The sequence below is a fragment of the Poecilia reticulata genome, chromosome 11, assembly GCF_904066995.2.
Source record: "Poecilia reticulata chromosome 11, P_reticulata-male-v2, whole genome shotgun sequence".
NCBI classification, from domain to species: domain Eukaryota; kingdom Metazoa; phylum Chordata; class Actinopteri; order Cyprinodontiformes; family Poeciliidae; genus Poecilia; species Poecilia reticulata.
Window position 1 is genome coordinate 6,812,958 of NC_088840.1, and position 144,179 is coordinate 6,957,136.

The following is a 144,179-nucleotide window of genomic DNA, read 5'->3' on the forward strand; positions in this document are numbered from 1 at the left end:
TTTAGTTCTCTCCCTCGATTAACGCACCTGGATCAAATGATGGCTCATTAGAAGGTCTAAGAAGAACAATTGCTGAAAAGGTTGTTGCTACCACCAGGGAGAGAGCTAAAATGTGCAGGATGTCGGCCCTCGAGGACCCACTTTGGGCACCGCTGCTCTAAACAGTTTAGACAAAGTTGTTTTTGGTTTCACCACTATTTACCTACTATTTTTCCTGCTATTCCAAGTATTCTTAAAAAATTGTCTGTTAGTCAGCAGCTCATGTGACCAAACCAGCCGAGGAGATGAAAAGCTAAAACTTGAGATGAGTTAAAACTTAAGCTAAATTTTTGTTAACTTATTGTTAAAATGTTAGCATTACTTAACTAGAGGTAATGTTAGCTAATGTTACCTCTAACTAACTAGAGGTTTTGCACAAGTTGCACTTGTTAGGTAACCCCAACATCACTTTGTCTTCTTAAAAGATAGAGGGACGTTTCTTAAAAATTGTCCAGGAATGATCCAAGGTATTTAAAACTTCCCATAGTTCCAACAGGTTGGCCATCAAGTGAAACTGGAACCACTTTCAGGTCTTGTTTACGCCATGTAATTAGCTCTACTTCCTTAATAAAATTAAAAGGTATGGTGTTTTGTGAGGGACTTTATCTTTTGCGTTTCCAGTAATGCCAGAATTAATAATAAATAATAAAGACTTTGGTATTCTTAGTAATTTATTTATATTAGTTGTGCTACCACCCCCGCGCCACTAGAGGCAGTAGCAGGCCCGAAAAAATGCTTTAAAGGAGCAGATTTAAAAGTACACCGAAAGCAACGGAAATATTTAAAAACTGTGAGCTGTGCTTAAGTAAATAAAAGAGAGAAGTTCAAATACATGCTGAGAGAGAAACTCCTTCCTAAAGATAAAGCTAAATCCAGATTTAAAAAGAAAATTAAAACGGGAAACCGCGGATAATATAGGAAATAGCGCCCCCTTCACTTCCGGAGTGCAATGATCCAATTTCCAAATAAGGTAAAAGGCTGACAGTGGTCCGTCCCCGCCCTTTTCTGTTTGCTGCAGCGAGGGCCTTCTCAATCATTCTGCTGCTGTACTGTTGTAGTACAGCCTTTGACCAGCAGAGAGAGCTGTGTGCACGTGAAGACCTGAGAAAAGGTAGCCCTTTGCAAAGTATTGTACCTGGAAGGCTGCGAGGCTTCATGTTACTTGAGCTCCCCATCATCAGTGACTTTATTATTCTAACAGGAGATGATTAATTATTTCTGATCGATAGGAATGTTTTATCTGATCGTACAATGTAACACGTGTTACAACGTAATGTGATACAATGTCATATGTTACAACAATATAACGTGTTACATGGGTAACGTGTTTCACACTTAACTTCCATTATGTTGTAACACATAATGTAACACATCGTAACACTAACATGTTACGATGTGTTCAATTGTAAAACGTGTTACAATGTAACACGTTACTGTATTACTTTAAAATGTTACATTGTAACTTTACAGTGTAACACATGTAACATGTTACAAAGTGTTCAATTGCAAGATGTTACAATGCAACATGTCCCACTGTGTTACAATGTTATATGTATTACATGGGTAACATGTTATACATTTAACACATTACATGGTAACAAAGTAACACATGTTACACTGTAACGTGTTGCATTGTGTTACAAATTGCTGCTGGTTAGTCTGAAGGAGCTCAATGTGGGAGTAGCATGGGAGGGTTTCTCTTTGAGCCAGAAGGACAGAAGCTTGGAAACAACATCTCTGAGAAGGTGGAGTATAATTCCAACCAGGCATTTCATACAGCTGGGTGGTTGCTACGGGAGATTGAGTGATTTCTCAAACATGCATCAAGGAATAATATAACATGATGTAATTCTCAAAAAACTCAATTTTTGAATAATACTGACCCCTTTAAAACCATGTATAATTTGATCCATCTATCAAATGAAATTCCAACAAAAAAAAATCTGAGTTTGTGGTTACAGCATCACAAACATGTACAAGAACTGAAAGAGTGTGAAGGCACACACTGTGCTCCAATCGGGCCTCCTTCTCAGCGGACGTCCAAGATGAGAGTAACACATAACAGGTTGAGCCATGTTTGGTTTATAGCAATTATGTCTTTTATTCTACTTTCCAATAAACAGAGAATATATCAGTCCCTTATTTGTACAAAAATACCTGAACAGGATACAATGTAGATCCAGGAGTTGCAGAGATAAATATGAAGCAAAGCCATGAGGGGTTTGAAGAATAACAAAAAAAAAATTTTTTTTTCCTTAATTCCCTGAAATGTTTTCTTTTGACTTCAGCTTATGTTGATTTCAACCCAACAATAACACACAGCCAACTCATGACTTTTTTTTTCCCATTTATTTGCATGAGTCACACAACGGGGATGTGTAGCTGATGCTGACCTGTTAGCTCCAGTAAGGTACACTTCACGGTACCTAACTGATGGTATGTGAACGCAACGTTTGGACGGCTGGCGGTTACAGGACTGTTACTGTGTAATAAGAGGCACCTGCTGAGAAATTTAGTCAAGAAGAAACAGAATCTAAGAAGTTAGTTACGCACCTTAAAATATGAGTATACGGATATAAAAAAAATCCTCTCGAGCTACAGCTCATCTTTGAACTACTTGTAGTGAAAAGTGTACAAAAGCTACAACTAAGATCACCATGGAATAAATGGTAATGTGTGTGCTCTCGATGAAACCCCGCCACGTACTGATAAGTGGAACATCATAAACATTTATGAGAGATGAGATAGAGTTGGGGGGATAAAACTTATTTTAAAAAAGGGGACTTTACAAGATGTGGCGTTAGAGTTGGATACTCTGAACAGCCTGTCAGCTTATATGCACTAATGTTCAGAAAATAAAATCCAGTTTGATCACAAAAAAAAATTAATACTGTATATACTGTGGTGCAGATGGCAAACATGTCAGCATACACACAATCAAGTAATCAAAGAAAAAGGACAACATACATCAATAAATCTGCCTAAAATTTACGGTATTATGAGTGAAAGCATAACACCCCTCCCCCCATACATAGTGATCTGTGACCTAGGTACAGTGTTAGATCTACTTCTCCATAGCTTCATATACTTTAGAAAACAGCCGACACTTTTAACTTTGTATGTTAAAACACTTGGACTTGTGTAAGGATTACATGGCAGCGCGGCAAAGGAGGAGAGCACGGCGTGGGGTTTGTGTTGCTCCTCTCAGAAGGACAATAAAGATTCACAGGTGAGCGCTAGGAATGCTGGGAAGCAGTGCTTTGTAAAAGTATTCACACCCCTTTAAACTTTTACTTCTTTTGCCATGGCACACCGAGAAAAAAGCGGAAGCAGGCAGTTTGGTCTGAAGAGACTAAAATTAGAATTTTTGGCCTGGATAAAAACGCTGTCTACGTTCAGCCGGTGAACGGCTCAACAGGTGCTCAAAGTAAGGCCCGAGGGCCATTTGCGGACCACAATTCCAGAATAAATTAGGATGAAACTACGACTTTTAAATCCAAATCTACTTAGAAAAATGTTTGATTTGATACAAAGTGATAATATTTTCCAAGTTTCCTGGTTTCCTTCTATCGTCTTGGTAACCAAAACCACATTTATTCATCAACTGATACTCCAAAATACACCAAATCTACTTTTATTTGCCGTATTAGAACTTGGTTAAATACAGTAAGTTTTTCCAAATGAAGACTGACCTCAATACCGTTTTTATTGCCGAGAACAGACGAATAGTTTTTGAGTTTTTTTTCTCAAATGAACCCAAAATAATAGGCAAACCGGATTCAAAAACCGTTTTGGATTGCTAAAAAACAAAAATACATTTTTTGTTAAAATAGTTCATACTGAGTTTATTGATGAGAAAGTAAAAAAAAAAAAAAAAAAAAAAAAAAACATTTTTGGTGCAAATTACATATTTTTTGGCTCGTTACTTTTGAGCTCACAATTTTGGCCCAGGAAACAGAGTTTCCTGGGCCAAAATTTGTTTAGATCAAAGGATATTCCTATGTTACAATGTCCCAGTTAAAGTTCCTATGTTACAATGTCCCAGTTAAAGTTCAGATATGTAATGCACTTGGTTTCAAAAAGTACCCAAATAAAAGAAAACATGGAATAGAACATTTCAAAGTGTGAATACTTTTGCCAGTACTGTGCTTCCATATAAATTCCTGTCTGCTCTGAATCTTTATCTTCCACTTGATCTCAGCCATCTGACAAGCAGTGCTCCTCCAACATATGTATAAAAAGAGGAAAGTAAATGGTTTGACGTTCAATTATGCCAAACAGAAACATTTTTCTACATGTTTATGAAATGATAGCTTACTGGCTGGACATGGATGGGTGGAGAAGGATGTGGGAAGGCCTGACCAGTGGAGCACAGAGCTACTCAACCGTAGTTCGGCCGATTGGTGGGTTGTGGACAAAACACAGCATCTATTCATTTTTGGCAAGGTGTCCTCTCACACACACAAAAACACACGCACACACCCTCTATCGTTTTCTTTTGGGAGGCGGAGCAGGAACGTGCGTTTTACCTCCTTGAATAAAAAAGAAAAGAAAAAAAAGTCGCAATTATGGAAGCTGTCTGATAAATTCTGACTGGAAACTTTTGTTCTGTGATATCTGAGATGAATTACACAAACAGCACAAGGTTTATTGATTCGCTTCACGTGTTGCCCTTAGCCACCCCTTTCTTAGCAACTTCCCATAGTGTCTTTTTCAGTGTCTTCCACAAATTGTGTAGATAGTATAAAGCAAAAAAAAGTAATTTAAAGTGAACTTCTATGAAACTACAGAAGCTTGCTACATTTTATTATGATAGTCTCGTCTTTCTCAGAGTAATTCACGCCGGTTTTATTTCAGTTTGGTTGTTTTTTTGTTTTTATTATGACCGCTAGTGTTATTGTTTTGACAGAAGTGTGGCTGTACGATCCTCCGACGCGTTCAGCCTGCGGACGGTTTGCTCAGAAAATAATGAAAATGTTTTGTAGAAAACCTGAACCAGGCAAGAACCTCATCCAAACTCCCCTTGTCGTATTTTTACATATAAATAAATGATGAAAACTGTCACATTCGGCATTTCTGCTAAACCAACAAAAAAACTTATGTATTTCTATATAAGGGGCAAATTAAACTTTTTGACAGTGATTTTCCAGAAATTCCAACATAAACGTACGAACAATTTCAACAACATAAAAGGCTTTAGTCTTTGAATTTGTATAACCTGAAACGATGTTTTGAAGAGAAAAAAAAATCCTCTTCGGATCTCTGCTAAATCTGGATAAAGTGACATTTTTGCAACCAAGGTTTACAAAGAGTTGGATTCTTTTAAACATGTTAAGGTTAAAGTTTACACGCACAGCAATCTTTCAAATCTTTACTTTATAATATGGACAATTCCAGTGTTCATGAGTAACACACACAGTTCTCTCCACATCCTAATAATTAATATTTTATAAAACCCTTTTACTGATAGATGGATTTCTTTTCATACAGCTGCTCTAGATCCTCCTCCTTTAGCTCATTAGGTTTTCTAGTACATGTATGTCTTGAGAATAAGATAACTGCAGGAAAAGGGTTTTTTTAAAATTCTGGTGAATCATTTGTTATTGAAAAGCTTCAGGTAATTCAGGGTTGATGATGATGAAAAGGAGCAGGCCCACAGCATCACAGATCCTCCATCATACCCAACAGCTGGCAGACTTTTTTTCACATTTTCATGCCAATCCTACTTAGTTTTTGTTCAGTTACCTCAGTGTTACCATTTAAAGTCCTCACGTTTAAAGATGGTAGAATATAATAACCTCTGTCAGGATCCCATTTGTTTCAACTTTTTGTTACTCTAACTGTACATATGAAAAAATAAAGGCAAGTGGTTTTATTGTAGACGTTTTCTCGCTTGTATGAAGTAAGGTGATGGGAAAGGCTGTTTATTAGGGAAGTCCAAAAGAGCCCAAATTTCATAAAAAATAAATCATTAAGATGGCTACTTAAATATGTTACTATCTTTAATACATGAAAAGCACAAAAAATAATTTATAAAATCTGTAATTTAACAAGTACATCAGAACTGTACTGTAATTAGAATATGTTTATTGCATTATTTTTCACCCTTATCAATTCATTTGAAGGACAGCAGCTCATTTTAATTCATTTTCAACGGGAGCCTTACCCATCAAAATAAGTGGGTAGGGCCAACATTGCTCTCAAGATGATTGGTTTGAAGTTTGTGCAAATAAACCAATCATAAAAAAACATTTAAAGGTTGTTTTTTTTAAGTGTCCCGCAACAAGTAAACCATGAGAAAACTTAATACTTAGATAACTATTTTAAAACGGATTTTAACTAATTTTACATAAATACCTTATATATTTAATAATTTGAATGCTATGGGATACATTCATAGAGTTTAGTTACATTATAGTTTTTTGTTTTTGGTTTAAGGAAAAATAACTTATTGAATTATTTATTTATTTATGACATTTTTGGCAATTTTGGAAAACAATACCCAACATGTCAGCCTTCAGTTAGGAACATTTCTAATCTGGTTTAATAGAAATATTGCAGTGCATGTAAACATCCCCATTGTCATGTGGATGCTGTTAGTTTGGCGCAATTTATTTTGAAATCTACTAATCTATAAATTTGTGGACTAAAGTTCAAGATTTAAGACAAGATTGTTGCCTGTATGGTAAATGTGATCTTTCCTAAATAAAAAAACAAACAAACAGGAGGGATGTGGGTAAAAATTCAGGACAAAAAAAAAAAAATAATAATAATTTTGACAATCAAGATAGCACAAGGACCCAGAAATGTAGCTCTGGAAAAAAAACCTCCTAATTTATATATATTAAAAAAAATGTGCTTTTTCATTAACGTGTAACTTAAATATCAGTTTATAATGTCAGAATAAAATTCAAGCTTTTGTTCAACTAAAATCTCAAATTATTTTTAATAAATTTACAAGCGCAAATAAAAAAGACTCCATATTTAGCATACAGCTCTAAAAGTGGCAAAAAACAAACAAAAAAAAAAGATAATTTTCAAAAATCTAACGCTATCCCTCAACATACTGGTTCACATAGTCACTCCAGATGTCCTTCCACCGCCTTCAAACCGCAAAAGTCTCACTGTATGTGCATTTTAAGATCGCTTCTTCAATTTCATACGCATGGCTCATCATTTTCACTTAAGGCAAGTGAAGCTCAGTCGACGGACGACCGGGTTCACATTTCAAGTCATTTGTTCAAATTCCATATTTAAAGTTAAAAAAAAAAAGTTACGAGAGTGCTTTTGTTGCTTTGTAGGAGGGAACAGTGGTCAGGATCCGAACGGGACAGCTCCAACCACAATCAGAATGATTCAAAATGTGCAAGCACTGAACTCGGATTAGACTCAGGAAAACATTCAGAAACAGATTCACCGACAAATATAACCCTTTTGATTAAAAAAAAAAGAAAAACAACAAAGAAACTGTAGAAGTTTGGGGGGCGGGACACTTTTCAGGAGTCTATAAAATTAGTATTCCTCCTTCTCTTCCTCAAAGTCTTGAGGAGCTGCAGCTGGTTCAGGAGCACATTCATTAAATTGCGGTGGTGTTGATGATGATGACGATGCTAGCCACACCAGAGGTTTTAAGACGCTCCTAAACCTCTCTGATGGGAGCTGCATAATCAGCTGGATCTCCGCCTTACATGCCGCCGCCACCCAATCGGAGCGGGCGGAGATTCACATGCGCGCGCCTTTTGCAGAAACAGAGCGGAGGAGAAAAAGGAGGCGGCTTCGCTTTAGCCAGAGAGCTGCTGCCTGTCCGCCCAGGAGTGCAAAACTAGTTCTGCGTTGAATTGACATGAATAAAAAACAGCATTAAATGACATCAAGTAATTAACTCTACAAGAGAGGCTTGTTACAGCCTTCCTGATTAAACATTCCTCTGTCCTTTTTTTTTCTTTTAAGCAAACCCTCGCCATCGCTGCTGCTCTGCTCGTCTTCAGCCGCTTCTTCCCTCCGTCCGTCCGTCCATCAGTCTGTCCCAACCGTTTGAGCTTCTGTGGAGACGACAGGATTGGGGGTTGCACCAAAGTGTGTGGAGTTGGAGGGGGGTTTGTGGATACGTCACTTTCAACCCGCTAATGTGATGAGGAGAGAGGGATGGGGGTGTCAGCTTATCCAGACTGGACTGCACAGGTTGAGAAACTCCTGGATCCGGTTTCAGTCAGAGCCAGCGAGGTTCCCGTCCATCCCTGATAATCAGTGAGGAAGTCGGAGGGTGGCGCTCCCTGCGGGCGACACAGCTTATCCGGCCTAGAGGGGAGGAGAAGGGGGTTTGGGAGGGAGATCCATTCGAAAGACCCTCAAACACTCCTGCTGTAAAACATGTCGCTTTAGTGGTCTTGCGTTTTCACAACTTTTTATGGTGTTTGACGAACCTACCGGACCCTCCAGGGAAAACAAAACAAAAGAAGGAACGTCGCTGGAGCCGAACAAAGCTATCTATCTATCGTTGCGACGCCACAGTCCAAACGGCGGTAAAGCGGAGAAAAACACCACAACCCAGGAGAAGGAGCTGAGACCGCTCCCAAAAACCCCATGGCCTTCTGCTTTCTCTCTCTCTCTCTCTCTCTCTCTTTCTCCTCAACCCCGCCTAGTCGGTGAGGGAGCAGGCAATGGGGGGAAATCTTCTGATGTGCAAAAAAAGTGGGGGGAGAGCTGTGTCAGGTGGGTGAAGTGTCACAAGGCTACAGCGGTGCAGGGGTGTTTGAGCTTGCAGGGCAGCACTCCTCTGTTGAGCTGGTAGAACTCCACCAGGTGGATCAGGTCCGTGAACTTGGTGGCGCCGTCGTCAAGGCTGAAAAAAACCTGGCCGTCCTCTTCCACCTGCGGGGCAGGAGCACAGCCACCGCATGTCAGATTAAAAGTTCTCCACCTGCTGGAGCTTTGATCTGTTTATTCATGCAAGCAACAAACTTAGAATTTGAACGTCTTTAAAATTTATTTTTGAAATGACAAAAAACAAAAATGCTTTTTAGCTCAAGGAAAAAGAGTTTGAATCTTTCTCATGAATGTTTTTTTGTTTTGTTATTTTAGGTCAAATCTTTACTCTAGACAAAAAAAAAGATTATATATTTCAAAACAACTATTACAACTATTTAGGTACTTTAGCTAATACAGCAGAAAAAAAATGGTCACGATTAGAAGTGGTGGAGACATTTTAAGACTTCATCAATCCTAATTCTTTACCAGTTGGTCAGATCTATTCTTTCGTGTGCCATCGGGTTGCTCATTTAAATGTTGAACCTAAAGCTGCGTTTCTGTTACAAATGTGCCTGAAACTCTGTCAATAGTCCACTAATGACAAAAAAACACAATTCCACAACTGCTGTTGTTCAATTGAAAAAGATACACAATTAAAATTACGTGTGAATAAGTTTGTTCACGCAATAAGTCGTTAAAAAATATCATCCTCCAACTACTTCCTGTCGTCGTCCTCTTCGTGGTTTGTGCCAGTGGTAACGTCCGGTTGTTCCAACCGGATGTGTTCCAATTTTGGTAACACTGAAAAACCGACTTATACTAATGCCAAAACCAGTGTGTCAAAATTGGACATCTACAGTCATGCCAAAAGTTTTGAGAATGATTCAAATGTTAATATTTACAAAGTCTACTGCTTCAGTTTTTATAATGGCAATTTGCATATACTCCAGAATGTTATAAAGAGTGATCAGCTTAACAGCAATTAATTGCAAAGTCAATATTTGCCTAGAAAATGAACTTTGTCCCCCAAAACACATTTCACCTTCATTGTAGCCCTGCCTTAAAAGGACCAGCTAACATCGTTTCAGTGATTGCTCCATTAACACAGGTGTGGGTGTTGATGAGGACAGGGCTGGAGATCAATCTGTCATGATTAAGTAAGACTGACACCACTGGACACTATAAAAAGAGGCTGGTTCTTGGCATCATTGTTTCTCTTCTGTGAACCATGGTTATCTCTAAAGAAACACGTGCAGTCGTCATTGCACTGCACTAAAATGGCCCAACAGGGAAGAGTATTGCAGCTAGAAAGATTGCACCTCAGTCAACAATCTATCGCATCATCAAGAACGTCAAGGAGAGAGGTTCCATTGTTGCCAAAAAGGCTCCAGGGCGCCCAAGAAAGACCAGCAAGCAAGGACAGTCTCTTAAAAGTGTTTCAGCTGCAGGATCGGGCTACCAGCAGTGCAGAGCTTGCTCAGGAATGGCAGCAGGCAGGTGTGAGTGCATCTGCACGCACTGTGAGGCGGAGACTCTTGGAGCAAGGCCTGGTCTCAAGGAGGGCAGCAAAGAAGCCACTTCTCTCCAGGAAAACATCAGGGACAGACTGATATTCTGCAAAAGGTACAGAGAGTGGACTGCTGAGGACTTGGGTAAAGTCATTTTCTCTGATGAATCCCCTTTCCGATTGTTTGGGACATCTGGAAAACGACTTGTTCGGAGAATACGAGATGAGCGCTACCACCAGTCTTGTCTCATGCCAACTGTAAAGCATCTTGAAACCATTCATGTGTGGGGTTGCTTCTCTGCCAAGGGAGTCGGCTCTCACTGTCTTGCCTAAAAACACAGCCATGAATAAAGAATGGTACCAGAATGTCCTCCGAGAGCAACTTCTCCCAACCGTCCAAGAGCAGTTTGGTGATGAACAATGCCTTTTCCAGCATGATGGAGCACCTTGTCATAAAGCAAAGGTGATAACTAACTGTCTCAGGGAACAAAACAGAGATTTTGGGTCGATGGCCTGGAAACTCCCCAGATCTTAATCCCACTGAAAACTTGTGGTCAATCATCAAGAGACGGGTGGACAAACAAAAACCTACGAATTCTGACAAAATGCAAGCATTGATTGTGCAAGACTGGACTGCTATCAGTCAGGATTTGGTCCAGAAGTTGATTGAGAGCATGCCAGGGAGAATTGCAGAGGTCCTGAAGAAGAGGGGTCAACACTGCAAATATTGACTTGCTGCATTAACTCATTCTAACTGTCAATAAAAGCTTTTGTTACTCATAATATGATTGCAATTGTATTTCTGTATGTGATGAAAACGTCTGACATACACACATGAAAACCAGAGGGCAGCAGATCATGTGAAAATATAATATTTGTGTCATTCTCAAAACTTTTGGCCATGATTGTATTATCAGCTTATGCAGTAAGGAGAGTTAAAACAGGGAAAAATGTTAAATAATAAATAAAAATTTTTTTTAAAATCCTGTTTATTTCCCCTACAACTTGAATTCTATGAAACATCAACATCACTAATGAAAAACAATATTTTTCATCTTCTGTAATTTAATTCATTTGCTTTTTTTGCAACAATGTAAAACACCTGGCGGACATTTACGAGCAGCTATGCTGCACTTTTTATCAAGAGTTTGTTGCTCTGCTTTACTGACCGGTAGGATCTGGAAGTGCTTGATCTTCTGGTGGTGGCACAGGGTGAGCACGAATGCCTTGGGATTACTCTGACTGTCCCGCAGCAGGAACAACCTGACAGGAAAGTGGACAAAAGAAAAAATAAAAGCTGGCAGACACTTAAGTTTTAAGTAAAATAGGATTTACACACTGACAAAAGCTTGATGAAAAAACTTTTTTGTTTTGTTTTCAAAAGTGATGCTGCCAAGTCAAAGAGCCTTCAATGCTTTCCATGACAGCAGTGGGAAAATATTAAAATATTTCTTTGCTTATTTTTTTGTCCCCTTTTTTGGTAAATTTCATAAAACGTCTGTGAACTCACCCATCTACTTGGCCTTGTTGTATAATCATTTTGTGGGCTTCCTCTCTCATGATACGACCGTGGAACCACACCTGTGTCCTGTGGATGACTGGGAGGAGAAACAGAAATGCGTGTGACTGTAAGGTGGTGGGGGAAGGCTGTCAGGCAGACTGGTGTTAGTGGTTTCAGTGGAAGTACCTGTGTTCATAGAGGATGGGTGCAGGGGGCTGGGGCTGCCCAGGACATTCATACGATGGGTTCTTTTCTTTAAGTAAGAAGAAAAATCAAATCACATTAAATACATAACTAAAGGAGGAATTAGTCTTTGGGTTTTACATATACATTATCTAATAAACTGGACACTCCGATACAGATATCTGAAGTTCAGTATCAGCCGGTACCGACCCAATACAAAAAACAGAGCCGAGTTAATGCAAAACTTTTCTTTTTATAAACCCAGACATACATGTACTTTATTACAAACTTATTAGATAACTCTCCACCAGTGAAGAACACTTAAATACAACAATAACTTCACAAACAACGTTTATCTGTTCAGTTCAGTACAACCAGGAGTTTAACAGTCAATGTGAAATAAATAGTAAAGAAACTGAAACTGACAAAAACAACCTGCAACAAACCTTCCAAATGGTTCAGAAAGAGCAATGAGGTGTTCTAACTATAGTGTAAAATAAATAAAGCATGATGTTGCCCAGAGAACAAAGCATAAAATTAGACTGAATAGATCTGCCCTCATGGATCGGGCCCATCATCAATTTTTTCCACTATCAGGACCGATAACAATGCATCTCTAGTTTTAAAGTTTATAACCAAACAGAGCAGTTTTAGATGATATATGAATGTTACAGCAAATTGAAATTTGAGAAGTGGTTGATTATATATGTTTATTTTCTTCCAACTACTCCTTTTCATTCAAATCTTTTGCTTATGTTCATTTTAACCAGCCAATGAACATTTTTAGAAACAAACATTTAAATCCAGAATTTCATAAGAAATGCATCAAGTGTTTTTTTTATTCGTCTCTGGTCACGCTACCAATACAGACATTTTTTTTTTCCCTCCAAGGCTGACCAGGCACTACCTGGTGTAGAGCGTCAAATAAAGTGTAGGAATTACTGAGGCAGAGCAATATTAATCACTGTCAGAACAAAAAGTCTCGTCTGTGTCAAAGAAATCCTCAGGAGAGCGAGGAGGAATACCAGACAAGACGTGACGAGTAAACCCGAAACACTGACCTCAAGGCAAAATTAGAAAATATCAGCTTTTTGTCGTTTTCTAGGTTATAAACCTGCTTACCCTCCAAGTTTGTCCCTCCTCCAGGGCGGCGCTCTGGGCCTCGACGGGATTGTCGATGACGCGGCCGGTTCTTCCTGAGAAGTCCATGGCAACCAGCGAGTTCTCGGATACGCTCCGCTGTCGGGAGGACAGGCGGAGAGAGGAGCAGGGCATGGGGGGAGGGACGCACGAGAAACGGGGTTGAGTTGTAGTGATTGGAGTGGGGGGGTAGAAAAAAGGGTCAGAGGTCAAACAAGCCAGACGCAGTCACTGAAGCATGACAAATCCTGTCTGCACACAGACCCACTTTAGTCAATCCACAAATGCTCCTCTGAGGAGAAGCAAAAGCCTGGATTTCTGACCGTACGGCTTAAATCGTCCACGTTCCCTTTGAACCTCAAAGAGAAAAGGCTTTTCTAACAATCAAATACCTTTAAAAAAAAAAAAAAACTTCTGAAACTAATGCTTTTTCCTGACAACATGAAATATGTTTCGATTATATTTTGTGCCTACAAAAAAAGCTCTAGAAACTGTTAATCAAACTAAATTGCAGAATTTATAACCCACTTTTTAAACTTTTTTTATATTTTATAGGGTCTTCATGTAAGAAACTGCTAGTATATCTGTCGTAATAAGCAATACATCAATTAATTGCACGATAAATTAAAACAAGCTCACTAATTTTCAGTTTGCTTAATTTATTGTTTTTCTCTTTCTACTAAAAGTCTTCAGTCTGGTGCTTTTTGATCTCAACTATCCATGTTTTTGAGGGATAATTTTGTTTACAGAGACTTAATCATTGATTTTATTCATTGTTCCCATTTTTGTTTATTTTGGATATTTCAAATGTCTTTCTGATACACCTTTTGCATTAAATCAATACTTTTTATAGGTTTTTGTCTCATTTCATCAGAAAATTTTTTTTGTACATTTTTATTTTTTTTTTACCAATTTACACTGTTGCTGCACTTCTGTTTCCTGCAGAATCCCTTTCTAATAACTGCACAGCAGTTTTTGTTATAATCTTGTACAGTATATTATTATTTTATTTATGAATTTTGACTTGACACATCAGGCTCAACAGGTACAAATGATGTCTAACAAAAAGATACAAAATGGTTCAATTCAAGTCATCAGTTTGAAACATCAGCTTATTTGTACAGCATAATATTATTATTGTTAATCATGATTTTTATACATTGTTTAAAAACCTTTTGTGAGTAATTTCATATCTGTTGCTCCACCTGAATTTCCTCTTTGCAGAACAATACATTTCTATTTTCATTTCCATTTCTAACTCTGCCAATAATTTTTGAATTCAGTGAACAAACTGTGTGACATTTTAATAAGTGTTTCCTTTATGCCTTCACTCCTCTGCCCCTCAAGCACAACGTGACAAAATGTTTGGCCAGAAATGTCTCAACTCGCTCCGGTGGCCCAGAGTTTTGTTTTTCCAAGATCACAGTGAACTGGTTCTTGCTAAGCAGGGAAACGTGACAGCTGGGTGGTGATGGGACGACGGCGGCAGCAGAGAGGAGATGCTCACCACGGGCCCAGAGAAAGACGAGTTGTTAACCTTCCTCTGCAGGGGCACATTGTAGTTCTGGTACAGGACAATCCCGTACTGTGGAGACGGCAGAGGAGACGGAGTCAGCTGTTAGAGCAGCGGACCCGAGTCCAAAACAAATAAAAGAGTCGTCATTACTTTGAGCAGTCGGAAGGCGGTCATCCAGCACGTCCTGCTCTGTTCGTCCTCGGCGCACAACATCTTGAGCTCCTTACAGTCACTCCTGGCTTTATTGGGCTGTCAACCAAGCAGAGGACACAGCGGGGTTTGAAATTAATGAGAAACACATTGGGAACACAAACATGGCCGAGCCCCGATTCCACGGGACACAAAAGTATCCAAACTGTTATGTTTCATAACACCGGGGTCACGCTTTAATGATCTCGATTTGAACAACGTGTTTTCAGATGGATCAGGGATTTTGACAGCAGCTGTTATGAAATATGTCAGTCTGGAGAAGACATAGATTAGACAATTGATAGTTTTATTACCGATATATAACGAGCCCTAAAAAATGACCAGTGAAATTGTGTAACTGCTCATTAAAGAGGGTATTTTATGTTTTGTGCATGTTAGAACTTGTTAATTTCAAATCTTGTTGGTTGTACCTTAGCTGGTTTCAATTATTTAAAAGGTAAAACAAGTCAACTGTCTTAAATCAACCAATAATGTGAAGGTTGCATGTTCCTCCAGCCTAAAACATGCATCGCTGCAGGTCGCATCGCTCTTTTAAATGCATGGCCACCATGTTGGATTAAGTGGTTGGTGTTGGTGAAAATTGTCCATCTTTACCACCTGAAAAATGGACTTCAGAGAGTTTTTGTGGATTTTTTCCCCCAACTGAGTCAAATAGTGAAAAAAGGGAAATATTTCCTCTTTTAATGCTACCTTTGCATCCCCCAGCCCCCATCAAGTGTAAAAAGAGAGCTGAAAGGTTTAGAGGGGGGCGACATGCTCTACCATCCAGAGCTTATCCCACTAGGCTTATCCCAGATCAGCAGGTGACCCACCACAGATAACGCATGGAGCAGAGACTGTGTTTAACCCCCTGGTGGGCGGCGTTAACCCTTGTGTCCTCTGACACAGATACACACATGATACCCTGCGAGCAAAGAGGGAGCAGAGTCTCTTATTATGAAGAGGTGGCATTAAAGACCACAAGTTGCCCTCTAAACTGGGACGTCTCAGTGATGAAGAAATGGCTAGGATCGCTAAACCCGACCACACAAATCTCTGTTCTCTCAGGGAGAAGTCGCTTAGGATGGCAGGAAACACGCAGGTTGTACCTTAATGCAGAACTGGAAGTCTGCAGGGGCGTTGTGAAGCTTCCTCCCAGTGATGATGGTGTAAATGTTACTGTCCTCCAGATCTGAGAGCAGCTGCAGATGTCTGGGTTCCTGTGGGCAGAAAGAAAACAGATTATAGATTATAAATGGAAAAAGAAAAAGTAGATACATCATCTTATTAGTTGAAGTTAAAAAAAAAAAAAAAACATGTTTCTCGCCTTGGATGTTCCTTTAGTTGAGTAGTAAAGGCCTGAGCGTCGCAGGAACATGTAGAGCTTCTTCCAGGACTTTCTTCCTGGCTCCTTCACATACAGGTAGCCCTGGATCTCAGGACAGCTGCTGGAGTTCAGAAAATTCTACAAATAAAACATTAAAAGCAAAATTACATCAAATAAGAACGGTATGGATGGATTACATACATGATTAAATGAAGAAGATGAATCATAAAGGCTCCTGTCCATTTTTGTCTCAATGCATTATACTTTTATTTTACTTTTCAACTTGTAGAACATAATGCTATGCCCATCAAAGCTTGATGCTCTTTTGGTGTTGCTGATCTACAGCAGAAGTAATTCTGCTATAATTGTGACGTTCATTTCCACGGGTTTTTAACTTGAAATGCCTTTTGTCTGGTTTGCTGTTAGGATTTAACTTCCTCATTTACAGAGTCTTTCAAAAATGTTTATTCCTCTTTTCATATTTTACATGACGGATTCCATCGACAGTCCGTCCATTCGCTGTGCACTCCTCAAATTTGGCTTTAATGGAGGAGTGGCAACAAGAAATATTTTGTTGAAACTAATCTGTTACAAGTTGTGTTTGCTTCCAGCCATGAAATTTAACTTTTCAATTTTATCTTGAAATAAGACAGAACTAACTTACAAGTGACTTTTCAGCAAGATGTAGATTGTTTAAGATCAATAATTCCTTAATATTGATGAAAAAGTACTTGGTCCACTGGCAGATTGTTTCACTTAGGAAAATTTTTTCCAAGTCTTGAGAAGATATTTGCACCAATACATTTGGAAACTACAAAAGACTTGAAATTGGGGGGCAAAGGTCAACAACCCCAAGTACAAATCCAGAGATCAAATCATATTCTTGCATATTTTTGCACTGCAAAAACCCAAAATCGCACTTGATATTTTTGGTCTGGTTTCTTGGAGAAGACATTTTTCTCACATTACAAGTTAGGTAAATTCCACTGGCAGATTATTTCACTTATATTTATAACTTTTTCAACAGTATTAAGGAATTATTGATCTAAAACAAGCTCTTACATCTTGCTGAATAGTTACTTGTAATTTAGTTTTGTCTTATTTCAAGTGTACTAAGATATTTGAACTAGAAACCCGACCAGAATTACTTTGTTAAATTTTGTGCTTTTGCAGTCTGATAAAATGGCCTAATCAAAGTCCAGGCCTAATTTCAATTCAGAATTTATGGAAAGACTTCAAATTAGATGCTCACAGATGCTTTTTATCAAATTTGACAGAGCTTGAGCCACTTTCAACACAAATACAAATGTGTGAAACACTTTTCAGATTCTTACAGCATTTAAAGACACGCATCACTTTTGTTCATAAATTGGCCACTTCAACCAAATATGCATTTCCTTGTGCTGGTCTGACACTTAAAACCACAGATAACATACATTTCTTTAGAGTTTGGGGTTGAAACATGGCAAAATGAGAATCGTTCAAGAGGCAGGAATACTTTCGCAAAGCCATCTGTGCATCCGATGAGATGCAAGTGATATTTACAGAGAATTTTTAGGACGTTAAATTAGTTTTTAACTTTTTAGCAGGTAGCTTTCTCACCTGTAAGAGCTGTGACTGAGGGATCGAACCGTCAGACTCATGACACAAAGCCACCATATGCTCTGGAAAAAAGTTCTGGATGGGAAAGGAGGAGACAAACCAACACGCTGACAATGGCTGTCAGAGAAAGGGACAAAGAAAGACACAGTCACCTGAAACCACTTAGAGCATGCAAGAGCTAAGAGAGGACAGCGTCTCTTTTTACAGAATAGATCTGTGTGTGTGTGTGTGTGTGTGTGTGTGTGTGTGTGTGTAATGGGCACGAGGGCTCAAACGCTAAGTGGTGGGAAGTGAAAGAGGGCACTCCAGCCTTGCAGTAGATGCAGTATGATCTCACCCGCTGATGTAATCCCCTTTAGCCAGCAGCACCACTCTTAGCGTGATTGACAGGCTGCAGCCAGCACTCTGCTGTTTTACTGGGCTCATTACCACAGGGCTGAGATCACCTGCTGGCTCTGAGACACACCTAAATCATCCCGGCAGTAATGTCATTCTATACAGCTGCAGAGAGCACCCAGCTGAGTTCACATCACCAGAAGATAGATGCCATGCAGAGTAGCTAACGGCCTGGCTGGCTGGCACCAGGTTACTGAGACATGAAGAACCGCATATCAAGCTGCTGCGATACTCGAGCTAACAAAAAAATAAAAACAAAGTTAGAAAATAATTTTGCAAAGGTGCAAACAGACATTGTCCAGCTTATTAAAGTTTCTCCTCATTTTTTAATGATTTCAGGCTGCATCGCTAGCTAACTAACACTGTGCAGCTTTGATTTACTGGATCTTATTCAATAACTCTGATTCTTTTGCTTCTTTACAGCAAATATCCACCCAGCTTACCTCCTAAATTAGCCAGCAGAGAGTTACTTTTAATATGTTGACTAGTTTTGTTCATCAGGAGAAAAACCCAGTGAGAACTTAACATGTTTCAGAGTCACTGTGTTGTTAATATTCCCAAGCTTCCAGCTAAACATGTTTACACATCTTCTCTTAGCAAATTGGCACTTTTATTGGACATTTTATTTTAATTTTACATATTGGATCCTACTTTGCAATAGCTGCTTATTTTTTTCTTATATTTGCAGATAATGGCCAAATATTTGCTTACTTTCATTTTTTTTTTCATTCCTATTAAATGTTTCAGATCAACGCGGTGTTAGGATGAGACAAAGATTGCATGAGCAAATGCAAAAAAAACCAACAAAAAAACAACCTGGTTTCATTTGAAACTGGTTTCAAATGATGGTAAATGGCCTTTACCTGTAATGAAAATATATTAATTGTTGAAAAAAATCCAGAAAACAGAACTGCTCCCAATCTTAGTTAGTTAACCTCATTAAAAAACTTTGTTCCATTTCCCAAACACAACCAGCCAGATCTGTATAATCAATAACTCACATTAATCTAACCCATCCTGGCTGTTCTAATACATTTAGAACAGCCAGGATGTTCTAAATGTACATCCTGGCTGTACATTTTCACACTAAAAACTAAATAGTTTTTAGAGTGAAACTATTTTTGATTTGTCAAATTAAACTGAGTTAGAACTGTCTCCAACTTTAATTACAGCCAATTAAGTCATAAAATGAAAGTTTTGTTTAAGAAATACCATCCCTTTTGTTTCCTTCCTGAATATTCAATCCCAAATATTTTAAGTGACAAGTTATTTTAAAGTATTCCATGAAATAAGCAGCCTTATGGGTTAACATAAGTATGCAACTTTAATTACTTTTGAAGCTATTTAAACTTTTCATTGTTTAATAAATTTTAAAAAGTTGAATAAAAACTTGAGAAGTGCTTCAAGTAAAATAACAAAAAAATTATTCCTCTTTAGATGAAAAAAAGTCGCATTATTAGCATTTCAAATTTAAAGCAGAACTTCCACAGTAAGTAAAAGAAGATTAAAAGTGTGGACTGGATCTTCACAGCAGTGAATAAACCACAGAAATGCTCCATCTGCGGGCAGCTTGAGGGAATCTTTGCCCCAGCTCAAAGTGTCTAAACGATGGCTAAATGTTTACTGCTAGTCAACTGTTTGCCTCCTGACATACTGACCTAAACATGGTGAAACATTACACCAAACATCAGCATGTGAGCATTGATTTATCGTCATCAATGTGCTTGTAACATGATAGCAGCAGCATGTGCTGAAACTCAGGATCACAGAGCAGATTCAGCCCCTCTAGACTGAGTCAAGGAGAAAACAAAATGTGAAAACGTGATCGTCTTGTTACATTTAAGGTGAAAACAAAATAATTATCCCTTAGCTGTGTATACCCAAAACTATCAAGGGTGGAAAAATAATAACTAGAGGGACTCTGCTGTGTGTGTGTGTGTGTGTGTGTGTGTGTGTGTGTGTGTGTGTGTGTGTGTGTGTGTGTGTGTGTGTGTGTGTGTGTGTGTGTGTGTGTGTGTGCGTGTGTGCGTGCGTGCGTGCGTGCGTGTGTGTTTGTGAGAAAGGAGCTGCGTGCTAAGAGCAAGCAGTCATGGAGAGGTCAAATCAGGGATGCGAGAAACTCACGAGGGGGTTCCTGAAGAATTCATATTTGGCATAGTTCTTCCTGAAGAGGAATTTGCTGTCGCTGCTCATGGAGGCCTGCACCTGAACCACCAGCTCGTGGTCCTCCACACACCTCTCTGTGAGAACAAGAGCAGATGTGCAAAGTTAGCATCGCGTCACGCATTGGTGAGAAAAACCTCGTCTTTGAAATCTATTTCACGTGCAGCAGCGACACTCATATGGTCTTATAACTTCAAATGTTGAATTATGTGGAACGTTTCAGTCAGATATGCAGATGGAAATAATGTCGCCCCGTTTGGCGCCATTATATCGAAATCAAATCAAATTTTATTCGCATAGCGCATTTCAGCAACAATTCAGTTCAACGTGCTTCACATCATAAAAACACAAAAATCAACTATTGAAATATAAAATGTTTCCAAGTGTCGTCATCACACATCAAAATGTTGGTTAGCGTTTCATTTATTGTGGTACAAAAGCACCTCTAAGCAGGTGGTTTTTTAATCCAAAAGGAACTCAGTGTTTCGACTGTTTCACAATTTTCCAAAAGTTTGTTCCAGATATGTATTTAGTTATAAGCAGTGCCAATTCTGTCATGTGGAGCAGGAGGTTTAATTTTGGCCTCATCTAGCCAGAACACCTTGCACATATTTGCCGTGTCCTCTTTTCGTCTATTGGCATCTCTCCTTCAGTAAATTTACCCCTACATTAATTTAAAATTTTCATTTAAAAACCATATATCAATTTCCCTCCCACTTCACAATCAGGCACATTTTGTTTGGCCTATCAAATAAAATCCCAGGAAAACACACAAATTCTAATGGTTATTGTGTTAATTTAGTCGCCAAAAGGGTTTTGGCAGTTTTTGCCAAGAAGAACTGAACAAAAAAGCCAGAATGACTAATGCTGAGATGAAACTGTTGACATTTTTTGTCAACTAATAAAACTGCAGCAAAAATGTTCCAGGGAGATTAAATATAATTACAAGTTTTAGTCAAGTGGGAAGGAGGGGATGGTTTGAAAGGTAGCCAATGAGAGAGGAAAGAAATGAAATGATTATATTGTATGATAGCAGAAGTGATACTTGCTGTAACAATATTAATATTCCAATTGTGCATTTTATGATAATTTCATTTTGAAATGATACATGTGAACTTGGAAGACTAAGATTGAGCTACTGGCACTGCTTCCACCATTGTTAATTTAATGAATCATGTGTGTACTGTGCTTAAATACACACCCCAGGATTTGGCCGTTTTAGAATTGGGAAAAAAGGGAAAAGTAATTAAAGTTGCATTATATAAGAAGCAATGAAAAATAGCAATTAATTTGTGCCTCTGGGTATTGTAAAATTAACTTTTATTTCTTCCACCCTAGAGTAAATACTTCAGCAAGGTTTCAAGAAATTATTTTCCATAAAGACCCAAGAGGTCGTAAAAAAGCGTGCCTCTTGGGTAAATTGACAATCAATTTAATCGAGTAGGTTCTCGACTAAGGCCCCTTTTACATGGAACCGGTCTTCAGTTAAGCCGAAACATATTTTTGTTGCCATCCAGTCGCTCGTTTCTGTCACAACATTAAAGCCGTTGACACATTTGACTAAACCTTTACTAAAATGTGCAACATTGTGTAGTTGTATTATAACAACATGGGAAAATAATCAAAGCCTACTAATACTTGTGCAAGGCAATTTAGTTTCACTCCTGATGTCACACTTAGTAATTTCATCAGAGATGTAGCGTTTTAACCCAAAAATTTATCAACTAAGGCAGATGTTGAATGTATTACAAAAATGTGTCAAATTTCGACAGAACATGCGTTGACATCCTCTCTACCCTTCAAGCAGACACACCCGTTCGCAACAACCCACCATAGAGTAAAAACCCAGTCAGAAATGTTAGCCTGACTTAGTCACATCAGTCCCAAAGCACCAGTGTTCAGATTAACTGTCCTTTTTTCCCTCCATTCACGCCACCAGCAGGGGTGCTTTGCCTCTATATTTATCATTACATCCCCAGTTCAACTCTTGCATACAATGACGCAGCAAGAAAAATCGCCTGTTACTATGAGACGAGTAAAAAAGGAGGAGGAGGGAGGAAGTGAGAGGGGGTTCTGAGATGTTGAATGAGGAGGGGCTGTGGAAAAAAGCAGAGGCACTGTGAGGCAGGCGGGGAGGAGGTGAAGGTGGAGAGGAGAAGTGGTGTGAGATGGAGGAGGAGGAGGAGGAGGAAGTGAGGATGAGGAGGGGGGCCTTGCAGAAAGGATGATGTCATGTATTTAGGCTGATTGCTGAGAGCAGCAAAGCCATAAGCAAAGTACAAGCCACAAATACACAAGCACACATTAAGAGCCTGACCTGCCCACTCACTGCTCTCCTTTCCTCCGTCTCTCTACAGCTATTCCTGAACAATGACGGTTAAAGGTTACACCATTATCCTACAGCTCACTTTTTTAAAATCATGTTGAAATCACTCAAGCTTTAATAAAACTAAGGTTTTATTTTACTTTTTGTTTTGTGAAAGTGTGGTCACCGTTTGTGCTAAAAACAGCTTTGTGGCTGAGCGTCGGGTGGAAATGTCTGGACTCCGGTTGTGTGCGCGCTCACAGGCGTGCTGGCTACAAGCAGGGGAATTTCCTGTGCAAGGTTAACGGGAGATTGATTGGCCGGGACAGCTAGGGGCTCGTCCGACGGTGAGCCGCCATTGGCCCATCGAGGTTCTGGTATGACGCTTTAAGTCCAGACCTCTCGCCCTGTCCAAATCCTCTCCCCCTCCCCACACCTCCTAAACACCTCCTCTTTCTTTCTGTCTCCTGCTTTTTCTTCATCTCTCTCTCTTTCGTTCTTCGCCCGCCCCCCCCCTCTTCCTCGCTCTCTGCAACTCACATTCCATCTCTTCAGTGTACTTTTTTTTTTCCAGAAACACAGCTCAAGCAGGAAAACGCACAAAGCGATTCTTTGACTCTATAAATACGATGCTGGTAAGAGGACAAAGAAAGATTCAGTTAAGAAAAAAAAAAAAAGAAATTAATAAAGCTTCAAAGGGAGACCCAGCAAAAAAAAGTGAGTGGGAAAAGCGGCTCTTTCTTCTCTCCTTTTCCCCTTTTCAGCCCCCCTTGAGTAAATTATTTTGGGAGGGTGCAGGGATGGTAAGTAGAACATGGAAAACGGATAATCCCGCAACTGCCACACCTCCCTCATCAGGAGATGCAGGCGTACGCGCGTTCAGCCCATGCTAGGGACGCGTTTGGGAGCACCGGCTTCAACGCCCTGCCCAAACAAGCTTATTATGCACATCCACACTGCAATCTGCAACTTCAAGGGTTTAAGGTTGAAATGCACAGACAAACCGCCATCACCTCTCTTACTCAGTTAGCCATTTTCAGTTTTAGCAAGACGTTTAGGAATGACGCCGGAGACGGAGCAAAGCTGCAAGAAGCTTTTAGAAAGGAAACCGTTCTCTAGAGACACTGCAAAAACAAATCTTGGCAAGTATTTTTGTCTGTTTCTAGTGGAAATATATTAGTACACTTGAAATAAGACAAAACTAACTTCTAACAACTAACAAGAAACTTTTCAGTGAGATATAGGAGATTTTTTTAAGTCAATAATTCCGTGATATTGATAAAAGTACTTATTTTGCTGGCAGATTATTTCACTTAGATGGGAAAAATGTCTTTTTATAAGTAAAATAGTACTTTTTCATCAACATTATTCACTTAAATCTGGCTCCAATATCTTGCTGAAAAGTTACTTGTAAGTTAGCTTTAGTTTATTTTAATGCATAAAGATATTTGAACTAGAAGCTGGATCAAAAACACTTGGTAAGACACTTAAAGTAAATAGGTCATTTTTCCAACTACCTTCTTTAGCATCTTTAAAATGTGACAAGCAATCTCCTTCAGCTTTGTGATCCTGATCACAAAGATGCAGATCGGGTGGAAGAAAAAAAAAGAAAACATCCATGATGTAAATTTTATCATCGGAGGGAAGCACCTGAAATCCTATCCTGCCGTCAAATACTGCACCCGAGCAGTCCTTTCAAAGTGTGATATTGTACACACTGACATTGCGATCACAACTGCAACTCAACATATTGTGTGGCTCTAGTTGCAATGCAGCACAGTCATTAAAATACACAAAAAAAACAAAACAAAAGGAGGAGCATGTAATGCTACGTCTAATGAGCTTGGAGGTTGAGGATTAGGTTACAGGTGGGACTAGTACATCGTCTTTTTATAAATAGTTACATATGAATTCATTTGGAGACATAACATACAGAGTTTCCAACACATCCATTCATTTAAAATCTCAGGGTTTCACTCCTTTGCGCCACACTGAAGCCCCTGCTAAACTCCGGCACACCCCAGATAGAGTCCATCTACCTCTGCAGAGGCACCAAAAGATCCACAAGCACAGAAAAGACCCGCTGTAGGCAAATAAACACGGCTATAGTGGAAAATTTTTCCCATTTAATCTGGTTTATATGCTTTAACTGTGTATATCGGTGCTTTTGTACACCATTAAGTCTGATAAAAGTAGCCGTCGTCAATTCCAGACAATTAAAATCGCTTTAAATCTGATCGCGATAATCTGAATCCATGCAAAATGTAAGATAGGATTAAAGTTTGACTTCTATAGAGGCAAAAATTAGCCATTTTCCCTGTAGGCGCCTCGGTGCGTCAGAGCCACGCCAGGACGAGTTCCCCTACCGAGGCCGAGGACGGGGTGGTGCTCTACCAGCGTCCAGGCGTTGTCGTCCACACAGTGGCTCTTGTAGACCAGCAGCTGACACACGTCTCTCGCCGTCATGTCGGCTGGAATCTCCACCACTTTGCCGGCGCCATCCTCGCTCCAAACCTTCACGATCTGAAGAGACACACAGCACAAATGAGCACGAGAACAGTGGAGGTCATGTTTTCCATGAGCAGGAGAAAGAGAGAGAAGAGAAAATAAATAAATAAAAAAAAAGTGTGGTGCACGGTGTGTCCCGAGTTGCTCCCAGGAATTAGATTATGCAGAGAAAATAATAATTAAACAGCAGTGTCTAAATTTACCTCCATGACCAGGTCCACCCTTAAAAAAGGCTGTGTTCACATGATTCTGTCACTCGAACATGAAGTGGGCTTTAAAAAAAAAAAAAAACCCCAGAAGGATGACGTCCAAGAAAGGCTGGCCTGCCCCTGCGCCTTCAGTTCAGCCCTTTTTGTTCACAACACAACCAAACTTCGTCCAACACCAACAAATACGCATCTGAACCTCTGAAAAAAAAAAATCCCACGCGCAAAAAACGGACGCCTTCGGATAAGTCTACACAAAAAAATTACAGAAAAAAGAAGATCCTTCTTTTAAAAAATCCCACACTCACACTTCGAGATTGAAATAAGTCGGTGAGTTTGTAACGTGTTGAATTTTGTCATTAAAAATGTCACCGCTTGGAGCTGCGAGCGGGTCGGGTTTAAAGCAGGAGAACCTCCCATTGTTGCGCCATTTTGAACCATTCCAGCCCAGTGCCCAAAGCGACATTTAAACCGGGTGTAATGTTGCCCTCATTCGAGTGAGCTGCTGCACAGATAACCCTCGCACAGGACTCTCTCTCACTGAGGGGGGAACTGACATCAGAAAGTGTCTGCAAACCACAGAAATGATGCTGCAACGCCCGGAGAACCTCATATAAGTGTGCATGCTTGTGTGTTTTTCGCCCCTCGTCGAAGCAGAAATATTTTTCTGCAACTGAAAAAACGCTGCTTTAGATGACATGAAACAAGACAGAAAAACCGGTGATGGCCAAGGGGGCTGGACGGGAGGAGGAGGAGAGAGGGAGGGAGCGAAAGAGAGAGGGAGGGGGCGGAAAATGAAGTCGGGACGAAAGCTCTGCAAAGTTTAAAAAGAAATAAAATAACTCAAAAGGATTTAAAACATAAACTGCCTGGGAAAAAAATAAAAACACAAAACATCACCAGGAGCAAGAGCAGCGACACAAAGGCTCACTCTGAAATCCGAAACAACGTCACTGCACTTTTTCTGCCCTCTGCAAAACCCCAAAGACTGCCTCCTCTCTTCCCACAAGCCCCCTGACAAGTAAAAAAAAAAAAAAAAAAAAAAGTTAATGTATGACGCATGAGTTTTTGTTTTGAGAAAACTTTTAAAAACACTAAACCAAGAAAAAAAAGAAAAAAAAAGAAAAAGCATGCTTCCAAACTGACACTCAGTCGCTTCTGGAAAACCCGACACAAGCTTCAAAACAGAAAACTGGAAAAGAAACACACACAACACACACACACACACAGGTCCCTTACCTCCACAGCCTGTAAGAGGCAACAGTCTGGAGAGCAGGATGGCATTTTCACACTGAGACGCTCTCCAGTGACACGGAGGGACACAGAGGGAGGGAGGAGGAAGTCAGGAAGGGAGAGAGAGAGGGAGACTGAGCAAGGGAGGAGAGAGAGAGAGAGGAAAGGAAGGACAGATTGGCGAGGCGAATGCAGGAGAGGTAACGGGGGCGGGGGGAAAAAGAGAGGGAGAGGAAGTGACAGAGGAAGGACGAAAGTAAAGGAGAGACGGAGGAGGCTGCCTGTTGTTCCCGTGCTTAGCTGCGAGGAGCGGTATGAGCAGTCGCTCCTTTCCTCCTTCTCCTCCTCCTCTTCCTCCTAGTGGATTAACCCAGAGTGGGATTTTTTTTTTTCTTTAACCAGGGAGCTGCTACCTGTCACGTACTCCCTTATCTCCAGGGTTGTGTTTCATCCACCTGATCCCCCCCTGTGTCCAAAAAACTATCTCCGTCAGCTCCTTTTACTGATGGCGCCACACCATCTCTGCCCCCTCTTTTTAAGACACGCCCACCACTCCTCAAGCACACATGCAGACGAGCTCAAACTACTGAGCCAATCGCAGGACGGAGAGACTCATCCCTTATTCTTCTGCATCTTCTGACATTTCCTTTGAGCGGGCTTGACGGTTTCAATTTCTAGCCCCTCCCTTTGCCTCCTGTCCTCTTCCTCCTCCTCCTCCTCAGCTGCATGTGAAATACTGGGCAGAAGTGTTAGGGCCATAGCAACATGTGTAATGCACACCGACAGCTTGAACATTCAAAAGAAAAAAGAAAAAAGAGGGAAAAAGAAAAATTTGAAGTGGGAACTAATGGGATGCGGAGGCGAACGGATAATGTGCCACGCGTTTGGGGCGAAACTGGAAGGGTCAAGGAAGAGCTAAACAATTGCAAAGAGGGGGGGAGAGAAAGAGGAGTGGAGAAAAAAAAGATCTATGGAGGAATGTCAGTAATGCAATACTGAGTCATAATCAGGCTCATGTGTAGAACCCAGGCCAAACCCAGCTGGCCTCTAATACAGTGTGCGTGAGAACTTTGAGGCACACACACACACACACACACACACACACACACACACACACACACACACACACACACACACACACACACACACACACACACACACACACACACACACACACACACACACACACACACACACACACACACACACACACATTCTTGAAAGAGGAAGACAAAATGTAAACTATGAAGACCATCTGCAGAACGTTTTTTTTGTGCGTGTCCCCCCCCCCCCCTACCCGCCTTTTTTTCCACATTAGTGTTGGACTTTTCCTCCTGACTCATGCTGCAGCTCCTGAGAGAGACGGGCTCCTACCGACTACATGGAGTCACGCGTGTGCAGGGACATTTATGATGAGACGAGCGGGTGCAGGAAGCGATAATGAACATACCGCGTGCGTCACAAGGAGCCAACGTCTTCCTCCTTCTCCATCTGCTTGATTTCTGGTCCGCTCATTTCCCCCCCTGCTCACATCTCCATTTGATTTGTTTAATTTTGTATTTATAAGGATTTTCTGTAATGGACCAACACAAAAGATGGATAAGATGTTTTTATAGCAGAGAACTTCTTCCCAGCAGCGCTGGGTCTGAAAGCCATGTCCAACGCTTTAAGAACCTTGTTCAATTTATCGTCTGAAAAGGGAAGAAGAATTCACCAAGACACGACGGGAAGGCAGGATGAGAAGAGCATCAATCAAGAAAGCAACAGTAGTGATTCTGCTATCATAACATGTCATAAATCTGGCCTTTATGGAAACCTGAAAAAAAAATGGAAGCCATTTTGGAAAAGAGTTTGGATAAAGTTGAGCAAAATTCTGAGTTTTAAAAGTTGGAAGCTTTCTATTGGAGTTATCAGGAATTTAAAGGGGGAAAAAAGAGAAAGATTTTAAGATAAAGACAGGATTGTTGCAGAATATGCCAGTTTTAGCATATTCTGACTAAAACACCTAAACTTTATGCATATATAATTAATGCTATTCCACAATCAACACTGCCTGCTGCAGGGGTATTGAGGCCAAACCCCACACACACACTGTGCTTTCCTTCAACAAGGACCATGAACAGCACCTCCATGCTGATTACACAAAATACAGCAAGAATATTGCAATATTTAACATATATCCCATGTATTACACTCCTGATCAAAATCTTAAGACCAACAAAACATCCCTAATTTTCATGGATGTTATTATATTCTGAATATTTCTGAATTTCCCTCATCTTATCTTCTGAAAATGAAACCGTTAGTGTGTAGATCTACAAAACTGTGAGACATAACCTAAAAGATGAACTAAACGGGGTTCTTCAAAACCATATTTTCTGTCAAATTTTAGAAACGTGTGCATTGTTTTGATTCCTCCTCACAATTATGCACTACTTTGTGTTGGTTTGACACATAAAATCCCAATTCAGGACACTAAGTCTAGTAAATGTAACAGGATTGAAAATGTCCTAGAGGTAAAACATATTTTTAGCTTTACTATTATACGTTTAAAACCAACTCACCTTGCCTCGTTTCTCCCTTCCCCCCCTTCCTTCTCTTTTTACCCTCCACTTTAATAGTAAAGGGTGAGAGGTGAAACGCTAACAGGGTTTATTGTCTCCTATGCCACTTATGGCAACACACACACACACACACGCACGCACGCACGCGCACACACACACACACACACACGCTACATATTGCAACATATTGGATTGAGGGGTTACAAGCAGACACCTGCGCACATATGACCAAACACACACACTATGGGTCAGAGGTCAAACACAGTAATCTGCACCTGGGTCAGAACCACTTGCCCAAGAGGTTTATGAGCCCCTAAACCTCTTTCTCTCCCTCTCACACACGCACACATTTTTACACAAGCACAGACGTATGCACAATTGATCTGGTTGTTTTAAGCCGGAGCCAGCCTCTTCCTCAGTAACTCGAGCTGCAGAGTGAAAACGACTTCTTTACTCAGTGGATGACTCTGCACACCGTCTGCTTTTCTGTGTATAAACACTGAACGCAGCCAGAAGATAACCTCTCCAACATCTTTGAATCAACAAAAGCTCGGCTGCCTGCAACTAACATCTACAAGATGTTGTGGAGTTTCAAACTACTTTTTTTTTCTCTCCTAAAGCAAAAAAAAAAAAAATGCAAAAGAAAAGTTAAAATAAGCGAACGAGATTTGCGAGATTGAAACAAAAATGTTAACATTTTTGATGACACTTTCCAGTTTGTATCTTTGTTGTAAGTTTCTTAAAAATGCCATCATGGCTGTCTGAACTGCCAAAAGGGGGCTTAAAGCTGTAATATGTAACTTTATGAAATTACTAATCTGCTTCACCTACTCCCGTCTGAAGAAATCTGAAGTTTACCAATCCTGCAGAAAATCAACCAATCAGAGCTAGGAGGAGGATCTTAACGCTGTCAATCCTCCCTGGGAATGTGCTGCTAAATGTGCAAATGGCGGAGAAACAAGTCGCCGTTACCAGAGAATTGTTTATCTGCTATGCTAACTAGCCTTAGCATTCATAACAAGCTCTTTTAATGGGGAAAAGTTGTATCATAGCAAAAATCAAGAGGAGTTTGGGGGTTTGGAACAGCGGTGTGCAAATGGGAACGATTGACAGCACTAAGACCCACCTCCTGGCTCTGATTGGTTGCTTCTTGTTAGCACTGGGAGAAGCCAGAGAAGCTTGATTTTTTTTTTTTTTTACAGATTATCTTTCTCGTACTATGATGTCACTAAATAGTGACAGTTTCAACAAATATGTAAAAAACATTTTTATAAAGTTACATACTGCAGCTTTAAGCACTGAACAGTCTGAAGTTAGTCAATTGAACTTGAAATGTATTTAGCTAATGATTCTCCACAAGTCCAAGTGGCGCCTGAAGTCTGAACACTAGAGAACCATTCTGAGCAGTAAGGACATTCAAATTCAGCCGTCACTGATTCTATATTTCTGTAAAAGTTTTCCGCCACCTTGTGCTTCCCTTGCCGAATCTCTATTGCCAGTATTTGACTTCCTGTTAGTGGTTGGACACTCTGGACTCTTTTGCAGCATCGTCAGTGTTTCAATGTCAGTGGGAGTTCGTCAGATTTCAGGCCAGTCAGAGCTGATTACTGCTGCAGAGCCACCAAACTTAATCTCACTTCACCAGAGCGGCGCCTCAATGAGGAGCTCAACTCCATACGACCCGGCAATCGACACCGTGAGATTCTCATCAACTCTGAAAATATACAATGCGAGCCAAGTTCCACCTTTAATCTCATTTCCCTGATGTAATCTTGTGCTAAAATTAAAACAATATTTAATACTTTAAATTTAACAACTTTCATTGAAATTGAAGAAAACTCATCTTCACAGGAAAGATACATACCCTTATCGTGACTACAAGAGATGCAGAACCCAAGAATACGTTAATATCCATTAACCTAACATGTAGCTAACAGACATTTGTAGTTTGAGTTTTTTAAAATGCTGAAGTTAGTTAAAGTACGTTTGACTAGTTGTTACCTTTCAACACTAAAACCATATCTTCATTTCACTTCAAATTTAGCTCTCAGTGACTTGACGTCTTTCAACTACCGATTGGGGATCCATTACCAAGACCTTTACAGGGGCAGTATTATGTATTTTGCAGGCACATAGTGATATTTTATAACACAATCAAGACACTGTAGTCACACTAAAATGTTGTATATATCAAATATGACTTAAAATAAATTAGATTTAGTCATTTAATGCAGTGAAGTTTGTCTTCTGTCTCTTAAAAACTCCTGCTCTTATTGAAACTCCACCTTCAGGAAGTCATCACAACACGGCTCCTCTATTAATCCTTTAACAACATTTTACCAATGTTTCATTGATGCGTAGCTCGTATAATGAGCTCCACAGATGTGCAGTTCCACCAGGTGTTTGCCAATTGCTGCTGGCTAGTCTGAAGGAGACAAGTGGGGGAGGTGCAAAAGCTTGGAAACTGCAGCTCAGACGAGGAGCTGCGTCTCAAAGGCGGGGCTAGGTCCACCAAGACGTTTTGCACACCTGAATGGTTGCTACAGGAGGTTAAAGGATTTCTCAAACACGCATTAAAGAATCAAGGAAACACCCCCGGTATGTTTTTAATGAGGGAATAATTTTATAAAACAATGTATATCTCAAAAAAGTAGATTCTACATAATACTGCCCCTTTAACAAACCTCACTTCAAAAAGTCCAGACTTGCCCTGTGTGTGATCACAAGTCAGACAAAATGTAGGGCTGAATCGCTTCGTCAGATTAGTCGTGATGAAAAAATTGTCAATTAATTTAGGGAGTTCAGGAAGCCTCCCTTAGAGGTTGTCCAGTGGAATGTCTGGACCTTGACCCATTTACCCCATGACCCAATCTCAGATAAGAGGAAACCAACAAATCAATTAATAGATCAACAGTGTAGAAAGATGTAATGTTTCTCCAAGGCTGTGGAAGTCTGAGTACAAACAAGATCTCCTAGGACTAGATCGTGCAACATTAAAATGCCAAAATGTTTCTTGTCAAAGAGTTATGGAGTTGCTTCTATTATGAGACTTTGGCTAAAAACATGCAAGCTATTATTATGAGCCCCAGATGTAATGGTGTTTGTGTGGAGCTTGACAAGCTGTTGTGTCTATATTGGAGACTTTTATTTGAACAGAAAGTCAGCCTTAAACAGAGACGGATTAAAACGAGGTACGAACAATTTTTGAAACGCAGGGGGATTACCATTACTGGCTAGTGATAACTGATAGCCTCCAACTGGAACAAGATGCACCGACTAGATTAGATTTTTAAAAACACAGTGGGTGATTTGCAAAACTTTTTACTTTGTGAAAACAACAAAAGAAATGGAGGATTTAAAGTTCTCCCCAAAATAATAAAAAAAAAACTAATATGATGTATAATCTCATGAGCTGGTTATATTGTTGCACAGCTACTATGTAGCTAAAAATGATTTCCCAGGCTCCTTTTGGACCAGCATTCGACTTTATCTTCTTGCAAAGTCATGGAATGTAAGGGGGGCGGGGGGGTCGAGTAAAAAAAAAAAAAACGTCTGGTGTGGTTAAGCAGCAATTACTCTAACAATCCTTAGAAAACACTTTCAAGTTGCATCATCACATTGCAACTCTGCAAAACATTTTGTGCTTGGCAAAAACTACAAAGTTCCAGCAAATCTTTATTAAGCCCACAAGCACCAGCAGAAATAATTACTCCGACCTGCATGTCAATCTGCACCAAATCCCCCCACAGTCAGATTACATCTCATTAACAGGTAATGATGGAAATTGTTTGTGGTAGATTACACAGTGAACTAATGGACATCCAGCTAACTGTACTGAGCGACTTTCTCTGAGCGCACAGAGACACGGACGCGAACATGCACCTTGACTGATTGCAGTGGGTCAGCAGACCATTGCGTGCAGAAATTCATCAGCTGACCTCAAATCAAAGGGGAGGCAGAAGTCCCTTAAGAGTGTGGGCCTTGGAGCTTTCTTCTTATTACACAAGATTAATCAGCGCTTAAGCATATTTCTTTGAAGATAACTAATAATAGGACACCAGAGAAACCATTACATGGAAATTTAGTATAGAGCAATAAGCACAGCCTCCACAGTCGCATCAAGATGTTTTTTTCCAAGTTGATTGCTGGAATACAGGATCTTACAAAGTTATTTACTCTACATCCCTCTGGTTGGTTTGTTGTTACCAACCTGCAGCATTAGCTGTGCCTTTTAAAAATAGCTCAGAAAATTCCAGACAATAAAGTTAAATTTAATAGTTTCTGAGCTCTGACCACTTAAAGTCCTGTGCATGTGTTTTGAGGCCGGACTCAATACATTTTCTTTTCTTTCTCCTTTGCTAAATATTTGATGGATTCGTCCAACGCAGTATCAGGACTAACCAACCACTCAGGAGTCAAAAAAAAATCTGAAAACATTGAGATTATGTGTTTGGCATCTAGAGATGGGCTCCAAGTGACTTAAAAAGGAAAATGTTTGCACCAGTCTCTTTTTTTGTTTTATTTAAGGGTTAGAGTAAAAAGAGATACATTTTATAATTACTTGAGAAAAATGACTGCTAATAACTACTAAACTTCACAACAACACTCTGCTTTGAGTTGGTCTATCACCTGAAATCCTAACAGAATCCATTAAAGTTATTAGTGATGATGTGACAACATGTGAAAAAGCTCAAGGGTTATAGACACCTTTCCTCTAACCTTTGTCTGACTTTACAAGCAGCAATTATCTAAAAATCAAACCGCAGAGCAAATAATGGACAGAAGACCCATCCAAGAGCATCCATCCCTAAGGAGGTCAGAGGTCAGGGTCAGCTGAGGAGCAGTAAACCAGAACCTGGATCAAGTTCAGTGTCTTGCTCAAAGCTACTTCAGAGGAGAGCAGGGAGGCCTGCTGATCCACATGGCATTCATCCAAATCATCTGCTTGCGACTGAGCGTATATTTAACTGCTGGGTCCAACCCGCTGACCCTGATGTTGATTATACTGTCTCTGGCCACAAATAAAGGCTCGAGTTGCGTTACAGCCACGGTGCCAAAACAAACGCATTTGCTCAACGATGACAGATGGGACCTGACCAAATCCCTGTGAAAGGCGGGGGAAAACATGGCTCAAATGAATGTTGCAAGGCTGGCACAGGCTGCATGGGAAACAGCCTTTAGAATTATTAACCATGAGAAACGGCTCCGAAGCCCCGACCAAAGTCAATTTAGGACTTCTGACGGAGACATAATGTCAGCCTGTTAGCGGATCTTCAGAACAATATTCACAGCGACAGCCTGAGGAGAAAAACACCAGAGAACCGTCAGCTGATCGTCCCACGGCACATATGTGTGACTCGTCTGCATTCATATGCTCCTCCTGCTCCAAGGCATGCATCATTTACAGACCTGCATATATTTATATTTATATGTTCTGATAACACCTACACAGGTTCTGTATGCCAGCTGTTCACTTACATTTAACGCAACCGAGCACCGCATCACTACAGCAACGGGACATGTCAGAGTCAACCCGTTATGCAGCATTTAAAGGGGCAGTATTACGTATTTTTCAGGCACATAGCGCCATTTTGTAGCACAATAAAGTAACAGTTACCTTCAGTTGATATAAAAATTTACATATCAAATATGACGTAAAAGAAATTTTAATTCCAAATATAAAGCCTTGAAATTGGGCCTCTGTCTCTAAACTCTTGCTTTTTCTGAAACGTCCGCCTTCAGGACACCGTCACAACATCGTTCCTTTATTAACCCTTTAGTAATGTTTTTACAAATGTAGCACTGAGAAGTAACTTGTATAATGAGTTCCTCCACGTGTTTGTTAATTGCAGCTGGCTAGTCTGAAGGAGCCGAGTGGGGGAGTCATGGTTGAGGGCTGCTCTGTGAGGCGGAAGCTCGGAAACTGCAACCCCAAGGAGGTGTGCCACAAGGTGTTCGCTCAGCTCCCCTTTCCATGGAGATTGGTTGCCATAGAGATTAAACAATTTCTCAAACATGCAGGATGGAATCAAGGCAACACTCTAGGCATGTTTTTGATGACGGAATAACATAAGAATTTTCAATTTTACATAATACTGATTTGATTAGTGACGGTTTTATCAGCTCAAGATGAGTCAATGCTCATTTTGCGCATTATCCTATAAAAAGTAAACACACCATGTCAAGACATGCAGTACGTTATGAAATAAACATCATCCTTAAAGTCTACACGGCACATGAAGATGTTTGTTCCTCAAATCCAGAGCAATCATCAGAATTATTAGTGTTAAGTAAGCCACCCTTAGCAAGCTTACACTCAGTTTTACAAGTATATATACAGAATTAAGTCCAACAAACCGTTTTTATTTTAACAAGAGAGCTTTAGCCTGGTTTGTCCCATAACCGTTCTGATCTGTACTGACCACCAGTGCAGCAGAAGGAGCTGCCAGATCGCGTGACAGGAACTCACAGAACGACCTGTGAAAATAAGTCCAGAGGCAGAGACATTAAAGAAGCAGTGTGTGTGTGTGTGTGTGAGCTACTTTTGCTTCTGAAAAGTTGAAAACCTATTTGCTCCTTAGTGTTTCATCATTTGAGACGTGTAGTTTACACAGATTGTAGCTTGTGGCCAAGTAGTTTCAGCATTAGCAGAAACTGACAAGTCGTGTGTTGGGTTAGCGTGAAGTCGACTGGTTGTTTTATTTCTGAAAGTGTGGTGTGCAGATGTCCCAGTAATTAATGTGTGCATCCCTGCAGGAGTCCTCAACACCGTCCCTTATGTTTAGACGAGTCCCTGCTCCAGCACAGCTGATTGAAATGATTGTATAACGAACCCCAAGCACGCCATCAACTGGGGTTCATTACATTTGTCAAAACTGAAACTTTTCTGCTTGACGTTTTCCTATTAGTAAACCTTTGATTCAACATTTTTTTGAATTCCAGATTTTTCCAGGAAACTTTCCGGTGTTTAGTCCTTTATGTTCTTAATTAGATATGAAGCAAACAGTGAATTTAGGTAAAAATGTTTTTACAACAGGAAAGCCCAAGTATGAGACCTGACAGAAAGCAACACAAACAAACTACAAAGAAGGAAGGCAAGGAGGAGGAAAGAGAGAGGACATAATGGAGGAAAACGATGAGGCAAAGAAAGACAAAAAAGAAGAAATGTAGGACAGCAAAAGAAAGGAAGGAACAACCAAGATTGACAAGGAAGAGAGAACAATATTGTAAAGAAGACTCCAGGAAAGAAGGAGTAAAGGATGAAAGAATAGAAGAAAAAGAGGAGGAATAAAAGAAAGGAAGGACAAGGTGAAGTACACCAGGAAGGGAATCAAGAGTTAAAAATAAAGATATTTTTTCATACTCTTCCAGACATGGAAAATACAGATAGTTATTTCCATGCTTGTTCTTAGGCTTGAGTCATAAATTAATATTCCATAAATAAATTGGGATAATCTTGTAATCCCTTAATTTTCTGCTCCTCTTGTGTCAAAGAACCTAAAATCAGATTTGTCTGATATCGTCAACGATCATCGTAGTAACATTTTGAATTTAAACAAAAAAAAATAAAGATACTGTTTGCATCAGTATCTGGAAAGATGATTGGTATGGGCTAAAACTGGAACTGATGTCACGCCTGGCTCAGTACGAGGTCCGTCTAGTTCTGACCGTCTGTCAGGTGCTCAAGCCCTGTGACGTGTCGCACCAGGCAGATCTACTCCATGCAAATGGAAACATTTACAAACTTATTGTTAGTCAGCCTGCAGACCAAATTGTGTCCCAACTGGACCGTTCCTTCTGGATGCTTCACTCAGGCTCCATTTATTTTATGAAGGAATCTGCGTCCCATAGCAATCCACATAACCATTTTAATCAATCACTGTTAACTAACGTGGTGGGAGAGACGTTTCCTTAAATAAGCAACATTCCAGGTCCAAATGTGATGCATTTATCAGTTGAACTCCCACTTTTTAGTAATGTTTTCAGTACTGTTCTGCTAAAGATAAAAAATGCCACTACTTTCCTACTTTTCTGTCATCACAATGCAAAAACACAAACTTTTACCAAGTGGTTGTTGCCCAGCTTCTAATGTAAATATTTTAGTACGCTTTAAATAAGACAAAACTAACATAACTTTTCAGCCAGCTATTTTGATGAAAACGTGCTAGCTCTATTAGCAGATTATTTCACTTATCACAAGTGGAAAATGTCTTATTATAAATTAAATAATCTGCCAAGCCAACTACTACTCTTTCATCAATATTACGGAATTGCTGACTTAAAACGAGCTCCCGTATCTTGCTGATGAGTTACTTATAAGTTAGTTTTGTCTCATTTCAAGTGTACCGAGATATTTTCCCTGGAAATTAAACAAAAACTACTTGGTAAGATTTTGTGTATTTGCAATGCAAGCAGAGTTCAGTACTATACAGTCTGTGCTAACTCAGTTGTGTTACATAAAAATGGATATAAAAGTATGCTGCAGTTAGCTAAATGGTTAAATACACATCTAATGGAAAATGCTTGTCTGTTTGGACACATGGGATAATAGTTAAATGGACAAAATGTGGACATAATGAAGATAATGTGGAAAAGACATGAGGCAACATTTAGTTCGCCATCAACCTCACATGCACACAAAGGATTCATTGTGCGAAATGCAGACTTGCTTTGTGACTCCAGACCTTGTGAGATGATGTCAACAAAATGCTAAAATAATGCTTTTTCTTATCACGTATCTGTTATAGCACATCTGGGTAGGTTTGTTAGGAATAAATGAGTGGCCACCTAAAATAAGTTGTTGTTCAGGGTGGGCATCCTGAAAACATCTTTGAGACGGATGGAACATTCCTGGAACAGCAGGCCGAACAGGAGGGCAGGAAGGGCAAGACTGTGACACACACACGCGCGCACACACACGCACACACACACACACACACACACACACACACACACACACACACACACACACACACACACACACACACACACACACACACACACACACACACACACACACACACACACACAGCCAGCGTAAAAGCCTGTGAACTGCGGAAATGAGTGTGTCCTGTCAAATCCGGCAGACGGATTCAGGAGGTTCAGGGAGATCCGACTCGAAGACGTTCCCATTCGGGTCATTGGCTAAGCAACGGAAGTCTGCACTCCGTCTGCGGCATCCTGGAGACACGGTTCACCTTCAACCCCAGCGAAACACGTCTGTGTTTGTGCGTGCATGATTGATAGTGATGACGCCACAGGAGTACACACACATGCACGCCCACACACACACACGCAGGGTCAGATAACCCAGGGTCAGATGTGGTGTCAGGGAAGAAAAGCGTAGTGCGAAGCCAAAGTCTTTGACCTGAGACTATTGGGCCACTCAGCTGATTTCTGAATGCTTCTAGATTTACGACCACACAAACTCTCTGCCCTGGCTCTGATCAATCAATATGATAAGAAGCCAATAGGGAGGGAAATAACTAAGACTTCTAATATGTTTTTCCTCTCCCTGGTTTGTGATTTGATGTTTTTAATGTAAGGAAAATAAAGGATGTGATTAAGGTGAAGGAGTACTTGCATGGCTGTCGGAGGTCTGAATTGGGCTGAGAATGGGGGATCCTCCTGGGCTGCACAGCTCTGGGAAAGGGTTGGGGATGGCGGGCAGGGAGGCGGGACGCAGGTGCTGCTCTTCCTTTAGGCACCTGCAGAGGGAGACAAATACATTTATGTCGTTGCCCCAGAATGAACACATAACTACAAAAAATAAAAGCCTGAACACTGAATGCTCAACTAGAATGTGAGAACAGAAATTATCGGCACATTAAAAGTACAAAACACAAACCTCCGTGTATTTTAATGTGATGGAGAAAAAACAAACTAGGAAAGTAGGAAAAGTACCCCCAGTTTCAAATACAAATCTGAAAAATGTGGTGTGTAATTTCTGCTCACCCTTTTGTACATCAACATGCCTAAATAAGTTTCAGTACAACTAAAACCCACCAGAAGTCTCAAAATTAGCACAGAATTGACTCCATTTGTGTAGTTTAATATTAGCATAAATAGAGATATTTGGTGACGGATGTTTGTCAAAAAACATACAGCATCATGAGAAAGCTGCAGACCCGGTTAAGTCCACAAATTAAGCCTTTACGCAAGAAAAGCAAGCTCCTACTGAAAGAAACTACAAGAAGTCCACCTTGCATTTAGCCACAGGCCATGTAATGTAGAGGATACAGCAAACAGATGAAAAAAAGACTAAACTTTAGCAAACAAGCATGAAGCCAACACCACCTCAGCTCGAACACACCATCGTCACGGTGAAACACGGTGGTGGAGGCATCATGGAATGGGATGGTTTGATTTAACAAGGTCAAGGACGCTTGTAAGAAGTGATTAGAAGAAAAATACAAGATAAAAAAACACGGCTAGAGCGTGAAAAAGACTTGATTGAAGCAGAGTTTCATCTTGTAGGAGGACAGTGACCCAAAACACACAGCCAAAGCTACAAAGGAATAATAACAATAATAAGTACTAAATTCCACTTAAAATATGTTGAAAAAATTACATGGAAACTGGATGTTCACAGACACTTTCCATTCCTCCTGAATGAACTTAAGCAAACAAAGTCGCTGGATAAGCAAAGCTGGTAGATACAAAATACTTGCTGCTGGATTTGCAGATGCAAGCTAATAAATTTTAAAAACCATTTATAATTTTCTTCCAGCTCACAATTATGCACAACTTTGTGCTGCTCCATCACGTAAAAAGGCAATGAAATGCACTGAAGTTTGTGGTTATAAAGTGACAAAATGTAATGGGTAAAAAACTTACTGCATGTTCAGATTTCATAGAATTTCTGGTTTACATGTTTATTTTTTTTTATTTGACGTCAGGAAAGGAACAAAACTGAACTCTGTACCTGATTAAGCATAAAATAAATTCTGTGTATTTTTTTTCTGCAGTAAATCCCCTTCATCTAAATTTACAGCTGGATTTGACCTTTAATGTACCAATGTAGCTACGGAGAGGAAAGGAGATCATTTCTGGAAGCTGCCAGCTCTCCTCTAATTGTATGTAAAGTGGTCAGTTCCACACAGAGCCAGAGGCTTGGTGAGTTTACCTGACAGCCTGGATGTGCATGGGCTGAGAGTGCTTCAGTCCTTCCCTGGAGGGGGGCGAGGGCCGCAGGGGCGGGGTGTGGCGGCGGTGGACCTGGCCGTGTCCCAGATGGGCAGCGTGGTGGTGGTGATGCTGGTGGTGAGACGTGTGCATGTGACCGTTGTTTAGGAGGAGCGTCGTCTCTGCCTGCGTGGACAGCACGCTCTCCACAGAGGAGTTCATGTCATTCACCAGCTGCTCCAGGTCCACGTCGTCATCTGTGGAGGCAGTTGGGTTGTGGGAAGAGAGAGAGAAGAGCGCAAGAAAGAAGTGAGAGGCAGTACTCAACACAGTTGTACCCCTCCACTCTATCATATTCCTCATTAAGAGATTAACCAAGGTAACTTATAACAGGCCAAAAGGGTTCCTTACCTACCCACGGTAAAGATATATTTTAACAAAAATCACCCCATGTTTATCACAAGCAAAAGTTTTTCCAAGGGAAAAGGCAGAAGTGCACTTGAACTAGTATGAAACTGCAATGTTGCACCTTGTTACCCTGAGCGATGGCTATTTTATAATTACTGGTCAGCTCAACTTATGGTGGCCAATAATAAACATGAACGATCCAAAAATAATACACCCTAGCCATGGTTTTTGCCATGTTTACCAATTGAACTTTCTGGTTCATGTAGTAGAAATATAGGTTATCTAACATTGTGTTGTCTAGCATTACATCTTCTTCTTCCACCATTTTTTTAAAGTGCATTTTTGTAATGCTGTGTGTTTTCCTCAGATTTTTGTGTCGTCTTCTTTTGTGGTTCTTATTGCAGCGCCGCCACAGGCGAGGAGGTGAACAGGTTTTTCAAAGGGTTTTGATCATGTAACGCGGTGTGAACCGCACAAACTAATAATGTAACAAATGTTGCAATTTTGGTCCCCAATCCAACCAAGTCTCAGGTGTAAAAACACCCAAAGTTGGATTTTACACCTACCTGGATTACCTAAAAGGTTTGTCGAGTTCACTTCATCGTTATGAAGTAAGACATTTAAAAAGACTGATATATCTAACAAAGTGTGGTGGTTCTAACCAGAAGCCACAGTGCAAACCAAGCCGGTATGAAATGTGAAGGATCATCACTGAACCGTTTTTAATTAGCTAAAGTCCTCCAGGGATTTGAGAGGCCAAGTGTCAATGAATCTCAGAGTTGAGCAACGTGCAGATTATCAGCTGCTCTAAAACAATCAGTGAATTCCTCATGTCAGGAGATTTCTCTAAGATTTAAAGAAAGGCTTAGAGAGAGAGAAAAAGTGTAAAAGCAGGATAGAAAACAGTTCCCCTCATTGAAAAGAAAAAAACTTCACATTAAACCCTCTTTAAAAGTCCACAACTTCCCTCTCAAGAGTGTTTCTGCATGTGTTTGTGTATATGTATGCGTCTAAAGCCCTTCAGTCTTAAGTGAGTCCCACCCCAACACCGCTCGGAGGATTCCAAACATTCCTGGAGGAAGAAATTACTGAGCTCTGGGAGCGTTAACTAGTCCGCTCATTGCACACGGTGGCTTAAATGGTCAGGATGAAGCAGAGCAGCAAAACACCACACACACATGGACACTTCAAAACAAGGATGGGACACCACGTGCAATGTGCGGCGCACACCAACACGTGCTTTGGATTATACAAGTTTCTTTTTTTTTTTAAAGAAAACACTGTGCTGTGCTTTAGACACATGGCGAACACAAAGAGCAGAAGGGAATCTGCTGTTCCAAAAAAAACAGGAGTTGCCGCTCATGTTTGGATCACAAAGAGGCATGGCCCAACAGTCCAGCACACAAAAAAAGCACAGTCTGGGACACAGGGTCAAGTGATGTTCAGGTTCATGAGTGGGGCAGGAGATGGGTGTGTGAGGGGCCAGAAGACAAGGGGGGCTAAAACCGGAGAGCAGAAAACGACCAACGCGCTTCTTATGTAAAGCTCACTCAAGCTTTACCATTTGAGTTTAGATTAGATCGATTTTTCCACATCAACTGTTGCCATTTTATTGCTTTTTATAATCAGAAGTTATGCAATGATTACAAAAAGCTATCCCTTTTAATCAAAAGTTTGAAACCAAAACGCAAATCTTTCTAGTCCCAAAAGTAATGTCAGCAGCATGGCTCTGGGAAAGCAAGTGTTGCGTTAAATAAATCTACAGCACCAATGACGTAAAGCCGCCATCACATGGTTTCTTATGATGTCACATATGTCAGGGCAGCCAACTGTGGTTTCTCTGTTTGGGTTTCCAGTTCCCAGTGAGAAAACAATAAAAACGTCTTTTGAAGTTAGAATTCTGACTGGGAAATTTGGAGTTGGCCGATCAGCTAGGGGTTTTTAAAACGATCAACATGGCTGCCATGCATACAAAAAGTAGTGAAAGTTACCAATACCAAGTACTTCAATCAATATTTAGATCTGCTTCAAACATGGAGCTATGAAATATTTATCTATGCATGAGTTCCTTTTGTTTTTGATCAAATTAAATGGGTAAAATGTACTGCTAGCTGCTTGTTCGATACAGATGGCAGCACCAAATCAAATACCAAATCCCAATATTTCCCAACTTGCAGCTAGCGTGTGCTCAACTTGGGTGTGATGCAACTCCTGGCTCTGACTGAAATGCAGCAAAAAACACAGTTTAAATACCACAGATGTAGTGAAAAATTTGGCTGGAGGTTTTTTTATCTTCAATTTACCATTTCTGAAATAAAGCGCATTGTGTCAATCAAGTGGAACTAAACGGATAGTTATTGTCTATGATGGGCTGCACAGTGGCGCAGTTGGTAGAGCTGTTGCCTTGCAGCAAGAAGGTTCTGGGTTCGATTCCCGGCCCCTGTCTTTCTGCATAGAGTTTGCATGTGCATGCGTGGGTTTCCTCCCACAGTCCAAAAACATGACTGTCAGGTTAATTGGCCTCTCCAAATTGCCCCTAGGTGTGAGTGTGTATGTGTGCACGTGGTTGTTTGTCCTGTGTGTCTCTGTGTTGCCCTGCGACAGACTGGCGACCTGTCCAGGGTGAACCCCGCCTCTCGCCCAGAACGTTAGCTGGAGATAGGCATCAGCACCTCCCGACCCCACTAAGGGACAAGGGCGTAAAGAAAATGGATGGATGAAATGCATAAAAGTGTGACAAGATATAAATAAAGGGATTTTAAATATCATGCTTTGTAGCCACTAATGGGATGAATATTCAGTCCATCCATCAAAAACTTTAATTGGCACCAACATATTCGATGGATTCAATATTATGGAGTAAGTTCCAAGAATAAAAACACTCAAGTCAGCTGCAGAGGAAAAACATCTGGATTGTAAATGCCTGTCTTAGCTATCAACCTGCAGCAATGAGCCACGATTAGGGTAATTTTAGTCCATGGAAAATACTGGAAGATTTTTATCAACCGGGGCCTTTTTGGAGCAGCAAGCGTTCACTCCTGTCCAGGATCGCTTTTGCTGGACTTAATTGAAAAATAAGCAGCTGCCGCTGGCGAGCTGAGATTTTCGTGGGCATGTTTTAAAAGTGTAATTCATCTGCGTCTTGGCAAAACATGGGAACAAACCCTTAAATCAATATTTTATGTCCGCTAATATGGAGATCCCACACCACGCACAAGCCTCCAGGTTTCAAGGGTTTTAAACTGTCTTTTCACTTTTGCAATGGCGCTTTATCATTTAGCCTACCAGAGTCTTAAATAATAATAATAAAAAAAGCAGACTTGTGTAGCTTTAGGAGGATAATGATGGTTTCATTGGCATTCCTCTCCCTCCTCCTGCGGCTGGCTTGGCCAACTCCACTGTTGGCTTTGCACAGGGGGCCCAGAGGACATATAGAAATATTCTCCTTCTTGTCCATTTACTTTGACCTGGAATGTGAAGGACTTGCTGCAGCTGTCTGGTTAGCATCTGACAACAAAACATGCCATGCAAAAGTGGATGGTCCATTCCTCTAGGATCTCAAAATACACTAACCCGAACCCACAAAAACCAGCAATTATTGATCCCCAACCACCGTCTAGAGGGCAGCAAGGAAAGCTGGAGCGTTTTCATTATGAAGCATAAGGATAGTAGTTAGAATTTCCGTGAATCTTATTTGTTTTGCTTACTTAAAATACTTAACTCATCTATTAACAAAACACATCTGTAGCGTTTGTGTTGCAGGTGGTGCATTTTGGCTTCGCTGCCAATAAAGCATGTTGTCAGGTTATCAGGAAGACAGATGGGGCTATTATAAACGAAGGGCACGCAACCTGAGCCGATCTAAATATAAACCAATCCATTAGTGAGGCTGATGTAAAGTGTCTGAGTTGTGCAAAGCCAAAACGTAACTTCATCCGAGTGACTTTGACTCGAGCCTTTTCACTCAAGCCCGTTCAGTAATGTGCAAAACTTTATTGAGGAGACTTCCACTTGTTTTCAATCATTCATGGCTGCTGTGCAGTGTTTAAGTCCACAAGATACAGTTTTTAAATAGAAAACAAAGTTTTTTTTTGTCCAAATAAAGATATCTTTTTTTTTTCTATTTTAGACAGGTTTTAACCCTTACAGATACGTAGTTAACATGCTTTTAGAGTGGATAAATCAGGGTTTGAACAGGAAGATGTACATCAATAAGTAACATTTGATGATCAATTTATGAAGCTACTCTAATTCTCATAGGTACCAGCAATGCAAGATCTTTCTGATCTATCTGTTCCTTAACTTTTTTAGTTTGATACTGTTGACCCTCTATGTGCACACACAGACTATATTTGAAGAAATATATGTTATCCAGAGACGTATTTAACACTACATGAAGAGTAGTGTTGAAAATGTTTAATTCATAAACATGTTTATGTGCGAAAGCGTTACCTGGCACCATGGGAGTTCGATTTTAACTGAGCTCTCCAGTCCCTGCTCAATTCCCAGCCATCTTTGGGATGTTTTGTTGAACTGGCGAAGGAACAAATTGACTTCAGGGCATAAGAGAAGTCAAATACACAACAGTAAAGTAGCTCAGTTTAATCTGAGATAGGATCGAGGTCGTTTAAGTATGAAACATCAAGTCCCTTTCCTATTGCACTTGTTCCAAATTCATGAAACCCTGTTTTAAATGGACTGCTTTCTCAAATCCAGTACAGTATCTGCTCTGATTCTAGTACTGTGTGAATAGTCAACGTCCTCTCAAAGCAGAAAGGCCCAAAAATTTTTATACTTTATGTAATTTTAATTATAAGTGACTAAAACCTGTAATAGCAGATCAGAGTTTTACAAAAAACAGAGACAAGAAATTGTCTGAGGAAGTCTGATGGGTGCTCTATACTGTAAACCTAAAACAAGGACAGATGCCATCAGCTGTAACTTACTGGGATTAAAAAGACATAATTTTACCTCAGGTCCAAGATGTAAAAAAAAATCAAAGATTAAAATATTGCTGCCTCAAAGAATAAAAATCATATTGCAGATATTTAAGCATTAAGATTAGAAATGTAATGCTCCGATATGCTTTGTTTTTTTCACAATATTTAAGTTTTCTTGAACAAGCAAGGAGCTAAATAAATATGAATCATCTCATGTGTCTGCCTGTTGGAGTAAGGATCTGCTTTACCTTCCTTAATCCTCTCCCCTGCCAAACAAGCCTAAACCTGCATTGCCATGACTTAATTTTATTAGACTGATTTATGTAGTTTGCATTATCACGATTCCTCATAATTATGATTTACGATGAGGTTGTGTGTGTAAGAGGAGGCGTTGTGAGAGAAAGGGGTGTAAACGTCTCCATATGGTGAGCAGAGCATGAACTGATGAAGGGAGACAGTTTCCTAGATGGTGTAAAAGTTGGGCAATTAGAGAGAGGGACTTCTAGGAAGTCAGAGAGCGTTAAGTAGGCCATCATCTGTTCGGCTCCATGAAGACAGCAATCAAAAGAGGAGATGATGTGTGAAAAATGGGCAGAACAAAAGCTGTAGGACAATGGAGCAACGTGACAGAGGAATATTTTGCCTTTCAAACTTCTTTACTGCATGGCTCAATAAAAATAAATAATACTAAAAGAAAGATTTATAATCATGTTTTCTGCAAAACAGTAACTATTTATTGGGTTGCCTTTGTGCATCTGCATCTGTGTGAGTGAGTCATCCTCTCTTCGGTTTTAAATTAGCTTCAGAACGCTAAACCATTGGAGAAATAGTTTCCACAACAGAAATTTTAATATGAGGATATTTTCCAGCCCTTATCAATGCAGTACACTTACCTCACACTAAACACATATGTGGGAAATTAGAACCATTTGTTTTGTATTGTGACCACAAAAGCTGGAACGTAACTTTTCCTAATAAATCTGCCTGTTGGCATACTTTATATGTAACTGTACAGTATTTTACCCAATCTAGTTAGATTTAAGTGTTTATTATTGAACTGGTAATCCATGTTGTGCTAAAATAGCACTAAAATGGGCAGGTTTATCAGAAAGTTAGCTCTCTTACACAAAGAAAAATGTATGCATTTCATTTCAAAGTAAGCAAAAAAACTGATTTGTATGCTATGTATGCACCATGTGGTCACACTGTTGCATATTTGTTTAGTGCCAACCTAATGACTTTGTGACCATTGTGCATGAAGAGGGGCATAAACCTTATTGTACTTTGAAAGTGACAGAAGTAACTTTCTTAAATATTCTCCTCTTGATGCATGAAATCAGCTCCTAAGTCAGCTACATTTGAAACAGATCATCTTATTTACTAAATCTAAGTAAATATTAAACATTCTCAACAGTGAAACATGAATGCAACCATTTTGACTGATGATTGGACTCAGATCTGTTTTTGTGTTACTCACTTAAATGTTCTATAATGCGTACATTTTCAAGTGTGTGTTGTAACTTAGACCAGTCTGGAGCTCAACTTTGCCAGAATAACTTTTTTAAATTATGATTATAAAAGCTTCCCAGTGATGCCTAATTAAGCTAATTAAAAGATAATGTCATTTGTCAAAATTTAGGTTAGTGGAATAGATTTTCTTGTATAGGGAAATTAATAAATTAATGTAAATGTACTCATTTTTAAGCTTGAAATTTGGAAGATGTGAATTAGAAATTTGTGCTATCTGAACTTTGAACTAGCTCGTGAATTAGCACAATACAGGATGTAAGTATGTCCTACATTCATAAGCATATTGAACCAAATCAGTACATTACGCCCAATTAGTTGTGTTTCAATCAGTTTTCACATCAAATGTCAAAAAATTTGTTAAATGGCCTGCTACAGAAACAGATGTGGAGGAGAGAGGGGCGTTACCATGGTGATGTGGCGAAGCTTGACTGGCTGTGCGCTGAAAACCGGAAACGATCAGCTCCTCAGGCCGGCGGGAGGAAGTGCGCTCCATCCTTTCCTGCCCCCAAAAAAAATTTAAATCTTTAATTTAAAAGTGAACATAGTCAAACCACACTCTTAGAATGCCGGAGGTTTTCCTGAAGGATGAAAAACCACGAGTTCAAATGGTTGAGGGGCTCTGCTCTCCAGTAATGTCAAGCCATATGTTCATGCTAACCCCATGACCCTGCTGACCTCCTGCTGTCACTGCCACCTCTGTCCAATACAAACATGAAGCACATCCTGCAGAGTTCAGGTTTCATCAACATAAGACAAAAACAAACAGAACATCCACAGCACTGTCACACATCTGGGGACACAACATCACGTTCCTTAGCACACCGGCTAATCCGAAACAGCCTCGAGGCGAGAAAACTGTCGGAGAGAAACAAAGGCCCAAAAGCCAAATTTGAAAATCTTCCCTTTTCCAGGAAAAGGAAGAACGCGGAAGCGTTGCTTCCAGGAACTGCTCGTGGCCAGGAGTCCTGTTGTGCGTGCACACACATACACACCGGCTCGCATCTCCCCTCTGTGCTTCGAAAACATCCATAAATGCCAGAAGCTAGATTTATAACTCTGAGAAGCAGCAGCCAAAAGCTTTCCAAGGAAGACAGCTTGGCTGCTGGGCCTGTGGTCTGACTGCGGACTTTAGCTAGGGCTGAGGTACAGCAGCTCCTCTGAACTCCCACTGAAAACCAGCTGCAGCAAGCAAATGTGCACAATTAATACTTTAAACGTATAGCAGTATCTTTAGTAATTATCACAAAATATGAAAATGTTTTTTTTTTTTTTTTTAAACATACCTCTACAGGTATATCTTGATAGTACTGCCCAGTCCTGCACCAGCCTGCCTCCTCCAGGGCACAAGGCAGTGACTGTGTGGACTGTGTTGGGTTTGAGGAAGAACAGCATTCTGGGTCCAGTAGGAGTTATCAGTAGCAGCACAGTTAACTGCTGCTAAAAAGACCCCTTAACTTGAAGCGCTCTTGCTGTAAAAGAGTCGATTATAATGGCCTCATTTCCCATTAACTTTCACAATGAACTCGGATGCCCTTTGACTGATGCTGCGGCTTTAAGGACCCAATGAAACAGCACTGAAAAGGTTTTATGTTCAGATACATAATCAGCAGTACATGACAATTACAAAATGATCTTTTAATAAGAGTATTTTATGTTCCTTTTAAGTTCATTTACTTTTATATATATATATATATATATATATATATTTTTTTTTTTTTTTTTTTTTTTTTTTTTTTTACTACAGCCACACTCATTGTAGTGGTGAAACTGAAGAAACAGAGAAATTATGAACATTGTGGAGAAGCCTCAATGTTGTAATTTGATCAACATTGAATTTCCCTTTGGGATTTCAAAAGTATTTTAAAATTAAATTAAATATAAAATGAAACTTGGTGCTTTAACAAATTCAACTTGTTTTTTCGACAGGATTTATTGCAACATACAGGGTCCATTTGTAGTCATTACCAATCAGTATATTTCTACTGGGAAACATTGAACATGATTAGCAAAGCTGATAGTAAAAGCAGTCGCTAGTACTTGTGTTTAAGAAGTTATTATTTTTCATCGATAAAATTTCATCCATGGTGCATAACTAATGAGAGCTTCTGAACTTTTTTCTTACAAAAACTACACACTTGGATGTTTGGAAATGTTTCCAGCTGTGTAAAAAAAAAAGCCACGCGCCACAAGTGGCATGTCTGATAAGTGACCAACTCAAGCAGCATGCCCCACTATTTCACCCGCTAATAACATGTTAGGCTTGTGTTCCTTTAAGAATGTTAAAAAAATTATATCAGACTCCACAAGAAACGAGTTTCTTAGAAAACTACCCCCAAAACTGAGCAGTGGTAAGAAACAAAGGAAGAAAAATGAGGGTAGACACACTGAACACAGACATCAGTAAAGACAGTACACGGAAAAAAGACAGAAAACAGAAAAAAGAAGATAATAAGGGAAGAGTGGAAAAAAAGAGTAGAAAAGACATGAGAAAGAATACAACATTTGAACAGATGGGATAAAGAATAAAGTCTGAAAAGAGAAACATTTTTCATACTTGTTCATACTTTGAAAATACTGAAATTAATCTTAAATTGCTCAGCCTTTCCTCTTTCTTTCCTGAACAAGTAAAGCCACGACTCAATGAAGCTGCAAGTCAAAATGTTTTGGTGTGTAACGTGAAAAAATACACATTTGCAAATGTAAACTTACCGACAAAAAGATGAATTTGCAAAGAGAGAGAAAAAAGAAAAAGATTTATAGCCGACTCAATCTGATGCATCTCTGGCACTGCTCCAAAGCTCTCACCGAGACACACACACACGCGCGCGCACACTCACACTCACAGGAGACGGGAGTGGAGCAGTGCCCAGATTCCCAAACATTCTCGGCGTTATGTATAGCATTATGTAAGTTCACACAGGAACGGCTCATTTGCTCCTTATCTATACAAACTACACCCAGAGAAAAACTCCACGGGGGGGCTGGAGGGAGAACATGCAGTCTCATCTCAATTGGCAAACTTCACAGAAGAACACACAGCGACGTTATAGCCAGCTTCTTTCTGTTTAACAACTTAAATCTGCTTTTTTTCCCCCTGCACTAGATGTAGAATGGAGGAATGTTTTCTGTGGAGACTCAATTCACTATTCACTGCGGTCTTACTGGAGCAAAGACTCTTTCCTGGAAGCTAAAGAGAACCAATCCAACTTAATGTCAGCTCAACAGGAGCTCTGCAGTCCCACGGTTTGGGCTAGCAGGAGGCTCCACGTTTGTACCTCCACCCGGAGGAACAAGGCGGCTGACGTTACGTCACCTCCTTCATTCCCCTCTGAGTCGCAGCGAGACGTCACAACGTCAATCCCAAAAGCCTGTCACAAAACAAAGTCCGCAGCTTGTTAATGGTGTTTGTTTAGCAGTTCTATTTATAGAGCACCCAAATCCTGTTCAACCAAATTCCTTAGGTTACTGGAGAGTTGGAGAGGAGAAACCCCAAGCGGAGAAACAAAGGGCTCATTCTGCAAGGAGTTGGACACTGGAAGTGGGTCTGTTGTGTTGCAGAGATGCCATATTTCAGCGAACCAGACTGAGAGACCCCAACCTCGAGGCAAGAGGTCTTGCTATTGCACACATGGAGACCCCAAGAGAGGTTTGCAGAACTATAATCAAGAGGCTGTCCTTTTATGCAATCCATAACTTAACTGTTACGGCTCCCACATACGTTATCCGTATCCAAACAGATGATGGCAGTTGCGGGAATTTGCACACACCTTTCGTACAATGGCACAGACCACCTAGGACACACCACTCCCGCTTCTGTGTACATCAGAAAAATCACAGTCTAGACATTGCAATTTCCATCCAGGAGTTAACCATTTGCCAATCATATTACAACAGTAGTTACTTAGTACATAGTACTTAGAATCATACAAATGTACGTAATTCCTCACTGTGTCAGGTCAACGTTCCTCAAAAGGAGACAAAGTATTTGTGTCTCCTGCAGACAAAAAAAACCGATAGTGGGCTAAATTTTCAAGCAGACTAGTTGAAGGTAGATATCAACATTGATGTGATTGGTCAAACTCCTGACCAATCACTCAGCTCTGTTGAACAGTTCGACCTCGGTCTAGTGTCAAGTTTGGCAGGCGGATATCTCTGCGAACAAAATGACAATTTTCTTTATGCGTCTATGTCAATAAGGGTCAATTTCTGAAGTTTGAATGCTGGGGCCTTTAAACCTATTCCAACAGTGTCACTGGTGTCAAGGTAAATTAAGGTTTTAAAAAGTGCCTGTGATATTAAAGAGAAATGGGAAAAAGAAGGGAACCACCAAATTCACATTGATGACTGGATAGACATTTTGAATAACTGTTGGAAATGTACATCATCACTAATATATAGGGAATGTGCTTGGAAGACTGTTACATGCTTCTTCAAAACACCAGCTCAGAGGTGCAGAGATTCAGATAAAACATGCTGGAGGTTATGTGGGTCGAAACAAGCTGGACATTTTCATATCTTTTGGAGCTGTCCCAAGCTATTTTCTTACTGGAAGATAATCAAACAAAGTATGGAGACTGTTATTGGGGCCAATTTTGCTCCAAACTTTGAGACTATGATCCTGGGCAAACGACCAAACTGTGTAAAGGGATTCTATAAAACATACATGTTCAACATAATGCTAAGTGCTGGTAAAAAAGCAATCACTTGGAAATGGATGACTGACAAAACGCCCACACTAGAAGACTGGGTAAACATTATCCAAGACATTTGCAAGATGGAAGAACTGACATTTGCATTAAAACTGGAACAAGACGGATTCAAAAGGTGTTGGACCCCGTGGTGGACTTTCATGAACACCAGATCTGATACTAATGAAAGTGAAGTGACACCCATTGTTCCTTAGCTACTCTGTTCGGTTTTGACTATTTGTTTTACGGTTCTGAAAAGTTATTCTGATGTGATACGAACTTGCTCAAACTCTTTATTCCCCACTCTCCTGTGTGGAATTGGGGTGGAGGAGGAATAAAGGAAAATGGAACATTTAAAACTGGAGCCGGGATAATCACCTAAGGGGGTATGCTATATCGATCAATATAACAAACTGAAAAGAAGATTGTATAAGACTGTACCACCTTTTGTGAACAAATGAGATGCATACTTTTAATGTTGTTCCTCAATAAAAATTTTAATAAAAAAAAAAAAAAAAAGGAAAAAAAAGTTCCTGTGGCTTACTGGCCATTTAAGGATTATGCCAGAGAAAGTGTCAGTGATCAGAGCTTTATCTGGTCGTGTGAAGCGTAAAGTAAGAGTTGCCGCTCTGAACACTGCTGTCAGCTGGCTAAAACTGAGCTTACACCATTGCTTACAAGAGTCATAGTCAATAGCTTGGAAAATATTTCAGGTTGTGAAAACAGTACACAGACTTAATGTGGGAACCACAGAACATTTCGGTTGAACAGCTGATTACTGACTCTACTTGAGCAGAGAGCCCAACTAATTAAACAAACAGCACAATAAAGAGCAGAACAAAAAGGTACTGTATTCTGTACAACATGCACTTAAACATCCCTACTTCTGTAATAATAAATGCTACATTGCTTAAACAGCAGTAGAAATACATGTTTCTTATTTTTCTAAATAATACCCAACATTGTTCTTTTAATTTGTTATGGAAACGTTATTAAAGAGTAAACTGGTATTTTATACTACAGAGTCTGCTATAGAGAGTCTTTGTATTTTCAAGCAATAAAAAACCTATTACTTCAAAAAATATCAGCCCATTTAGTGTTTGATATTGGTCCCAAAAACCTTTTTATGGGTGTGCAGGTTGAGTCTTGTCTGTGAATTTGTTGAACAATTTCTCAGGATTTAAAGCTGTGCCATTAAATAATTGGGGAAACTGTAGCTCTGAAATATAAGGCCCACTTTATGGGGAGATAAATCTAAGTCTGTCTTAAGACTCTAATTTATTTATTTTTATTCAACCCACTTTTAAAAAGGCTTTATACAACAGACCACTCATTAATTAATGTTAGAACAAGCTAGTAATTCTAGATCAGCTTTGACAAATGTTTCATATCCAGATTAGAAGATCAGACTACATTCCTATGTTTTGTTTGTTCTTTTTTTTTTAATTCTGCTTCAAGGGCTGCTGAAGACCAACTAAGCTCAAAAAACAAACTTTGAAGTGAAAATTAGTGCTGCACACCCACAAACACTTCAGTCTGAAAACAGATCTGAAAACAGGTTTCTCCAAGACACGTACAAATAAACAGCTGCTTTCTTTAAATAAATAAAAATATTCCACATGCTAGCCAATTAACAGACTAATAATCTCACCTGGATTAACTTGTACAATTAATTGGAAATTTTATTTATTTTGTTTACATTGTAAACAAGGATCTGGTTGATGCAAACCTCAGTTGAATTTCTGTTTCTAGTAATTTTGTCATCTTTGGTGATTATCTAGTTAGTAGCCTAAGTTGGTACCGATTCTGATCCAAGCTTAAGTCTGCATCCACTATATTGTATTGGACCGTCCATCTGCTGGACTGTCTATCGTAACTGTAGTAAGTTGGAGCCCCAGCAATGTTAGCTTGTTCTGTCTGCCATGTTTACTCTTTTGCTCGTGCAGACGCAGGAGCTTTATTGACTTTTTAGATTGTTCTAAAATATCAAAGTGTCAGTCTTTACGATGTTTTTACCAGAATTATTGTGCCACCACAAATAACATTGGGGCTTATTGGCAGCCTTTGCAAAGGTGATTCTTCGAACATTGTTGTGGAGATACTTTTATAGCTTCCTAAAATATAAAAATGGGGGGGGGGGGAATCCCAACAGGTCATTATTTCAGATGCTACTTGGTTAAAGGACGTTACAAAAGTGAACGTTCCAACGTTGTATAACAACGTTCATTGTTGTTTTACATGCATATGTTGTTTCAAGTTCTGTTTTTTCTCTCTTTCTGCAGGTGTAGAAGCAGACTTCTAGGGCATTTTCTTTTGTCCTCTTCATCTTTTTCTCTCTTCTCTATTCTTATGGCACTTACATTTATTTAGATTTTTATTGTACTTAAGTAAAAAATGGAGTTTGCAGTACGGTAGTTCATTTAGAGACCATATAGTTTCTAGGTCTGATAAATATAATTAATAAGAAAAGTGGCACTGGAGGCCATCAATTAGTTCATGACAAAAGTTGGACAATTCTGATAATTGGTGCATCTTATTTTTTTGAAAGTTACTCTTGTAACTAGTACATTTAACTTATAGTTAGCCATGTTCAACAGCAAAAAAAGCAAAAAAAAAAAAAAAAAAAACACTCGACAAAGAAACAAAAGAAAATCTAAGACCTTGAGCATTAATGCATGATTACCTACAAAACATCAGTGAAATCAGAGCACCACCTTGCTGGTACAAGTAATTTGAGTAGGTTAAGTTTATATAAATGATGCTGTAGCCACATTATAGAGCTTTTATCAGATAGTTCTCAATCAATCCAGGTTGGCGCTCACAGTGCTATTTAAAGGAACCTGAATTTTAGAGCCACACTACTTCATTACTTCATTAATTCACACGCTGTGTTCCACTGACATGCAAACAAGCACAAAGCTCAGAAAATATTTACCTGGTAGTTTGAGTGACGTAAAAAGTAGTCAGGGCATCCTGCTAAAGCCATGATGTTTGCCTTGTGCTCCCTCTCGCAGGGAACCCTCTGGTCTCAGCAAGCACCCTGCACATGGAGGAGGAGCACAGCGAATAAATGAGACGAACCGAGGCTAAACTGACAGGATAATGATTAGAGGGAAAAGGGGGGAAAAAAAAAAAAAAAATCCAGAAAGACAGATGTCAAAGGCCTTTCTAAAACTGCAGCCCATGCGGGTATTGTGATAGCAACTTTGTAAAACTGGTATCCAGTTTCGAAAACCCAACACTCATCTTTAACCTAAAGGAAAAAGAAGAAAAGCCTGCATGTATGCACGGCTTGTGAATGCATTGACGTGCACATACACAGTGATTCCTGTGTAAACACAACCATTGTGTTCAACACAAACGCGCGCGCACACACACACGCGCGCACGCACACACACACACCAGTCAGTCCTCAAACAAAGCCCAAGGGCTTATGAATAAATAAGAAACCTTCTCCAAGTTAACAACTCATGACCACTCACCACCTGCAGCCTGTAGAGAGGGGAGTTTTTAAGAAGCCACTTGGAAAAGCAGTCAGATAGTTTCTTATATTCTGCCACTACAAGACGTGAACTGATGTGTGTTTAAGTGGACTCTCACATGGTCAGCATTAAATGTTTGTTTAACCACTGCCATAGCTTAAAATGTTTCATTTTCAAAGCCACAAACATTTTCCGTCATGTTGTTTTAAAGTTGATAATGAGATTCAAGAGAAAGTCCTGGAATGGGTCTGGAGTGTTTTGTAGGATTTATGGCTCCAAGTACCACAGAGATGCTCTTCCAAGGTCTTTACTAACGGACTGCAGGTCAGCTAGCTGAAAGGATACTTCTTCACTTTTTCTATGCTTATAAGTACAAACTGCTTACAAAAACATGGGCATTAGCGATCTGGAAACGAATGCATCCCTTTTCCCGAGGTAACACCATTTAAAAGCTACGACTACCGACTGAAGGCCAGCTTCACCAGATAGCAGGATTGAAACACAGGAAGTGCAGTCGCTCATTTCCTGTGAAACCTGCGTGATGGGGCGACAACCATTTGCCCTCCTCTAGCCAAGCGATGGGCATGTGAAATTTTGAGCTCCAGTTCCAAGAAAGTTGAAATATGTTCAACTTTTGTTGTTGCCAACACATCCTGTCAGTTGGGTTCGTCCCAAGTGGCGAAAAACATTTGTCTTTCGTCACCCCCCATGTGTTGAGCCCATAATATGGTTGCTTTACCCATGTCAACCTGCAAAAGCCAAACATTAGAAACTTATCCAGCTTGTGAAAACTGTTTCTAAATTTAGCTGGTGTATATTTTGTGGTTTTGCATACATCTACGAGTATTTTTTGTGTTTCTCTTTTAAATAAAAGTAATTTAATTATGGCATACATTTTTACCTAAGCATTTCTGATTAAATGTAACAATCAGGATTATCACAACCTGGGAATCTCATACCGGCCTAATGCCCACTTATTAGTTTCAGAATCCCTGCTAGAAAGCCCTAATCACCATGAAAATCCACTCAACTACCTGCAGAACCTCACAATCCGCCTGGTTCACAAGAAGCTGTGATCACATTTAGGAGCTCTTGTTGTTGTTACTGAAACCAGAACCACATGCATACTTCAACAAAGTTCAGCAAACATAATCTACACATGCATGCTAAACTTTGCAACTCTCCGGCTGATTTCCCTATGCTTTCCCTCTCTGTGCTCCTCTGTTGTACATGTCAGGTCATTATACAACACATATCAGATGATTCAAACAATAAGTCTTCCACCAGCAACTCCGCCTCCGCCTTCTCCTTTCACCCCACTAATTACTGTTTCCACAGGGGCTCGGCTATCTTTAGGTCGCTCTCGCTGACTGAGAATGCGTGTCCAAATGTGTGTGCACAGTTGGACACACTTCGAAAAAGACACTTTCTCCACTCCTGATAATTGCGTGCACCCCTTCTACCCCATCCTTCCTTTTTACTTATGTCCAGTTTTGAGTCTCGTAGGTTTTTCCTCTACAGGATCAGGCTGCTCACACCAATCAAACTGCTGGCCAAAAGGGCAAGCCCTGCTGATTGTATGTGCAAGCCTAATAAGCCTGAAAGCTAAGCCAAAGCTGCAAGTGCTTGACATTTAGTGACATTTGTGGCTCCTCCTGCAGAGAAAGGGAATAATTCAGCTTTACTAGCAATACAGGGACACCTAGAGATTTAATGGACTATGAAGCAACTTAATAATGCCACACTTGCTGGAGTTTTTATCCACACTCAGACTGGGGTGTATCTCTGCCAAAAATCACACTAAGAATGATGGTCCCTACATGTGGTGTTCCTTATGCACCAGCAGCATACAAAAATATTTTACTAGGTGCTAAGAGAAATGACACAGTTAGCTAGTCCTGCATGGGAGTAGCTTCTAGAAATGCTGCTGCTGCTGCTGCTGCTTTAGGTAAATGGCTGGCATTAGTTTGGGAAGCACTTTTGTGAACGAAATAATCATTGCATCACTTACTGATACTGACACAACATTGGGAGAGATTTAAAGAGAGCAAACTCTTTCCAATAATGCCAAACGTTTGTGCTCACACAGGTAACCTGTAGGACGTCTCATGCTTTTTATCATTCAAAAATACTAAATTAACAAAGCTAATAAACTTAAAGGACACCCCAGAAGAGTGTGTGTTTTTAGCATGACAAAAACTATAAAGTAATTTCTGACACTACAAGCCGTCAGTAAGCTCGTCTATAGCTCCACTGCACGTTCCTACATGACCGAGAAGAAGGGTTGCCTCTGACTTTAAGCATATGCGCTCCTAAATTAGTTCCTAAACAAATACACAAAGTGCTTACGGTTATGAAAGGACAGCACGCAGTACAACAAGCTCGTGTCCAGGACGCACGACGTATCAGCGACCGGTGAAACGCTTCAACTTTCCTCGTCTGAATCTCGGCACGAATTGTTTCCCACCCCCCCCCAAAAAAAAACCTCTGTCCGCCGCCGTGTTCACCTTGTCCCCCGAAGCGCTGTCCTCGCGCACGTTCAAACCACACATACACAAGCTCACGCTTTCTCTTGCTCATACACGCGCACGCGCACGACAACATACACACGTCCAGCCCACTCCACGCTCCCTCCCCGTGCTTCGACCAGCTGACTCTCCATGGTCTCGCCCCTATCACGCACTCGCGCGCGCACGTCGGGGTGAAACCTCCTCTCTCTCTTTCTCTCTCTCTCTCAGCTCCGCCCCGGAGCTGAGCTGCACTGCAAAATCTAACTTATCTCACACGCTGCTGGTCAGTGGGTTATGTTCCGACGTCACTCGTCTACGTTTTGACACACCCCCTCTGAGTGACAAAACATTCAACATATTGTGATTTTTTTTTTATGACTTCATGTTGAAATGAGAACATTTAATTTAAAGAAGTATGTAAGATGATTTATTTTTGCATTTCAATTAATGTGGTTACATACCAGCAGGGGCGGATCTAGAAAAAATATTTATGGGGTGGCAAGAGGGTGGCAGGGACTTTTTCAGGGGTGGCATATATATATATATATATATATATGCCACCCCTATATATATATATATATATATATATATATATATATATATATATATATATATATATATATATATATATATATATATAGTTTTTAATATTCCATATTAAAAACAATACAAAATATTGTTTTTAACTTGCATTGTTTCAAAATGAGCTTCATGTAGCACCGAGGCTTAAATACAATTTCTTAATGTAGTATAGTTAATTCTTTTCACATCTTTCATACTCCTGCTAATTGACATGCATTGTGTCCAGAAAACCATTTTATCCCAATACAGGACAAGGAGAAATCTGTCACAAAAATATAGCGCCATCATTTGTTATTCGATATATCTATTAAATACGACTTAAAATAAAGATTAGAAAACTGATGTTTGATCAATTCTCCATGATATAAATCTATAAACAGTTTAGTTTCTGTTAGTTCTGTCAAGATACAAGAAAGGGCAAATATCTACTTATATTGGTCAATCGTTTTATTGTAAATATGCTGTAGGAGCCGTATGACAACTGTTATAAATATCACCATGTTTTGAGAACACAGGGGATTAGCTCAGTTTTTGTCGCTTGTTTTATGAATTGCAGCAGCTGCAGTGCGCCACAATAAAGGTAGAATAAAGCTGATAAACAGGTGAAGAACCGAACAGAACAACTTCTGACTGTTCGCAAAGCCAAACATCCAATAAAAGTTCCACCAAGCCTCTACTAAGGCACTGGGGTCATGATTCTTGACACAGGCAAAACAAGGTTCAATGTCCAAACTTATTGATTGTTCTTGGTGATTTATTTTCCTCTTTCACCAAACAATTACAGAGATTAAACTTTCATTTGTTCTCATGCTACCACTCTTAAAAACCATCGGCCCCAAACCCAAATGCCTGCTGGTCCTTCACCAGGCCCCTGCACTTATCTATGTGGACTGACCCACATTACTTCCTGTCTAAATTTAGAAAATAAATAAGAAAATAATAAAACAAAAAAATAAAATCAACAATTATCAACCTACAAATAAACTCTGTAAATAATACAAAAAATAGAAATTTAAGAATAAAGTAACAAAATTAAAATGGATAAAGAAATAGCTTTTTAAAAGAAAAAATAGCTCCAGCAACTTTTATTCTGCCTTTTCTCGCTGTGTGTCGCTTTACGCGGACCCGTTGCCATGGCAACCGACAGACAACAGTTCAAAGAGCACATAGAGCAGAGATTACCGATCAGGGGAATCAACACTAAAAAACAAACATTTCCCACACAAAAAAAGTAGCAAAAACACTAAAACAGAACATCCAGTCTGTTGCATTATGCTGTCAGGCTAAATGTCTATATTATGATTATTAATAAGTTTTCGCCTGAGCACAGCGGCGGTTGATTAGCTGATTTAAACAGCTGCTCTACTGATGACGTGGTGGGCGAGTTGACCTGTTTTAGTGCTAACGGAACCAAAACACACCGAACTGCGCAGCACATGCTAAGGTTGTCAAAGTCAGTAGCAGGCTAATAACAGTTAGGCTAGTATAACTGACCCACTGCTCACTTGTTCAATCTTTTCTTTAAATTAAAACGTTTTCCTTACCTGTTAAATCTGAAGCCCTTATTACCATTATCTATGGTTGAATTAACTGCTAAACATTGCATCCGTTGTTCTGATTCTTTGCGTGATTGTAGTATTTTCCTGACCACCGATATTTCTGACTCAATGGACAGAAATGGCGCATGTGTGACTTACGATAAATCACATAATGTCCAGTCCAGTAACATATACATCCATCAATGCTGCCTCGCGCTCTGTCCTTCTCTCTCACTTCCCGCTACTTAGCAGTAGGTGTCAGATTACATTGTGTTGCATTCAATGTTGTCGGGGAAAAAAGAGTTTCATGCCCTTAATGTCCGATTTGCCATAACTGTTTATTGAATTCATTGTCGCTAGCTGGGGTGGCAACAGGGGTGGCAAGGCTCTCGTTTGGGGTGGCAACTGCCACCCCGCTAGATCCGCCCCTGCATACCAGATCAGTTATTTACTAAAGTTGAGCTGTTTCCTTCTTCTGTGTGTGTTTTATTTTTTGTGAGGACCTGAGGCTGGCTCTGTTCTGTTGAATGAAGGTTGAATAAAACTCTGGACCGCCACGCTATTCCCTCCCAGTGTTCTGCTCCACCCTCCACCTCCTGTTTTGTGGTATCATCAATCAATCAATCAAATTTTATTTGTATAGCACATTTCAGCAGCAAGGCATTTCAAAGTGCTTTACATAATTAAAATAGAAACAGCATGTGACATTGAATAAACAGTGAGAAAGAGAAAGAGATTTTTTTTAAAAAGATAAAAACATTCAAACCTGCACCCCTTTTAGGACTTCAGTTAAACATAGTTTAACTGGGATTCTAACCCTCTGGGACTTTAGTCAAAAACGCCGTTTGACAAGGACTCCAACCTATAGGTTTTTAGTTGATCGCAGTCAACTGGGACTCTAAACCCCATAGAACTTTAGCTAAACGTCGTTTAACTGCGACGTTTTCCAGGGGGCTTTACATCATTAAAACGTAAACAGTGAGAAGGAGAAATAAAAAGAAATTAAAAAGTAAAGTTAAAACATTAAAGAAATTTTTTTTTAAAAAAGAGATTAAAAAAGTAAAAACATAAAAACATCAAAGACATCAAAACCCACACTCTAACCCTAATTTAGCCATAAGCAACTCTAAACAGGTGGGTTTTAAATTGAGATTTAAAGGCACCCAGTGTTTCATCTGTTTTACAGTTTACTGGAAGTTTGTTCCAAATTTGTGGTGCGTAGAAGCTGAATGCTGCTTCTCCTTGTTTGGTTCTGGTTCTGGGGATGCAGAGCAGACCAGAACCAGAAGATCTGAGGGGTCTAGATGGTTGGTACAGCAATAACATATCTTTAAGGTATTGTGGTGCTAAACCGTTCAGTGATTTATGAACTAACAAGAGTATTTTAAAGTCTATTCTTTGAGATACAGGGAGCCAGTGAAGGGACTTTAAAACTGGTGTTGTGTGCTCTATATTCCTGGTTTTAGTGAGAATGCGAGCAGCAGCATTCTGGATCAGCTGCAGCTGTTTGATTGATTTACCTAGCACGTATTTACCCCACATCGTCATGTTGCACCATGAACAAGCGTTACATTACAGTCCACCATTGACCAGAACTAGCTGTGAGTTCAGTTCACATTAGCTAAAACACTTTGATAGTTTCAGTTATTGGCTAAGCCATTCAGAGACAGACACTCACTTGACACTCACAATTAACTCTTAGATCAGGTCCACATACAGCTGACATTGTTAAAAGTTTCTGCACTTTTTTTGTACCCCAAAAATGAGTCTTTTGTAAATCCAACGTTTTTATATCTTTAATATTTTTAACTTGCACAATTTAATGGAAAAAAAAAACTAAATTTATTAGAGAAGAAATAAAAAATAGAAAGTTGCAATTATCAGGTTGGATTAATATTTATAAACTAAGTACTTTATTGGAGCGCCACATTCAATTTCAGCATTCAGTTTTCTTTGATAAGTACTGTTCTGCCTTAATCCTGTCTTTGTTAGAGAATACTGTGATCAACTGTATTACATGCAGCACTGACAACTAACAACTAACCTGGATGCTAGGAAAACATAAATATTATTAATAACCAAGTAAAGGGATTGTGCTGATTTTCTGTTTGGTTCACACTAATTTAAAAATCCTGCCCATAGAGCCAAAGACTGGTAAAGCATGCTCTGTTGTTTAAAGGTGCAGTATGTAATTTGATTTTTTTTAATTTTAGCTGCAATTTGAACAAGTACACAGCTCCATCAGAAACAACCAATCGCAGCCAGGAGAAGGGTTTTAGCGCTGACAATAATCTCATGTACGGGCTGCTCGCAGCCTCGTCTATTTTCTTTTCTACCCTTCCCATGAACTAAACAACTGACTCAGTCCAGCACCACCTGTAACCAATGTTACAGATGGTGGCATTCAATTAACCTCCTGAAGAAGCCTTTTTAAAAAAAACAAAAGGATCATTTGCTTTTTACTGGTCTTCTTTCTAAAGGGAGACAGCTGCTGGTCCATGGTCCAGCAGTTGTCTAAAAACACTGGATTTATCAACTTACATGTTAGCTAAACCCATAATTATTTTGACGTTTATGAACATTTAATGACACCTCTCTCAGCACACAGCCAACAGAGTGACAGCAGCAAAATAGTTTCATCTTCCACCAAAGCAGACACACACTCCTGCAAGAAAAAGAAGCTTGCCAAAACTCAGACATGTATGTACACACGCATATAACCCAAAGACACTCTGTAAATAGGTCAAAGGCAGAGGCTGTTTTAATACGGAATCAGGCCTCCATGTGGGCCTTAGTTTACAAAACCAACATATGGACCTTTTTAGCTACACGACTTGGCAGAATATCTCTGACATCTGTAGCAATTCCTTCACAGTTTTAGGCATTGAAGTAAAGATTGCAATTCCTTATCTGACTGAACCTTTCAAGTCAAGTGTTGTGGTCTTTTTTTTTTTGTAGGTTCATTTGGCCTCGCTTTAGCTCTGTGGAGAGTATCTTCCCTCACAGAAGGTAATGTTTGGCAGTGCAATCAGCAAACTCAACCCTATCCAGAGTTTACGCTGAACGAGTTTAAGATAAGAAGGTCTATATGGTGATTAGTGGCTGCACATTTAAGCACATGTAGTTAGGGGTCGACATATAGATTAAGAGCGTGAGATTACAGATGTTACATTAAATTTCTTTTTGGGTCTTACTGATGAAAGTATCTTGAAAAGATTTATTATTGTGAATCATATTATGTTCAAACTATGCTGTATCTGTCATATACAGACAAGTGACTTTAAATAAGGAACAGTCCAGTATTAGCTTTCTCTATACAGAACTTTATGCTGTAGCACACATTACTTGGTCTCCAGCTAAAATAAGATACCACAGTTTGTTTTTATGCTAAAACAATTCAGTGGAATGAGAATCACAAGTCAGAGATGCCATTTCACCATTTCCACTGCCAAAAGAAAGTACTTATATTCTAAACTTTTGTAGTAACAATCTAGCAATTCTCTCCTTGATCTCATGTTATGCTATGCAAACTCTCACCTCAGCTTGCTAACGCTTGGAGTGTCAATTATTTTCGGAGTAATTTAACTAGTAATTATGTGACCACTTGGAAGCACAGATGGACTTTTTATAAAGCATCAAACTTGTATGGTGTGACTATTGCTATATATAGAAAAAGAAAAACATTAAGACTGAACCCTAATTGTAAATTTACTCAGGTGATGTATGGGATGGTGGCAAACATTAAATAATGTACATCGACCATATCTGTGCCAGGATATTTCACAAATTCACTTAATTTTTTGACATTGAACCCACATGTAAAAGTGTGACAGTAGTAGCTTTAGCGTCAGGCTTTTCTTATGTCTGTTGTCACTATGATACTTTCAACGAGAACTGCTTGGACAACAGTCAGGACTCACTGTAGCGGCTCTGTATCGGGGACACGAGTTACATAAATGTGTAACATTCTCCCTTATGCTACTATTTCTAAAAGTTCCCTTGCAACAATGACACATTAATGAATAAAGATAAATTCATGAAAGCTCAATTAAGTTTTCTTACAAGGGCTCAGCGATTGTTGGCAAAAATCCTGCATCTCTAATCAGTAACGTAGAACTGCTGACCGCATGCCTGCATACACACTTATACACACATGTTGCGACATGTTTGGAGGAGGTGAAGGCAGTCAACTGGATAACTCAAGCTAAAACCTCGACGGGTTGTCTCAAGGAGATTTACTCTCTACTCCAGCTTGACGAGACTTAATTGTTTTCCACTTTTACTGCCCTGGCAAAGTTCATAAGAATGTTTGTGTCTTAAGTAGATGCATTATAAACGCTTTAAGCCAGATGTTTACACATTGCATACAAAGATGCAGATTTAATATTGTTGCCAATATTAAACCAGGCTAAACCTTTCCTATGCTACGTCAAGTAGGATTACCATAATTATTCCTCAGAATCACGAGAAGGAGAAATTCAAATTTATAAGTTTTCATACCAACTCTCTAAATTTCATTAGGTCTCTTTAGACCATCTTCTTACGACAGTTTGCTGTAAATCTGGCCCATTTCTTCTGATACAACCAGTCAGACACGCCTCTTCAGTTTGGCCCACAAGTATTTTTGGTTTTCGAGGTCAGGTCTTTGTGATTCAGTCTAATGTATTAATTTGTTGTCGCTAATTTGGGAGTATGCCAACAGTCGCTGTCTATTTGGAAGACCCAATTGTGCACAAACTTTGATTTCCTGGATTCAGTTTTTCCACGTAATTTTTGGGTGTTCCTGATTTTACAAGCACCCCTCTTCTTCCTTTAATTGTAAAACAAAAAAAAATTTAACTGGGCAATATTTTCAAACTTTTCAATTATAGTTTTGCCATAACACTCGGCATGTCTTCTGAAATTAAAGTGGTTGTTCCAGGCTGCATTTGCAAACTGCATTCACTGCATTCTGTTTTTTTTTTTAATGTTGTTTTTGGAGTGATGACTTCTTCTCTGCTGAGCAGCGTTTCACTCCATATTAATAAAAAACTCGTTTTAGTGTGGATAACGACAACTTTAGCTAGCAATTTCACAGGGTCGTTTTGTTTTCGTTTTGGAGTTCATGCTCATTTTTTGACCTCCCAGAAAATTTTACTGACTGTCAGTCCCACGGTATTTATACTTTAAATTTATTTGATTAAAGGCATAGTAATCTGTGTTTATGTGCATTTCTGAATTTAAAGGAAGAAATAACACCTTATCTCCTATTATTTTGGTGTTCATCAAAAAGGAATAACACTAATAATCCTAACTGAGCTAAAACAAAAAAGGGGACAGTATTTATGTGGGACAGTGGGGAAAATAAAGGGCTACACATCTGTTTAATACAGTGTACATAAATATCTGTTTTCAGTCAGGAGTATGGGTTCTAACCCAGCCATGTGTGCTGGTAAAAATGGAGGCTTTTACGAGAGGATGCCATCGACCACTTGAAAGCAGCCAGGCCTTCGAGGAAAGCCAACAAACTTTGAAGGTGGAGGCCAGACTCCGACCAATGATTGGCCAGAGCTCTTTCTGTTTACACTCAAAGGTAACGTGGAGCGGCGTTACACAATCATCAGGGGGGCCGCAACAGAAGCAGCTGGACGCTTCCCGCCGAAATGGGCCAGCCGAGCGAGCACATGGACAAGCAGAGTGTTTTGAAAACACTGGAAAGGAGCATGGCAGTTACATAAAACAAAAAAATAAAGAAACAAATAAAAAATGAAATCCACAGGCTGTTGTCGGGAAATAATTCAACCATCCCTGATGTATCAGAATGGGCGTCTCATGGGAGGTCATCATGTGCACACCATTGCTCACGCTTACCAGTGTAGGCTAAAACGACCCACTCGCAAACAGCTTGTACATGCGAAAAAATTAGATCAAAGCTGGCCTCCGTCAGAGGCGGCGTGTTTCATGTGCGAGACAATTAAGATTCCACGGATGGTTTGGTCACAAACAAAAGCAAACAGAAGTGAGTGTGGGCTCGTAGAATAGGAATAGGGTCATTATGACACAGTGAGCCTCTGTGCGTGTGTGTGTGTTTCTCCCAGGGTACAAAGTGTGTACTTGTGTATGTTTTGAAGCCGGACTCGTTGTGTGTGTTGGTGGGTGTGTCTGTGCGGACAACGTCTCTGTGGCCGGGTGGTCTGAGAGCTGTTGCTGACAACTTACTGGATTTAAAAGGCATGTATACCGTATGGATGATCACCTCCAAGCTGGAATGCTGCTGTTCTTCCAAAGACAAGAAGTGGATTTTGGCACTTTGAGATGGAAAACGTGGCTCATAAAGACCTGGATGAAAAAGTTTAGGAGAGATGATTTGTTGTATCTCACACTTTGACGTAATCCTGGCAACGACTGGGTGGGTGGGTTGGTGATTTATCGCCATTCATGTCTTCTGTGAAAATGCATTTACATAAAAGTCTTCCATTGGACTTTTTTTTTTTTTTAGACCAAAGTTAAGACGTAAACCCAGGACTGTTTTCACTTTCATGTCTCTGTGTAGGTAAGAACACAGGAGACGTTAGACGCTTACAGGAATTAAATGATCAATACAGTTGAAATCCAAACTAGCTTGTTTTATTTAGATGAAAAGCAATTACCGTGACAAATGTCTAAAAAAAAGTTGCAAAAATATAAAAACCGCAAGTTTATGGACTTGTTGAAACTTTACATGACACTGCTACATAAAGAAGTGCATTGTGGGGAAGTGGGGGTGGAGGCGATGATGTTTGGAGTTTGCCACAAGGCACACCGAGGATGCTGCTAATGAGGAAGAAGTTGGTCTGGTGAGATGAGACCAAAATGGAACTGTTTGGCCTGCGCGTGTGGAGGAATACCGACACTGCACATGAAAAAAACACAAACATATCGTGAACACACCATCAACACCCTAAAACAAGCGTGCTGTGGAGAGACTTTATTTGGCCAGAGTCAATAGACTTAGTCTGACTTGAGTTGAAGACAGAAAAAGTAGATTTGATAGATTTTTGATGTGGACAACACGGGCCGTTGCCCAGGGTGTCATTAGAATTAGGTGCACTCAGGAACCAGATATAGATATTAAAGTTGGTTGTATGGCACATAAATAATAGATGTGTAAGACGATTAGAATATGGGTCAAATTAGCTTACAACATTACAAATTGTTTGTAAAGGAGGGTCTTGCCCAGGACAATCCCTTCTAGCAACATAACGACTGTAAACAGTCACATGTCACATAGGAAGCAATTGAGAGCCTCTCCGTCCAATGTAAGTCAGACTGAGAGATCTTGCCACAAAGAGTGGACAAAACCTTCAGTCTTTACATGTGCAAAGCAGGTAGAGAGAGACACACCAACGCAGCAACAGACTTTTCAGATTTGTGTTTGTGAATCTATGTATTATTTTCCTTCCACTTACAAATTAGCTACCATTTTGTGTTGGTCTGTCTCACAAAATTCTTCTTCTCACATTGCAATGTGACAAAATGTGAAAAAGGTCAAATGGGATGAATACTTGTCAGCATCAATAAAAATGCTAATAGACTTTTAAGTGTTTGAATGGATGATTTTTAGGGTTATGAGGAGGTTTTCTTTTTTCCTGCAGTATAACGGTCCCTGAAGGCCCCAATCCAAAAGATGTTTGGACTAAACAACTAATCCAAAACTACAATCTGAAAGATGACCAAACAGAGGCAAATCTACATTTTATAAATGTTTACACAGCAGCCAGATTTTCTATGTATGGAAATGCGACTTCAGTTACTAACACACATTACAAGTGTTTCAATTTAAATGATTTTCACTGATTTTGATATGAGATATGCAAAACAGAACATTTTAAACATGCAAGACCTTCTGGTGGAAAAGCAATGTGGTGCAAAGTAACACCAGGGTGAAATCAAAGTTGTTTAATTGATATTAACATTTGATTTTTTTGATTTCCAGTTTAGGGAATATCTTTCACAAGAGAAAGTCGTTGGACCGTGGATCACCAAGGAACTTGAAAATATAAAATGCCAGAATAATTTTAAAGTAGGATTTTTTTTCTTTGCCAAAGGCTAATATCCAAGATCCAAACTTCATTGCAATCCAAACGTAGGTCTTTAATATTTAAATATCCTGATGGGATTTAAACATTTACTAAATGTCATTTGAATGGATCATCAAGAATTTTATTTACATTGAAGTTATGGTATTAGCTTTATAAAGCTTCAAATTCAGACTGGCTATTTTCTCTTGTTTTGACATTCTTTGCTGTCTATTGTAAATAAGATACTAACAGCTCTTATCCTCTCCGCGAAACCCCACTTCTTAACTCCTGAACTGCTGCTTTACGAGCAGCATATCCTTCAGCCTTAACTGTAGCTGCTCTCTTAGTTCATTTTTACCAACAAAGTTTCAGCAGACAATTAGCTCACTCACTTGGATTTGCTTGTTTTTAAACTTAGCCAAATATTGCTATTTGACTTTTTTATTATTATTATTTTTTTTTTTTTTCATTTTTGGACATGAACTCTCCAGATGTTCAGAGTACACTGTGAACACTTTGGTCCAATTGAAACCAGTTCCCAACAGAGAAACAAATGAGACGGCGTGGAACATGTTTTTATTGCCGAAACGGAAAGTCTGCAATGCGTTTCACCAGACGGTGCGCACTTACGGATAGATCGGCCTCTTGATATTGCCACAGATGAAAATATTTCATCGTAACTTTAATAATTTGCGCCAATTGTCTGATTGCATTCGTTTATTTCTACTTTTGTTCTAATGTGCGGCGCGTTTTTCTCCCCCATTGTCTAGCGTGTACCCAAAAGCGCTGGGCAGCGAGGAAAGTGCAGGTTATTTCAGCTGCTGCTACCTTATCTGTCTGGGATCATTTTACAGTCTCGACAGGAATGCATTAGTTGGAGCGGCATTTCTTTTTTGTTTTGGTTTCTCTGGTATCCTGAAATCTACACGGCTGACGTTATGATTTTGTGGCTTTTCCGAGCGCTCTCTTTTGTACTTAGAAAGGCAGCAACCACATAGGTTAAACTATTTTCTTTTTTTTTTTTAAACCAAGATTTGAACTATTTTGTAGATGATAAAGCACAGTCTCTATGATGAGACTGTTTCCTGCCGTCCTCACAGCGTCGACATATAGGGAAAATCCTGCATTTCAGCTTCTGAGGTCAGAAAGATGGACGTCTCTCCTGAAAGGCAATTTGTTGAACACTTCCCAATTTCAATTAAATATGAAAATGACTTCAAATTTAAGCATGCTGAATATTCAGAAAGGTCTTTCAAAGTGCATTATAGTTTACTTCTTCAATCAAATTATACATTGGTTGCCATGGTGACCATTTCTATAAAATCTTGTTTTCTTAAAGCAGGACTCTGAACACATTCCCTGACAGAGCCACAGCTTGCAGAGCTTCAGATGTTGCTGCTGATGAATATCTTTTGTAGACCAGTGACTCCTGGGAACGTCCCCCGCAGTAGGTTCTCTCCTTTAATGCTGCGTTTCCATGACAAAATGCGCGCAAAACTTTGTCAGTATACCACTAATATCGAAAACACACAATTTCGCAATTGTACTGTGTCCGGTAAATAAGAAACGCGGTTAAAGTCGCACGTGAATAGGTCTGTTTAAAAACAAGCCACAACATCATCCTCCGACTACTTCCTGTCGTCTTCTTCTTCGTGGTTTGCGCCCGTGGAAACGTTCGGGTGTTGATCATGTGACTCGCGTGACGCGAATTTAAACGGTATCTCAAAAAAACTGCCATGAAAAAAAAACAAAAAAAAAACTTTTTTTTTGTGTCTAGTAAGTAAATGTATTGTTAAATTGCGAAATTAAATGGTCAATGAAAATGCAGCTACTGTATTTCACTGGAGTCCCAAAGAGTTAGAAAGTGTTTTGCAGCCTTTTCCATAATGATGGAGGTCAATAACTTTGTTTCTCATCTATGCATGACATTCTTTGACTTGAGGAATGACGTGTTGATTTTCTTTTTTTTAAAAGATTGTTTAGCCTACTTCTTGTTGTCAGACAGGTCCTGTGTAAGTGGTTTTGATTCTGAAAGCAATCAAGCTTGAGTCAGTATGATTATTATATTTTCACATAGGGCCAAAAACTCTGTTTTTTCCCTAATAAAATACATTTCTATTACAAGAAAAAAAACAAACTTTTTGAACATTTTGTTTTGAGTTTAACTGGATCATCTGAAACCTTAAAAGTGTGGAGGAAAAAAAGAAAAGAAAAAATAAAGTAATCTCTAAGGAAGCAAATACTTTTTCACAAAACTGTATATGCCCGCTTAATCGAGTATTTTCATCACATCCCCGGTTTACAAAACAAATCCCAGCCGGGCCCTCTGGACTTTACCACCACCTCACAACTAAGCCTGGTAGTTGCTCAAATTTTCAGCCTCATTTACTCCCAACATTGCAGTTATCATGAAATCTAAATTAGTCACCAAATAATATTTCTCCCACGTGGGATTGGGACATAATAGGGTATCTACATTACAAACCTAAATCTTATTATGAGCTTGGAGCGGTGGCTTGGGTCTCACAGATTTTGGTTCTTCTTGGCACCGCTAAGCGCACACCCTTCGTCCCGCTCACTCATAAACAAGAGTGCGTTCTCTAACCTTTCCATTAACAGTTAATCTTTCTCAGGCACTCTGTTAATCTTAACCTCTGGGTTTAGCAAAGAGCTCCTCACTGTAATTTGCTTCCTGAAGGGAGATACTTTTTCTCAAGGCTTTTCTACATGCACGTCGTCTGGTTGAGCAAACGTAGAGACGTCGAAATGATTCGTCTTGATCATCTGAGGGATTTCACTCCTAATGAGCGTGTTGAGTGCAGTTTGTGTTGCCTCTGAAAGGCGGGCCGGCTCCAACTCCCCTTCCAAAGTCACTAAGACTGAATCAGGAGATCAAAGTCAAAGCTGCTGATTAATCCACATAACAGGAACTTTTCCACTAATAACAGAACATTCCTTTCTCTCCGGTACAGCAGTGCCACTGAGCCTCGGTGGTTGTTGATCTCCAAAGGTTCTCCTGCATTGTTCTTTAAAACTCAACCAGTGGTAAGAAGAAAACCACTGGCAAAAGACAGACGCGACCAAAATGTAACTTTTGAGCCAACAGGCAAAATGCTATGCCTGGAGTAAAGCTCCATGCGACTTTTTTTGAGGTTTAAATCATGTTACAATGTTATTCCTTCATCAAAAAACAAACATGGAGTGTTGCCCTGATTCCTCCATGCCTTTTTGAGAAATCCTTTAATCTCCCGTGGCAACCATTCAGCCTGTTTGGACTTAGCTCCGCCTTCGAGGACGAGACTCCTCCTTGATGCTGCAGTTTCCAAGTTTCCACCTCACAGAGCAGCCCTCACCCTACGACTCCCTCCTTTCAGCTCCTTCAGATTAGCCAGCAGCCATTAGCAAACACCTGCGCATAAGCTGAACTCATCATGCAAACTTCTGCTCAGTGATTCGCTGGTAAAAAAAAAAAAGTTGTTAAATTTCCTGAAGGCGGAGTTTTAGAAAGTGCAGGAGTTTCTTAAAGAGACAGAGACCCAATTTCAAGGCGTTACATTACAAAGTCAATTTCTTTCAAGTCGTATTTGATATATACAGCATTCTTATAACAACTGAAGGTAACATAGTTACTTAATTGTGCTATAAAATTGCATCATATGCCTGTGAAATACATAATACTGCCCTTTTAAGTATGGATACAAAAACAAATGTATAAGTTTTAGCTATTCCCCCCATGAATATCAGCATTGAATTTCTACAACAAAATCTTAGTAAAAGTAACATCAACATGTGTTTAAATCTATTTTCCTTTAGATTTGTGTCTATAATTAACTTACCCTCAGGCTAGAAAATACAATGTATTTGTCCTCTTTTTGCTAAAGCTTCATACGTCCAAAAATAAATAAATAAAATAGTGGTTATGTAAGAATGACAGCGGATGTCCTGCAGTAGATGTTCATCAAAACTATAAGTTCTCTTTTTTTTTTTTTTCAAAAGGTCATGTAACATTTGCAGCTCTAAGTTTTATTAAGTTCATAGACTCCTGTCCTGATGATGCCTGTAAACGCACCTCTCTCTCTATGTGATCCGACTCGTGTGTCGTGTTAAAGGGTCAGGGGGAAAAAAAAAAGAAAAAGACGCTAGCTTGAGGTTTTTGGGGGTTAGCTGAAACATCTTGTTCCACGCATTTCCAGCCGGAAGCAACAGCCCTCCACCTTCCCCCCCATCAAACAGAGAAATCATTTGTAATGGTATCGCACAGAGGAGGCCTGTGTTTTGTCTCAGAGAGAAGGCCTCAGACTTTTGCCAGGCAGATGTTTGGGTTGGATCGCGGTGTGGTTGAAACGCCACCCCTGCATCTGGCTCCAGCTCTGCAGGAATACAGGAATAGAGTACTGAGAAAGCAGGGAACACAACTCCCCTTTCAACACAGATTGCATGATAGAGGAATGTTCTCTCTGCATCTCCAAGTATTTTTCTTTTATGAGCATACCAGAAGAAGAGGAAGAACAAGGGGGGAGAGAGAGAGAGAGAGAGAGAGAGAGAGAGAGAGAGAGAGAGAGAGAGAGAGAGAGAGAGAGAGAGAAAAGAAAAAGCTTGAGCAAGACTCATTTGAGGAATTTAATTTTGCTCTGGCTAAATCACTCGGAATGTTTGCATTGCACCTCAGAAAGCGAGTCTGCAGCAGCTCCGGGGATTTTCATTATGTGCTGAGCTAATAAGTCCTATGAAGGAGGCCGACATGAAATATCGCTCCTCTGCCAAAGTCGGAGATGAAGACAGCTACAAGCAGTCGGAGGAGTGTAAACAATATTTCAGGGGTAATAAGTGTTTTCGTGTAAATCAATCTTTCAGTTTGTTATTAGGCTCTCACGTTCCTGGCTCAACCGGAACAACCGAGGAGGCAGAAAGTCAAATCAACGAGCTCGCAGGAACGACTCAGCTTAGGTACCAATCAGCTCCGACCGCGGCTAAGTCCTCCACACTTCTGCAAATGCTGCCGCGCAATTGCACATTCCTGCTATATTAAGCTGCCGACTGTGAAACAGATTAAAAGCGAGTTTTATTAGCTTATGCAGAGATTTTTCCCTTTTCTACCAGAAAGGCGATGGCAGGCACCTCCCATCATGCCTTGCCTCCCCTCTATAAGTATCAGCTATCGGCTGCCAAAATTGCTGGCAGTGGATATTAATAGCAACACTCGCCGAATCTAAGACCGCAGTTGTGTGGGTCAAGGTGGAGCTCAGCCTTTTATTAAACAATTCACTGAAGCTCATATGAGTGGGAGGGAGAGAGAGAGAAAACGAGATAAGCTGATGTTCTGAAAGCTTGAGTTGAAAAGGTTTAAGAGGTTAATCTGTTAAAATTTACCCAACGGGGAGTGCAGCGTGCGTTTATCAGCCAGGACACTTTTCAGAACAAGAAGTCTTTTCATCAACAACAACAACAACATCTCGTTGTGCATATGTACGTTTCTTTCTGGAAAGTGCAGTGTTTATTCCAAAAAGGCGTCTGGTGTCTGTGAGTTTCAGGACGGAAAGATAAGTCCAGAAGTTTCTCTGTGAAAGAAACATGTACACTGCAAAAATACAGCATCGTACAAAATGTTGGGGTTTCTTTTTTGTCTAGTTTCTCAGTAGATTTGAAATGAGATCAAACTAACTTACATGTAACTTGTCAGCAAGACATCGGAACGTTGTAAGGATCGTTAGTTACTGGAAAAAAATATTTTGTTATATTTTGTATTGCTGCTATGTAAACTGTTCCAGAGGAAAAACTTGAGCCAACAGAATCAGGAAAAACACCCGATTTTAACTTTTATCTATTTACAGCCTTGGGAAATACATACAATTTTCTTCTCTGGGTTTTCCCAATTCAAATCTGAAAAGTGTGGCTGAATAAATAGGCTCTCTTCTCTAGCAGCAAAAATTTGCACAGGATTTTATTTATGGGTATCTGAGTAGAAAGGGGGATAAATACAAGTTCACAGCATACTTCAAATGTTTTAATGAATAATTAAAAATAATAATAAAAAAAACATGCACCGTCTTCCTTCCACCTCACAATTATTCATCCATTAACAGGCAGCTAGAGCTGCTCTGAAAGCATTTTGTGTACTCCTGTTGCGCGCCTGCAGGAGCCTGTTTTTCTTCTTCCGTTTCTCCAAACGTTCTCTGTTGAAGAATAAAAATGTCTGACATGAATATTTATCATTTTCATGTTGAAAAACGCAGCTGTTCATCGAAAAAAGATGTTGAGATCAGCAGTATGTGTTGCATACACTGTTGAAATCTGACACATTATAACAGTCTGAAATGCCTTTTTTTGTTGTTTTTTCTTTTCTTTTTTTTGGCATGCAGCACACACTGTTCATTTCTTGTTCACACATAAGTGGAAGACTAATTAACCATTCTGAGAGAAGAACAATTGAACTTTGTTTTAAATAGTAAAGATGTATCTTTTTTTTAGTATAACGTTGTATTGTAGAGCTAGGCGAAGCTTTCTTGATGTAATCCCTCACCTATATGGTTAAATTACCTATTTATGGCTGGCTCCTCTTGACTCTGTGTAGCTCAACTCCCTCCCTGAACCCCCTCTATGGTTTTTGGAACATAAATCGTGACAGAGGAGTCCAGATTTATTACTTGGTTTGCTCCCAGCAGGACTTTTTCCACCTCTGATGGCAAGGAGAGTTGAAACAAGGGGTGAACACGTAGAGCTTATTGTAAAATGGAGGAGTTTCTGTGAAAGTGTACCGGCCAATTGCGATGAGTCAAATGGCACCAAAACAAAACTGACAGAGTCCAGAGCTTTCCTACTTTAAAGAGTCAACCTTCCCAGTTTTTTTTTTCACAGAACAGCAAAAAAACAAACTCCAGCAGGGATAAGGGAAGAGAGGAGGAATCCAGTCAGCAGAAACACACAACCACATGTCCCTGTGAGTAAAACTTTAATACCTGGAGTCTGTGAAGAACAAAAAAAAAAAACAACACACACACACACACACACACACACACACACACACACACACACACACACACACACACACACACACACACACACAACGACACGCTGCAATGCACGCAGCAATGCAAGGCAAGCTGGAACTGCGACCATGTGCACACACCCTCAAGTGTTTTGGTATCAGTATCGATGGGGTTAGGTAAACATTGCCGCTGATAGCCCTGAGCTTGAGCTGGCTGCTCTGATTGGCTTATCTCTTCATGATGGCTTCAGATATCCTGGTAGCCAGCCAATAAAAACAGTGGAAGGAACACGCTGCCCCAGTCCGTGACAAGAAAACATTTAGTGCTGAGACACAGTAAAGGAGAGAACATGTGATGTGTGCTGAGGCCTTGGTTGCTGTAGAGTGGATTTGGCTTGTCATCAGTTGTTAGGCTTTTCATTCCTCTCAGGGGTTGTGTTTGTCTGCAGATGAACTCTCATTTAAACTGAATGTGGGGAGAAACTCCGCTGGTTGCATGTATGACGGACCCAATATGCAGCGCCAAAGAATACGATGTAGTAGGTATGCCGGGCCAATCGGGGGGTCTGTAACACTGCCACAGAACAATGCACAACACCGAAAGGCGCCATGTTTGTTAGCGAGACTAAGGCAGGGTCACTAAAATGCCGCAGTCTAAACTTACATAACTTAAGGAGATTAAAAAAATATTACATAAGGAAAACAACAATCCTATATGTCAATAAATAATCTGACTAAACAGGTCTGGAGTCAGTTAATCTTTTTCTTAGCATCGCAGATTGTTCACTTGCATGTGATACTTTCATTTTGTTTAGGAAAACTTTCATGAAGCAAACACTAAAGGTGAGTTAATGGCGAACAAATTCTAACTAGCTAGACAAAAGTTAGCTAGAATTTGCTTCTAGCTACCTAGAACAAATTTTAGCTAGCTAAACAACAGCTAGCCAGAATTTGTTTCTGATATCTAGCAGGACTAGTAAGCTGTACAAGTTAGCTTGTCCTGCTAGCTAGAAGGACAAATAAACTTGCCAGCAAAATTAAGGAGGATAACAACTCTGCTTATCCAGCTTACAATGTCAACAAATGCGTGACCTTTGTCCTTTGACCGTTTTGTTTCTTCCGTTTCATTTGTCTTTTGCATTCATGGTCCACTAATGTGTCACTAGGCTTCTTTTGGATGACATTTGACTGGTCCACTTTAACTCAGTTCTATTATAATTTTAAAAGATTATTTTTTCATGAGGCCAATTTCCTAGTTGCTAAAATTTTGTTGTGTTCTAAGGATGTGTGGCTGATTTAGCTTAGCCCAAGTCTCTAATTAATATATTTGTGATTGGGTTGCTTCATGTTAATCGGGGCTCAGAAAACTCAAGCGTTTTGCTAAATCTTCCTAAACCTCTTTCACAGCCAACAAATGGACTCTGCTAGTTGGCTTAAGAATCCTTTGAGCAGTTCTTGGAAAGTCCTTTGTTCTTTCAGACCTCAACTCGAACTTTCCTGATCTTGTTGACTTTTTTTTTTTCATAAACCTCAAAATAAATGGCTTATGCTTTCAAAGTCCTCTCTTTGCACTCAGGCAGCTGGTCAGAGTTTGGATAGCTTCCGACTGTAGAGATGTTGTCTGAATCAACTAGGCTTTACCAATAACGAGAATAAATAGGGAAGAACTGCCCCCAAATTGAAATCTAATATAAGGTTGTAAAAACATCCAACCTTGAGCTGTATCTGTGCTTTCCTTCTCTTGCGAGCATCAAGCAGTCTGTTCTTAAGTTTTCAAGTATTTCAAGTTACCACAGCCAGTCGTAGTTGCATTTTCCCTGCCACAGGTAACCGCAGCATTTTCTTTCCTCCCAGAGCCTGCTCAGAAAGGAAGTAGCAGAATACAATTTGTCCCTGCCAGCTCTGTTCACAACAAGTACAATATGTGATCCTGGGAAAGGTTCAAAAGGGTCAGTGGCTGGCGCAGCTTATTATTTTTTCCCCCTTCTACTCAGATCAAGTGGAGATTAACATACAAATTGTACAACCAAAGATTTGGAACAAAAGTAGTAGCTGTACTCCAAGTGAAGAGGTGGTCCAGCAAAAAGAAGTGGAAGCACCTGTTGGGAATGTATCATAAATGAGCTGATCCTTTCCACTGCTCAATGCCAAATTATGTCAAGTGACCGATTTATGCTGTTCTTCCTCTTTCAGTCTTATGAGGGCATGAAAGAAAGACATGTTTGGCAAAGGCACTGTAGAGGCTCTAATGGGATATAACAATTGCTCAACTGTAGACCCCACAAGTCAAACATTTCAAGTGATTTCTTTTTTTTTTTACCTACATCAGCATGACTAACCTGCGGTCTTTAATTTAGCATCTTATCTACATGTCCAAGGAAAATATCTTAGAGTTTACTGATTTGGAGGCTAATAAAACTACTTACATCTAATAGGGAGCTAACAAAGTTAGTACTCTGCAGTCTTAATTGTTGATGACTGTCTAACTGTTCTCTGTGAATCAATGCAGCATGGAATAAATAAAAAAGCAGATCAGTCCATATAGAATTTCTGGACCTGGACAAGTTATTTAACCAGGTTGCCCATGGTTTGGTTCTGGTCTGCATTCAGGTTGCATGGAGTCCAGGTACACAGATGATTCACGCTCACCCCAGAAGACGTGTCGGAGGTCACTGTTCACCAATGGGGTCTTTTTGGCGAAGACATAAGTCATCGTTTTCAAGAACAGAACAAACACAGTAGTTGGAAGGACGATTGCCAAAAGTTGGACATTTTCAGGTTTCTGGGTTTCTGAAAAGATTAAGGATTGAAATCAATGCGATGTATTTATGCCTCTGACCCAACAAGCAATGTATTTACTGCTCCATGAAGATTGAGTTAGCTGGATTTTCAGCGCGAGGGTGTGATGTAGTGATGACAGGCTGTCACTGGGACCAGCTGGTGGGAGGATTTAAAACAAAAACACACAGACACTATTATAACAGCAGCACATATTGGCATATTGAAATGAAACGTGGTTAACACATTGGATCTGAAGAAATCTCAATTCATCCACAATGCTCTATATGTTAACCCTGCTGAGTTCAACAGTCAGCAACTCCTTTGGTTGTGCAATGAGGGCAGTTCATGGCTGGCTGGAGTCAAGATGAATAGCAGATCAAAGTGAGGCAGGTGATTTGAGTCTTCTGCAAAACCAAGACCCTTGTTCACAGTAAGGCTGCAAAGTAAAATAGCATCATGCCCCTAGTTCACCTAAGGAGGTGAACGTTTGAGCGAGTCCTGCGTCCAGTGGAGTTAAATCAACTCCGTGGGCAGCCAAGCTTATATGACTTTACCACAAAGATGTGGGTAATTAGCGCAAAGATGCGCTAATGGGAGTAGCGCTAAGAAAAAGCATGTTGTCATGGTTCTTAGCAATACTGCCTGGCAGCAAGAGGGTCCTGGGTTGAAGTGCTGGACCATCTGCATTGACTTTGCATGTTCTTTCCATCTGTCTGGGTACTAGGCCTTCTTCTTACAGGTCAAATAAGTGAATATTAAGATAGTTAGTTACTCCAAATTGCCCTTAGAAGTGATTATATGTGCATGTTCTCTGTTCCTTGCAATGGACTGATGGTCTGTCCAGGGTTTACCTGCCTCTCACTTCATGACCCCTCGAGACAATGGCTGAATGAATGGGTGTGTGAGAGGCCACCTTGCATTGCCATGTCATGAAGACCAATGAATAGCAGTAAACAAGAAAGGCCTAATTCCTAGCTGGGCTACTAGGACAACCCAGCGTGTTTCTTTCAACTCAAGGAGGACATGTGATCCACCGACATCGCCCTCAATGACGCCCTCACTTGGTAAAAGTGGCAAACACCACACAGGTCAAACTGATACTTCTTTTTTTACTTAACAGTTGACACATAATTGCAATTTTCAAATTCCAATTTAACAGTCAAGCATAATAAAACAGAAAGTATTAGTAGTAGATCTTGTCAGTGGTTAAACAGAAATGTCAATGTTGGCCTCGATGGGAGAATCGTCTTAATTGTGACGTCTGGTGCTGCTTTAATGAACAGTTTGCTTCGGATCGAGAATGTAGGTGAAAGGCCACAACGTCCTTTTCACAAAAAAAGGTCACGTCTGAACCTGGGGGAGGGAGCATTTGTGTGCCGAGTCAAATAACCACCGTTTGTTTGACATGAATCATGTTGCACAGTGTGCCGATGCACGTGCAGCATTGTGCGAAGTGATTTTTACTGGAAAGGGTCAATTATAAGCTGCTAGCTGCATTGCCCTGAGATCTGGGCGGGGTGGTGTGCGCTGGCGCTGACACACCCAGATACAGTCCAAGCTGTTTCTATCACCTCAGAGAGACACTGCCCTCACTCTGACTCTTTTGCTGTTCACGCTCGTCTTGTTTCAATCATAACCCAAATTTAGTCTCAGCCTATTCTTAAGCCAGCCTCTCAACCTATAATTGCTTGAGACACAGAACCGAATCTTCAAAATGCGACGTGACTGCGTGAGATTTATGTTCCCTGTAACATAAACCGTGTACATGTGCACGCATACACACGGAGCGAGCAATTTAGCCAAAGTGAGGCCCTAAATTTAGCCACCGCTATGTTATTATCACAGCAGGGGTAAAGCTCTGTTATCTCTCACCCTTCACTCCCATTGTTTTACTACGCCAGCAGATGACAGCTTCACAAAGCCTGGGGCCCCATTGCTCCGTATACGGTCTCTTACATAAGACTTCTAGGGATGTTGGCTTGTTTGCAGGCTCTTTTTCCCCCAACAGTAACACCTTATAAATGATTTCATGTCAGATTTTATGTGCAAATTAAGTCTTTCAATGCTGTTCCACATTCGAAATCACAATGCTGCTTTTATTTCAGCCTTTCCCTTTTCACGAGAGCGGAGCTGGCCCCGCAGGCGAGGCCGACCAACCGTGACGCCTCGAAAAGGGATTTTTGCTCCATAGACAAACCCCAATCGGTGCGTGTACGTTGCTACAGTAAAACACAATCGGCAGATTATGAAACCCTCTCTTAGCCTTCATCAGACTCTGAGCAACACCTGGACTCTGGATTGTCGAGGAAGTCCCAACTCCTTCAACACACACACCAAGAGGTGCTCTGTTTCTTTACCCTCTTTGTTGTAGAGCATTGACATGAAATGGCCCAACAAGGGCCAGCAGAGTCACCTTTTCAGGACCAGCCACACTGAACGGCATGGTTGAAAGCTCGAGTCCGGTGGTCCCTCAAGCCCCCTACTGCTCCGTCTGGCCGGGGACTGCCTGGCAAGTCTGGATGCTCTTTCATAAAAGCTATTGTTAACAGTGTTGAATGTGTGTGGCAAGCACTGGCCTGTTTCAGCATGTCCAAACAACAACAAATAATTTAGCATGCAACTATTTTTCGTAAAAACACTCATTGTTTATTAGAGTCGGAAGCCCCAAATCACACAGTAGCACATTTGAGTACATCAAATGAACTGGAGGGTCATTGAATTGTTTATTTATTGTAGTTTCAATTCAAAAGTTGACATTTTGTATCACGGGGTGATGCATTTGAAATGTCTGTTAATTTTTGATGAATGAAAAAAAACCCTAGAATATTATTTTGGTTCAACAAAAATGATTTTTGACCGAGAAATACGGACCTACTGAGCAGCATGGATTCTAAAAGTTACATGCACTCAACACTTGGTTTGGGCTCATTTTGCTTGAATTACTGCATTAATGGTATAATGGAAGCTCAGGTTGCTTCGATAGAGCTGGGGATGAGGTTGTTTTTATGGCCGCGTTGGAAATTATTTGTCGAAACTGCAACAAAGACTTTTTTCACATCATGTCACATGATCAACAACCAGATGTTGCCGTTGGCGCAAACCACAAAAACAGGAAGCAGCTGGAGGATGATGGCGTGTTTTTTTTTTAATGACTCATCATGTGAATGAACTTATTTACCTGTGATTTTAATTGTTTCTTATTGAAAGTCTCAATTGAAACTTCACAATTACGAAATTGTGCCTTTTTTAAATTTTTATATATTAGTGGAATACTGACAAAGTTCTGCGCACATCTGCAACGGAAACTCACCTGGTGTTAGTGATTGTGTGGTCCAGAGCACAAGTTTTCTATGACAAAACTCTGGTTATATCTATAAAAACAAAACAAAAGTTCTTTCAGCAAAGCCTTTGGAGTTGAACTTCTCTGAACAGGAGCGTGATCCCGCTCTCATTGTTTGAGAGGGGCATCCGCTTCCAGGCCCTTCCATCTCTGCAGCCCCAACCGATGTCAGTTCACACAAAGATTAGAGGCACAAAATTAATGAGGTTTAAAGAAAAATTAACATTCCTTCTCTTTGACGTCACTGAGGGCCAGTGTTTTCATCAAAACAGGCCGAGAGGTCAGACAGGATTTCCCTCACCGGTAGCAGTTGGCTGCACAAATCCAGACTCGAAAACAAACATGTTATTGGAGAGAAGGCCACAGGAAAAGCCGCACAAAGCACCTGTGACGTAACAGCTGAAAATAAATTGCATTTCTCAATACTCACCAGACCTTGAGGCTTTCGTCAAGAAGGCCACTTAACTTGCTTCTCAAGCTTCAGGATTCAGAAATGCCCTGGCAGGGGTGGCAATCAACACGCAAGTGAAGACAGGCTCAGGTTTAATGAGTAATTAGTCCATCCTGACTGGTTTTTTTCTCTCACCTCTAAGTAAAACACACTCTGTGAACTCAAAAGGTGGTTTCATATTGCGTATTATTGTGATGGGTAACATAGTGTTTAAAGGCTCAGTATTGTTCAGCTTTTGTTGTTTCCTCGAAACTTTCTTAGAAGAAACAATTAGATGTCCATGTAACGCATCAGCACCATCAGAACAAAGCACTAAAGTTTTAATCATTTTCCAGAGATCAGCACTGTCCTCTCAGCCTGAAAAGGTTGCCGGTTTGAATCCCAGATGAGGGCATTCTCTGGAATCAACAGCTTCATGGAGTAAACTGAATACGGAATTGAGGGTGAGCTAAATATGTGGGAGATAAAAGTTGTGTGACTTCTCATCTGGCAGTCTGAACAGTTCATAGAGGTCACTATTGGGACTACATCTCTTAATCATCAATCAATTAAAGCAATTTTCATACAGCTAGGTGGAACATAAAGTGCTTTTACATGGTTTTTTGAACTGTTGGAGGAAGTTAGAGCATCCAGGGAAAACCCAGGTAGAACATTCAAACTCTATGCAGGTTTTTTGCTCTTAAACTATTTCTAATACTTAACACCATACATCAGAAATCAGTAGTCTACACATTTAAAGAAATTCAGACAAATTTGTCTGAATTTCTGCCATTATCTAAAAATGGAGAACATATGGAACAGTGGTCAACCTTCCCAAATGACTTGCGTTCTAAGATCTAGCAAGTTTCTGAAGAATCTAGAACTCTAAAGCACTGAGGGCCTCATTTAACCACTGCTGCCCAAAAAGAATCCAAAGGTTGATCACACATTTACCAAAAAAAAAAAAAAAACACCGAAGGCCTTCAGGAAAAACACTCTGATGAGACAAAAGTGAAAGTTTACATCTTGTGTACACAAATTCTGCTGTGAGGCCAGGTTAATCTTAAGGAGAGATAATAATCACTATGAGTCAGTGACCTTAAGCTCAGGCACATCTGGGTTATGCGTTAAGACATTGACCCTAAAATGATAGGCAAGCAGACACTTCCTCCAACTATGATTCTAAACAGGAACACTGTGACAAGTAACAATCATATTCCTCTGAATTTGTTGGTAGATTTTATTTATTAGCAGTGCATGAAGTATTAGAGAAACACAAGACAAAAGGGCATATGTGCATATAAAGGCACATATGTAGACTAAACAGTTCAACAGATACATATGGTTATACATTTCTGCATTATAAACTTGCACAAATTAATTTGTGTTTGCATGCCTCCCTAGAAGTTGATATAGAGTTCATATAATACAGAGAGAGGGGTAGGAGTGTGAAACAAGGCCTTGTATTCTGGAGAAATTCAACAGATTTATTGAACTTGGTTCTCCTGCCATCTAGTGGTGAGCTTGTGCAAGTATAATACATTTCTCTTAAATACTAAATTACGATTTTTGGTTAATAACTTATACTTATGTGACAGATGATGATTATTTGACTCCAGCATGAATTTAAAAAGCATAACCTCTTGTTTCTGATACAGGGAAAATGCATTAATTAGCTGGAAACTTCACATTTATCCATCTTTGGATAAATACTAGCTTATTTTTGTGATTTTAGGCTCTCCAAGAACGATGCCTTGTTTGCGTCCACCAGTTTCTTATGCTCTTGATCCAACTTTCTCCCCACATCTCCCTTCTTAACCTTGACCCAGTCCTCCTCAGTCTGCAAGAAAAACAGGAAATTATCAAAACGAGAACCAGTAAATCAGCAGCAGATTGTCAGAAAATCTCTTCTCACCATGCCTTCAAAGGCCTGACCGTTGTAGTAGCTCTCTGTTGACGGATACTTGATTTCCCCGTACTCTAGCGCCTGCAGGTTCAGAGCCACCAGATGCAGCTCCTCTTCATCGTAGGCGTACAACTTTCTGTCCTCACACGTCATCAGTACTAGCTCGTTGGACAAACCTTCCACTACGCCTAAAACCCTCATGTTCACCTCCTCAGGGAGGTAAAACATCCCCCAACCATCCACCTCTTCAGGTTTATCTCTGTAAATAGTGTCTTCAAGCCCTGCTATCCTCAAAATGGATCCAGGTGGTTTCATTAAGGATGAACGTTGGTCTCTGTTGTCATCAACAAACTCTGATACCTTAGCCAGGTATTTGGAGTCTGCAGTATAAATGGATAAGATGTAGAGGACATGTTTATATATATATATATATATATATATATATATATATATATATATACATCATCAGTACTAGCTCGTTGTCCTCTACATGTATATATACATGTAGAGGACATGTTTATATATATATATATATATATATATATATATATATATACACATGATATATATATATATATATATACACATGTAGAGGACATGTATATATACATGTCCTCTACATCTTATCCATTTATACTGCAGACTCCAAATATACACATATATATATAAACTAATTGGGGGTACGTCCAAGAAATAACATTATGTATGGTAAAAATTTGGTGTATGGTAAGAACCTTTTGCTGTCAAGCACTCCTGTAACTTGAGCTTATCGACTGGCCTTGGCACACTAGAAAAGAGAAAAGAAACCGAAAATAATTACAAAATTAGCAGCAGTGGAAGCTGCAAACTTTCTATTCATAGGCATTACATTTATAATATATATATAACTGTACAGGGGAACCTAAATCATGTTCTGCTTAGGGGCCCCTACAACATTAGCCAGAATCTTCAGAACATACAACAGAGAAAAGATTCACTTAGACAAAACAAAGACATTTTATTCCTGTAGGTACCTCGTGCTAAATGTAGCCACTGCCATCCTCAGTCTTTGTCACCTAAATTAAAAACACAAAAATTAATCAAGTACTCTTAGAAAAACCTTAGGGCTAGAATTTTTTTTAATTAATTGTAAAACTGTCTAAAAACTATCAATACTTAATAGGACTATAGATAGAATAGTTAAATAACAAAGACATAAAAGATAAACATTTCTAATAATAATAATAATAATAATAATATATAGAGAGAATCGTAATATGAATATAGAAAGAATGGCGACATGCCATGTCAGGCTGTGCCCCTCCTCTCGCCCAATGACTCCTGGATATTAAATTTAACTATGAAACAAAACATTTTCTAGAAACATTTGATATTTGTTCTAAAAGTTACATCGTTGCCTCCATAAACAGGTCGTATTGGCTGCTAATTTAATGAAGCGGATATAATTAAAGTTCAGATAGAAAGCGAAAGTAACATGAATGCGACAAAAGAAGCGACTTTCCATAACAAAATGCTCCGATAATTACATAGCGTCAGAGCCAGGCTTCTACCTACCACAGGTTAGAATAATTCCCCTTTAAAAAAGTTCATTCCGTAGAATGCCTGGAGTTTCAGCTTCTTGAAATTTATTGGCGGTTGGCAAGAAACGTTAGGTGAGCATTCTTCTTCTTTCTTCTTCAATGGCGGTTGGCAAGCAACTTAATGATGTGCATTACCGCCACCTACTGGTAAGGAGTTTGGATCAGAACGCCATTTATATAATCCCCCCCCAAAAAAACCCTCCTATCAGTTTCGTTTTCTTAAGATAGTTTATTAAATAACGTAAAGATTCAGAAGTAGAAGAATACCCCAAATCATCTTGTATTTTTAACTGTAACTTATTTTTTAGAAGTCTACATTCTAACTTCCTTCTCTCCTCAGAGTACTTAAGACATAACAACAAAACATGTTTTACTGTCTCTTCTTGAAAACAAAAATCACAATTACCTGATGGATGTTTCCCTATTTTAAATAGTGCACTGTTTAAACCTGTATGACCAAAACGTAACCTGGATATAATGTTTTCTTCTTTTCTACTTCTTACTGTTCCCCTCATTACACCAGCTTTCCTTTGAATACTATAAAGCCATTTACCAGTTCTATCTTCTTCCCACTGCTTCTGCCATCTTTCCTTAACCTTTTGTTTTATAATAGATTTTATTTCGTCTTTACTAAATGGAATCAGAATCTCAATATAACTATTTTTTGAAGCTTGTTTTGCATATTTATCTGCCAACTCATTTCCTTTTATTGCTACATGAGATGGAACCCTTGCAAAAATGACTATTAATCCCATGGCCTGAATTCTATAAAGTAATAGCTGAATTGTTAGGTGAGCATTGCCGCCACCAACCGGTAAAGAGTGTGGACCACATGACATAAAAAAAAAAACTATATTCTTTTTTATAACTTACACGGTTTAAAAAAAAACAATGCCAAAAAAATGTTTAAAAAAAAAGTAAACAATGTCAAATTTCATTTTCATATTACTAAGGTTCCTGTTGGCCTCTGGTCAGGGCTCTGCTTCACCTCCTCCCAGTCCTCTTTGGTCTGAGCATAAAACATATTGTTAGGAATCCCAGACTGGCATTCAGGATAAATGTTCACACATTCATAGTCAATCATGTCTTTGAAGGCCTCCCCATGATAATAACTCTGGCGTGCTGGATTGGCTATTCCCACAGTGAACATCTGATCCAGGCTGAAAGCCACCAGATGCAGCTCCTCTCCATCAAAGCAGTACACCTTCTGGTCCTCACAGGTCATCAGGACAAGCTGGTCACATAGGTACAAAGTTCCCTCCATGTAGCCAGTAACCTCCATCTTTGTTGTTTTGGGAAGATAAAACTTTCTCCATCCATTCACCACTGCAGGCCTGTCCTTGTACTCCGTGTCCTCCATGGTCAGTAAGGCACCATTTGAATTAGGTAGGGGACGCCTTTCACCTCTACGTAGCTTCGTTCTGGCTTCCAGTCAATTTAAACAACAAGCACATAAAATAAATATTCTTCAAACTTTTGATGGATACATATATGAAATACAGACAAAGATGACTAGATGAAAAAATAATTAAATAGGCCAATATTAATGGATTTTATAATAGTATCTCATAAGAATAAGATCTGGGGTTAGGACCTAAATATAAGGGACTTTTGATTTAATACCATATTTTAAACGACACAAAAAAATTCAACTAAGGATTAATTTTTAAAGTGTGTTATTGTCAGTATTTCAGAATTCATTTAAACTAATGAAAATAAGAGAAAAAAAACACATAGTAAAAAAACATTTGCTCTTTGGGGTTAAAAATCAAGACTTTACAGGAAATAAAATACCATAAATGCAGTAAGAATCAAGAATAACATGATTAAAAGCAATTAATCCAATTATGAATCTAAGTACAGTTACTTCAACTTTAATAGTTTAAACAGTCCCGAAAGTAGCCATGTTAGTCTTACGCAAATTTGACTTTTAAGCAGTGTTACATTAAATCCTAACAGTCAATAAAAATAAATACATTAAGACAACCAAACAAAAAATTATTTGGAGAAAATATAAAATGAACATAAACGGTTAGTCATTTTAATAGCATAACATTCAGAACCAAATCAGCTTTATTGGACAAGATTTTGTGCGAAAGAGGAATGTGACTGCGGTTTTCAAGCGCTCACGGCAAATTACAAGATACATTTTATGGGAATGAAATAAGGATTAAAGAATAATATGTATGTGCAGCAAATAATTTTTTGGATATAGAAAAGACGTATCTTGTTTTGTTAAGAAAATAAATTTAAAATATGCTAGTTGTAAAAACTTAACCTTATGTTCAATATTAGATCAAATTAATAGTGTTTTAAATAAGAAAATTCACTCCAAATTATATCCATGGTTTAAGTAGTGCAATCTCTTATGTAGGATAGTTCTATTGGAATTAAAATAACTTAGCTTGTAGCTCCCTATAATTTAGAACACAGCTAGTTCCTTCGTGGACTGAGCAGGCATTCGCAGAGGGTCATGGCTCTGTGTGTGAGTGTGTCCTTTTGACCACTTTGATAAGATTTAACAGCTGGTGTAAAACAATGTGGTCCTGCCAACCAGTGACGTAGCCAGAGGGGGGGGCAGTGCCCCCCCTGTCATCTGATTGGCCCCCCCAGTGGCCCCCCCTGATGATTGACATGTAACGGCACCAGGTTATTTCTGTACATTATTTGGAATCATTCTAAGTCAATCTATCTAAAGAAGAAAAACAATAATAAATATATGAAAAGAAAATGTATAAAACTTTATATAAGTCCATGTGATGACATAAATAAATAGATTTTTATCAGGCGTGATACCAGCCTCCTTTATACTCATAACAACAAGCTGATAATCTTCTCCTGGATGTTTCAGTTGCGCTGCGCTGTGGTGCAACTCAAAGGCTAAAGCGCTTCATACCTGGTGGTGATGGTAAAACACCAATAAGTTATTTATTGATCCTCCGCAAAAAAGAGTAAAAACCGAAGAGGGGCCGACAATGTTCGTAGTTTGGAGCAGAGGTGGCGCTAGAGTTTTTTTTTTGTCCGTCAAAGAAAAAAATCATTTTATTTCCAATTTGTAGTCATCAAACGAAACATTTATTATTTCTCTGCGAGAACGTTTTTGAAATCAGGTAACATTTCACGAAATGACGTGATTAGAAGACGACAGAACTCTGATCGTTTCCTGATCCTGCATCACTTCCCTCTGCGGGAGAAAAACTCCGCAGAAGCGGATCAGCTGCGCTAGGCGCTTCAAAGCCTCTGGTCCGTTAAAGCGACCAGATCAGAGATGATTCTCTGACAGATATTGTTCTTAGTATGATTAATAATGAGCTCCATGATGTTCTCTGTGCGTAAAGTTGAAACTGTCTGCGCACCAAGTGGTCAGCTGATCACAGTCTGGACAGAAACCAGCGAACTGCTCTCTGTTCTTATCAAAATGAGGCTGAGGAGGTAATCTGACATATTAACTCAGTTAAGTTTTTACTGGTTTTGTTTTTAAAACATCATTAACGTAAGCAGTGTAACTATATATTGTATATTTGGCGTTTGTCATCTCATGTGTGATTAATTGGAGCATTTACGCGCATTTATCGCCCAGCGCTCTGCGCTTGTTTCTGTTTAACGGATCTGCACTTTAATTTCTTTCCTCTCTCAACAGTCAGCTGTTATTCCTCTACTTAAACTATAATAAGTAGATCCTAACATTCTATTTAGGTTTTCTCTGTGTGCTCCAAACTCATTAATGTAAACTCATCAGAAGCCAGAGCCACCATCAGGCAAATAATTCTGGTCCGACCCGAACTATTGTTACCTGTCCAAACAGAGCTTCCTAACCAAGGTGTCCATAACTCTTCAACACGCTGTCAGCTCCCGGTCAGAAAGACGCATTTAGTTCAGTGTCCATGAGATGATATTCAGAAAGGATCTTTTATTTGATTGATTTTAGTTTCCTTTGCGATTAACTCTTTGCATAAAGTCTATCATGTCTCCATGTGCGCCAGTCAAAGGTGTTAATTATAAGATGTCAAATGACAGAGGGGCTTAAAAAATAACCAAATATTCAGTTTGGTTATTTTTTAAAATTTTATATATATATATATATATATATATATATATATATATATATATATATATATATATATATATATATATATATAGATGTGCACACGCACATTTAAAATTTTGCCCCCCCGAGAGGTAGTCCTGGCCCCCCCTTGGCCCCCCCAACTTTAAAAGTCTAGCTCCGCCACTGCTGCCAACAGAGTAGAGCTTCCTCTCGGGACAGGGCCATAAAAAAAAAACATCTGTCTTCATTCAAAAGAAAATAACACTTCTTTGATATTAAAAACAAGTTTTTACTGGGACATAGTCAACTAGATTTAAATGAACTTAGCTAAGGACACTCCCCTAATTTGAATACAGCAGAGAAGGGAAAACTTGCCCTCCCTTTAAAAGCATAGGACCTGGAACCTTAACTTCAGATCGCTCCGGGGTTACCCGTGATGCTGTCTCCGGGGAGCGGTGCGTCGGTGAAATGGTTCCCCGTAAGTTTGTCTTGGTGTGTGGATGTCTGTGGAGTGAGGTAAATATTGAATTGGATGCTGGTTTGTGATTTTATTGAGTTTTGTCAGTTTCAGTAGTTGTTCATCTAATAAATGTTATGTTTGGACTTGGGAAAACGGTTTGTCTTCGTCTTTATTGTTCAGCTGATACATTGACTGCATCAAGGAATCTGGGCGGGAGAGAGAATAAAACGGGTCAAAAGATTTTAATCCTTCCTTTTCTGATTAAAATGAACAGTTTTCAGGTTTATGCTTCTCCCATGGACTGTAACAATTGTAGCTGATTGTCAGGTTTTTGTTTTGTAAGAAAATGAGACTCAAATCATTTGAGACCTTTTGTCTTCTTTAATTTGACATCGATCTTGTGCAGTTTAACTGACAAAAAATAAATCAGGTGGAGACAAAAATATATAAAAAAGTAAAAATGCACTACAATAAACCCATTATATAAGTTTGCAGCACCTCTAACCCTTTTCTGCACCACTTTTTGATTCAATCTCACTGCATTCAGGTTTGGTTACTGTATTGTAATACTCAGAAGATTTATTAGTATCTTATTTGTTGTCGTTTTATGGCAGGATTTAAGTTAGGTTTTGTTTTCGTTAAAATTCTGTCCATTGTTTTTTGACCTGCAACGTGGCAGAGTGACGGTGTTTAAATCTTTCTTCAAGCCTCAAGTATCTTTGTCCGTAAGTAGTGCGTTATTGTACTCAAATGTTTGACAGAAAATAATTAAGCTTGTCTGCTATTTAAGTTTTTGTGCGATCTTTAACCATGTTAAACGTGTCCAGCCTTCGTGGCACTACGTGTTAAAATTCTTTCACATAGCAATGTGTGTACTTGAGACGTGCAAGCTGTTCATGTAGGGGTTTTATGCTTATTTTTCAGTTTTACAAAAAAATTAAAACTCAGTCATACTTCAACTCGACGTTTGGGGTTTTTCCTGTGCCATCTGTCTAACGCAGTTCAGCACGCCTGTGTGAATACAATAGTTACACATCTACTGATTAACCAACAGATTCACACTCAGAAAACTTCATGTATCCCATAAGGCCAGTTCAACTGAAGCATTGATTATGAGACCAAAGACAGAACAGAAACAACAGAATAAATTGAAGGAAATAAATGAAAAGATAACTTGAGACAGAGTATAAAATACATGTAACAGTAAAGAGATAACTTGATTTTGCTGTTAAGAGTCAGGCAATAAAAAGATCAAATGTGGCTCAGTTTTGCGTTATCAATGATATCAGCTTGAATAAACTAAGCTGTTTGACGCGATTTTCTATAAAGAGAGACTAAACCTGGAATCCACAAGAAATTGCATTTTTAATCTCAATAATAATTTTATTTCTCAAAAAACATTTGTACAGATTTTATAAAAAAAAGAGTTCCCATTTTCAACATTGCATCATTTTTAGCATCTGCTCTTCATCGTGTAAAGGTCTATTCATTTTCAGCTCTTGCTCTTTGTACAAAGAACGGGATGTTCCATTCAAAGCCAACATTATTCAGTTCGTTTACTTCTCCACTGTTTATAATTCTTTGTACTCCAACTTCTTCCTCTCTAAGTGACTTGCTCAAACTTTTAACTTATGCACAGTTGCCATAATCCCACCCCCATATCACAATTGTATCCAAGCCAGACATATTGCTACAAGAATGGCAAGGATTTTTTACTTCTCCCCTTAATGTCAGGGTCAGGGTGAGGCCTGCCGCAAGGAGTCTGGTGGGTGGCAATGAAGGAGGCGAACCCATGGTGGTAGAACGACGGGACTGAAACAGGCACTGGGGAGACAAACACAGTATTGACAAGGACCAGGGAACACACGTGTGATTAATTACACAAGGGGTAATCAGGGGAGAGACACAGCTGGGAGCAATCAAGGGGCAGACGGGACAAAACAGCGACTCAACTAAACACAGAAACCTGAATTAATACACAGAAAAACCAAATCCTGACATAAAGTCAGACTATGATTTTGAACCCAACCCATCTTTAGAAAAGCTATTTCTCTACCTGTATTAGAAGCATTGATGCATGTTTCTAATAAATGTAAGTATGTATTAGATATATCATGTATGACCAGGGGTGAAAGTTGGCGGGTACGGTCGGGTACTGCGTACCCCTAAAAGATTTAGCGGGGGTACACAGTACCTGCAAGAGAAGGGAGCGGCTGTCAGCTGTAAAGAATCAATGGGTTCACTGTGCAGCTGTGAGTTCACCCACTAATCAGCCGTGACTGATTAGTTTTTCAAGAACAATCTAAAACACGACTTAATCAGTTAATAAATAGCTTCCCTCCGCCCCCATTTCATATTGTTTCTGAACTGTTCATGCTTTTGGTAGAGCAGCGGTGCAATATGTTGATCGTGGAAGGTTTTGAGTCGATCTCGGCATGAGATGACAAACTGAACGATGCCAAGATGCTGAGACCAGCACGTCCTCCTCTGACTCCTTATCAAAATGTTCGTAACTTTATTAAAGAACAACAACAACAAAAACTCAACAAAACGTGTTGATTTTTGAACAAAACCCGTTGTGCAATTCTGTGCATTTCGGTTCCATTATTAAAATAATGAGCAGAGCAGGAGTTTAAAATTAACTAATCAGGGAGCGCTTATTAATAATCGCAAAAATAAATAACAAGCCTTTCTATGTACTCTTGAACTATGTCAAAACCAATGCCCTCATATGAGGACAGTGGGTCTGTTTTTGCATATACATTTTTTCCTTGCCATTTGGGATCATAAGGACCCAATTAGCCAAAAAATGAAATTTTAGCTTTCTACAGTAAGTGGTTATCTCAAAACCTAATAATGTCCTCAAATGAGGACATTGGGTCTATCTGTGTGACGATAAGACCATTCAATCAATATTATTATTTGCATCTGTGTTTCACAGTATGTACAGTTACGCTGCTTTCTGTCCAGACTTTCACAATGAAGACACCATTGGTTAATAAAGTACAAAAGTTTATTTTATATTGCCAACAAACACAAAAGTGCAAATAAAAGTGCAGCTTTTGCATGGAAATGTGCAAAGTTTATGAACTTCATTATGAACATGTCATAGTAAACTCAAATAAACATTCAAGTATTTCTGCTTGCCTCTGTGAAAGGCTTTGCATGGAAAAGTGCAACGTTTATGAACATCATTATGAACGTGTCATAGTAAACTCAAACAAACATTCAAGTATTCAAGTAGTCCTACTAGCCTCCGTGAAAGGCTTCATAGCAGTTGCGCCGACTTTGCAGGCAAAGGAACACATTGCATGTCAGACAGCGTACACGGGATTTCCCAGCGCAGCCTTGTTGTCTGCAACGCATCGGGTTCTTGAGATCAGCAACTTCCGGCAGATGAGCAGCAGAAGTTGTGTGCGCTGAGATGTGGGGGATTGGCGTGACCAGGGCTCTTTGGCCAGGTTGTGGACAGCATGCACTCTCTTCCTCTGCATGTGTGACATCACACTTGTTGAGGAATACTTGAGCCACGTCCATGCGGAACGCGAGGAACGTCAAGATAGCCTTTCTTGGGGTACCATGTTCTTGATCTCTGCGATACAGCAGCCAGCTGTTGGCCAGAGCAAGATCCATAAAGTGCATAAGCATGCGAATTGTCCACTTCTTAGTTCGCACGCTCATCCTGTAGTACAGGGGTGCCCAAACTTTTTGAGACCAAGATCTACTTTTTCTCTCACCAGCCACCTGAGATCTACCTCATGACACAAAGACATAAAAATAGCAGATTAAACTCTATTGACTTATTTTATATGTGAATATACATCAGTTATAGCAGAAATAATAAAGTGACAGAAAACCTAATCCAGTTTCTTCCTCAGTGAGATTCTGACACTGGGAGCTGGTTACTGGTTTCTCAGTCAGAAGCTGGTTGCAAACCTGACGCCAGCAGGTGTCAGTCAGTCATGGTAGAGCTGAAATTTGATTTTTCTCAATATGAGCAACTACAGACTGATAGGAGGAACCAAAGAGCCCAGTAAATGTAAAGGCAAATCTTCTGAAGTCGGGATATAATTAATTTAATTTCACATAATTATCGTGGTAGAATTTGTTAAAACTTAATTAGATATATTTGTCCTATTTGATGTTTGTTGTGACGTATGCTCACAAACGAACGAGGTAATTAGTCCAAGTTTGTCATTTATTGAACGTTCAGAAACTACAGCGGGTGTGATGAGCCACAGCAAAGGTAAAAAAAGAAGGTAAAACAATCCGAAAAGACGATCAGCTCAGCGGCATTGACTTTTTTTTGTCGTTTAAGCACATCCGTTGCCGTTTAAGCACATCCGTTGCCGTGGCAACCACCTGCGCTTAAGCCGAGCAAAGATTACATTAAAAACACAACATTCAGTCCGTTACTGTTACATATCAGGTTTCCAGGCTTGATATTTATTTCTCGATTATTAATAAGCCTCTCATGAACACAGCGGTGGTTGAGTAGCTAATTTAAACTCCTACTCTGTTCGTCAGTCGGTCTTTGAGTCGCTTTTTTCCCTTTTTTTTTTGTTAATGGAACCGAAACGCACAGTATTGCGCAATACCTTGTTGAAACAATAATTACTGAGATTATTAATTTTAACATGTTTCGTTGACTTTTTATAATTATTCTTTTTTAATGAAGCTACAAACGTTTAGGATCTTAGTGAATATTTTTGATAAGCCTATAGAGGAAGTGCTGGCCTCAGCGTCCTGGAGGCGTTCAGTTTGTCACCTGCTGCCGAGATCGACTCAAAACCTTTCCGCGATCGCGATCGACGTATTGAGCACCCCTGCTGTAGTAGCTCATCATTCTGTCTGATAAGTACTCCATAGGGCCTCACTGAAGGTGTGTTGTTGCCATGAGAGACGCAGATTTTGGTCTCTTTATGAGCAGTCTTTCCCATCAACTCTTCGACTAATTTCTGCAGGGTTTTTGTAATTTCATCCTCATTCTCTTGTGCTTTCAGATAAAGAAGCTGAAATGAAACAAGTGTAAATAAAATGAAAAAAGCAAAACTGAATTTATTACTCCACAGTGCCTCACTAAATGTTTGTTGTTGCCATCAGAGACATGAATGGTGGACTCTTTAATTTCTGTCAATTCTTTGACAACTTTCTGCAGGGTTTTTCTAATTTCATCCTCATTCTCGTCCTTCCCGATGAACAACCTGAGATGAAACAAATGAAGTTAAACTGAAAAAAGCAAAAAGGCAAATTATTACTCCAGAAGGGCCATTTTTGAGGATGTATATAGACTGCATTTAATGTTCAACTCTGTTTTAGTTGTGTTGAACCACCAGATTTGTAAAAAAAAAGTCAGTTTTGGTGACTGTAATCATCATAATTCAAAACATAAACTAGAGGTCAGTTTACTGATTAGTTGACTTTTGAAGGCAATTTATTGGACTTTATTGAGGGGAGTCAGAGTAAAGGGGGTCTGAGTGCAAACACGCACTAAAACTTTCATGTTTCATTGTAAAAATTTGTTCTTTCATGTCATTTTTACTCTACTTCACAATTATTCACTATTCACTGTCAGTCACTGATGTTTGTGGTTGTAAAATCACAAACCCTGGAAAAAGTATAGGGTTATGAATTCTTTTACAAGACACTGTATGTAACCAGGAGGGGAACAAACACAAACACTTCTCACACCATTGTAGGTCCTCATACCGACTTTCCTCATTTTCATAATTTAAATTGTATATTCACATTTTGACAGCTTATACAGGTAAAAACATGTTTTGGTCTGTATCACAACTTTCCACAGAATGATAAAAATTTATATAAAAATGTATAACTCATGTTTTAAGCCTCACAATTGTTTATATTTAAGAATAATAAGTTAAACTAAATAATTTAACATTTATAGTATAATACAGCAATATAAACAATTACATCTGCTGGTCGCTGACCAGCAGATGTAATTGGAAGTCCTAGATCAGATTACCTAAAATAATAACAGGCTTAGACTTTGCAGATTGTTTATTGCATAGTCTGTATCTGACTATGTTGATCTCTGCCAATAGGAGGAAAACACTTTGTCATTTATTATTTCACAAAACATGCCACAATTATCAAATGTACATAAACAAACGCATACCAAAACAAAATAACTTGAAGTACTTTTTTTTTGCAACAATTAGACACACAAGTGGCAAAACCTTGTCACATTCCACTTATCAACATCTCAGTCATGGTGTTGCGGTGGAACTTCTCATTCTGCTCATGATGCCTGCATTGAAGAGAACAGAGAGTGATTACTATGCTGGGTTTACCCCACAAATCTGAAGAACTCCACTGCTTTTAACTGAACCTAAAAGTTGGTCTCTTAACTGTAGGATCCAGTATCATTTACTGGTCAGTTTCAGTCTAAAACTGTCATAGAGATGCAACACACAGTACTTTCATGCCTCATGTTGGGCTAACTACAGAATGACAGTTCCATGTTAAGAAGCATGTTTGTGTTTTAAATATATCAAAAACTTAGATTTCATCACTTATTGTGATACCCAACTGAAAAGGACACCCACCTGTATTTGTCTGAGACTCTCCAGGATGGCAGATTTGTGAGAAGCCACCAGTTGACGATGCTCCTCATTCAGCATCGTCCCCACAGGGCCCTTCTTCACCTTCTCCCAGTCCTCTTTGGTCTGAGCATAAAACATATTGTTAGGGATCCCAGACTGGCATTCAGGATAAATGTTCACACATTCAAAGTCAATCACTCACCATGTCTTTGAAGGCCTCCCCACGGTAATAACTCTGGAGTGCTGGATCGGCTATTCCCACTGTGAACATCTCATGCAGCCTGAAAGTCACCAGATGCAGCTCCTCTCCATCAAAGCCGTACACCTTCTGGTCCTCACAGGTCATCAAGACAAGCTGGTCACATGGGTACGAAGTTCCCTCCACATAGCCAATAACCTCCATCTTTGTTGTTTTGGGAAGATAAAACTTTCCCCATCCGTTCACCACTGCAGGCCTGTCCTTGTACTCTGTGTCGTCCAGTGTTCCTTTGGTCAGTACGGCACCATCTGGTCTGGGTAGGGTATGGCTTTCACCTCTTTGTAGCTCCATTCTGGCTTCCTGTCAATTTAAACAACAAGCACATAAATAAATATTCTTTAAACTTTTGATGGATACATATATGAAATGCAGACAAAGATGACTAAATGAACAAAGAAAATAAAATAGGCCAATATTAATGGATTTTATAATAGTATTTAATAATAATAAGATCTGGGGTTAGGACCTACTTACTTAGCAGAAAATACAAGGGACTTTTGCTTAACACCATATTTTAAACAACACAAAAAATACAACTAAGGATTAATTTTTAAAATGTGTTATTGTCAGCATTTCGGCATTAATTTAAACTAATGAAAATAAGAGAAAGAAAAACCTATACACGTTTGTTAGTATTTGCTCCTTGGAATTAAAAATCAAGACTTTACAGGAAAATAATAAAGACACTAAGAATGAAATATAACATGATTAAAAGCAATGAATCAAATGATGAATCTGAGTGAAGCGACTTTAATTTTAATCTTTAAAACAGCCCCGAAAGTAGCCATGTTAGTGTGGCGCAAATTTGACTTTTAAGTAAAGTTACATAAAATCCTAACAGTCAATAGAAACAAAACTACAATAACACAAACAAAAAATTATTTGGAGAAAATATAAAATTAACATAATCGGTAAAAAAAAAAAATCATTTTAATAGCATAACATTCATAATCAAATCAGCTTTATTGGGTAAAATTGTGTGCGAAAGAGGAATGTGACTGCGGTTTTCAAGCGCTCACGGCAAAGGTTCATTTTATGGGAACTAAAATAAGGATTAAAGAATAATATGTATATGCAGCAAATTATTTTTTGGATATAGAAAAACTTGTGTTAACAGGTTTATGCTTCTCCCATTTATTTATAACTACATGCATTAGAAACGGAGGGTTGAGGAAAACGAAATAAAATTAAATTTGGACTTTTAAGGAGTATGCGTTTGTTTATATTATATTTGAACAGGTTTATTTTTGTATTAAGGATACATTCTGTATGAAAGAACTGCTTAGAAAATTCAAGCGACGCAACAAACATTAAGACGTTAGATTTGTTTTCACTGCCTGTAGCTGAAAAGCCTTAAAAAACTTTAGACTTTCGGCTTTTGTTCTTTTAAGAACATGTCTCAAACGTAACTAAAGCATCAAATTTAGAAATTTTTGCTTTAAAAATGTTATTTATCATCTCCTTAGGTTTTTGGTAAGTAAAGTATTTTGAAATGTAATTTAACAGTTTTGGAACCAACGCGGAATTGAAATAATCACAAATAAGTTTAAAATAAGACCGTCTACATACCTTTAGCAAATAGCAGTTGTTATGCCCAGAAAAGCCCCCCTGCCCAAATTTGCATCCCCTGTCGCGGGAGCGCGCATCGCTCTTAGCTCTCGCATATTGACGAGGAAACGGATAAAAATATGACCGAAGAGGAAATTTTTAAGATATTTGTAACATTATCACGTTTCCTAACCATGTAATCCCTAATACGGTGGGTTTTATTTCGCAAATTATTTGAAATAAATACGGTTTTTACACTTTTATTGACACATATGAGTCGAACTTTTTTTCAGTCCGTGTCTGTTGTAAACGTTCTCCGCAAATGGTTTGAAATTCTCTGCTTTGTCTTTTGATATCATAATAGCTCAAAAGCATTACAACAGAGACCCATTATGTAGAACATTTTATATCATGCTTCACTTCTAGTCTGTTAATGTAGGAGGAAATGCAACTTAATTTATGAGCCTGAAAATATTGGCATCCGTCTTGTTGATATGAAACTTATAGCATTAGCTCAGAGAACAAGTGTAATTACGTAGAAGAGATTAAATCATTTCAACTCTTTATTTCCCCCAATTAGCACAGGGATGCATGTTTTGGCAATATAGATTTTGAGCCTGCCACAATATGCATCCCTTCTTTATTCCCCACAAATATTATCCTATCGATATAAAACATGTACCAGCAGTTCTTGGAACTACTCAGATTATGTAGAAAAAATATTTCACTATTAACTCTTGAATTCTTTAAATTAGCACAGGGATGCATTTTTGGACAATATGGATTTCCAGCCTGCCAAAATATGCATCCCATATCTATTCCCTCAAATATTATACAATTGATTTAACACTTATAACAGCAGTTCTTGGAGCTACTCTCATTATGTAGAAATAGTTATTTTACTTTTATCTCTTTATTTCTCAAAGTTGGCACAGGGATGCATTTTTGGGCAATATGGATTTCCAGCCTGCCAACATATGCACCCCTCTCTATTCCCTTCAAATATTATCCTATTGATTTAAAACTTATACCAGCATTTCTTGGAGCTACTCTCATTATGTAGAAATAGTTATTTCATTCTTAACTCTTTATTTCTCAAAGTTAGCACAGGGATGCATTTTTGGGCAATATCTCCAGCCTGCCAAAATATGCACCCCTCTCTATTCCCTTCAAATATTATCCTATTGATTTAAAACTTATACCAGCATTTCTTGGAGCTACTCTCATTATGTAGAAATAGTTATTTCATTCTTAACTCTTTAATTCTTCAAATTAGCACAGGGGTGCGTTTTTGGGCAAATTTCCAGCCTGCCAAAATATGCACCCCTCTCTATTCCCTTCAAATATTATCCTATTGATTTAAAACTTATACCAGCATTTCTTGGAGCTACTCTCATTATGTAGAAATAGTTATTTCATTCTTAACTCTTTAATTCTTCAAATTAGCACAGGGGTGCGTTTTTGGGCAAATTTCCAGCCTGCCAAAATATGCACCCCTCTCTATTCCCTTCAAATATTATCCTATTGATTTAAAACTTATAACAGCATTTCTTGGAGCTACTCTCATTATGTAGAAATAGTTATTTCATTCTTAACTCTTTATTTCTCAAAGTTAGCACAGGGATGCATTTTTGGGCAATATGGATTTCCAGCCTGCCAAAATATGCACCCCTCTCTATTCCCTTCAAATATTATCCAATTGATTTAAAACTTATAACAGCATTTCTTGGAGCTACTCTCATTATGTAGAAATAGTTATTTTACTTTTAACTCTTTATTTCTCAAAGTTAGCACAGGGATGCATTTTGGGGCAATATGGATCCCAGTGCTAATTTGAAGAATTGAAGAGTTAAGAGTGAAATAACTTTTTCTACATAATGAGAGTAGCTCCAAGAACTGCTCTTATAAGTTTTAAATCAATTGGATAATATTTGAGGGGAATAGAGAGGGGTGCATATTTTGGCAGGCTGGAAATCCATATTGCCCAAAAATGCATCCCTGTGCTAACTTTGAGAAATAAAGAGTTAAAAGTAAAATAACTATTTCTACATAATGAGAGTAGCTCCATGAACTGCTGTTATAAGTTTTAAATCAATTGGATAATATTTGAAGGGAATAGAGAGGGGTGCATATTTTGGCAGGCTGGAAATCCATATTGCCCAAAAATGCATCCCTGTGCTAACTTTGAGAAATAAAGAGTTAAAAGTAAAATAACTATTTATACATAATGAGAGTAGCTCCAAGAAATGCTGTTATAAGTTTTAAATCAACAGGATAATATTTGAAGGGAATAGAGAGGGGTGCATATTTTGGCAGGCTGGAAATTTGCCCAAAAACGCATCCCTGTGCTAATTTGAAGAATTAAAGAGTTAAGAATGAAATAACTATTTCTACATAATGAGAGTAGCTCCAAGAAATGCTGGTATAAGTTTTAAATCAATAGGATAATATTTGAAGGGAATAGAGAGGGGTGCATATTTTGGCAGGCTGGAAATTTGCCCAAAAACGCACCCCTGTGCTAATTTGAAGAATTAAAGAGTTAAGAATGAAATAACTATTTCTACATAATGAGAGTAGCTCCAAGAAATGCTGGTATAAGTTTTAAATCAATAGGATAATATTTGAAGGGAATAGAGAGGGGTGCATATTTTGGCAGGCTGGAGATATTGCCCAAAAATGCATCCCTGTGCTAACTTTGAGAAATAAAGAGTTAAGAATGAAATAACTATTTCTACATAATGAGAGTAGCTCCAAGAAATGCTGGTATAAGTTTTAAATCAATAGGATAATATTTGAAGGGAATAGAGAGGGGTGCATATTTTGGCAGGCTGGAAATCCATATTGCCCAAAAATGCATCCCTGTGCCAACTTTGAGAAATAAAGAGATAAAAGTAAAATAACTATTTCTACATAATGAGAGTAGCTCCAAGAACTGCTGTTATAAGTTTTAAATCAATTGGATAATATTTGAGGGGAATAGATATGGGATGCATATTTTGGCAGGCTGGAAATCCATATTGTCCAAAAATGCATCCCTGTGCTAATTTAAAGAATTCAAGAGTTAATAGTGAAATATTTTTTTCTACATAATCTGAGTAGTTCCAAGAACTGCTGGTACATGTTTTATATCGATAGGATAATATTTGTGGGGAATAAAGAAGGGATGCATATTGTGGCAGGCTCAAAATTTATATTGCCAAAACATGCATCCCTGTGCTAATTGGGGGAAATAAAGAGTTGAAATGATTTAATCTCTTCTACGTAATTACACTTGTTCTCTGAGCTAATGCTATAAGTTTCATATCAACAAGACGGATGCCAATATTTTCAGGCTCATAAATTAAGTTGCATTTCCTCCTACATTAACAGACTAGAAGTGAAGCATGATATAAAATGTTCTACATAATGGGTCTCTGTTGTAATGCTTTTGAGCTATTATGATATCAAAAGACAAAGCAGAGAATTTCAAACCATTTGCGGAGAACGTTTACAACAGACACGGACTGAAAAAAAGTTCGACTCATATGTGTCAATAAAAGTGTAAAAACCGTATTTATTTCAAATAATTTGCGAAATAAAACCCACCGTATTAGGGATTACATGGTTAGGAAACGTGATAATGTTACAAATATCTTAAAAATTTCCTCTTCGGTCATATTTTTATCCGTTTCCTCGTCAATATGCGAGAGCTTAGAGCGATGCGCGCTCCCGCGACAGGGGATGCAAATTTGGGCAGGGGGGCTTTTCTGGGCATAACACCGTTAAGAATGTGAACACATTAGCATGTTAGCTTGACAGAACTAGCCTCGATCGTCTTGTTGCTGGAAATGAACTTCTTCTTCTTTTGTTTTTTATTGGCGGCTGGCATCCAACTTAAGGTGCATTTACCGCCACCTACCAGACTGGAGTGTGGTCATCAGAGATCTCAGAGGGAAATTTTTATTTTTATTTATTTATTTTTTCCTCAATGATGTGTAGGATGTGCAAATCCACATCCTAACACACTCATTAATACATGAATTAATGCATGAGCATGCACTGGCATACACACACATACTTGGCCATATTCTAAATACGATTCATTAACCCAGTGTTATTTAAGAACCTAAATAAAAGATTTCTAACATAATTTGATTTATTATCTAATAGATTTATCATAGACAGTTCTATATTCTTCCTGCTTAGTGACAACTTTAAAAACTGGCGTTCCTCTAAGTATTTATCACATTCTAACAATACATGCTTCACTGTTTCCACCTGATTGCAATAACTACAAGCCCCATTCTCATGCTTTCCTATTTTAAAGAGCGAACTATTAAGTCCAGAATGTCCAACTCTAAGTCGAGACATAACTACTTCCTCTTTCCGCCTTCCACTCAGATAATTACTATCTCCAACATTCCTTTGAATTGTATATAATTGTCTCCCATTTTCATGATTATCCCATAGCTCCTGCCAAATCTTAATAATTTCTTTTTGAATAATAGATTTACCCTCATTTTTACTCAAAGGAACATTCAGATGAACAATATCTGATTTCAAGGCCTGCTTAGCTAAAATATCTACTTCCTCATTTCCTTCTATACCTACATGAGCAGGAATCCAGACAAATTTAACCACGCATTTATTGTTATGAAGATGAACTAATAATTAGTATATTCTTAATATTAAATCTAATCTGCAGGATTTGCCAGATTTAATACTTAATAATGCTGCTTGACTATCTGATGCTATGATAAATGTACTTACTTCCCTAGTATCAGTATCAAGCAACCATTCTAAGGCCAATATAATGGCTGATAATTCAACTGTAAAAACAGCTAAATGATCAGCTGCTCTCCTCTTAATCAAGACTTTATGGTGTGGGATATTCACTGCTGCTCCAGTTCTACCACTATTTGGATCTTTAGATCCATCTGTATATATAATTATGTTGTCTTTATATCTTTCAAAATATTTATTAACTACAACCCATTCTGGAGTCTTTCCCTTTTTAAGAGTTTCACTTAATTGAAGATCAACTTCTGGAGTTAGAAATAACCATGGAGGAATTTCAGATTGAGGAACTGTAGCACTATACTGGAGCATATTTAAACCAAGATGTTTTGCCTTTATTTCCCCAATCCATCCAAAACTATTACAATTTAATTTATGATGTTCCCAACAGTCCTTCAGCACCATCTTAGTTGGATGATCACACTTATGTCCTTGTAGGTTCACCCAGTACATGAACATTAATTTCAACCTTCTTAATCTTAAAGGAAGCTCACCAGTTTCTACTTGTAAAGCAGCTAAAGATGATGTTCTGAAAGCTCCACAACAAATCCTCAATGCTTTTGTTTGCTCACTATCAAGCTTTCTCAAATGACTGTCAGCAGCTGCCATATATGCTATACTCCCATAGTCCAAGGTAGATCTCATGAGCGCCTGATAAACTCCCAACAATGCACTTCTTGAAGCTCCCCATTCCTGTCCTGAGAGACATCTTAACAAATTATTCACTTTTTTACATTTATTTTGAACTGCTTCTATTTGATATTTCCAAGTTAAGCTTTCATCGAAAATGACACCTAAAAACTTCACTATTTTCACTTGTTCAAGTTTATGATTATAAAGGTTCAACTTAACTTCCTTATGTCTTCTATAAAAACAAATTACTTGAGTCTTTGCAATTGATATCCTAAAACCCCATTTATTAGCCCACCCTTCCACTTTCAAAATGGCAGCCTGCATCTTTTTTTGCAAGTATACCTGATTATGTCCCCGAATCCATAGAGTACCATCATCTGCAAATAAAGATTTGCCTATACTACTATCTATCTCATCAAAAATATCATTAATCATAATATTAAAGAGAATTGGGCTACACACACTAGAGTAGAGCTTCCTCTCGGGACAGGGCCATAAAAAAAACATCTGTCTTCATTCAAAAGAAAATAACACTTCTTTGATATTAAAAACAAGTTTTTACTGGGACATAGTCAACTAGATTTAAATGAACTTAGCTAAGGACACTCCCCTAATTTGAATACAGCAGAGAAGGGAAAACACGCCCTCCCTTTAAAAGCATAGGACCTGGAACCTTAACTTCAGATCGCTCCGGGGTTACCCGTGATGCTGTCTCCGGGGAGCGGTGCGTCGGTGAAATGGTTCCCCGTAAGTTTGTCTTGGTGTGTGGATGTCTGTGGAGTGAGGTAAATATTGAATTGGATGCTGGTTTGTGATTTTATTGAGTTTTGTCAGTTTCAGTAGTTGTTCATCTAATAAATGTTATGTTTGGACTTGGGAAAACGGTTTGTCTTCGTCTTTATTGTTCAGCTGATACATTGACTGCATCAAGGAATCTGGGCGGGAGAGAGAATAAAACGGGTCAAAAGATTTTAATCCTTCCTTTTCTGATTAAAATGAACAGTTTTCAGGTTTATGCTTCTCCCATGGACTGTAACAATTGTAGCTGATTGTCAGGTTTTTGTTTTGTAAGAAAATGAGACTCAAATCATTTGAGACCTTTTGTCTTCTTTAATTTGACATCGATCTTGTGCAGTTTAACTGACAAAAAATAAATCAGGTGGAGACAAAAATATATAAAAAAGTAAAAATGCACTACAATAAACCCATTATATAAGTTTGCAGCACCTCTAACCCTTTTCTGCACCACTTTTTGATTCAATCTCACTGCATTCAGGTTTGGTTACTGTATTGTAATACTCAGAAGATTTATTAGTATCTTATTTGTTGTCGTTTTATGGCAGGATTTAAGTTAGGTTTTGTTTTCGTTAAAATTCTGTCCATTGTTTTTTGACCTGCAACGTGGCAGAGTGACGGTGTTTAAATCTTTCTTCAAGCCTCAAGTATCTTTGTCCGTAAGTAGTGCGTTATTGTACTCAAATGTTTGACAGAAAATAATTAAGCTTGTCTGCTATTTAAGTTTTTGTGCGATCTTTAACCATGTTAAACGTGTCCAGCCTTCGTGGCACTACGTGTTAAAATTCTTTCACATAGCAATGCGTGTACTTGAGATGTGCAAGCTGTTCATGTATGGGTTTTTATGCTTAATTTTTCAGTTTTACAAAAAAATTAAAACTCAGACATACTTCAACTCGACGTTTGGGGTTTTTCCTGTGCCATCTGTCTAATGCAGTTCAGCACGCCTGTGTGAATACAATAGTTACACATCTACTGATTAACCAACAGATTCACACTCAGAAAACTTCATGTATCCCATAAGGCCAGTTCAACTGAAGCATTGATTATGAGACCAAAGACAGAACAGAAACAACAGAATAAATTGAAGGAAATAAATGAAAAGATAACTTGAGACAGAGTATAAAATACATGCAACAGTAAAGAGATAACTTGATTTTGCTGTTAAGAGTCAGGCAATAAAAAGATAAAATGTGGCTCAGTTTTGTGTTATCAATGATATCAGCTTGAATAAACTAGGCTGTTTGACGCGATTTTCTATAAAGAGAGACTAAACCTGGAATCCACAAGAAATTGCATTTTTAATCTCAATTTTATTTCTCAAAAAACATTTTTACAGATTTTATAAAAAAAGATATCCCATTTTCAACATTGCATCATTTTTAGCATCTGCTCTTCATCGTGTAAAGGTCTATTCATTTTCAGCTCTTGCTCTTTGTACAAAAAACGGGATGTTCCATTCAAAGCCAACATTAGACTTGCTCAAACTTTTAACTTATGCACAGTTGCCATAATCCCACCCCCATATCGCAGTTGTATCCAAGCCAGACATATTGCTACAAGAATGGCAAGGAATTTTTACTTCCCACCTTAATGTCAGGGTCAGGGTGGGTGGCAATGAAGGAGGCGAACCCATGGTGGTAGAACGACGGGACTGAAACGGGCACTGGGGAGACAAACACAGTATTGACAAGGACCAGGGAACACACGTGTGATTAATTACACAAGGGGTAATCAGGGAACGAGACACAGCTGGGAGCAATCAAGGGGCAGACGGGACAAAACAGCGACTCAACTAAACACAGAAACCTGAATTAATACACAGAAAAACCAAATCCTGACATAAAGTCAGACTATGATTCTGAACCCAACCCATCTTTAGAAAAGCTATTTCTCTACCTGTATTAGAAGCATTGATGCATGTTTCTAATAAATGTAAGTATGTATTAGATGTATCATGTATGACCAGGGTTTCATATTGTTTCTGAATTGTTCATGCTTTTGGTAGAACAGCGGTGCAATATGTTGATCGCGGAAGGTTTTGAGTCGATCTCGGCATGAGATGACAAACTGAACGATGCCAAGATGCTGAGACCAGCACGTCCTCCTCTGACTCCTTATCAAAATGTTTGTAACTTTATTAAAGAACAACAAAAAAAACTCAACAAAACGTGTTGATTTTTGAACAAAACCCGTTGTGCAATTCTGTGCATTTCGGTTCCATTATTAAAATAATGAGCAGAGCAGGAGTTTAAAATTAACTAATCAGGGAGTGCTTATTAATAATCGCAAAATAAATAACAAGCCTGAAAACCTAATATCGTAATGGACTGAATGGTATGTTTTTAATGTAGTCCCTGCTCGGCTTGTGGTGGTTGCCATGGCAACAGGTATGCTTCACCCCTGGTAAAAGGGTTATTTTACCTTTGTTTACCTTTGCCTCGGCACATTACAGCCGCTGTAATTTCTGAACGTTCAATAAACGACGAGCTTGGACGAATTATCTCGTTCGTTTGTGAGTATACATAATCCACAACAAACATCAAACACGGTAAATATGTTTCATTGAGTATTAAACAAATGGCTTCTACCTATTCCATTTACTATTCACAACATTCGCAAACAGATATTTTAAAATATGTTTAGTTGGTCCATTGGAACCAATTAACCAAATGCTAATGGTTGTTGGATTAATTGGTCTCTCTAAATTCAGTGAGTGTATGGCTCACTGTGGGGCTATTTGTTCTGTCTCGTCACTCTGATTGTCACTACCCATGCTTCCCTCCCTGGATTACTCTGAGATATCAGTTAAACTGAAAAATAAAATAAAAAAAAACTCCATATTCTCACCCACAACTCAAACGCCCACATGGAATAATATATTATTTCTATACATATTTAATATACATATTTCTATATTCTACCAATACTGTCATAACAAATCAAACCTTTTTCACCTGAGGTTTTTTTAATAGCCAACTTCTGACCATGTGGCACATGAACTTTATTTGGTTTTAATTAATTAGAATTACAATTAACTGGAGTGTAATAATTGTTACAACTTGTCAGGTTTATGTGACGTAAAAAATTGAGACCAAAATCATTTGAGATTTTTCAACGTCTTTAATTTGACAACAACTTTGTACAGTTTAACTGATGCAAGTTAATTTAGCTGGAGGGGGGAAAAAAAAAAAAAGAATATTGAACAAAGGAAAAAAAAAAGTATTACAATAACTCTGTTATATAAGTATCAACGCCTCTAATTCAACACTTTTCTGCACCACCGTTTGATTACGTTTACATGTCAGGATTCGGCTTTGATTAAGAGACCAAAGAAATAAATCATAAAAAATTTATTGGATTTTTCATAATTAATAATTAATTTGGCATATAAACAATGTTATTAATATTCAACAAAGCTCTTTCAACATCAGCATTGTCCCAAAGGGCTTTATAACAGAATAAATTGAAGGAAATAAATGAAAAGATAACTTGAGACAGAGTATAAAATACACCTAACAGTAGAGACACAATTAGATTATGATGTAAAAAACCATAAGAGCAATATAAAGATAAAATATGGCTCAGAGAGTTTTGTGTTTTTAATTATATCAGCTTGGAGAAACAAAGCTGTTCAAAGCGATTTGCCACAAAGAGAGTGTGAGGGATTTGCCCCCTTTCCAACAGGTGCTGTTTTTGTACTTTCTATATTCTAACTTTTCTGGTAAATGTATTGTTTTTGTTTGGAGGAAGTAACTTGCTTTATTTAATAATTTGTTTTAATCATTCTCTTGTCTCGTTGAAGTCACCTGGTCACGTGTTGCCATGGAAACGCACGCATGAGCAGTGCTGACAAGGACCTGGTGTTTTCAATCAGCCTCACTGGGAAAACCCATTGTTTGAGAGGGAGGGGATATGTTTTTGGATTTTGTTTGGGCCCAGATTGTGTTTGTTTCAGTTTTGACGTTGTTAGTTAGTTAGTTGTAATTATGTACATATTTTTCTAGTAATGTAGTTTAGTACAAATGTATATTTCCTTTCTGGAAATGTAAATGTCTCCACCCCTTAATTAGTCCAATGCTTTAAAAGCCAGGTGGTTTAGGTCAGAGGGAGACTCTCCCTCCTGTTATTTGAATGCATGTCATGCTATGAACTGGAATGAAATGTTTGAATAACTGTATAAAGAAATAACTCAGCGCTACAATTTCTGGATTCTGTCTGTTCTCTGATCGCAAACTAACACAAGACTAAATCTGGAATGCACAAGAAATTGCATTTTTAAACTCACTAATAATTTTATTTCTCAAAAAACATTAAGCATTTTGTTAAAAAAAATTCCCATTCTCAACTGTTGACATGTCTCAGATGTTTGTGACTTTACAGTTGAGTCATATTAATATCTGCTCTTCATTGTGTTACAGCCTATTCTAGCAGAGATCAGCTCTTGTTCTATGTGCAAAGCGAACCTCATTCAGTTCCTTTATAAGATGATACTTATCATCTACAGCACTTGTCTTCTGTCCAGTTTCCATTTCTTTGTACTCGCTCTCTAACTTCTTCCTCTCTAAGCAACTTGCTCAAACTTTCAGCTTCAGCACAGTTGCCATTAGGCCACACCCGTGTGTCAGTTGTATCCAAGCCAAACGTATTGCTACAAGAACAGCAAGGAAGTTTTACTTTTCCACTCCTCAGGTCAAAGGCTTGACACCTTACACCATCAGGAAGTTTGATGGTTACATCAAAGTATGTCTTCCTGGTGTCTTCTGGATAGTAGCTCATCACGGCATCAGTTACATGTTGCTCCCAGAAGTTAAGGCAGGATGCAGCAACCATGATTTGGCCTGCAGGACGACCAGTGGTGGACATGGAGACTCCATAGTGCCTCACTGAATGTTTGCTGTTTCCATGATGGAAGGTGATGGTGGAATCCAAAGTTGTATCAGAACGTTTTACGTCAGGTGATTGACTTTCTGCAGGGTTGTTCTAATGTTATCCTCAATCTGTTGTCCTTTCAGATTAATAACCTGAAATGAAACAAGTGTAATTAAAATGAAAAAAGTGAAAATATTACTCCATAGTAATGTGTTGAAGCCATGAGAGCTGCAGATGGTGGTGGAATACAACACTTTACGTGTTCCCCATCAACTCTTTGACTGTCTGCAGGGTTTTTTCAATTTTATTCTTCAAGTAATTAAAATGAAGGAAGCGAAAAAGGGAAATTATTACTCCAAAATGCCTCACTGAAACTGTGTAGATGCCATAAGAGCCGTGGGTGGTGGCTTTTTTAGAAGCATTTTCCATGAACTCTTTGACGTGATCCTTCAGGGTTGTTTTAATGTCTACCTCAGTCTCTTTCCCTTTCAGATGAACAACCTGAGATGAAACAAGTGAAATAAAAATGAAAAAAGTAAAATTATTACACCATTGTGCCTCACTTTAACTGTATTGTTGCCATGAGAGACACAGGTGGCGGCAATTTTGCAAGCATTTTTCATGAACTCTGACATGTTTCTGCAGGGTTATTCTAATTTTATCCTAACTCTCTTGTCCTTTTATATGAACAACCGTATGGCGAGCCATTACAGCCAAAATTTTCATTGATCTTTTTCCCGTTTTTCATTTGTCTTTCATTTATCCATTTATAATTTTTTTTCCATTTTTATTGATCCCTTTCCAATTGTACTTTTTCATTTTATAAATTTTTTCCAAAAAACTGGGAAAAAAGGTAAAAAAAGAATATGCTAATGAGGAGGGGCAGCGTCATCAGGCTACAACTTCTCCCAATAGCCTATCCACCTTATTGCTGGGTTTCAGATGACGTAGCACCAACATCACCCAAAGCAGATGGAGGGCTGGAAGAAAACGCAGCCCATTTATTTCTGTTGATCCAGCATCAAAATGTCTATAGTCCGAGTCCTGTACGGTTGTTCCAACCGTTCTAATATAAAGAAAGATAAATGTTATTTATGTGTTTCGAAGGTAGTTGGTCACAAGGGAGTTGAATTTTAAAAAACTTACTGAAAAAAGAGGAGAAACAATCAATCTACAGCTAAAAACAGGTTTGCCAGTTTGCAGTGCCCATTTTCTAACACGTAACAATCACATCGTTTAAATTGTATTTTCAGATTTTATTTTACAGTTACTTAGACAAGCATTAATATTATGGTAAGATATATTACTTTTATGCCCTTAGCGTGGTTGTCCACAGAGTGCTAATGTTGTTAGCAGCTAGCTCAGTGCCGAGTCACGGACAGAAAATATGTTTATTCAGCGGGACTTTCATGCCAAAAAATAAATAAAAAAAGATCAATTAAATATAACCAATCCAGCCATGCAGTCAGTGAGCTGTGACTTTCCCCCCACATGCTTCGTTTCTGGACACGAACACGGGGTTTCTGTAGAACGGAGCGAATCGTTGACCTACATTGCACCTGATTCCAGCGTAATACAGCAACTCGACATTAACGTACAACTCCAGCATTAATTTGGGTTTACAGAAGCTAAATAAATGATTTACTAGGAGAGCCAAGCTCATAGAAATAACATGGGTTAGTTCGTTGTTAGCGATAGCATCGTTATCATAATTGCTTAAAATGGCACTCACTACTCACCCGGCAGAAACAAGTCGACAGCCATGTAATGCTTCTTTGATCCTAAATGGTTGACCCACAATTAAGCTAAATGATTGTATTCTCCAGGCTTTCGAAAACGTTCTTCTGGCTTTTGGAATAATATGAACTCTGCAGCTCCAGCTAGATATGCCCCTTTTCCACCGGCCCGCTCGGCTCCCACCGGCCTTTTCAACGGGGCTGGCGCTGCTTTTTTGGGTCCTGCTTCCAGAGCAGGGTCAGCAGGGCCAGCCCGGGTTTGGTAGGTGACGCAAGCTTCGCTGCTGTTCATTGTTTGGCCGAGGGCGTGGTCAGAAGAGCGAGGCGAAGAGAAAAGAAAAATGAAGGCGCAATGTTTGAAACTTGCTGCAACACGGAAGTGATGGAAGATGCAAACAAGCCGTGAACTAAAAGATGCCGGCTTTTTTCTTTGCTTCGGATTTCAATATTCAGCGGCAGCTCGATGGAGCCGTGAGGAATGAGTCGTTTTTGTCACGTGGAGAGAATGGCCACTTCGGAGCCGACGGAGCGACTGCTGCTCTCCAGCCAGGTGAGCAGTTTGTCTGGTTGTTACTACATTTAAGGTTGCATACATACAGTCATGGAAGACATTTAAAACACACAGCCTGCTGTATTTTTATTACTCAAACACAACATGCGCATTTTCTGAAGACACTCAGTTGAACATTAGTTATAAATGACTCAATATTGTTCAGCATGTTACCGTCATTTGTTTATCTTTGTGTGAATCTACGTGCTTCGATTGTTTGCATCCATCCATGCATCCATTTTTTGATTCTTCGCTGAGTTCCTGCAGTTTTTTTCTAATTTCTTCCTCACTCTCTTTTCCTTCCAGACGATCAACCTGAGATGAAACAAGTGTTATTAAAGTGGCAAAAAAAAAAAAGCAAAAAGTGAAATTATTACTCCATAGGGCCTCACTTTAACTGTTTTTGCCATGAGAGACACAGATGGTGGTGGAGTACAACACTTTTGGAAGAGTCTTTATCATCAACTCTTTGACGAGTGTCTGCAAGAGGTTGGTTTGTCTTTGGTGAGATGAAACTGTGCAGTTTCCATGAGAGACATAGATGGTGGAATATGACGCATCGTTAGAAGTATTTTTCATCAACTCTTTGACATGTTTCTGCAGGGTTGTTATAATTTCTTCCTTACTCTCTTTTCCTTCCAGACGATCAACCTGAGATGAAACAAGTGTAATTAAAATTTTTTTAAAAAAGCAAAAAGTGAATTTATTACTCCATAGGGCCTCACTGAAGGTGTGTTGTTGCCATGAGAGACGCAGATTTGGGTCTCTTTATGAGCAGTCTTTCCCATCAACTCTTCAACTAATTTCTGCAGGGTTTTTGTAATTTCATCCTCATTCTCTTGTGCTTTCAGATAAAGAAGCTGAAATGAAACAAGTGTAAATAAAATGAAAAATGCAAAACTGAATTTATTACTCCACAGTGCCTCACTGAATGTTTGTTGTTGCCATCAGAGACATGGATGGTGGACTCTTTAATTTCTGTCAATTTTTTGACAACTTTCTGCAGGGTTTTTCTAATTCCATCCTCATTCTTTTGTCCTTACCGATGAACAACCTGAGATGAAACAAATGTAGTTGAAATGAAAGAAGCAAAAAGTCAAATTATTACTCCAGAAGGGCCATTTTTGAGGATGTATATAGACTGCATTTAATGTTCAACTCTGTTTTAGTTGTGTTGAACCACCAGATTTTTATTTGTAAAAAAAGTCAGTTTTGGTGATTGTAATCATCATACTTCAAAACATAAACTAGAGGTCAGTTTACTGATTAGTTGACTTTTGAAGGCAATTGATTGGACTTTATTGAGGGGAGTCAGAGTAAAGGGGGTCTGAGTGCAAACACGCACTAAAACTTTCATGTTTCATTGTAAAAATTTGTTCTTTCATGTCATTTTTACTCTACTTCACAATTATTCACTATTCACTGATGTTTGTGGTTGTAAAATCACAAACCCTGGAAAAATTATAGGGTTATGAATTCTTTTACAAGACACTGTATGTAACCAGGAGGGGAGCAAACACAAACACTTCTCACACCATTGTAGGTCCTCATACTGACTTTCCTCATTTTCATAATTTAAATTATATATTCACATTTTGACAGCTTGTACAGGTAAAAACATGTTTTTGTCTGTATCACAACTTTCCACAGAATGATAAAAATATGTATAACATGTTTTAAGCCTCACAATTGTTTATATTTAAGAATAATAAGTTAAACTAAATAATTTAACCTTTATATTTATAGTATAATACAGAAATATAAACAATTATCTGCTGGTCACTGACCAGCAGATGTAATTGGAAGTCCTAGATCAGATTACCTAAAATAATAATAACAGGCTTAGACTTTGCAGATTGTTTATTGCATAGTCTGTATCTGACTATGTTGATCTCTGCCAATAGGAGGAAAACACTTTGTCATTTCACAAAACATGCCACAATTATCAAATGTACATAAACAAACGCATACCAAAACAAAATAACTTGAAGTACTTTTTTTAGACACACAAGTGGCAAGACCTTGTCACATTCCACTTATCAACATCTCAGTCATGGTGTTGCGGTGGAACTTCTCATTCGGCTCATGATTCCTGCATTGAAGAGAACAGAGAGTGATTACTATGCTGGGTTTACCCCACAAATCTGAAGAAGTCCACTGCTTTTAACTGAACCTAAAAGTTGGTCTCTTAACTGTAGGATCCAGTGTCATTTACTGGTCAGTTTCAGTCTAAAACCGTCACAGTCAGTGACTCTCTGTGTGTTAGAGATGCAACACATAGTACTTTCATGCCTCATGTTGGGCTAAGTACAGAAAGACAGTTCCATGTTAAGAAGCATGTTTGTGTTTTAAATATATGAAAAACTTAGATTTCATCACTTATTGTGATACCCAACTGAAAAGGACACCCACCTGTATTTGTCTGAGACTCTGCAGGATGGCAGATTTGTGAGAAGCCACCAGTTGACGATGCTCCTCATTCAGCATCGTCCCCACAGGGCCCTTCTTCACCTTCTCCCAGTCCTCTTTGGTCTGAGCATAAAACATATTGTTAGGGATTCCAGACTGGCATTCAGAATAAATGTTCACACATTCAAAGTCAATCACTCACCATGTTTTTGAAGGCCTCTCCACGGTAATAACTCTGGAGTGCTGGATCGGCTATTCCCACTGTGAACATCTCATGCAGCCTGAAAGCCACCAGATGCAGCTCCTCTCCATCAAAGCCATACACCTTCTGGTCCTCACAGGTCATCAGGACAAGCTGGTCACATGGGTACGAAGTTCCCTCCACATAGCCAATAACCTCCATCTTTGTTGTTTTGGGAAGATAAAACTTTCCCCATCCGTTCACCACTGCAGGCCTGTCCTTGTACTCTGTGTCGTCCAGTGTTCCTTTGGTCAGTACGGGCCCATCTGGTCTGGGTAGGGTATGGCTTTCACCTCTTTGTAGCTCCATTCTGGCTTCCTGTCAATTTAAACAACACGCACATAAATAAATATTCTTTTAACTTTTGATGGATACATATATGAAATGCAGACAAAGATGACTAAATGAAAAAAATAATAAAATAGGCCAATATTAATGGATTTTATAATAGTATTTAATAATAAGATCTGGGGTTAGGACCTACTTACTTAGCAGAAAATACAAAGGACTTTTGCTTAACACCATATTTTATTTTATTATAACAACACAAAAAATACAACTAAGCATTAATTTTTAAAATGTGCTATTGTCAGTATTTCGGCATTAATTTAAACTAATGAAAATAAGAGAAAGAAAAACCTATACACGTTTGGTAGTATTTGCTCCTTGGAATTAAAAATCAAGACTTTACAGGAAAATAATAAAGACACTAGGAATGAAATTGATTAATTAAAAGCAATTAATCAAATGATGAATCTGAGTGAAGCTTTAATTTTAATCTTTAAAACAGCCCCGAAAGTAGCCATGTTAGTCTTACGCAAATTTGACTTTTAAGTAGAGTTACATAAAATCCTAACAGTCAATAGAAACAAAACAACAATAACAAACAAAAAATTATTTGGAGAAAATATAAAATTAACATAATCGGTAAAATTCATTTTAATAGCATAACATTCATAACCAAATCAGCTTTATTGGGTAAAATTGTGTGCGAAAGAGGAATGTGACTGTGGTTTTCAAGCGCTCACCGCAAAGGTTCATTTTATGGGAACTAAAATAAGGATTAAAGAATAATATACATATGCAGCAAATTATTTTTTGGATATAGAAAAAACGTGTGTTAACAGATTTATGCTTCTCCCATTTATTTATAATTACATGCATTAGAAACGGAGGGTTGAGGAAAACGAAATAAAATAAAATTTGGACTTTTAAGGCGTATCCGTTTGTTTATATAATATTTGAACAGATTTATTTTTGTATTAAGGATACATTCTGTATGAAAGAACTGCTTAGAAAATTCAAGCGACGCAACGAACATTAAAACGTTAGATTTGTTTTCACCTTAGGTTTTTGGTAAGTAAAGTATTTTGAAATGTAATTTAACAGTTTTGGAACCAACGCGGAATGGAAAAAATCACAAATAAGTTTAAAATAAGACCGTCTACATACCTTTAACAAATAGCTGTTAAGAATGTCAACAAATTAGCATGTTAGCTTGAGAGAACTAGCCTCGATCGTCTTGTTGCTGAAAATGAACTTCTTCTTCTTCTAGTTGAAATTTAATGGCGGTTGGCAAGAAACTTTAGGTAAGCATTACCGCCACCAACTGGTAAGGAGTGTGGACCACATGACAAAAAAAAAAACAAAAACTATATCCTATTAAACAACTTACACTGTTTAAGAAAATAAAATAAGGCCTCATATCCTCTACTTCCTGAATCTTTTTGTAATAAATCAACAATATCAAATTTCATTTTCATACTACTAAGGTTTCTAATTAATTTATTTCTTTGCATCAAATAATTCCTACAGTTCAAAATAGCATGTTCCACTGTCTCATCTTCCCCGCAGTCACATTTCCCTGTCTGATGTTTCCCTATCAAAAATAATGACCTATTTAGTCCAGTATGTCCGATTCTAAACCGTGAAATAATTATCTCTTCTCTCCTTATTCTTTCTGTTCTTCTCATTTGACCAATATTCTTTTGAATTTTATATAACCACCTTCCTTTCTTTTCTTCTTCCCATAACTTTTGCCACCTCTCTCTTGTTTTTTGTTTAATTATACTCTTTATTTCTGTTATATTAAAACTAACATTAATATCTATCCTCACCCGATTAGTACTCTCTTTAGCCATTCTGTCTGCCATTTCATTCCCCTTAACCCCATGATGAGCTGGAACCCAAACAAAATTTACCTTTAGCCCCATCATATTGATTCTGTAAAGTGTTTGTTGTATTTCAATTAATATATCTGGTCTACTATCTGATTTATTATTTTGCAAACTGAATAACGAAGAACTAGAATCTGAGCAAATAATTGATTTTACTGGTCTGACCTCTTCCACCCATTGAACTGCTAACAGCAAGGCAAGCATTTCTCCTGTATACACCGAGACTCCATCACTAATCCTTTTTCCTACTTTAATTTGAAACTGTGGCACAATAAATGCTATCCCTACCTTATTAGCTGTATTTTTTGATGCATCTGTGTAGATTTGTATATAGTTATAATATTCATTTAAGTGTTCTTGTATTATATATCTATTCATATTGTTAAATTTATCTTTGTTGTTCTTTTCTAAAAAAGAAAAATCAACCTCAGCATCAGGAAGTATCCAAGGTGGAACCGCAGATAATGGAACTGCCTGACATGTATCTAACTGATTTAAATTAATTTCATTAACTTTAGAGTTTATTATCCATCCAAAGCTCTTTAATTGTTTCTTTTCCTTTTCCCAGCCATGTTTAAGTACTTCTAATGTTGGATGATCATTTCTTTGTCCCTGTAGATTTGACCAATAATTTAAGGATAATTGATCCCTTCTAAGTTTAAGAGGCATTTCTCCCATTTCAACCTGTAAAGCTGCTGTTGAAGATGTTTTAAAAGCACCGGTACATAATCTTAAAGCCTGATGTTGAATAATATTCAACTTATGGAGGTTTGAATCTGCTGCTGAATTATAAACTATACATCCATAATCCAAGACTGACCTAATTAACCCAGTGTAAATTGCTTTTAATGATTTTCTATCAGCTCCCCACTCCGTTCCAACTAAACACCTCATTATATTTAATACTTTCCTACATTTATCAATTATTTTCTTAATATGCACTCCCCATGTCATTCTTTCATCAAACCACATTCCAAGAAATTTAAATTGTTTAACTCTTTCTAAATCCTGTCCATATAATTTTAATTTAGTTTTTCCATAAACTCTTTTCCTTGTAAAAACCATTATTTTAGTTTTCTCTACAGAAAGTTTAAAACCCCATTTATACGACCATTTTTCTACAGCTAAAATTGCTCCCTGAAGCTTTTTAACAATAAATTCTAAATTTCTTCCTCTTTTCCACATTGCTCCATCATCAGCAAAAAGTGAAAATCCCATTCCACCCTCTACTTCTTTAAACATATCATTAACTACCACTGAAAACAATAATGGACTTACTATACTACCCTGTGGTGTCCCATTTTCTATATTCATACTCTCAGCATAATCCTTCCCTATCCTCACTTGTATTTGTCTTCCTTCTAGAAAATTTTTGATCCATCTAAACATATGACCATTTATACCCATTATTCTAATTTTAATTAATAATCCTTCCCTCCACATCATATCATATGCTCGCTCAATATCAAAAAATATTGCCACAACACTCTCTTTGTTCACTTGAGCCTTTCTAATTTCATGCTCTAAACATAAAACTGGATCTATGTTGCAAATGTTGCACATTTTGATAGTAGCTCTTTGAAAAATTACAATAAGTTTGATAAGAAGTTGTTCACTTGTGGTATGAAAGCCTGTCTCTTGTACGGCTACACTGTTTCCTCAGGCTCCTTTGGAAAACTTCCCTCCGACTGACTTGTTTTTCCCCTTGTGTTCAGGCATTGCCTCCATGGTGGTGTCTTTCCTGGTCTCCTTGTTCTACAACACCATCATAGCCTGGGTGCTCTGGTACTTCTTTAACTCTTTTCAAAACCCGCTGCCGTGGAGCCAGTGTCCTTTGAATGCTAACCAAACAGGTGAGGGGGAAAAAAACCCAATCTTATGTTATCTATGATATTCCTACCAGCCATAAAGCCGTTCTGAGATTCCTCTATACTATCACTGAGAACGTTTTTGATTTATTTATTTTTGCTAAACAACTGGCTAAAATTTTGTAATCACTGTTAAGTAAAGAGATGGGGCGCCAATTATCCAAGATTAATTCATCCTTCTGAGGTTTTGGGATTAGAGTAATTCAACTTTGACAAAGTGAAGGGGGAAGTCTTTCATTACTAATGCTTTCAATAAACACAGAGTGTAAAAAGGGAGTGAGTTCTTCTGAGAACATCTTATATAGTTCTGATGTTAAGTCCATCTGTACCAGGGAATTTATTGGATTTTAGACTATTAATAACTTCTTTAATATTGTCAGGCATGATAGGAGAGTCACATAATATTTTGTTTTGGTCCCCAATTGATTTTGTGTCACTTAAAGAGTTGAAGAAATAATTAAGTTCCTCAGGAGAATGTCTATCATACAATGGTTTATAAAAAGTTTCACATGTATTGGCAATCATTTTTGGGTCATCAATAATTGTGCCACTAGAATTAAGTTTAGTAATATCATTTTTTATTTGTCTTTGTTTTTCAAGTTTAAAGAAGTAGTTAGAGTTTTGTTCCCCCGCTTCTAACCATTTGGCCCGTGAACGTATAAAGGCTCCTCTTGCTTTATTAATCTAAATCTGATCGAGTTTAAGCTGAAGGGTTTGTAACTTGACTCTCTGTTCAGAAAAATTTTCAGGAAGAGTAGAGGATAATGAAATCAACTCAGAGACCAAGCAGTTTTCCTCCTTTAAGCTATTTTTTATTCTACTTGCTCCAGATTTACTTAAGATTTTTCTTAACTCATATTTTAAGAGCTCCCAGTAACGTCCATAATTGTTTTCAGATTGTGCCAATTTATGGAGCTCTGTAATTTTGTTTTTAACTGTAAAACAGACAAATTTGTCATTAAGAAGGGAGTTATTCATCTTCCAATATGCAGGGTTCCTTTTAGTAGTTCCATCAGGGGAAATACAAACCTGTAACAAAATGCTTATGATCAGTAAGGGGGGCTTGAATAATCTCAGCTTTGCAATTTGAATATTGTAAGGAGTCAGAAATTAGCCAGAAATCGATTCTTGAGAGTTGCGAACCAGTTTTGTTTTTCCATGTAAAGTTAACTGTGTTTGGATTAATTACCCTCCAAATATCTACTAAACTTCGCTCATTCATAAAGTCAACAATCTGATAATTTAATCCTTTCCTGCTAGGCCATCGGTCAACCTCATTATTCACAGTAATGTTGAAGTCTCCTCCTAAAATTATTTTAATATCATTAAACTTTTAATAAGAGCATCAATACTTGAGTTGAAAGTTTCAAACAGCTTGACATTTTCCTTGAGGTTGTTGTAACCATAAATGTTACCAAGAAGAAAAAGAGAATTGTTAAAAATGATCACTGTGAAAATATAGTGTCCAGGGGGGTCGGCTTCGGTGAAGATAATGCTGCCATTAAATTTGTGTTTCAGAGTTAATGTACCTGCTGCACGGTGAGTTCCATGGGCCATCCACAGCTCTTCTCCACACTGAGCTTTCCAGAGCTTATAGTCATTATCATTGGAATGAGTCTGAAGGAAACAAAAATCAGCACAATTTTTTGTAAACAGAAATAAAGCTTTTCTTTTAGTGATATCCCTCAGTCCTCGAGCATTAACTGAGAAGAGTTTTAAAATAGTGAAGAAAAAACAAACAAGTGTCTGAGTTTTAGTAGAATTTAACTGAGAACATAGAACTTTTCCTCCATATTTGGTTGAAACGGGTCCGACGAAACAGTTATTCAATTTTCTTGCCGTCCACAAAAGCACGACCTCCTACAAAGTATGCGATCTTCTTATCCTTGCGGGCTTGTTGAATTATTGGCCACAGCCGGCTCTGTTTCTCGCGATCTTCCACAGAGAGATCCTCTTTGAACAGATTTTTTTGCTTCAGGTAGCCAGAATTCTTAGCCATTTTCCAGATCAGATTGCGAAAATGCTGCATTCGGGGCTGTGGTTTGTTCGGAAGTTTTCTTCCAAGCCGGTAGAGTAATGGTCTTTAACTCTTCTGGTTCTTTAACGTGGCCTGTAATATCTTCCCGGGACAAATAAAAAGTAGCAGAAGGGACTGCACATGAAAACGTGTCGTTTATGAAACGGACTACCGACTCGTAAACACACAACCAAAACTACCAGCAGATGGCGGTATTACCCCGTGGAAATGGCTCAAAATAGTCCAAATAGTTTGGGTGGCTCAACCCTTTTACAATCAGGCTCTCCTTATAAAGTTTATAGATACGTTAATGATCTTTTAACACTTCGTCATAAACAACTGTTTATTATGCATTACGTAAGTGACGTTTAATGCATCACTGCTTCAGTGATGAGACTATATGCCAAAAAAATTACAAATGTTTGTTGTGCTCACAAGGTAGTTTGAAATGAACAAATATCATTTGGCAAGATACCAGTAGATTTTACCTTCTCATCCTTAAATACTAGAATTATTTATAAAGTGCTAAGAGAAAATGTATATATTTATAAACTATTTGTTAGCAACCTACAATAAAGTAGCTTTATTCTAAAGTAGTATCCTCTTTTCTTAATTTCCTTCCTTCTTACAGAAAGTTTGTCTTGGAGTAGGGATGTAAAGCCCATGTTTGATCTGTCTTGTCTTTATTTTGTACATTAGTTTGTGGTGATTTTTTATCCTAAAGATATCAAACTTAGGATATCTTACAAACAAAATGTTAACATAAAGTCTTTAAAATATATATATTGTAGCAGGACAACTCATAGACTAGTAAATACATTATTATTGTGAGAGAACATAATTTTACAAGAAAGCGATATTACAGGCCACGTTAAAGAACCAGAAGAGTTAAAGACCATTACTCTACATCACAGGTGTCAAACTCCAGTCCAGGAGGGCCACTGCCCTGCAAATTTTAGGTGTGCCTCTGCTGACCCACACCTGAATAGAATAATTAGGTCCTTAGCAAAGCTCTGGAGAATTTATCTACACAAGATACAAACACTGCAGTGTTTTGTATCCGCCACATCTAAACATTGCAGGGCAGAGGCCCTGCAGGACTGGAGTTTGACACCCCTGCTCTACATTGACATGACGACATACTTTATGTTAGCCTCTGATGTAACAGGGTAGAATAATTAATATTTTATTTGCTTAAATTTGTGTTAAACCCTGGTTAGTCATGTGACACTGCCATGCAAATTTTATGCATTTCACTTCTTTGATGAAACCAGTCATAACCAGAAAGCTAAAACATATCAACTATTTGTGCAAATTGTTAAACATGTTGCTATGGTAATAATTCCCTTTCAAAGGAGTGGACTGGTGCAGGGAAACGGGTTGAATTGAAAAAATGGACTGGAACACATTGACCCATTAAAGTTCAGAGAAGCCTGTGCCTATTTGGTAGGTTTGGCATGATGCTAAACTTTGGATGGTTGTAGTTACTGTACTGTATAATCAATAGTGAGTTATATTAAAATCATGATAAATGAACACACAGAAGACAGATGAATAACTGAACAGAGAATTTATTTTGTGAAGATTGTTCACTTCTTTGCCGCCTCCTTTTGGAGCTTCATCACCTCATGCTTGATGATCTTGTTTCTCTACACAAATAAAAAAATAATGCATTGATTAATGTATTGCTTCAAAGTTATTAACTTCCTCTGCACATGTTCAAATTAATAATTCATAAGCTTCTGTTGGCGAAATCACACAAACCACGGCAGCATGAAGAAACCATCTTCCTCACCCGTTTTAAACTACATTACACAACAGTTTGCACATGTTTAAACTTATGCTAAATATAAGTTTGACCGTTTACATAAAAATACATTGACAATATCAAAGTCTTAGTGGAAATATTTAAAATAAAAGTGGGATTCTGCTTTCAGAAAACATCTGATAAAAGCATTTTCAACAGATCAGATCTGTTGGAATGTTTTACAGCGTTTATGTTCTGAGGTTCAGATTAAAACCAACAACTTACTTCAATTCTTGATCAATCACTGCTTATGGATTTGACTTTGAACAGCCTATCTATATATGTTGTGGCAGTTCAAGGTTTTGAAACCATAATCAAAACGAGGCAATTCAAAATGTATTATTTTTTTAGTCTGATTTCATTGTTTTTGATTACATTCATGACTCTGCTGTTAACATTTTCAGAAATCTGCTTTCCCAGACTGAGAAGAATCAGTTGCTCAGTGGTAATTTACATAAATAATGTGGTTTGTGAGCATAAAGTGGAAACGCAGAATGGACTAAGGTTCCAGGAAGTTCTATAAAAACAGCTTTCAGGACCTCACTGTGAAAATGTGTGTTTTGTGTCACTAATCTGAACTTCCTAATTGAGGTGGCTTCTGTCTGTTGTACTCACCATCCTTTTGGCCTTCATCACCTTGTAGCGGTCAAAGTCAGACATCTTGGCCCTCTGTGAACATGAAGATTCATAGGTCAGAGACAGAACTTATTCTTCATGTCAAAAATTCCCTCTTTTCAACACTCAAATATCCAGACTTTTCCATTTTTTTAAAGTACATATTTTGGCTTTTAATATGGAACCTGGAAAATCCTGCAAACGGTGGAAGCTGATCAACAACATCAACTCACTTTAGCATCGTTAAACAACTCAAACTGAAAATGTTCCAGTGCTTTCCAGGTCTCAATCATTTAAAAATGATCCCAACAGACTCACGGTGAAGCAGATTTATTTAACATACACCCCTACAGGTTTGTTAAACTTCCACCACTCCAAAGACCTTTTTACTTTTCCCAACAAGTTGATATATTTTTCTAACTACAGGTTAGGAACTATTACGGATAAATTCACTGAATATCTATTTGAGAAAAAAAAAATTAAAATGAATACTTTAACAAAATACCTGAGATTAAAGATGAGATTAACTCGCTGTTAACTTTAATTTGGTGAAATAAAATGGAACGATGGACAACATTTATTGTGATAAATTTCTCATCATAAGAATTTAGTTGTCACAATAAATTACAACTAACGCCATCGAAACCCCTAAAACTGTCTGTTAATTTTACCATTTTATTTCTACTTTGTTCAATGAGTGTGTCAATAAATACATGTACATTTGAAAATATGACTAAATGCCGTTACTATGTGCAGCTCATTACACTGCTTTGTGTGACTGGTGTCCTAAAGAAGCGCATTACACATGTGTGGTTCTTAACATCTTTATTTGTGACTGATAAGTAGTCAGTCATACAGCTACCCAAAAAACAAGTAATAAAAATCATTATTACAATAGTACCACATAAAATCATGATAAAACTATAAGTCCATTTCGCCCACCCCTAATAATATTAAAACAGAAAGGAACTTTTAAAAAAAACAACAAAACAAAGACAGATTGTGACATGATTTTTACCTTCTGTCTGGCCTCGATCTTCTTGGCCCAGCTGCTCTGAGACCACTTCTCGTTGACTTGGGCCTTCTCCCAGGCTCGCCTCACAAACTTCTGCCGGGCACTGGGAACCATCACACACATTAGGAAACACACAAAGTCTTTCTACATTAAAACATGTCAGACAGTGAAAAGGGGCCCTGAAAGCTACCTACATTTATTTGGAAGCCAACAATAACCTGCTGAAATTCTCATAAAAGGATGTCAAATAGTGCAGTTCAAAACTATAAAGCAAGATACATAGTGCTGGCGAAGGCAGTCACAATGTTTTCATGAAACAATCTTGTACTATAACATTCTCTCACAAACACAGAACGCAAATTTTTGGTGAAAGAAAACTAAAGCAGTGATTCTTGAGAATAGGGACAAAACAGGTCCTATGGAAAAACACAAAATTTGAATAAAATATAAACAAAATATTATTTTTTCAAATATCTGACTAAACTAACCTGGGTCATGTGAGCACAACAATGTATATTTTCCAGGTATTTGCTGAATATTTTTTTATTTTAAACATTGTAGTCGGTGGATTATGCCTGTAAAAGCCCTTGTCCAGAAGCAGAACTCAATAAATTATAATAGTTTAAAATAATTAAAGAAATACTAAAATTCTATATTATGACAATTAAGTATAAGTAGTCATATAAATAATTATAAAGGTATCAATATATTGAATTAAAAATCATTTTTATACATTTTCCAACTCCATTGAAATTTGTCCCTAGTTTTTGTCAACACCGTCAGAAATTAAAAGAATGTAAAAAAAATCAGGCATTATTGGGGGGCACCAGAACTTCTGAGGACCCCATGACCTCTTCCTTTGCTAAGAGGGCTAGTTAGCTCTGGTTGGCTTATGTTATTCTTCAGTTCTTTCTTCTTTTTATTCCTAAGTTTTTTGTCACAACCATGATGTGTCCACACCATAACTGACAATTTACAAAACTTTGATGAAATTTTGTGAAATAAAAGATTAATTTTGGTATAATGTAAAGATTTCATGGACCTGATGAGCTACAATATGGCCTCCTTCAGAATAACATCATATAAATAAATTGAGATAGTTTGGCTTTTTGTCAACTCCATCAGTTTTTGTGACTTTTCAGTGAAATTGTTGTCAAATCTCACTTAAATTGCAATTAATTAATTTTAACGTATTTTACATAAATTGCATTACTTCACATGTATCAAGTTTTTCATTTTACTCACTAGTTTGTCACCACCTTCAGTTCTGTGTCAACTCCGTCAGATGGACTTTTTGTTGTTTTTTGTTTTAAATAATATTTATTTTGTTTCTTGAGAAGCATTTGTCTGCAAATGAGTAAAAATATCACTAATAGGGTTATTAAAAATTATTTTTTATTTATTTTTGTCAGATGGTGATGACAACGTTCTAGGTCAAGTCGATTAAAAATGTAATTTAAAAGAAAAATGTTGCAACTCGGAGCCTGCACCTTAGCATCTTTACATTTCCAAAACATTATTTGTCATATTTGCATACATAAGGTTGAGAAATAACAAAAAAAAATTATGGGAAAATTAAAACCCATTTTGTCCCTATTCTCAAGAATCACTGAAAGATGCAGTCGCAGTAATTTTCTGCAGTGTTTGCAAAACAAAGCTGACATGTGGTTGAATCTCATTCTTACTCTGCACCCATAATGACCGAATCTTCAATTTTAAGTACAGAGGTGTCTGAGCTCACCTGTGAGGAACTTTGATGACATAGTCCGTGAGCTGCATGCATTTGAAGGGCATGGCTTGCCTCTTCACACCTGTGCAGGGACCGTCAACAAGCGCCTGGAAAGTGTAAAGGCGAGTTTAAGTTGATTAAACTGTAGCTCTGCCCCAAGTCAATAATGCAAAATCTTCCAACTACTTACCCTGTTTTGGTCAATAACATCGACAATGGCCACCAGCTTGCCAGCATGGGGACCAAAAGATATGTAGGCGACACGGCCGATCTCTACAAAGCGTTTGAACACCTAAAGAAAAAATAAAAATGCAGACACAACTCAGTCTGAGTACATGATATTATCCAAACCGACTGCATGAAAATGAATCAACTTATGTCATGACAAGCAGACAATATTATAGTGCGCGTATAACAGCACTGTACAGCTTAGCTGGCGTCGCTAATGCATCGTTTTTAACACCAGCAAAATACAACTGTGAACCTTAAAACAAGCAACTCAACAGGAAAACACACGCTTAATGAAACTGAAGTTATACATGCATAAATAGTGTTCTTCAAGCCATCACCGGATAGATTTGGGCCTACACGGCCTGATAGACCACGTTGTGTTGCGGATAGTAGCCGACAAACTTCGACACGGCAACAAAATTCCTCACAGACTAACCAGACTTTACAAAACGTCTCATTTGTAGGTTTATAAGCATCTAAGTAAAGCGTGTGGAAACTTCGCCGATGTGAGAACCTCTAAATAAGGCGAAATTCAAGTTAAAATTTCTCCGTCTCTCATGGCGAACTCACCATGATGGCAGTCCGGGAGCAGAAAGGACGTTACAGCTTCCGCTCGGCGCTCATACGACTTCCCTTCGCTACACGCATGCGCAGTGAGATAATCATGAAGTTATAGACAATAAAGCGTTTATAAATATGTACACGCACCGTGACTGTTGATTATAGTTGAAAATACAAAACTAATAACAAAATTGTCATCTTGGTGTATTTAATATGTGTTATTTACACCCTGGAACGGCTTAATCAACATATGGCGGCGTAATACTTTTGTTGCCTTCATAGGATATAAGATGATTCCAACGTCAGCAAAACTACTAAATTCAAACCTAAATAGGGGTTGATAGCTACAGTTAACCGAGGAATAGTTTCTAAGTCAAAGGGTTTCGTTAAAATAGAGAGCCTGTTGACTAGCACAACGTCAAATTGAACAAGAGTATTTGTGTTTACAATATTCCGTCGGTCCCTAAAGGCAGCACGAAGGTGTGGTGAAACCGAACAAAGTGCGGAAGTTCATTTCTAGCAACAGGACGAGCGAGGTTTCTGCTCTCAAGCTAACAGGTCTAATTTGTTGACATTCTTAACAACTATTTGTTAAAGGTATGTAGACGATCTTATTTTTAACTCATTTGTGATTATTTCAATTCCGCGTTGGGTCCAAAACTGTTAAGTTACATTTCGAAATATTTTACTTACCAAAAACATAAGGAAGTGAAAAATAACATTTTTAAAGTAAAAATGCCCAAATTTTATGTTTTAGGTAGATCTGAGATATATTCTTAAAAGAACGAAAGCGGAAAGTCGAAAGGTTTTTAAGGCTTCCAACTACAGGAAGTGAAAACAAATATGGCGTTTTAAGGAGTGCCTCGTTTGTTGCGCAGCTGAAATTTTCTAAGCGGTTTTTTCGTACAGAATGTTTCCATAATTTAAAAAAAAATCTGTTCAAATATTATATAATCAAACGCAGACACATTAAAGGTAGCTAAGGTGGAATAAAATGTTATTTAGTTTTTTCTCAACCCACTTCGCACCGTTTTATAATAAATGTAATTAAAAGTAAACTATAGAAGAAGCATATACTTGATGCTTTCCCCCCTATAATTTCTGTAAAAAAATTGCTTCAAATATGTTATTCTTTTATCCTTATTTAATTCCCATAAAATGTATCTTGTATTTTCCGTGAGCGCTTGAAAACCGCAGTCACATTCCTCTTACGCACACAATCTTGCCAAATAAAGCTGGCTAGGTTCTGAAACTTATGCTGTTAAAAAAAGACTTCTACCGTTTATGTTAATTTTATATTTTCTCTGAAGAACTTTTTTTGTTTATTCGTGTTATTGTAGATTTGTTTCTACTGACTATTACGATTTTATATAACACTACTTAAAAGTCAAAATTGCGTAAGACTAACATGGATACTTTCTGAGCTGTTTTAATTAAAATTTAATTGACTCTGCTTAGATTCATCATTTGATTAAGTTATTCTTTATTTTTAATGTATTTATGGTGTTTCTGTTTACAATATTCCTTCAGTCCCTGAAAGCAGCACGAAGGTGTTAAGAAACCGTTCCAAGTGCGGAAGTTCATTTTCAGCAACAAGAAGATCGAGGTTGGTGTTCTCCAGGTAACAAGTTTAATTTATACAAACACGCCAATGTGGATTTATTACTCTTATTTTCATTAGTTTAAATCGATGCAGAAATACTGACAATAACACACTTACAAAATAAATCCAAAGTTTGTGTGTGTGTGTTTGTGTGTTGTTTAACACACAAACACACACACATAGTATATTGTTAAAATATACTATCATTATGAAATAATTTTATAAAGTCTATTAAAATTGGCCTATTTTTTAATGTTTATTTTTTATCAAATTATCTTTGTATTTTATATGTATATCCATATTAGAAGAATATCTATTTATTTGCTTCTTGTTGTTTAAATTGACAGCCAGAATGGAGAAGTGTCAAATGTAAGTACCAGTTTTCTCTTAAACTTGAGGTTTTGTAAACTGATATGAAAATCCGTCAGTGTGACTTTAATTGTGAGTCATACAAATAGTTTCAGTATGTGACTAGTCTGAGTCAGTCTGAAAAATATTCCACCACAGCCGTCCCTTAGAGGTTATCAGGATTATTTTTTAACATGTTATTTTTACAAATAACTAAGATTCGGCAGTTATTTTTGCTATTTTGTTTATTTGGTGTAGTGGGTCATATCTTGTGAAAGGGAATTATTCAGTGTGTTTGCCCTTGGATAAATAAGTAGAAAAGTGAAAACACACTTTTTGGCACTAGATAATGGGTGGAGAATATTATGACAATTGGCTGCTGATAGTATTGGAATAATAGACTCAAGTTTAAAATTTCTTCTAAATATGTCTTTGAATATGAATTGCATAGAACGTATCAAGTGGAATTAGATTTGCAAAGTAAACTTGAAGGAGAAAGCCCAGAAATGTCTTAGGAGTTCTGTGTGTAGAACCATGCGTGTTGATGTAGTTCGGCATTTAATTTGAAGCAGCCTTGGTTCTTCATTTGGAGCTGTTCCTGGGACGTCAATCTGGGAAGAAGCCTCTTGCATAACTGATGACAAGATACACAATCTGCCCTGAATAAAGTCCTCAGGATAACCCCAGGAGGGGATAGATGACCCCAGGAGGGGATAGATGACCCCAGGAGGGAATAGATGACCCCAGGAGGGAATAGATGACCCCAGGAGGGAATAGATGACCCCAGGAGGGAATAGATGACGCCAGAGTGACCCTGTTTCAGCTGGGACCTGACCCCGGATCAGTACGTTCTGGGAATCTGTTGCGCTTTTCATGGCTGAAATGTTGTGGACTCAAGTCGTTTGGCTCTTCTTCTTCTACAAGGTACAGAGGTGAAATAAAAGGACCTTCCGGCTCTTAACACCTTAAAGGTAAATGGATTTTGAATATTTGCACTACATTGTTCCAAAATACAAGCCGATGACAGAGTGTCTGAAAAGTAAACGAAGATAAGCAAATTCTTGTGCTGACAAGTTCTAGTTGGGCATGGATCACAAACCCCGGGTTTCATAAGGAGTGAGAAAATGTATCTGATCAAGTGAAAACATGAGGGATCCAACCCCGTAGGATCAAATGATGGATCAGTCTCCTGGAGGATGAAGATGAATCAAATTCTTTTGGACTATGTACCATAAGGTCTGGTTAAGTTTGCTCATTTTCCATATCATAACTTTGCTCACTTACTGAAACTTGGATTAGCGTGTTCTTGTTTGTTGTAAAGACTTCAGCTAATGTATATTATATATATATATATATATATATATATATATATATATATATATATATATATATATTATACCTGTATAGCAATAAAAAATGTTTTTTTGATTTTCTTTGTTTTTTTAAGAGTTTCACAGTTGTATTTTGAACTAGAATTTTTAAAGTTGAACAGCGGAAAATTGTTTTTTTCCACAATAGATAATCTATGGAGTGTTCTTGAGGGAACGATGAGTTGCCAGGTCCAATAATGCAGATGGACACTTTTAAAGTCTTGTCCAGGGACACTTTGACCTGTGATGTAAGGAATCTGGAATTGAACCAAAACCTTCAAATTTCAAGATGACTACTTTAGCCTCTGAGCCAGGAGCATCAACCTAGTGTACATGGAAATGAATATACTTCTCAGTAACATTTAAATTGGTCTTATGTGATATTCTTATTTTTAAGACATAATTTTGGGTTTTCATTTTCATTAAATACTGGCAGTCTTGGTCTCACCCTGCTGTTTTGAACATACATGCAATGTGCTTTTTTTAAACTGTAACACTGTGGTGATCTGTGTTTCTGTGTATTTATTTCTTGGTTTTTCTGTGTCCTGTTCCCCGGCAGTCTCTGTGATGTCCTGCCCTCCTTGTTGATTGATCCCAGCTGTGTCTAGTTCCCTGATTACCCTCCCTGTGTATTTGTACCCACCTGTTGTCGGGTCCTCGTTGTACTTCATTGTTTCGTTGACCGTCAGTTCCTGGAGTTCCTGTGTTTGTCATTAAATGTACTTTTACTATGACAACCTGGGCTTCCCGGCGTCTTCCTCACCTCCATTATCCACACATGACAAACACTCCACTGATGGAACCTCATTGTACAATGTGACAATAATAAAGTTTTTCTTTTTTATTTAATTTTCTTGTTTGGTAGTGGCTGCAACTCCACGTAGGTATAAAATGTGGTAAATATTTATTTTTCTATTGGAATGAGAAGATGAAGAGTCACTTTTGGGATGCTTTTGCGAAGGACAGCATTGGACAAGCTATATTCAACCACAAAATCACTGCCCTCAGAGCAACTTAAAGTTCCCAGCAAATCTACCCTAACATACATATTGGATGTTGGGAAGAAGCTGGAGTACCTGGTGAGAAACCACACATGGGATTGGGAGAGCATGAAGACTCCATATAGGAAGGCCCCTTGCTTCAATAGTTGTTAAATAACCTTCAGAATGTGGATTAAAGAAGAAGTTGTGGAATTTCCTGGGATGGTGATCCACTCCTCCAAAGTGGATGATGTTTGTCTAAGGACTCTATTTCCACTGGAGCAGGTGGAAGAAGAGGGAGAAAAATAAAACCCAGAACTCAAACCCAAACTCCAGATCCCATACCCGTTGTCCATTATCTCTGAATAAACTAATAGAACTTGAAGACGAAGGGCCAAACATCATTATTGGAAAAATAAAATAAAATAGAACAGATGAGAATTAAAATGGGCTTTTCATTATTTAAATTGAGAAAAAAATGTGAAATAAGGTTGGTTGTGTTATTTGTAACATGCTTTTTGGGGTATTTATTTTTTTTGTTTCTCAGATTAAGATTGGAAGATATCCGACAACGCAACGGAAAAAGAGGTAGAGCTCATACAAATCTATCTGTATTTGAAAATGAAAAGTTTTTGTTTCTTCACAAATTCCTGATGTCTGTGATATCCTTCAGATCCAGATTATCTGGCTGTGGTGTCAAAGTTTGTGTCTGAAAAAAGATGCGAAGAAGTCCCTCTGCGTTGTCCAGTTGGGGCCAAACTGACCATTGGATCTCTGGAGGACACAGAGTACAAGGACAGGCCTGCAGTGGTGAACGGATGGGGAAAGTTTTATCTTCCCAAACCAACAAAGATGGAGGTCATAGGCTATGCAAAGGGAACAACATACCCATGTGACCAGCTTGTCCTGATGACCTGTGAGGACCAGAAGGTGTACGGCTTTGATGGAGAGGAGCTGCATCTAGTGGCTTCCTCCCCGAGACAGATGGTCAGAGAGGGAATAGCCGATCCTGCATCCCAGAGTTATTACCCTGGGGAGGCCTTCAAAGACATGGTTAGTGATTGGCTGGGAATGTGTGAACATTGATCCTGAATGGCAGCCTGGGATCCCTAACCATATTGGGTAACACTTTATTTGACGGGTTGTGAATAAGACTGTCATGACATCTTCATAAACATGACATAACACCTGTCATAAACATGAATAAGCCTTCATGAATATGACTGTTGTCATAAAGTGTTTAATTTTCTTCAACCAAGAAATGATCTGATATAAATTTGTTATAAAAGTATTACTGATTAAACTTTAGCTTTAATAACATAAAGCTACATCATTTTTAAAGTTTAATCAGTAATACTTAAATAACAAATTTATATCAGATCATAACCAAGACATTTTGAATGTCAACTTTGTTTTAAAAGTGTCATGGTTTACCCAATGACACTTTATGACTACATATTCATGAAGGCTTATTCATGTTCATGACAGGTGTTATGTCATGTTTATGACGATGTCATGACAGTCTTATTCACAACCTGTCAAATAAAGTGTTACCCAATATGTTTCATGCTCAGACCAAAGAGGACTGGTCGAAGGTGGAGCAGGGCCCTGTGGGGAAAAGGTTGGAAGAGGAGCATCGTAATCTGGTGGCTTCTCGCAAATCCGATTTCCTGAAGAATCTCAAAATCATCAGACAAAGACAGAGGTGGGTATCCTGTTAAGTTGGGCGTCAGAATAAGTGATGAAACATGAAAAAGTTTCATACATTTAAAACACAAACATTCTTTTTTACAACTTTGAGCTATCTTTCTTTAGTTGGCCCAACTTGAGGCATGAAAGTACTACTGTGTGTTGCATCTCTAAATATGACTTAACAGTTTTAGACTGAAACTGACCAGTAAATGATACTGGATCCTCCTACAGATGCGAGACCAACTTTTAGGTTCAGCTGGATTTATAAAAAGCAGTGGAGCACTTCATAGTACTGGGGTAAACCCAGCATAGTAATCATTTTCTATTCTCTTCCCTGCAGGTGTCATCAGCAGAATGGCAACATCCTCCCCAAAAGCAACGTGACTCAGCTGCAGAAAGGTGGAACGTGACTAAGTTTTTGTCATTCATGCAGCTCAAGGTTTCAAGGAACAACTAAGCACTTTAAATGTTTTTGTTTCTCTATGGATGTTTTACATGACTTTAAGAGTTATTACATGTTTTATGAAATAATAAATAACATAAACTGTCTGGTGTTTTCCGCCTCTCAGCAGAACAGTTGGGGACCAATCAGATACAGTCTAATAAATGTATCTGCACAATCTAACACTGTAATGGTTCCTGCCTGACTTTGACAGAGCTGCTACAGTCCTGTCTGTAATAGTTTTACCTGACTGATGACCTAGATCAATTAGATAATCTGATCTGGAACCTTCTATTATGTCATCTGGCCAGTAACCAGCTGGCAATTGTTTATAATATTGCAGTACAATACAGTATTGAGATGTTAGACACTAAATTATTTTTCAGAAACACTTCTCAACATGAACCCTAATTTATCTGGGTTTATTCTTCTTAAACAAAAACAGTTTTGAGGCTTAAACCCTGGCTGTTAACATTTTTTATGTTAATTTTTATCGCTCCTCAAAAACTGTTGTCATATAGACCGAAACTTGTTTTTAAGACATGTTTTTAATGGCTTCAGCTGTCACTGTGAAGATGCCAATTCACATATGAAAAGGGGGAATTTCTGTATGACGATTTGTGTGAAAAAGTGTTTGCTCCCTTCCCAATTTCCTTTTTTTTAAGTATTGTCACATCTTTTTTTCATATCAAATATTAGTTAAAGACAACATAAACACAAAATGCAGTTGGCCAATTATGGTGTTTATTATTGAAGAAGAAAGAAATCTGTACCCTGTGTGAAAAGTGATTGCCCCCCCCCACTGTTAAAACATTAATGTGGTTTATCACACCAGCATTCACACCAAAGCATAATTACTGCCACACATTTTCTCAATCATGACATCACTTAAACAGATCCTGCCTGATTAAAGGGAATTATAACAAAAGATCGACTTCATGAAATCTAGACATTCCAAAAAAATTCAGCAACAATGAGAAAGAAATTGAGATTGATCCGTTTGGAAAGGGTTACAAAGTGATTTCTAAATCTGTGGGACTCCAGCGAACCACAATGAGGATTCATTATCCACAAGTGGTAAAAACATGGAGCAGTGGTGAACTTCCCAGGAGTGACTGACCAACCAAATTTACCCCAAGAGCTCAGCGGTGACTCAACCAAAAGGTCAGAAAACATCTCACAGCAACATCCAAAGAACTGCAGCCCTCACTTAAGGTCAGAGGTCATGCCTCCACAATAAGAAATCGGCTGGGTTTCAGTATTGCCAGAACACATCTTGATAATCCAGACAACTTTTAGGGTAAACAATCCATGAACTGACCAGATAAAAGATGTGTGTCTCCTTTTACACCTGGAGGAAAATATCTAGCCATCTGTTTGTGACCTCAAGCTGAAACACACTTGGGTTCTGCAGCAGGATCCAAAACACCAGCATGTCCACCTCTGAATGCCTGAAGAAAAACAAAGACTGAGTGGCCCAAAGTCCTGAACTAAGGAAGGAGGAAACATTTCTTCACACCTATCAATGGACATTCAATGACTGAGTGTCCATTGATAGACAAGAAATGTCAATCAATTTTTTGTCTCTCTCAGTGATGATAGACAATAAATGTTGCATTAGAGTTCATGGAAATCAAACTCAGGAATTTGATTGTAAAGATCAATGTTAACTTTTGTTAACATTGATGAAGGAAAAATTAGTCTTAAGTTTTAAAAAAAATGGGCGTATTGAAGAGATTTCCATAAAAGCATTTTTGCCTGCTATGTTTCCACTCTATTTCCACTTGAAGTGAAGAGCTTCACATAACACTGAATTGCCAACGCCAACAAACACTAACTTGGACAAAGTTTTTATCATTTAGTTGCTGGAGCGGCTGCAGGTAGGTGTGATCTAGAACCTTTTGGGATGCTGAATATTGGTTTTTTGCTCTTTTGTCTTCAGTTTTCTACTTAAGCTTTTCTTGCCCAATACAACACAAAAACAGTCTCTTTCCATCCACATCGTACACCGACGTCTCGAATGACGTTCCTGACATGTTTGAAATTCAAGTTTTACCTGAAGTTAGAGTCAATAAAAGTTTTTAAAGACGTTTCATACGATCTTTCCCCTTTGGTTTGAGCTGGGATACAGATCAATTTCAAAGTTTGCACCAAACACCAACAAAAATGCAGAGCTGGTCAGAAATTTTGCAGCCAGTCTTGAAAATGGAGATTTGTATTTTTTAGGACTTTAAATTCTCCATTATGACTATTCTTTATCAGGGATGGAACGATTATGATGTAGAGCAAATAACTTAAGTACAAGGATTCTGTGCACAGGTTTAACTTTTTAGTGAATTTTTCCCAATTCAAACATGGTCAAGATATGTTCACATCCTCCCATTAGTTCCTGGTTAAATGTTCCTTATCAACTTACACCTTAAGTCACTGGAATGGTTTTCCAAAAGCCTTGGAATTAATCTTATTGAACATTTGTGGACTACTCTTCAAAGCTTAGTGTGGTTAATGTTAGCCTGCTTAATCAAAATTAGTAAAAATTTTAAAGTTAAGGTTCCTGCTCCTTCCTCATTATTCCATTTACTTTGAAACGATCTTCACTGTTCTGTAGGGAGTTCTTGAGTTCTTGGCAAGTACGTGCCCGCAAGAACAGTTGAAAGTCCGTTCCTACCGAGTTTACAAGGACGCAGTATGCTAGTTCGCCAATGGACCTTACCAAGCTCCGCCCAGAAGTGCCACGTGACTTCATGTCTCACATTAACCTCCTCGCAGAGCTTAGGTTCTATGGGATTTTTCGTTTCGACTGACTCTGCAGAGTATTTCTGAGTCGATTAGCATTTCTGCCGAATTTTCACAAAATATCAGCCACGACAGTGGACAAGGGAATCAACAAGTTCATGTCATCTTTTTTGGACGACATCACAATGTTTTAGCCATGCGATGCCTCTAACATTGTGCGAGTTGCAGCTAAATGCTACCAGTCGATGAGGAAAACAGCAGACCCTCAGCATAAATATAGCTGTGGACAAGATCACTAATGCCTATTGTTCTTACACGGCTGGGTGAGTCGGACATTTATGGTTTTGAGGGTTCAAATGTGCCTACGCCTGATACACGGTACTCGGTGCTAGCGTGGCTAACACGATTACAGTTTAGTAAAAGCTAGCGTGGCTAACACGATTACAGTTTAGTAAAAAGCCTTTTCAGGTGAAATAAAATCTTTAATGTATGTCAGATACGGTAAACATTGCATATTGATCTGTTCAGCTAACATAAGGCTGTGTAACAGACAGGCTTCAGGATGTAGAAGTTGTATCGATACTGCCATTATGCTGTACTTGGCTAAAAAGTTTTCATAATGGATGTGTTTATTGACTTTATTTTCTTCATTCACTAAACACAAAGAAAGCAAAGCAATAATAAGTGCCAGCAGACACTTTGTTCTTATTGATCCTATGATGGTTGAGCTGCAAATGCGGTCGTGCACAAGCGTTAATCCAAGCAAGGCTTTCCGTTTCAGATTTTGGAAATCTGTGAATTTTAGTTCCACAAAAACGATCAGGATACCTGACATTGCCTGTACAGATACCCCACTGACGGAAAACCATTTTTTTCCCCCCGAGTCCTGGCGCAAAAACTTTCTGTCGGTCTGGTAGTACACAATGTATATTAGCATGAGTTTGTGAGCCGGTAACCCACGTGATAGCTGCGCTGTGCCGTAAAATGGGCATTAGCCAATGAAAGGCGGACCCTGTGGTAAAGTCCATTAGAACAGGGCGTTCTTGATGACGTCACAAAACACTGAACTGAGTGGTTAGATAAAGCTATAAGGTCTACTTTCTCGCCTAAAAACAAATTTAAATGAGTTTTTGTGGCAATTGTGGTAAAAATGCAATACATTTCTGTACTGACCTCTATTTACCGCTGCTGGTGGCGCATTGCATTGTGGGATACCTTGCTGCCTCAAGTCCGCAGAAGGATGCATTGATGCATCCTCGATAAAATGGGCGGAGCAAGAACACATCCGGGTACTTTGAGCGTTCTTGCTTGGATGTGTACTTTGAATTGGAACAGTACTTGGGTCGCTGTCGATGACGTTTCACGAGGAGGCGAGAACACAAGTACAGACAAGAACGCATATTGAGAAACGGCCTCACTCAATCCAACCCAATCCAATCCACCTTTATTTATAAAGCACTTTAAAACAACCACAGCTGATTCAAAGTGCTGTACATTAAAACACAACATAACAATAATAAAAATAAAATAAAAACTCTTACAGTTTAAAAACAAAAAACATACAAAGTTTGCCACACATTGTGCAAACTTTGATGGAAATACTTCTTTCTCTGTTTACTCATGAACAAACACGCCTGTGGTGAAGCCTTCATGCTTCTTCCTCTTTATAACTAGACGGGTTGGTCACACAAACATAGTTTGACTTCACGTCACACAAAGGAAACAAGATCTGTTGAGTTGAGGGGGAAGGGCTTAGTTTTTCTGTCAGTTTCATTTACCTAGAAGCTACGATGGTAAGCGGATATAATTGTGTGTGATTATTTTTGCTGTTACCATTAGGTTTATCTTTAATATATATTTGTAGATTTTAATAAATTTCTAGTCGTAGTAATCATCAATAAAATGTGCTTTTTTAATATATTAATTCAATTGTTTCACATTTGCAGGCTGCTGAGAAGAAACAGAAGTAAGTCTGTCAGTTTATAGAAATATAAAAGCTGATCCCTGATTTTTCATTTTTCTTAATTGCATTATTATTATTAATACAGAGAGGAATATAAGGACTACAGTGGCGTTTTCCAAAAAAATGCTTTCCTACTTATTGATAAAATGGTGGAAATGACTTCACTCATTCAAGAAGACACTTCAGAACTAGTGGATGAGGTGTGTCTGACTGTGATATGATGCTTCATACACATTCACTTAGTGCTTCTCATGCATGTAGAAAATTAACTTTTTTATGTTTTTCTTTTTTTTCACTCTCTAGATCCTTCATAGCATCTTCTTTTTGGGGGAAATTACCCATCCAGAGTTTTCACCCAGACAAGTTTTTGTTAATGACACTGACATGTTTGATTACTTAAAGGAAGCCCATCCAGAGCCTTTCAGGCTTTATTCCTCTCAACTACCAAGAAGGAGTCCATTTTCATGTGTCCTGGACATGGTGAGATGCATTTATTTGCTTTGCAAAATAATTTATGCCCCTACAATTTTTCAAGGGCTTTGTGATTTTACAACCACAGACAGTGAATAATGAATAATAGTGAAGTGGAATAGAAATTACATGAAAGAACAATTTTTACAATGAAACATGAAGGTTTTAAAGTATTTGTACTCTGGCCCCTTTACTCTGACTCTTCTCTTGTTTCTACTTTGTAGTATGATGATGACATGTTTATATGTTTGTAGTTTTTTACAGTGCAGGTAGAGGTGCAGCAAATATGTGAAAGAAGATGCCACAGTCATCAAAATCAACTTTTTTCACAAATTGAAATCTAGTGGTGCAAAACTATTAAAACAAAGTTCAATCTATCAACCAATTAAGTTTATCTATATAACAACATTTCAGAAGTGCTTTACATCATATAAAAACAAAAACTTAGCCTTAATTTAAAGGAACTTAGTGTTTTGGCTGTTTTGAGCTCACATTTATTGAAAAGTGAGCTCAATGTATCCTCAAAAATGATCCTACTGGAGAAATAATGTCAGCTTTTGTGTTTTTTAAATTGCACTTGTTTAATCTCAGGTTGTTCATCTGGAAGGACAAGAGAACGTGAATGAAATTAGAACAAAACTGCAGGGCCTCACCCAAGAGTTGATGAAAGATGCTTTTAAAAAAATTTTGTATTCCACCACCATCTGCATCTCTGGTGACAACACAGATTCAGTGAGGCACTATGGAGTCTCCATGTCCACCACTGGTCGTCCTGCAGGCCAAATCCTGGTTGCTGCATCCTGCCTTAACTTCTGGGAGCAACATGTAGCTGATGCGGTGATGAGCTACTATCCAAACAGGAAGAAATACTTTGATGTAACCATCCAAATTCCTGCAGATGTCACATGTGAAGCCTTTAACCTTGGAAGCAGAGAAGAAATAAGTCCCTGCCTTTCTTGCAAAAATATGTTTGGCCTGTATACAACTGAAACACAGTCGTGGCCCTATGGCAACTGTGCCGAAGTTGAAAGTTTGAGTAACTTGCTTAGAAAGGAAGAAGTTAGAGAGCGAGTACAAAGAATTGGAAACTGGACAAAAGAAAACAAGGAAAAGGTTACACATGCTGTTATCAATCATCTTAGAAGAGAACTGAAGAAGGTTGGCTTTGAATGGGACAACCAGTTCTACATTGCACAAAGGGCAAGAGCTGAAAATGATGGTGAGGAAGAACCTCTGCTAGAATAGGCTTTTACACGATGAAGAGCAGATATTAAAATGACTCAACTGTAAAGTCACAAACATGTGAGACATGTCAACAGTTGGGAATGGGAAGCCATTTTTAATCTTTTTTGCAAAATGCAAAGCATAACATTTTTTGGGGAAAAAATATTATTAAGGTTAAACATGTAATTCATTGTGCAGTCCATGCTTAGCCTCTCATTATGGCAAATCACTTCAAACGACCGTGTCTCTCCAATTTGAAAATGTGGCCACATTTGATCTGTTTGCTGTATGGCTCTTCACTGCATAATGAAGTTGTGTCTCTGCACTGTTACTTGTATTTCATACACTGTGTCACAAGTTATCTTTTCATGCATTTCCTATGATTTATTCTATCCTAAAGCACTTCGGGGCAATGTTATTGTTGGAAGAGCTTTGTTGGTTAGTGATAACTATTTATGTGGCAAAGTCATGCATATTTATTAAAAATCCAAGAAAAGCTTTATGATTCAGTTCTTTGGTCTCATAATCAATGCTACAGATCATGATACATGAAGTTTCTCCAACAGATTAGTGTGAATCTGTTGGTTAATCATGGCAGGTGTGTAACCAAAACCGAATGCTGATATTGAATCAAAAAGTGGTACAATAAAGTGTTAAATTAGAGGTGTTGAAACTTATACAACAGTTATTGCAAAGCTTTAATTTTTTTTGCTTTCTTTTTGTTCTATTAATTTCCATCAGTTCAACCTTAATATGACTTGATGTCATATTAAGGATGGTAAAATGTCTCAAATGATCTTGGTATAATATTTTTACACATCGCAAAAAGAATCATTTTCAGGGTAAATATAATTTTACTGTTTTACAAACAAAAATCTGAAAAGTGTGGCATGCGTTTTATCTAACAGTACTGTTCTTGTGGTGGCAGAGGAAGCAGGAGTACGACAAATCAACCCATGCAACTTAAGAACATGCAAATTCCATGCCAGGGCTGCACAGTGGCGCAGTTGGTAGAGCTGTTGCCTTGCAGCAAGAAGGTTCTGGGTTTGATTCCTGGCCCCGGTCTTTCTGCATGGAGTTTGCATGTGCATGCGTGGGTTTTCTCCAGGGACTCCGGTTTCCTCCCTCAGTCCAAAAACATGACTGTCAGGTTAATTGGCCTCTCCAAATTGCCCCTAGGTGTGAATGTGTGTTCATGGTTGTGTGTCCTGTGTGTCTCTGTGTTGCCCTGCAACACCCTGGCAACCTCTCCAGGGTGTACCCTGCCTCTCACCCGGAACGTTAGCTGGAATGCCTTCCCGACCCCACTAAGGGACAAGGGTGTAAAGAAAATGGATGGATGGAAATTCCATGCAAATAGACGACACATTAGGTAACCCATGAGCTTCTTGCTGCTAGGCAACAGTATTACCAACTTCGTAGCACCTAGAGATTAACAAATCCTGTTTACATTTGTTTCCAACTTGCAAGCCAAACAAGTTTATTAAGTTATCATGTCAAGCTAATCAATCAATCAATCAAAATTTTTTTATTTGTATAGCACATTTCAGCAGCAAGGCATTTCAAAGTGCTTTACATAAGTAAAATAAAAACAGGAATAAACAGTGAGAAAGAGAAAAAGATTTTGAAAAAGATTAAAACAAATAATAAAAAAAAAGATAAAAACATTAAAACCTCAGTTTTAGTTAGAACGCCATCTAACAAAGGTACTCACACATTAAAACCTTCATTAAAACATAAACAGTGAGAATAAGGAAATAAAAAAGTAAAGATAAAAACATTAAAAACATCAAAGACATCAAAACCGGCACTCTAATCCTAATTTAGCCATAAGCTACTCTAAACAGGTGGGTTTTAAGTTGATTTTTAAAGGCACCCAGTGTTTCAACTGTTTTACAGTTATCTGGAAGTTTGTTCCAGATTTGTGGTGCATAGAAGCTGAATGCTGCTTCTCCTTGTTTGGTTCTGGTTCTGGGGATGCAGAGCAGACCAGACCCAGAAGATCTGAGGGGTCTAGACGGTTGGTACAACAATAACAGATCTTTAATGTATTGTGGTGCTAAACCGTTCAGTGATTTATAAACTAACATCAGTATTTTAAAGTCTATTCTTTAAGCTACAGGGAGCCAGTGAAGGGACTTTAAAACTGGTGTTATGTGCTATATCTTCTTGGTTTTAGTGAGCTAATGTAACTAATGTAAGACTGGCAAACTAATTGGATGACATGTAATAGTTTTTTAAAGTTTTTCTCAGTGTATAAAGCTGTTCTTTCTCAATGTAAGGATCCACCTATAAGGCACTTTGATCTTTGGGTAGTTATGTTACCCAAAGTTCAATTTCTAAATATACAAATTATAAAATTCTATCATATCCCACGTTTAATGTCAAATTCCGCAATTCAACCCATATTTTCTGTCTGGTCTGGCTCCAGTCTGGATTCCAGACTTTGAGAAGAGGTGCCATTCATCGCAGTGTATTAGAAATGGGTATAATATTCCATTAGTTCACCCAAAATGTTAAATACAAACAGATCTGCCCTTCCTTGGGCTGCCACTTTATTGTGGTGGAGAGGTTTGAGTGTCCCAATGATCCTAGGAGCTATGCTGTCTGGGGCTTTATGCCCCTGGTAGGGTAAGGTAAGGCAGACAGGTCCTAGGTGAGGAACCAGACGAAGCGTAGCCTGAAGACCCCTATGATGAATAATAACATTGGACTTGGTTTTCCCTCGCCCGGACGCGGGTCACCGGGGCCCCACTCTGGAGCCAGGCCTGGAGGTGGGGCACGATGGCCGGGCTTTTACCCACAGAGCCCGGCCAGGCTCAGCACGAAGAGGAGACGTGGGTCCCCCTTCCAATGGGCTCACCACCTGTCCTTGGTGAGGTGTTCTGGGCACATCCCACCGGGCGGAGGCCTCGGGGAAGATCCAGGACACACTGGAGGGACTATGTCTCTCGGCTGGCCTGGGAACGCCTTGGGGTTCCCCCGGAGGAGCTGGAAGAAGTGGCTGGGGAGAGGGAAGTCTGGGCCTCCCTTCTGAAGCAGCTGCCTCCGGATAAGCGGCAGAAAATGGATGGATGGATGGACAAACAGATCTGAATTTATCCTAATTAATTATCATTAATTACCAAATAGTAAATTTAAATTTAACCCACGGGACTTTAGAGAATGCTTTATTTGATAAATGGTCCTAAGCCAAAGTACAGGCATTTTTCACAAGACTTTTTTTGTTTTTGAGGTGCTGTCTTAAAGGAACAGCTCCTGTCTGCACTTTTAATTTCACTTTTACATCGCAGCCATGCGATGTAAAAGTAGCAGCTGTCAGCCTCCGTTTGTTTATTCAAAATTACAAATTTTTTCACTTGGGATCGAAACAATGTCTGAACTTTCCCCCTCTACTCTCTGTTTTGATCCGTTTAGGCCGGAAAAAGTACGAGGTGAGTTTGCCGACCCCACTGAAACACATCAGCGTCATGGTGCGTTCACGAGCGTCAACGTTTCTGTTATTTTTTAGACAAGAACAATTTCTGAAATTGCAGCAAGATTTCAGAACAAATGCCTTCGAGATTATTAAGCAGATGGTTGATTGGTGCAATACAACTCTCGGAAGTAGCCACCTAGTGGATTAGGTCAGGCACGTGCAGAGGGGGGGAGCTGGGGGTGCTTGAGCACCTGCCCCTTTTGCTCCTTGCCCCCAAGTGCCCTTTAGGTCAAATTTTTATTTTTATTTCCTAAGCCCTCTTCTGACACATAATAACATGTACTAAAATTATTTGTTTCTTGTTGGGGGTTTTTTGTACAACATAATAAGCCCTCCGGCCACCTTGTTACCTTTGACCTTTTGCCCGTGACGCATGACGCAATTGCCTCTCGCGCAGTGAGATAAGGCGGCTAACTGGAGTTCAACGTAGCGAACGTTCCAGATTACAGGACAGTTTTTGGTGAATTATAAAAAAAAGAAACGTTTTTTGTGAATAAAGTGAAGTAGACTTGCTACTTGTCAGATGACGGAAAATGTTGAAGTATCTTTTCTGCTTCAGCTCAAAGTCGCGGTTTAAGCAGAGAGGTAATGAAATACAACAGACACTGACAGGCCTCTGCGTTTGCCTTTCTCTGAAGAACTACTGAGCGAGAGGAGACAGCCAGGTGAGGAAAAACTGATCTTATCTATCGATTCAGTATTTCTATCATACAGACATTAGGCTGTTGTTGATGTGCTATTAGCTAGCTGCTAGCTAACGACTTTGCTAGCAAGGCAAGATAACTGAAACGCTTCTTCCCTGTATTGCTAATGATATCAGTCATTCTTCATTATTGCTTATGCAATAGGGCCACATCGCCCGTCCAAAACCGACCATCTCCATAATGGACATATGTCCAATCTTCTAATTTCCTTTGCTGCATAATGTACATTGCATTTATTCTGGCGTTAGGTAAATGTAGCTTGAAGGAGAATAGCACTTACATAAAAATCCAACAAGGATATTCATTTAGAATTAAAAATAACTCACCCTGAACTACCAAGACGGATATAATGTAAAAAAAGTGCGTCAGTAATGAAGGGGAAAAAAACTCAATCCAGACTTTAAGGAAGTTTAGGGTCTGGTTCGCATAGTATGAAGTTAATTTTTTCCCCAATTATTCAATGAAAAATAAAATTTACCTCAGTTAAGTAAAATAAAATTGTAATCAAAACTTTTGGAATTGTAATAATTTCTTTTCAAAAATCAAAGCGTTTTGTTTAAAAAACTTTTTAAAATTAAATTAACAAATTTTTGTCTCGTGAACTTAAAAAGTTATTTGCCAAACATAAACTTTTATTTGCACAAATCAGAAATCTTTTGTTGAGACGTCATGTGAGAATGACAAGCAAAACTTTGAGTCACAAACAAAACCTTAGAATTAGAGATGTGCCGATCAGGTTTTTTCCTGCCGATACCGATCACCCAGGAGGGCCGATCACCAATACCGATCACCGATACCGATCACATAATAATATTTTTTTTAATCATTAGCACTACGGTTACATTATGTGGAAAAAGGAACCATGAATTCACCTTAATTTAGATAAAAGCTTTTAAATAGCTTTTTCCAAGAAAAAAACTAAACTAAACAAAACAGGCATTGTGCAAATTGTACTGCTATCAATAATACTATCTTTAACAGACTGAAAACATATGAAGGCTCTGAAGCGGCTAAATAATGCAAAAAGTCAAAATAAAACCTCTCAACATTGCCAAAAAATTCAAGTATAAAACTTAACATTCAAAGGCAAATACAGGATCCATTACAATAAACAATCCAGAGTTACTGAATGAAAACTTCCTGATAGCCTGGCGGCTAGCTGATTACTGCTAGTTCTGAGTGGCTGTTTCTGACTGAGCAGAGAAATTATGCAAAACAGGGAGGAGGCAGAGGAGGTCGATTATTTTTTTAGAGATTATCTGTCT

At 38.5% G+C, this 144,179-nt stretch overlaps 6 protein-coding genes across 17 annotated transcripts; 1 reads left to right on the forward strand and 5 right to left on the reverse strand.

Moving 5' to 3' along the window:
- Positions 1–2,115: 2,115 nt before the first annotated feature.
- Positions 2,116–60,197, reverse strand: LOC103472075 (growth factor receptor-bound protein 10-like). 5 transcript variants are annotated; one of them, XM_008421453.2, is made up of 17 exons: positions 60,089–60,197; positions 54,753–54,857; positions 47,535–47,628; positions 40,253–40,508; positions 38,711–38,834; positions 24,983–25,139; positions 20,273–20,388; positions 17,753–17,869; positions 16,151–16,288; positions 15,933–16,043; positions 14,785–14,883; positions 14,626–14,703; positions 13,101–13,217; positions 11,982–12,048; positions 11,805–11,892; positions 11,464–11,557; positions 2,116–8,910 (listed from the first exon to the last, which is right to left on the reverse strand). In XM_008421453.2, exons 2-17 carry the CDS (start codon positions 54,801–54,803, stop codon positions 8,764–8,766), a joined length of 1,854 nt encoding a protein of 617 aa, XP_008419675.1. In that variant the 5' UTR covers positions 54,804–54,857; positions 60,089–60,197; the 3' UTR covers positions 2,116–8,763. The 5 variants fall into 5 exon arrangements, with proteins under 5 accessions (XP_008419675.1, XP_008419674.1, XP_008419676.1 ...); XM_008421452.3 differs by lacking the exon at positions 60,089–60,197 and adding an exon at positions 57,649–58,007; XM_008421454.3 differs by lacking the exon at positions 60,089–60,197 and adding an exon at positions 57,649–58,002 and having other exon boundaries at positions 17,753–17,827.
- Positions 60,198–82,726: 22,529 nt separating this feature from the next.
- On the reverse strand, positions 82,727–85,126 carry LOC145553876 (uncharacterized). The gene is made up of 5 exons (XM_081612936.1): positions 84,965–85,126; positions 84,424–84,465; positions 84,145–84,197; positions 83,420–83,790; positions 82,727–83,344 (listed from the first exon to the last, which is right to left on the reverse strand). Exons 2-5 carry the CDS (start codon positions 84,447–84,449, stop codon positions 83,222–83,224), a joined length of 573 nt encoding a protein of 190 aa, XP_081469062.1. The 5' UTR covers positions 84,450–84,465; positions 84,965–85,126; the 3' UTR covers positions 82,727–83,221.
- A 10,375-nt stretch (positions 85,127–95,501) lies between these two features.
- On the reverse strand, positions 95,502–117,324 carry LOC108166737 (uncharacterized). Of its 2 annotated transcripts, XM_081612234.1 has the most exons (5): positions 101,630–101,726; positions 97,893–97,905; positions 96,267–96,623; positions 96,068–96,187; positions 95,502–95,769 (listed from the first exon to the last, which is right to left on the reverse strand). In XM_081612234.1, the coding sequence occupies exons 3-5, from the start codon at positions 96,612–96,614 to the stop codon at positions 95,761–95,763; spliced, it is 477 nt and encodes a 158-aa protein (XP_081468360.1). In that variant the 5' UTR covers positions 96,615–96,623; positions 97,893–97,905; positions 101,630–101,726; the 3' UTR covers positions 95,502–95,760. The 2 variants fall into 2 exon arrangements, with proteins under 2 accessions (XP_081468360.1, XP_081468361.1); XM_081612235.1 differs by lacking the exons at positions 97,893–97,905; positions 101,630–101,726 and adding an exon at positions 115,336–117,324.
- LOC103472076 (uncharacterized) lies at positions 111,291–119,908 on the reverse strand. Of its 3 annotated transcripts, XR_014089627.1 has the most exons (8): positions 119,458–119,908; positions 113,845–114,201; positions 113,646–113,765; positions 113,205–113,325; positions 112,162–112,287; positions 111,959–112,093; positions 111,626–111,884; positions 111,291–111,548 (listed from the first exon to the last, which is right to left on the reverse strand). XR_014089627.1 is itself a non-coding variant. In XM_081612233.1 (4 exons), the coding sequence occupies exons 1-4, from the start codon at positions 119,533–119,535 to the stop codon at positions 113,317–113,319; spliced, it is 564 nt and encodes a 187-aa protein (XP_081468359.1). In that variant the 5' UTR covers positions 119,536–119,908; the 3' UTR covers positions 113,076–113,316. The 3 variants fall into 3 exon arrangements, 1 of the variants encoding a protein (XP_081468359.1); XR_014089628.1 differs by lacking the exon at positions 112,162–112,287; XM_081612233.1 differs by lacking the exons at positions 111,291–111,548; positions 111,626–111,884; positions 111,959–112,093; positions 112,162–112,287 and having other exon boundaries at positions 113,076–113,325.
- A 1,590-nt stretch (positions 119,909–121,498) lies between these two features.
- rpl14 (ribosomal protein L14) lies at positions 121,499–126,620 on the reverse strand. 2 transcript variants are annotated; one of them, XM_081612236.1, is made up of 6 exons: positions 126,597–126,620; positions 125,302–125,403; positions 125,124–125,218; positions 123,386–123,485; positions 122,368–122,421; positions 121,499–121,594 (listed from the first exon to the last, which is right to left on the reverse strand). In XM_081612236.1, the coding sequence occupies exons 1-6, from the start codon at positions 126,603–126,605 to the stop codon at positions 121,535–121,537; spliced, it is 420 nt and encodes a 139-aa protein (XP_081468362.1). In that variant the 5' UTR covers positions 126,606–126,620; the 3' UTR covers positions 121,499–121,534. The 2 variants fall into 2 exon arrangements, with proteins under 2 accessions (XP_081468362.1, XP_008419678.1); XM_008421456.3 differs by lacking the exon at positions 126,597–126,620 and adding an exon at positions 125,913–126,021.
- On the forward strand, positions 126,348–132,445 carry LOC103472078 (uncharacterized). Of its 4 annotated transcripts, XR_014089626.1 has the most exons (8): positions 126,348–126,500; positions 127,434–127,524; positions 127,854–127,875; positions 130,752–130,792; positions 130,878–131,257; positions 131,779–131,909; positions 132,237–132,370; positions 132,404–132,445. XR_014089626.1 is itself a non-coding variant. In XM_081612229.1 (7 exons), the coding sequence occupies exons 3-7, from the start codon at positions 127,859–127,861 to the stop codon at positions 132,304–132,306; spliced, it is 639 nt and encodes a 212-aa protein (XP_081468355.1). In that variant the 5' UTR covers positions 126,348–126,500; positions 127,434–127,524; positions 127,854–127,858; the 3' UTR covers positions 132,307–132,445. The 4 variants fall into 4 exon arrangements, 3 of the variants coding, with proteins under 3 accessions (XP_081468355.1, XP_081468356.1, XP_081468357.1); XM_081612229.1 differs by having other exon boundaries at positions 132,237–132,445; XM_081612230.1 differs by having other exon boundaries at positions 127,858–127,875; positions 132,237–132,445.
- The last annotated feature ends 11,734 nt before the right edge of the window (positions 132,446–144,179 follow it).

Coding starts and splice junctions, on each gene's coding strand:
- LOC103472075 (XM_008421453.2), bottom strand. CDS start 54,803: ATGGCTTTAGCAGGATGCCCTGACTACTTTTTACGTCACTCAAACTAC. Junction 17,870..20,272: donor AATTCTTCAGGAACCCCCTC/GTGAGTTTCTCG, acceptor TTTCTCTGACAG/CCATTGTCAGCGTGTTGGTT. Junction 8,911..11,463: donor AGCACTTCCAGATCCTACCG/GTCAGTAAAGCA, acceptor CCTGCCCCGCAG/GTGGAAGAGGACGGCCAGGT.
- LOC145553876 (XM_081612936.1), bottom strand. CDS start 84,449: ATGGCAGTGGCTACATTTAGCACGAG. Junction 84,198..84,423: donor GTGGCTACATTTAGCACGAG/GTACCTACAGGA, acceptor TCTCTTTTCTAG/TGTGCCAAGGCCAGTCGATA. Junction 83,345..83,419: donor GTCAGGCCTTTGAAGGCATG/GTGAGAAGAGAT, acceptor TTTTTCTTGCAG/ACTGAGGAGGACTGGGTCAA.
- LOC108166737 (XM_081612235.1), bottom strand. CDS start 96,614: ATGGAGCTACAAAGAGGTGAAAGCCATACCCTACCCAGACCAGATGGT. Junction 96,188..96,266: donor GGGAGGCCTTCAAAGACATG/GTGAGTGATTGA, acceptor TTTTATGCTCAG/ACCAAAGAGGACTGGGAGAA.
- LOC103472076 (XM_081612233.1), bottom strand. CDS start 119,535: ATGATAATGACTATAAGCTCTGGAAAGCTCAGTGTGGAGAAGAGCTGT. Junction 114,202..119,457: donor TGGAACTCACCGTGCAGCAG/GTACATTAACTC, acceptor TTAAATTGACAG/GAAGCCAGAATGGAGCTACA. Junction 113,766..113,844: donor GAGAGGCCTTCAAAAACATG/GTGAGTGATTGA, acceptor TTTTATGCTCAG/ACCAAAGAGGACTGGGAGAA.
- rpl14 (XM_081612236.1), bottom strand. Junction 122,422..123,385: donor AGATCGAGGCCAGACAGAAG/GTAAAAATCATG, acceptor TCATGTTCACAG/AGGGCCAAGATGTCTGACTT. Junction 121,595..122,367: donor TGATGAAGGCCAAAAGGATG/GTGAGTACAACA, acceptor TTATTTGTGTAG/AGAAACAAGATCATCAAGCA.
- LOC103472078 (XM_081612229.1), top strand. Junction 130,793..130,877: donor ACAACGCAACGGAAAAAGAG/GTAGAGCTCATA, acceptor GATATCCTTCAG/ATCCAGATTATCTGGCTGTG. Junction 131,910..132,236: donor ATCATCAGACAAAGACAGAG/GTGGGTATCCTG, acceptor TCTTCCCTGCAG/GTGTCATCAGCAGAATGGCA.